Below are 126,704 nucleotides of genomic sequence, written 5' to 3'. Positions count from 1 at the left end.
CAATAGCTATTGCTTTTAAATAATTTAGTTCTTCATCAAGGGCTAGTTTGGAGGAGCAAACTTGAAGAGCACGGAAAACATAGGAATAAAATGAAGCTAACTTTTGTTTAGTCGGATGACATGATTTAAAGTGTGGTGGAAGGCAAACCGATGAAGGTTTACGGTAAACTGTAGTACTGAAGTTGGATGTGTTACGTGTGACCAGAATGTCGAGAAACGGAAGAGAATTGCAAGTCTCAAGTTCAAAAGTGAACTGAATAGCAGGATCAATAGAATTCATTGTTGAAAGAACTTTATTTAAATCATCTTTATTACCTTCAAACAGGGTAAAAGTATCGTCTACGTAGCGGAACCATGCCGGGAAGTTTAAAGTTTCAAACAATTTTGATTCATAATAATGCATGTAGATATCAGCCAGGATGGGACTGAGGGGGCTTCCCATGGCTAATCCCTCAGTTTGCTTGTAATATTTATTTTGGAAAACAAAATGTGTTTGTTTCAAACAGAGTTGAGTGAGAGAAATTAGCTCATCAATTTCGATGCAAGAGAAATGAAATTCGCGAAGTCTGGTTTCTAGACATCTTAATGCACCCTCCACTGGGACATTGGTGAATAATGATTTTACATCAAAAGAAACCATGAGTAAATTACTAGGAGAAATGTTTTTAACCATTTTTACAAACTCTATTGAATTTTTTATGGTGCAAATGTTATTGTCTAATGGAGTGGAAAATCTAGAAACTAAATATTTAGCTAATGGATACGAGGCAGTACCTAAATTTGATACAATAGGGCGGAAAGGAATACCACTTTTATGAATTTTGGGAACAGCATATAATCTGGCACAATTCGCAACAGATGGGATAAGCGAATGTTTTAAGTTGCTTGAAATGATTTGCGAAGATTTGATCGCAGTTTTTATTTTGGATAAGTCCGAAGGTGAAGGATCTTTAGGGATCGGATTATGAAATTATGTGAAATTCAATAATAAACCTTTGAAACCAAATCTAACTGCGAGAGAAAGAGCTACAATGCGCGAAATTCATTCTAACCCGGATATTGTCATTTCAAAGGCCGACAAAGGTGGCCAGATAGTCGTCCTGGATAAGAACACTTACATAAACTCTTAAACGAAGGACCATATAATCCGATCCCTAAAGATCCTTCACCTTCGGACTTATCCAAAATAAAAACTGCGATCAAATCTTCGCAAATCATTTCAAGCAACTTAAAACATTCGCTTATCCCATCTGTTGCGAATTGTGCCAGATTATATGCTCTTCCCAAAATTCATAAAAGTGGTATTCCTTTCCGCCCTATTGTATCAAATTTAGGTACTGCCTCGTTTCCATTAGCTAAATATTTAGTTTCTAGATTTTCCACTCTATTAGACAATAACATTTGCACCATAAAAAATTCAATAGAGTTTGTAAAAAAGATTAAAAACATTTCTCCTCGTAATTTACTCATGGTTTCTTTTGATGTAAAATCATTATTCACCAATGTCCCAGTGGAGGGTGCATTAAGATGTCTAGAAACCAGACTTCGCGAATTTTATTTCTCTTGCATCGAAATTGATGAGCTAATTTCTCTCACTCAACTCTGTTTGAAACAAACACATTTTGTTTTCCAAAATAAATATTACAAGCAAACTGAGGGATTAGCCATGGGAAGCCCCCTCAGTCCCATCCTGGCTGATATCTACATGCATTATTATGAATCAAAATTATTTGAAACTTTAAACTTCCCGGCATGGTTCCGCTACGTAGACGATACTTTTACCCTGTTTGAAGGTAATAAAGATGATTTAAATAGAGTTCTTTCAACAATGAATTCTATTGATCCTGCTATTCAGTTCACTTTTGAACTTGAGACTTGCAATTCTCTTCCGTTTCTCGACATTCTGGTCACACGTAACACATCCAACTTCAGTACTACAGTTTACCGTAAACCTTCATCGGTTTGCCTTCCACCACACTTTAAATCATGTCATCCGACTAAACAAAAGTTAGCTTCATTTTATTCCTATGTTTTCCGTGCTCTTCAAGTTTGCTCCTCCAAACTAGCCCTTGATGAAGAACTAAATTATTTAAAAGCAATAGCTATTGACAGGGGCTTTTCACCCAACATTATTAATCAAGCTGTTAAAAAATTCTCATCTCAACACATTAAAAGCCACACTCTTATTTTAGGAGATTATAAAAATTCTGTTGTCATTCCCTTCTTTCCATCAATTAGCTATAAAGTTGCACATATTTTGCAGAAATTTAACTTTCGGGTTGTTTACTCTCCCATCAATAAAATTCCAACTTCCATACTCAAGGACCCCATTCCGGATATGAATTCCTGGGGTATTTATAGGATTCCTTGCCAGTGCGGTTTAATTTACATTGGCCAAACTAAGAGAGCCTTAAAATTTCGCGTCAAAGAACATGAGGCATATGTTAGAAAAAAGGAAACACAGAAGTCTTCTGTTGCTCAACATTGTTGGTCCGAAAATCACACTTTCAATTTTTCTGCTGCCAAAATTATTCAAAAAACATCTTCCATTGGAGAACTGGATTTTCTAGAGGCATTTCACATTCATAAAAATCTTTCTGTTCTAGTTAACGATCCTAATTCCAATCCAAATTTGCCTTCGGCTTTTAGGTAATTATGTTTTAGTTCTGGTTTCGCCAACAGATGGCGCCACTTGCTTATTCTTGTCCAGGCTTTCTTATCTTATCTAAACATTATTTCCTATCTTGTTCATTTGCGGTTTTGCAGCTGAAGATGATGGTTCGGTAAAACCATCGAAACTAGTCCTGTGAAAATTTTGTAAATTAACGCTGATTTTTGTTGTTTGACTTCTGAATTAGTATTTATTCGGCGTGTTATTGTGTCTTAATCACGTTTTATTGTTTTGATTAGCTTTTTTGTTCACAGTTCTACAGAGGTATTTAAAGATTTAGCAATAGCTCTTTGGGGAGTGCTGCAGATTCCTTGAAAACATGAGAAGCGACTTTATATTTATTAAGAGTTGTGTTGGGTATGCATTTTTTGTTTTTTTCCCAGTCAGTTGTGAACTATGGCGTTTCTTTCCTTTTATATTGTTACGAATTTGGTATTTAAAAAGCTAATGTTAGTTCAATTATAAATTAAATGGTTTTATTTCTCGTGCAGTGCAGCGCGTGACGAATATTAAAAGAAAGCTAAGCCGGAAAAATTAAAAATACAAGAGCGCGTGCATTAAATAAATAAATATCTCTTTTTGATTTCGAGAAAATGCTGGAAAATTCTAGCGCGTGATTTTAAAATCTTATAAAAGGAGGAAAATATCTCAGTTTGTAGTAGTTGCTTAGTTTGTTGTTGTTTAGAAAACTGCTCTTGTTGATTGTAGCGAATTCGCAGATTAGCGTTCTTTAGCTGTTTTGAATTACGTTCTATTGGATATTTGAGTAGTTAAAAGATAACTACTGTGAGATATTGTAATACTGCATGATAATTTGAGAAAATTTAAGCATTTTTGTTGTGATAATAATAAATTTTTGTTCATTTTTCATCGGACTTGTGCATTCATTTCATAACGAACCTGTACGCACGCAACAATTTTTGGTGTCAGAAGTGGGATTTGAATGCCAATCACAAGAGCGATGGAAGAACAATTGAGACAGCTCATTAGTGCTTTTGCTGCATTCCAAGAAAAGATGGAAGCTGGCCAAGCATCATTTAAAGAAGATATGAAAGACTCTGTTAAAGCAGAGATAAGATCCGTTAAAAAGGAAATGGAAGCCGTTCACGAAAATTTGGAAGCTGGTCAAGTAACTTTTAAAGACATAAAAGCTGTACAAGAAAAGATTGAAGCAGGTCAAGACGAAATGAAAAGAGAAATAACCTGCGTAATAGAAAGTAAATTTGAGGCTATGGAAGACAGAATAGGAGCTGTCGAAAATAAAGTCGGGCAAATTGGAGAAAAGGTTTCTTCTGTCAAAGATGAAATAGAAGATAGAGTGTCGGCTGTGGAGCAACGAGTCGAAGAAAGAGTTTCGGCCTTCCAACAACAAATTGAAGAAAGAGTTTCTGCCGTCGAACAACAAATTGAAGAAAGAGTTTCTGCCGTCGAACAACAAATTGATGATAGGGTTTCTGCTGCCGTCGCCAAAGAAGTTGACAGCCTAAAGAAATGCATCGCGACGGTAGGAAACAATTCTGAAGGTTTCAAATTTTTATCGATGCCTGCTCGTTCCGTTCTGAAACTATCTACATATGATGGGAAGACCTCCTGGCAGGTGTATATGACACAATTTTCTATCGTTGCGGATGCGAATGGATGGGATTCCCAAGCTCATCTCGCCGCTTCTCTGAGAGCAGACGCAGCGGATATCCTGCAGACTCTTCCCGAAAATCAAAGGCTAGATTTCGAAGCTCTATCCGGCGCTTTGTAGCTGCGCTTCGGCGAGAAATGTTTAAAAGACTACAGCAGGCTCCAATTAAAATCTCGTCAACAGAAGCTCACCGAAACGCTTCAGGAGCTCGCCACGGATGTTGAAAGGCTGTCACATCACGCCTTTTCGGAGTGCCCGACAGAAACAAGGGAAATCCTGTCCCTGCAATATTTCATCGATGGCATCCGGGACCCTGAAATACAGAAAGCACTGCGAATGGCGGATGTTAAAGATCTGAAAAGCGCTTTAGTGTATGCCATGAAATTTGAGGCAGCCCAGCAAGCCACCCGTCGAAACCGCCATCCAGTCAGAGCTGCTCAAGTCCAGGAGCCAGGGGATGAAGTCACTGCTCGTCTAGACGATTTAACTAGACAACTGAACGCCTTGAGACAAAATATTGGTGACAAGAAACCGACCGTAAAGTGCTGGAACTGCGGTGCTGAAGGGCACATACGACGAAACTGCAGAACACCCCAGGGCACGGATGCTAAGACCGCTCCTAACAAACAGCAGGAAAACTAATTAGTGGCCATCTCGCGGGGCGGAGGTTGCCAGATCATGAAAAGCCCCAGTTTAAAGCGCTTCAGATTTCTGCAGTGAGAGGCGGCAGTAATGGACTTTTCATAATAGGACATATTAATGGAGTTCCCTGCAATATGACGATAGATACAGGAGCCAACGTTACCATCATCCGAAAAGATTTGGCTCAACAACTGGGAAGCAAACTTATCTGGACGCCGCCCTGCGTTACCCTACAGACTGTGTCCGGTGAGAAGATCGACATCGATGGAAAAGTAAATGCTAACATCACGTTTGGAAGTGCCGCTTACCATCACACGGCATATGTAGCAGAGATCACTGATTCTTGCATACTCGGATTGGACTTTCTAAGGAAATACAATTTTTCCTTGGACTTTAAAAATAACGAATTGCATTCTACATCTGAGGACATAGCGTTATTTGGAGTCAATGATGAAGTTAAATCTGTCCATAAAATCATAGCACAAGACAATATCACAATACCGGCAAGAACAGAAATTTTACTTCCTGGATCCATAGCCGAAAACAGAAATTTCCGCTACGGCATCATAGAATATCCCAATAACTGTAATAGCCCAAAAGGTGTACTAGTAGCCTCAACACTCGTCGACCTATCCAGAACGGTTATCCCGGTGAGAGTCGCCAATGTAACTGAGAAGGGGAGAATTATTAAGAAAGGTGAAGTGGTTGCAGCATGTACTCCAGTTACCACCGTTGAAGGAAAGAGTAACATCCAAGAATCCGTGTCCTCAGAGAGAATTACATCGGAGTTATTGCAGAATGCGCAATTAAACGATAAAGAGAGGAATGCTGCCAATCGCGTCATTAAAGATCTTCAAGTTGTTTTCTCCCGCTCGTCTTCTGACGTGGGTCGAACTAGTTTGACACAACATAGAATAGATACCGGCGATCATCCCCCGATCAAGCAACATCCAAGACGTCTACCGTTTGCTAGACAGGAAGAGGTGCGAACACTGTTAAAAGATATGGAAGAAAGCGATGTCATCGAGCCTTCAGTAAGTCCATGGGCATCTCCCATCGTCCTAGTCAGAAAGAAAGACGGCTCAACAAGATTTTGCGTCGATTATCGTCGGTTGAATGAGGTTACGAAGAAAGACAGTTACCCTCTTCCTAGAATTGACGACATTCTAGACACTCTTTCTGGAAGCAATTGGTTCTCAACACTTGATTTAAAGAGTGGGTATTGGCAGGTAGAAATACAGCCTGAAGTCGCTGTATGTCGTCGAGAAAAGACGGCATTTACTACGGGACAAGGGCTTTGGCAATTCAAGGTGATGCCGTTTGGACTGTGTAATGCGCCGGCAACATTCGAACGTTTTATGGAAACTGTTTTGAAAGGCCTTTCCTACGAAGCCTGCCTCATATACCTGGACGACATCATCATCGTCGGAAAGAGTTTTGAAGAACATTTAGAAAATCTTAGGAAGGTGCTTCAGAAACTGAAAGAAGCCAATCTGAAGCTGAGTCCCGCTAAATGCAAATTGTTCCGAAAGGAAGTGACATACCTGGGACATGTCATCTCTGCAGAAGGTGTGCGCACGCATCCTGAAAAGGTATCAGCCGTTAAATCCTGGAAACATCCCGAAAATGTCCATCAGCTGAGAAGCTTCCTAGGGCTTTGCACCTACTATAGGAAATTCGTGAAGGACTTTTCTTCCATCGCAAGACCCCTACACAAGCTGACAGAGAGCAACCAGAAGTTCTTGTGGACAAAAGAATGCGAGGATGCATTTAACAACTTTAAGGAGGCTTTAACATCTGCTCCAATCCTGACGTATCCTCAGCTTGACCGACCATTTATTCTCGACACCGACGCGAGTAATGAAAGTGTTGGTGCTGTTTTGTCCCAAGAAATAGACGGCCAAGAACGTGTAGTGGCATACTGGAGCAAGTACCTGTCTAAACCGGAGAGGAATTATTGTATCACCAGGAAAGAGTTGCTCGCCATAGTCAAAGCTGTAGAACAGTTCCATCACTATCTATACGGCAGAAAATTCCTGCTCCGCACCGATCATGCATCATTGACCTGGCTTTTAAATTTCAAGAATCCTGAGGGTCAAATAGCCAGGTGGATACAGAGACTCCAAGAATATGACATCACTATCCGTCATCGTATGGGATCATCACACGGAAACGCCGACGCCCTGTCTAGAAGACCTTGCCAAGAAAGCTGCCGATATTGTTCCAGGGTGGAAGCGAAATACGAGCTGCTGACTCCGGTCGCAAGACAAATTACAACATCAACATCGGCTGATCGAGAACGGTGGAGTGATGATGAAGTCAGAAAAGACCAGCTGGAAGACAGCGACATTAAACCCATAATTGATTTAATGGAGTCATCAAACAGAAAACCTACCTGGCAGGACATTTCTATCTGTAGTCCTACAACCAAACAATATTGGGCACTCTGGGATTCTCTTCACATTCGAAACGGCGTCTTATACCGGAAATTCGAATCGGATGATGGGAAGACGTTCCGATGGCAACTTATACTTCCAAGATCCCGGATTCCTGATGTCCTTAAAGAGTTACATAGCACCCCTACTGGAGGTCACTTTGGAATAATGAAGACCTTGCAGAGAGTTCGTGAGCGCTTTTACTGGAATAATGCAAAGGATGACGTGCAAAAGTGGTGCCGATCTTGCGATGCCTGTGCAGGTCGGAAAGGACCGAGGAGACGCAGCCGAGGCAAGCTGCAACGTTACAACGTAGGGGCGCCTTTTGAACGTATCGCCTTTGACATCCTGGGACCTCTGTCACGAACTGCTGATGGCAACAAATACATACTCGTTGTCATTGATTACTTCACCAAGTGGCCTGAAGCTTATCCTATTCCTGATCAAGAGGCTGTCACAGTAATTGAGGTAATGATGCAGCACTGGATTTCCAGGTTCGGAGTGCCTCTTCAGTTACATTCCGATCAGGGAAGGAATTTTGCCTGGGCAGTAATCAAAGAACTATGCAAACTACTCGGCATTGACAAAACTCAAACGACGCCATTGCATCCCCAGTCGGACGGCATGGTAGAGAGGTTCAATCGAACCATCCTTAATAACCTCTCATTAGTGGTTTCCAGAAACCAACAGGACTGAGACAAGAAATTACCACTCTTTTTACTGGCTTATCGCAGTGCTGTCCACGAGACTACCGGCTATTCTCCATCACAGATGCTCTTCGGTCGTGACCTTCGTCTGCCTTGTGATCTATTGTTTGGCCGCCCTCCGGATGCTCCTTCATCGTCTGAGGAATATATTCAAGATCTCCAGGCCCGGTTTGAAGTGATGCACAACTTTGCACGAGAGCGAGTCAACTTGGCGACGGAGAAGATGAAGACCCGCTACGACACAAGAGCTACTGAACATCAGTTCCACGAAGGAGACAAGGTGTGGTTGTGGAATCCGGCTCGACGGAAAGGACTTTGTCCGAAATTACAGTCACCTTGGGATGGCCCGTATACAGTCCTAAAAAGGCTGAATGACGTCGTGGTTCGGATTCGTAAGTCTTCGAACTCTAAACCTAAAGTCGTTCATTACGACAAATTAGCTCATTACTATGGCCATAGTACGTAATGTAAATAATTGTAAATAGTATCAGACCATGGTGCTTTTTGTTTATAAATGTGTATTTGATTTGATTTGTATTTAGTATTTGCTTTGCATTTAGTATTTGATTTGTATTTAGTATTTGATTTGTATTTAGTATTTGATTTGTATTTAGTATTTGTTTTGTATTTAGTATTTGATAGCATTTGATTTGTTTAAGTTAGTTATTGCATTTATTGTTTTTATTGTTTGATATTGTAATGTAATGTTTATGCCTCAGTTGCATTTATGCTACAGTTGTAAGTTTAGCTTCCTGTCCAGGGATTGTACTGCCCGGGACGTGCAGTCCTTGGGAAGGGGGCAGTGTTACGAATTTGGTATTTAAAAAGCTAATGTTAGTTCAATTATAAATTAAATGGTTTTATTTCTCGCGCAGTGCAGCGCGTGACGAATATTAAAAGAAAGCTAAGCCGGAAAAATTAAAAATACAAGAGCGCGTGCATTAAATAAATAAATATCTCTTTTTGATTTCGAGAAAGTGCTGGAAAATTCTAGCGCGTGATTTTAAAATCTTATAAAAGGAGGAAAACATCTCAGTTTGTAGTAGTTGCTTAGTTTGTTGTTGTTTAGAAAACTGCTCTTGTTGATTGTAGCGAATTCGCAGATTAGCGTTCTTTAGCTGTTTTGAATTACGTTCTATTGGATATTTGAGTAGTTAAAAGATATCTACTGTGAGATATTGTAATACTGCATGATAATTTGAGAAAATTTAAGCATTTTTGTTGTGATAATAATAAATTTTTGTTCATTTTTCATCGGACTTGTGCATTCATTTCATAACGAACCCGTACGCACGCAACAATATTAATTATGTCACTTATTTTACATGTAGAAGTAATAAAAAACCATGCTTTTCGCCTCTTTTTTTAATAATTGAGTAAGCGTATTTCTCTTTAGATAGCAAGAAAATATAGCCTTCGATTCACTGTTTATTTTTAGCGACATTTCAAAGAAAATAATATTCTTAATGCTGCAGACGATAATTAAACGTTATTTCAATTGGATGCCAGTCACGTTTGTATTTTAAAAGGTATATTTAAATTCATGGAGCAAATCAAAATCGCTACAAAACTTTGATGAAACCTGAATTATGCTGCATCAAGCTCTTCTGTTTTTATTTTGTTGATTACTTATTGATTTTTTTTATTTATTAGTCCACAGAGGCAATTTGCCTAGAAGGACTATTAATTTCGCTTTGGAATTTTGCGTCGATTCACTATAAACGTTGTTTCCCTTTTCAAGTTGTTGCCGCCTTCACTGTGTTATATTTAAAGAAATTAAATAATGAAGAATCTGTATAAATGCATGTATGTTTCTCCCACTGTGATAAAAAAACGGTACCCAGAGCCATCCAATTTTGAATAACGCAATCCTCCTGAGAATATGGGCATCTGGAAGCTCAAATCTGAAATTTGGAATTTGATTTATTATCAATTTCTTATTTTATAAAACTTTAACGAATTTTTGATTAACAAACTCAAACATTTCGAAGCGAGCAATGGCAACTTTGTACAGAAAAAAAACTTTTTTTTTTATCTTAGCGCGCGAGACTGTGTATCGGAAATTCTAAAGATATGCTCATTTTAAAATTATTTTGCAATATTGCTCTTGAACTTAATTTTATGATTTAAGTGTGAAGAACATGATATTTAATAAATAAACGTAACACACAAAATGTTAAAAAACTCCCCTTTGGAAGCAATTTAAAATCTGAACCATTTCAGTTTTTTTAACAGTTGCTTAAATTTTTAAATAAAAGCAAACTGGAATGTAATTACTTTGCATAATAGCACTGCATTTTTCAATATTATTTGCAACATAGATTAATACTGTTATAAAGTTGTTAAATATATGCTTACGCATCTGGTGGATCAACGGATGGTCTTCTGGGAAAAACTTAGCAAACTTCATTCAGTCAAATATTAAAATGTGACAAATGTGATTGCCATCATATTTAAAAAAGAATACATCAATGCGAGAAAGTTGTTTTGAAATGTAAGCATCACATGTCTACAGGCGCTGCATAAGACCACAACGAAAATAATATGATGCAATCGGATACGCCTCTTTTAACTGCAACCTCGACTGAACGCTGTGCTCCGTTTAACCATTTAATTACATGTGCATAAAATTGGCCTGCCGATAAAACTGCTGGAGTTTCTTTGCAAATTTTAAGTATGACTTTTCTAAGCAGGCCTTCTGGTTTCGTGATAATATGCATATTAATTACAGAATGGGCCACTGCTTCCCTGTGGGATGAAGTAAGAAGTTTATATACTTTTAATGTGACGCAATTTTTCTTACAATTTAATTTATTTCGGTTTTTGCTGGCAAACTTATCCAAATCAAAAATGAAAAATAAATAATTAAACCTTTTTTCTTTGTATATGGTTGCGACATCAAGGCATTAATGATTTAGTGAGAACGCAATTTAGATCATGATTGCGATGTAACGCTATCGAGACCAATTTTTCATTTTAAGTACTTTTAAGTTCAAGAAATTTGACTTGATGTCGGAGAGTTCTTAATCTTTTCCAAAGTCTTCCCTTTTTACTCAACTCAAGATACTCTCATATACCCATATTTCTGTCCTACCTCAGCTTTTGAAAGAAATTTATTTATTAAAAAAATCTTTCCACTTGGACAGAGATTAAATTAAATACATTTTTCTTAAATCAAGGAGTTCGGATCTGAACGCTTTGAGATGATAAAAATAAGAAAAGTTATTGCACCGAAGAAAGAAAATTTATAAAACAACTTTGTTCCCCAAAGCACTAAAAATGTTTTTAAAATGGAGTGGAATAAATTTAAAACCATTTATATTCCTTTTTGCAATCCAATTAATTACGCCACAACTATTTCATTTCAAGGAAAAACTTTTGTAGCAGACATCGCGATACACTTTAGCTTAGATAAATACCATTTTATGCAGTAATTATTTTGTTTAATAAAGAAAATTAACGTAATTGGGAAACGATCTTTACGTTTAGTCATTAATCAAAATATACGCATATTCACAGACTAGGACATCTTGTTAACCTTAAAAATGCTTAAAAATATTTGGACATGACTTGAAATGCATTCTTAAACTTAATTCAAATGATCTTTTAAAGATGTTTTCAAACAAATAAATCACAGAAGTATATTTTTTCTGCGTAGAGAAAAGGTTTGCTAAAAATGAGCATAAATATAAAGAAAGCTATTTAAATATTTGTGCAATTGCTTGACCAAAAATTTAGCAAATGAAAGTGCATCATATATTGACAACACTTTTTGCCAACAGAAATTAGTATATTTTTAAGTTTACTTATCCTGCGAATCAGGAAAGTTAAGTTGATAGCAAATTTAATAATGTCGGAAATAAATAATTGTATGTACATTTACATAGCGTCTTCTAATCACTTGAGTATGTTTTTCCAGCTACAACAAATTAATCCATGCAATTCAGTTTTCGCTATGCTTGAGTAAAATTCGTTATTTGACAAATATATGCAAATCTAACTAAGCTAATATAAATTCAAAATTTTGCTTTATATTTATATGCGTCAGAAATTTTTTTTACACATTTTTAACTTTCCCTCTTAATTTTCATTCATCATCTTCTTTATGCTTTTATAGTCTCAATGCTGCAAAATACGAGATCACCAATTATTAATTTATATGCTGTATGCATATGTCAGATGCATGCTTAATTCTATTTCCAGATCACAACTTATAATATTTTTAATTCTAAGTACAGGTTTTAAGGATACATTCATGCAATGATGCCTTATTTATCTGAATTTAAAGAGGTATTCGTCGAATGAAAAGTTAAGATAAGTTTATTTTAAAGCACTACTTTCAAAATCGTTGCTATAGAACAAAGTTGTCATAATGAATTTAGAGCTATATTTTCAAAAGATATATTTGACACTTGCACTCCGTATTTACTTATTAATATCTAAATAATTTCATAACTCTTTGAAGGCCAACACACCCTAGGCAGCCACAACCACCACAACCGCTCGAAACGGCGGAGATTGCTGTGATATTTTATTCACTTCCCTAAAAGTATGCAGTGGGGAGGTGCAGTTTTCCTAAACGCATTTGCCTTCCAGCGGCCGAGGGGTAAAATCACTGAACACTGGTGGTTCGGTCCGAGGCTCGAATCCCGCGAATACGTTGGTTGAATGTGAGTTTTGATAGTTTTCACCATGTTTAACGTGTATACGAGCTAGTTCTCTTAGAAAGTCCTCCATGAAGGCATCCCTTCCTTTAACCAAGTAGCCCTCCAGACTTTGCTCTAATCACATAAAACCAAGCGAAACCCAAATGCATTTTATCAATTTATTGCAAACAAAAGTCCTAAAAGTAGGAGTTAATGACAGAGTCTTTGACCTAAAAAAGGCTAATGGAAGCTTCTTTGTTAGGAAGTAGAAAAAATGTCATTAGAAATCTTCCCATTTGTGTATTAATGGGCGGGGAGCGAGGGAAACTGACCGGAAGGGTCATCGACGGCACGGGCTTTCGGTATCTTAAGCATACAGGTTAGTGAATGTTTCGGTTTACTAAAGAGGTTACCACTTAAAGCAGCAATCCCTGCTAGACCGGATTTTTCTGAGACACAAGATTCGGTTAGCACTGATTTAAACGGGAGGAGTCGTAGAAAAAGGAGCCCCGATGTAAGCGAAGTCCCGCCTAGCTACGGAAACGATGTTGCGGCTACGTGAGATTTTTTAACACCTCACCGTAAATGTCTCGGATGGGCCTCTGTCGCGGGTAGAGATCAACCAATCAAACGAAAATCCTGCTTCTGAAGTATCACGTGATCCCAGTCTGAGCGATAATCGATTGCCGTTTGGCGTTCAAGTCTTTGTGGTAAGTGAAAATGGTAACCTAGCTACGTGTATTTCCTGGAAATGTGCGGGTTCTGAGAATTGTCCCTTTCGACGTCCAGTCCCGCGTAGTCGAAACGTAATGTGATTAGAACTTTAGAGTTTAGAAGACATAAATAATATAGTACTTGATAATACTTTCAGTTCCACTAGCCATGAAATACTGTAAAAAGTGTTTGTTTCGTTTTAAAGAATTTCTAGTAATACTCTCCAAATAAGTATTTGTTTCTTGCATGGCACTAGCTTTTAAATATAGAGTTCATTTCATTTGACCTTTACTCCTTTCTGTTCATTCTTAAGTGCAACACGCAGGTAGTTCTCTAGCGTATTGCTAAATTAATCTAATCTACGAGTAAATATATGGGCAACTATTAGTACTGATGAAAACTGAGTGTTTCTTATATTTCAAGGTGAGAAATGTTTAGCTATTTCCTAAATGCAGAATTTAAAGCTTAGATGTTCAGCCATATATATTTTTAATACAAATGTATTAATGTGCCTAATATTCAATGTTGCAATAAAATTTCATTGTTCCAGCTTCGACAAATTTAGAATTATTTCATCTTCTTAGAAATCCAAGACCATTCTGGAGAGGTAGGTTTTCTAATTTTCTCCTTTCTGAAGCAGTTCCTAAATGTATATTAATCGACAACTCTTGCTCTTTTGGGCTATTGGTAGTAAATTATAGTATTAATCTTTCAGACTTATTATGATTTTGTGCAAAACACGTTATTGTAAAAAATAGTTGGTCATATTTTGCTGTTTTCCAATTGATTGGTACATTCCATTGTTAACAATTAAAATAATGTTCGGAATACAGGAATTTAGGAAAAACATTTTACATTACTTGACATACCAAAAAAAATATTTTAGATGGAAAATGATGAAAATATTTTTCGGGTAAAACCTTTCTGCCTGCAAAATTTGTAGTTAATTAACAAGATAGCAAACATTAAAATGTGAGAAAAAAGAAGTTCTAAATATTAGAAATTTCTAATAGAGAATTTTCTAATGCTATGATATGAAAATGTACCTTGATATTTCTCTTTGAGTCACATGCTTCATAGACAGAATCTTAAGATTAATTAATTAAATCTATAAGTTTTTTTAATTAAAATATGCTATTACTTAACATTTATTTGAAAAGAATCATAATTTTTTGCTTTGTTATTTTGCATTAAATTATGGAAATTTTATGAGTTATTATTCTAACAAATATTAATTTTAATTTGGCTTGGAAAAAAATATCACATCTTTTCCATAATTTGTTGTTTTACAAAACTGGAGATAAAACGAAGATCATTCAAGACGGTATAGTCGAGAGGTGACCCTCGGTCATTACTTGATTTGATGCGGGAATTTAAGAGGCGACTCTCAAATACCACGCATTTTGACGCAATAGTTCGAGTGGGAACGATGTTTGTTTAGATTTGAGTTCAGCAATACCTTTTCATGAGTATATTCAATTCATGAGTGTATTCAATTCATAACATGAATTATTCAAGAGTGCATTCACTGTTTCGTGTATGTATACGTTTGACGAGTGATATGCGTATAAAACAATTACCAATCTTTAATCTTAAATACATTTTTATAGATTCATTGTTAAATTTGGGTCTTTGACGTTAGTTCGAACTCGACAGTCCTTGCAATAGGGATATTATTGTCAAAGGTATGGAACAATGAAGGAAAACAATGAAGGAATCAGTTCATTGTTTGGTTGGTAAAGAATGAAATTACGTCTATGCGTAGACTATTTGACGTTAGAGATAAGGAAAGCAGCGATGAAGAAAGAGGTATAAGAAGGCGAAGAATTAAGGTAATAGATAATGAATGTGAAAGTGACACTGATTCTTCAGAAGAGACAGAATTCTACAAAAAAGCCCATACAACCGGCCTGTTCGCTGGGATAATTCTTATAAAAAAACTGAAACGGAACTGCAAATAGCAGAAGTAGCCGATTAAATGTATTCTGAGCAAGGGATTTCCCAGCCAATGAGTGATGTCATGGTACTGTTTAATTTTCAGAATCACACTGGTGAAATTAAATTGAATAGTGATAATTAGATTTGCTTTCTGTACAATCATTGAAAAATTATTAGACTGATTAGTCATTTTATGAGATATCATAAGTTTCATGTACAGAGGGATAATTTTGGACTCGATCGTGTGTCCAGGTAGATTCGGAATTAAGATTTAGTCTTATGTGTAAACGTCAAATCAGATTGTGCCAAAAACGCAGATGCATCGTGACATTCATATGGAAATTAACTGATATTAAATACTGGAAGAAGAAAGTTTCGGAATTGCGAATGCTAGTCGGCAAAACATTTTTCTGGTAATTACTCCCCTTTTCCGCAAAAGCAGCATTTTCAATAAATAATTTATTAATAGAAGGAAATAAAAGATTCAGCTGCTTTTGTTTTCCTGCAAAAATTTAAATATTTTAATGTGAAGGAAAATTTGCCTTTAAAACACTGGAAATGCTGTTCATTCTAATTCGATAGCATCACATTAATACATATATCCATTAGTATCAATGCATTATTGTCAACATGTATCAGGAAATGACGAAGTCTTTCATTAGCTAACAAACTGATGCATCGCTGGCAAAGCATTTTTTCGGCATAAAATTGTTTAAGTGCTTAAAAATGGCAATTTTTAAGGAAATGTCAGGAAACTATGGTAGATGAGGAACAATTTCTTATCCTAAATTGATAATTTGCTTCATGAGTGTTAGTGTCATTTATGCGCCTATGTAGTCCTGAAGTAACATAATTTCATGTCTAATCACAAATGCGTGATGAATAAGGTATAATTTTTCTTGAAATTGTCCCATATAGGAATAATATTAGGCTACCTTTATCATTAAACTCATGGGGGGGGTGATTAGTGAATAGCACCACCACGCGTTAAAGAACGTTTCCTTGGATGCAGTTGTACCTTCAGGATATTTTCTGGGGCACCATTCACTTCCAGCCACCATGTATGATTATCGTAGAATATCTACCTCTCATCCACAGTTGAAATTTGTTGTAAGAACATTCCATTTTACCTGTTAAAAAAGAAGGAAAGCATCGAACATACTTTGATTTTAACAGCGAGTTCGTGAACTCGTGGAACCAACTTGTGGAACTTCCTTACTGTACCTGTTTTTGTTAAGTGTCATGAAACAATTGAAACGTAAGTATTGTATTTATTGTCTGGACAGTCTATTGTTAAATGTTTAGTGGATCTTATTCGATAAATTCATTTAATTCTTTCGAATCAGTGGAAGAAGTGTAAAGGTTCGTATCCTAGCCCTAAATTTTCGATAAGAAATTTTACAAATAATGATTAGTGGATATACCATTAGTTGTTTTCAAACTAAAAGCTTGTTGCTAATATATGGGGACAATGCCTGCTGCAGCAAACATTTGTTAAATAACTGGTATCCCGTATACCTATACCTATACCTACATATTATATTAAAAGTTTACCTGACGTTCTTAAATATTGCAGACATATGAGAATTTCCAATTTTGATTTTATAGCAGTCATAAATGATTTAGTTTCATGCTTGATTTGATATCCATAGCATTCGATGTTTAATAATCATTGAATGAAGCAAGTATTAACGTTGAATCACTCACGCGTGACATGGTCAATTTTCTTTAAAAAAATGCATAAACCTCAGTGTCAAGTTTCCTTCATAACAAGTAGATATTTTACATCACTCAAGAGCTCTTTCATCCGCAAGAGCTTAATAAAATAAAGAATAAAAAAAGGTAGATAACTTAGCTTTTTATGCTTGAAATAATGAATGGGAAGTAATAGAATCCGATATGGTATAATTATAATGTCACCCGTTTAAACGATAATTCACTTTTATCATAATGAAATACTTCGTTAAGAATATTTTTAATTTAAGATTATTTTTGAAATGTATATTCATTATTTAACCTGTGCCGATCTCTGTTTAGGTGCCGTGTGATACTTACTTCCAACCGAACAACTGCGATCTGGACAAGTAAGTACAGTTTTTTAGACTGGAATGTACATAAACAGACACGTTTTGTTAATAACTGATGATTTCTTGTTTAATTGATTGGCGATGATTTTTCTTTAGAGAAAGATAAATCTCAAAAAATTAATGTTGTGCTGTGCAATATTATTGATATTCTGTAATTAATAAACTTGAGGAGGTGTTATTAATAAATTAATAAACTGGAAGCCATTGTGGCCTTCTTTCCTATAAAAGGACATACTATATACCGTTTCCACAAAAGTCTTTATCCGGCCTGTATTTTAGCAACCATTGATAGGAGACATACATATTTCCAGTTACAAAAATATTTTAAGCGACGCAAGTGTTCCTGTTCTGGAATTTTTAATGTAAAGCTCCACCGCTGCTTAAATGCGCAGAGGCAAAGAAACTAAACAGGGAACCAAACCGTTATTTGAATTCCTGATGGTGATTAACAACGATAACCTCAAAGTAATTGATTGCTAATCTTTTCAGATTATCCTAAGGCCTTTTTATCTTTTTTTATAATTTTATTATTTTACTCACAGAGATCGAAAACTTTAAACTTCTGCGCATATATAAAAGGTGCTTCCGAAAGATATTCGTTAAAATGTAGTTTTGATTAAAAATCTACATTAATAATACATATATTTAGTAGTTGATTACAAAAAATGCATAATATGTTATATGAATGGAAGTGAAGTTATATATGAAATAGGTAGTATAAAAACAACTCAATAAATTTTCAGATGATATAATACAAATCAGAGTTTCCATATATAACACTTGCTTAGCACAAAGCTTAAGTTAAGTAGTTAAATTATTCAAATGATATGCCTAACATATCTATATAAGGACTGAACATGGTAACTTATAAGAAAACATATCTGCAAATAACACTAAAACATTAATTAATGCAATGAAAAATTGTATAAACAATTCCATTGGAAGATAACTATTAACAATAATATAAATATTAAAAATAAAAATAGTCGCTCTTAGTAGACTGTAAAATGGAAAATAGATTTCAAATACGTACTTTATAAGGATGAATATCCTGAAATTTGAATTAGTATGCATTGATAAACTGTAGAATTTAAATAACTTACCGGTGACTAAGCCTTTTCAAAAATACAGTTGAAAAAGAATGTTGTTGTTGTTACCAATCTCAATTTACTGACAAAGGTCAGCATATCGTGGCAAGGAGTCAAATGGACCTGCTATTGGCAAGAACCTTGAGCTCCATATGGGTGACAGCATGACTTTGGATTCACTTGACTTAACCCAAATTTTTAGAGAGCACGCCGGAGGGGGACGGAAGCAAAGGCCTCTCGCCATTCTTCCTGTATCACAAACCTCTTAATATGCCTTTAGACTCGAGGTATATTCAAAGTGCCCCCATGCCGCACAGACACTATACATTTACAAACACTAACGGCTTTCTGAGATTCAAACCCCGGCCCTTCGATACGGCAGTCAGTATAGCCAACTACAATCCCGGTTGGGAACCGTTAATATAACTAATATATAGCTATAAGGAAGTTATTTGTTGAGCCGTGATGAAAGATCACGAGAGAATTTTGAGCTCAACATGGCTTGAAGTCTGGAAAGAGACAATCATTATCACCTATGAGACAGTTCAGAAGTCCGTGCATCTTATTTAGTGAATTTATTTTAAATAAATATGAGGAAGTATCTTTTTTCTATGCATGAGGCAATTCAGAAGTTACGGTTACTTATTTAGCTAATTCACTACATTGACATCAACCGTGTTATTGAGATCTTTTTGGGGGTTTTCTTTAACATGCATCATTTCGTTATAAGCATCTTTCTAATTCATTGCATTCTCGCTAACATATAATTTTTGCCAGTTAAAATACAATTCTGGAAGCTATAATCATCAAGCATGATGTCTACAGTACGTACAACGCCTAGGCATGCTGAGTATCAAATTATCGATCTAATCTTGGGAGATAATACACCACTCAAAAAGCAATGCTCTACGAAGTTCCGGTAGACATGTAGGAGGAGGTTGACGGGCTGCAACTCGTCGGACAAGCATATCCCACACGTGCTGTACTGGATTCAAGTCTGGTGAGAATGCTGGCCAGTCCATACGGATGATATCCTCCGATTGAAGGCATTCGCACGGTGAGGACGGTAGGATGTTTGCACGGTGAGGACGGGCGTTGTCATCCATAAACACAAATTGTGCGCCCATGGCGCCCCGAAACAAACGTACATGTTGTTTCAGAATAACGTCCCAATAGATTTGGCTTGTTATGGTTCCAATTTGAACATGCAGGTCAGTTCTAGAACCTAGAATATTTCCACGCCAAACGAGCACTCCTGCACCACCGTAACGGTGTCTTTCAATGATGTTTTCTTGGTGGTAACGGGTACCTGAAGCTCTCCATATGAAAGTCCGGCGAGAATCAGACTGCAAGCTAAACTTGGACTCGTCGGAAAACATCACACAAGCCCACTGTTGCGGTGTCCACGATGCATGCTCTGTACTCCAGGCTAACCGCAGGCGACAGTGAGTTGCAGTAAGTGGAACGCATCTGACAGGTCTACGAGCATATAAACCAATCTGCCCTAAGCGTCTGTACACGGTCTGCCTTGAAATTGTCGTACCAGTGGCTGAAGAGAGCTGACGAGACAGGTCTGAGGCTGTGCTCCGCCTGTTTCTTTTGGCAGTGACCGCCAAATGCCGGTCCTCATTCCGCGTTGTAACTCGACCTGTGCTGTAACGTCTACTCACATTACCATCATCTTGGAATCGTTGCCAAAGCCTGGAAATGACACTCTGGGCAATTCCAAGTTCGTCTGATACTTCCAGTTGGGTGCGCCCACATTCCAGACGGCCGATAATTCTACCACGTAAAAAATCATCCAAATGCGTCCTTTGTGTCATAACTATTCGGTTATTGCACTGAAATGCTTATAAAGAGCCTGCGAACAATTTTACTTCTTTGCCTGTATTCCTTATATATCACTCTCTTACACCCTCGTCATTGTGACGTACCATCGGTGTCATCTGGTTACTTCCTGAAATTTGAATATGATTCTTCAAGATGTGTGTAGTGATTTTACAGGTGATATATTTATTTTAGAGTTCGATTTCCGCGTGACTCCGAATTATCCTTAATTTATCGACATGAGTGTATATGCATATTAAGAAATTTGATTACTGTAAATAATGTTAGTATGTGTGTATTAAAGTAATAATTTAACATGTGTGTCTTAAATTGTAAGTTAAAATAAGATTTATTTAATTTTATCTTAAGAGAAGTTATTTAGACCATTTAATTATCTACCTCTTAGAACCCCCTTACCATAACTCTCATATAGCGCCATTTTACAAGTAAGCGTTTTTTTTTTTTTTTTTTTTTTTTTTTTTTTGTGTGTGTGTGTGTGTGTGTGTGTGAAACTCTTCCAAAGACGCAAATCCTACATGAGGTGATATTGTACTCGAGTAAATAATGTGTAGCAAAATTAAAACTACTGAATGTGTCTGAAAATTGCACTATAATTGTTTGAAAATACGAACATTGAATTTTTTTTCATAAACGAAGAATTAAATGCGCTATATTCAGTAGATAATTTGCTATGTTAGTCAAAAAAAAAACCTGGGGTTTGATATATTTTCATCTAAATTTCCCAATGAAATTTTATTGACTTGTTGAACCGTTTTCAGTACCACCGTTTCAATACAATATAGTTCCAATTATATGTTGCTTTAAACTTATTTGATAAAAAACCGTTTTTAAATCCCATTATCAAACTGGTATTTCTTTTCATCTCTGATATGATTTTACCCAGTTTTGTTTGTTTTGTATTATTTTTTGTTGTTTCGCCGCGTTTTGTGTTCTTTTCCTTTTGTTATTCTCTTGTTTTATAAATGTAGTTCATTTTTTCCTATCCTTTCGTTTTACTGTTTCGCGACTCCTTTGAGTGAGTGACATTTCTTTCTTATCATTTTTATAGTTTCACGGAACTCGATTTATTTTATGAAGCAATCAGTTGTATCGCGTTATATATATACGCATTGTATTTGGTTTTCCATATCGTGTTCTAACCATTGTACCGTGCTCTCAGCGTACGTTTGCTTCGCTTGATCGAATTTCTACTTTTTATTTCTTTAAATATTGCACTACTTCACCTTCTTTCTTGGGTATCGATTTGATAACAATTATTCTTTTCTTAAATTTGAAAATGAAATGTTTGTTTATATTTTGGATTAAATTTCATTCTGTGGTCCTGTTGGAAATAAAATTTTCGCTATCTGTCACAAATCTGAATTGGAATCCAATTTTCTCTTCCGGTGTTTTTCAAAGTTCTTTTTTTTTTTTTTTTTTTTTTTTTTTTTTTTTATATAATGAACTAATCGCAGTATATTTTTCAAATGCTTACACATTTTATAACATTTATTTTCGTGTTTGATCTTCACCTTACCTTAGTTAGTTCTCTCTCGACTGATTTGCTTTTGATAAAACTTGCAAATAATAATAGATTTTTATTGATAAATTTTCTATCCGATTTGACACACTGCAAAACATACATCTTTATTTCTAACTTGTTTTATATTACAGTTTTTAATGAAATTTGCAGCTGAGGATGGTGTTTCGGTAAAACCATCGAAACTAGTCCTGTGAAAATTTTGAAAATATAACGCTGATTTCTGTTGTTTAACTTCTGAATTAGTATTTATTCGGCGTGTTATTGTGTCTTAATTATATCTCTGCTGTTTCAGATAATTATTATAGGATGCCCGAAAATTATACACCATGCATGTGAAAGTAACTGGCTTTAATTTTCGAAATCATTGTTCTTATACATATACTTAAAAGGCCCACCAGCGGCCGAGCGGTAAAGTCGCAGAACACTGGTAGTTCGGTCCGAGGTTCGAATCCCGCGAACGGGCTGGCTGCATGGGCGTTTTCGTGGTTTTCCCCATGTGTAGCGTGTATACGAGCCAGTTTTCCTTAGAAAGTCCTCCATGAAGGCATCCCTCCTCTTAGGCAGATAGCCCTCGAGGCTTTGCCATAATCACACACACATATACTTAAATTAGAAAATTATTTTAAAGGACGCACATTTTCCAATTATTTCATTTAAAAAAATTAAAAACTTTTTACCTTTTACAAGTTTCCTAGGTTTTTAAACTGGTATTTAAGACTATTCTTACTTATTACAAAAAGCTAAAAGAAAAATTTTGTTTCCATAACTCCATAACTTTATATTTATTTTCCAAATTTCAGATGTTTGACATTATTTCTAACCTGATTTGAGAGGTTGTGCTATAATTAATTTAGAAAGCTTCGAGATTAGTTTTCTATACTTAAGTACTATTCAGGTATTTTTGAGGTATTAATATTTTTTAAGCATTAGTTTTTTTTTTTAAGCAAGCAAGATGAAAAATGAGCAACATCTTCACCGAGAATCGAACCACGGACCTCTGGAATACCCACCCAGCGTGCAGACCACTACACCATGAAGGAATGTTAAGAAGGCGGGAGAAATACCTTATATACTCTTCCATTTAAAGGGAGACTGGTGTTTTCAGGGAACCCAATCGCCACATCCTGGGTGTGAAGAATCCTCATCCACCACCCTTTTAGTTCGGACGCCACTGTACGGACATAAGGTATTTCTTTGAAGCAGGCAAGATGAAAAATAAGCAACGCCTTCGCCGGGAATCGAACCACGGACCTCTGGAATACGCGCCCATCGTGCAGATCACTACATCAGGAAAGCACGCTAAGAAGGCGGGAGGAATACCTTATACAGTGATAATCTTTTGTGGTGTACTAGTGTGTAACATTCTTTATTTTATAATTTTATTACAAATGATATGATGAACGAATTTTAACGAAGTATTGCGTAAGTTTGCAAATGCTACAAATGCATTTTTTAAAAATTCTACTAACGTTTCAACACTAAAAATTCTTAATATAATAACAATGCAAAAATTCAAGAAATTAAAATATTTAAAATTTTTTATTAATGTAAATAATTAATTAATAACATTTATTAACATAAATAATGTAACGAGTTGAAACTAAAATATTTGAAAATTTTTATTAATGGAAATAATTAAATAATAAAGTTTGTTAAAATAAATAATGTAACGAGTTGAAACTAAAATATTTGAAATTTTTTATTAGTGTAAATAAATTATTAAAATTTATTAACGTAAATTATGTAACGAGTTGGCTATGTGGCAACGTTGAAGCTTTCCGGTGCTTTCTAGAGCACTAGTTCTTTAAGATTCTGCAAATGAAAAATATAATCAATACTTTTCACAAGAATATGCATAATAATGCCCGCCAATAAGACTATTAACATCATAAACTACTTTTCTATTTGATAGCTTATTTTTAGTTATATGTAAATGGAAATACACCATCGTCAATTTGTTACGCGTGCTGCGTATAATGTCAAACTTCAAAAAGACATATCCCGGCCAGATGTTAACATACCAAAGACTCACATTTTGTTTTTTTATTTTTATAATGAGTGTAAACGTTTCCCAAATACACGGAACCGAAGAATTTATAAAAGTTACATTTCGTAATTTTTGCAAAATTTATTTTTTTAAATTCAGAATGCCATATATCATTTAAAAAATTTTTCTGATTGAAACTATAATCTACGACTAACAGTTACGGAAGTAAACGCCAATAAAGGACTTCTGCAGACCGGATATATAAAATGCTGTAATATAACGCATCAGGAAACTAAAAGGGAACACTTTCAGAAAAATTTGATCACGTACAATGTAAACCTCTTCTCTCAAAGTCATGAAACGTTAATTATTGATAAAAGTACAGCAATGTGTTAGCGTACTAGTCTGATATGCAACGGTTCAATATTTTAATCAAAGGCAATGTTATTTATGTAAAGTTATCCAGAAACATAATAGCAACATATAACATAGGATTAACTGAACAAAAGAATGACCATGCGATAAGGTTACGTTAGAAGGAGTTAGTATCCTGTATGAAAAGGAATTAAACTGACATAATCCTTCCAAAGGAGTTATGTTGCTTACATACCGAAATTAGGCCAAAATAATTATTTTAATTTTCCTCAAATGCAGTTATTTTTATGCGCATGTACTGCAGATACTGCTATTACTATTTAAAAAAATATTCAATTAAATCTAGTTAAAGACAAGATAATAACCATACATGTTATACTCGTACAAGTAAACTTTATGCTTGATACCTATAAAGAATTAATATATCTTCCTCATAGATGCATTTTTCCGAATCATCAAATTTACATTCATAAATCTAATCTAAATAATGACATAATGAAATCACCGGTAATCAGTTTGTTCCTTTTTACTTCCTTGTACGAAGTACAGGAAGTAAACTGGTTATCATAAATTAAGGAAAAATCACAAAAATCACGATTACTGAAAAAGTTACGTGTAGAATTTAATGAAACGTACCCACAATATACAACACATAGTAAGGTATCAAATAACATAAAAAGAAATTACCAGACAAATATGGTAGTATAGAAATTAGCACATGTATAAAATGAACAAATCGAAGGTGTCAGTTTGCTATAGGAAAAGTACCTTCAATATGGAATATGGTCGCCTCTACAAGCAATACAGCTCATACAGCGATGTGTGATGCTTTCGATTATACGGTCTATCAGTTCCATAGGAAGCAAAAGCCATTGCTCTTACAAAGCAGTTGCAAGCACGACAAGGATTTGCTACGATGCGAGCCCTGTGTGGTCTTGCGTTGTCGTCCTGTAACAGAAAAGCATCACCTATTGCCCCTGCATATGAGCGCACATAAACATCAAGGATGTCATCTCTATAAATCTGAGCATTCACGGTTCCTCTTGAAAAGACATGGAGGTCTGTGCGTCTACCCAAAGAGATGCCACTCCAAACACAGACACTGCCCCTCCGTAAGCATCTCTTTCAGGAATGTTTGACAGATGATAACGGGTTCTAGATTCTCTCCATATCAAATAACGCCTACTATCGCTTTCTAGACTAAACCTGTACTCATCCGTAAAGAGAACCTCCCTCCACTGATCAGGCGTCCAGTGGACATGTTGTCGTGCCCACTGAAAAAGGACCCTCCTATGGCGTGACGTGAGCGGCACATAAATGGCTGGTCCCCTCTCATACAGACCACCTTCTACGCACAGTTGACGTTGACACGAACCTTTCGGTGGCTGCAGCAAGGGAGGATCTAAGAAGAGTCGGAGTAGTGGTTCTATTCCTGCGTGCACATAATGTCAAATATCGGTCATCGACGCTGGTCGTAGCAGTTGGCCAGTCTTGGCTGAACCTCCTAGATGCCGAATCTGTAGTTTGAAATTGCCTACAAAGTCTATGAACCACTGAAGGACTCCCATTTAGCCATCTGGCCACTTCTGTTTGACTTTGTCCTGCCTCTAGTGTACCAATGGCTCTCCATCGCAGTTCTGCAGGCAAATGATGCCTGGAGGTCATTCTTACGAATTGGCTATCTCAGATTTCTGATGTCACTGTCACAGTGAAATATGTGGGCTTGCTCTCAAACATGGACTTTTATGCTCCTCGCAAATGACGTATTCCGAAAGCAGCGCCACTGATTTGCATATCGCAGTTTTACTCAGCTACTTTTACTTGGCAACATATTCAAATTTTACACGGTTTGGCTTAATTTTGAGGAAGGTATCGCTATTTTTGTGACTTTTCCCTAATTTATGATAACCAGTGTATTTCGGACATCATATTTCAACGAAAATTTTCATTTTCACCCATCTTGAATCCACCTGAACGATTTTTTGCGTCACATTTGAACGTACGGAAAGAATAAAGGACTCTTTTCTTTTCCTAAAAAGGAATTGTAAAATGGACTCAGTAGACACATTTTTGTGACGTCTGTACGTACGCACGTATGTATGTATTCTGTTACCCGTCTCGGTGAGCTCAGTCTTTTCATTCTTATATGTTGACAAATTGTGCATTTTTTACTTTAAAAGTGATTCAATTGCATTGTTCTTATATTTCGTTTGAGGTTTGTAAGCCGTCAGCTAATCTTCTAATCTTCATGCAATAGTTGTAGAAGTATCAAAAGTATAAAAGTTTAAATGATGCTAAGACTAACGAAGCCGCCGTTTATTTACAAACTTTTAATAGAATAATAAATCAAGTTAGTTGGTGCACCAACTTTTGTGTTTTTCTGCCTAGTGCGATCAAAAGTTAATTTTGAATTTTGTGCACTGAAAATTTCGTTTTCCTGCCCGCTGCCGAATTACTACTTTTGGGCGTAGAAAATCTAATTTTAATTGCAAAAACTCTTTTTTAACTGTATTTGGTGCTTTAGAGTTTTCTGTATTTTACAATTTTAAATCAAGATTTAAATTTTTATATATTTTTGTCTTGCCGCAAAGTGAGCATTGAATTGAGAGAATTAAAAATGCAACTCTAATGAAATTCGATGTGTGTGCAACAATAATGTTTATGATTTAATAGGCCTTACAAGGAAGCCATGTTCTGTCCTCATCACATATTTTTATTTTAGTGATTTTTTACTTCTTTGTGGATATTAAGGGAAATATTGTAATTGCGAAAACTTTCAAGTATCTTATTTCATCAAAATCATCCGTTTTGACTGTTTTTGAATCAAAACGGATGTAGGAACGGATTGGATTCCATCCGCCTCTCCCGAATCTCTGAAATACTCATCGAGTATGCTTCTAATTGCACCACGAAGGTATGCAGAAAGCAGGAGGAAAATACATTACAAATTTGTTAAACGCATTTATTAAAGGGTATTTATTTTAAAAAATTTTCCACTTCTTCAGACATTATTCATAATAAAAATAAGACAGCAACCAATTTTGGTGCAAAATGATAATTTGATCTTTTTTGCTGATTTAACCCTCCCCCCACACCCACATAAAAGAAAGGTCACAGATATTCTGAAAGATTTCGAATTTTATATTACAACCATTTTTTTTTCATTTACAGACACATAAACGTTTCAACTGCATTTCCGCTAGCGCCACATTGGGCTAAAAATATATAAAAACAGCATATCTTTAGAGTTTCCGATGGGCAGTCTCGAGCGCTGGAGATACAAATGTCCTTTCTGTACAGCGTTTCCATACCTTGCTTTGAAATAGTAGAGTTTTTTAATCAAAAACTGACTAAACGTTAGAAAATATGAAATAGACCAAAAAAAAAAAAAAAAATTCAAAATTCGGTCTTCCAAGTGTCAACGTTCAGTACAAGGGGTATGTTATTCAAAATTTGATGACTCTATGCAGAGCAGTGCCAAGATATTTTTTCATCTGAGGCAAAAAGGTAAATGCGCGTCCCTATATACATCTATGTAACAAAATACCTATGTTTATATTAAACAAAAGTAAATGTATTAAATCAAAATATTATAATTCTTATAGCATAATTAATAATAATAATTATACCATAATAATAATAATTATACCATAATTCTTAAAAAAATTTTAATCGTCGCTTTATAAATTCAGGAAAATAATATATCAATTATTTATAACTTTCAAATGAAAATGTTAAAAAATTCGTTTTTGATAAATAAAAAATAACATAGAAATACACATTGCATTAATTTCCAGATTTTCTTGCAATTTTTCTTATTGTTTTATTAATTTACATTTGCTGAAGCTTATTTCCCATAATAATAACTGATAGATTTAAAAACATAATTAAAATAATTTTTGAACTCGTATGGCCAATTTGGCGCCCCTTCTAGTGATTCACCTTATCAGGTTCAATGTTCCGCCTTACTTGCTTGGGGAACATTCAAGAACCTGACTCGGAACAGGGAGCTTACTAAAGCTATGTTCAATAAATGTGGGAAGTAGACAAGATACACAGGAAGGGTATACGAAACTCTTTATTTTTCACTCTTTACAATAATTTCCGGACTTCGGAATACAGGGACCAACCACTTGTGGTCTGAACGTAAGAATATAAAAATATTAACTAAACTCTAACTTAACTTTGGAATAATAAACAAGGGCCTACGTGGAAGATTGGCCGTATATTAACAGGAAGCCGTATTAACGTATATAAAACGTATGTAGTACAGAGAACTGTTAACACTACAATACGTTTAAAATTATCAAGAGGATTACACCTCTGGCCTGGAAGGCAACCAGCAACCGAGTAAAACTGCTAAGGCAAGCGGCCTGCTTCTACTAACTCCTTCCTCTCTTTCGCTTGGCAAAAAGCCACAACTTAAGTACTTGGCGTTCGTCAGACCAATTTGCATAAATAAGTTAAAGCTTTTAATTCTGGCCGGAAGTAGAAAATAAGAAGTGATAGTAAAGATTTAAAATAAAATAAACGATAGTAAAACTTAAGATCCTTACAACCTGAGGCAAGTGCCTAACTTGCCTCACCTTGTCTCGGCTCTGACGTGTCGCTGTTTTTCACAGTGCGAGAAACATACATATGTTCATATAGATTCTTCATTATTTAATTCCTTAAAATGTAATACAAGGCGATAATATTTGGTGACAACAATTTTAATAGTGATTGGAACGTTGAAAGTGATTCAACGCAAAATGCTGTTTCGAGATTTAGCCCTTCTGGCTAACGACTATTTGAGCTCAAAAAAAAAAAAAAAAAAAAAAAAAATGAAGAAAGAAAGAAAGAAAAAGAAAAAGAAACAGAAAGAAAGAAAATAGAGACAGACCAAACGGCAGATTTTATTTTACATTGCAAGAACTTGTAGTTGAAAAATATGTGTCTTTCTTTTCAAAAACTTGTTTCATGTTCGCTTCTAGACATCCATACTAAGAAGAAAGAAGTACGGTTGTTTTATACATTTTCCATTTGGAACTCACAGTTTTACAATTTTTATGTTTTCAATAATGAATGTTTTTGGAAGTTTATAACATTCAGAATTCCAGCCACAAATTTCACGTAAAACTGTGCCTATGTTTTCTTCTGTTCCGTATGAAAATGGAGGAAATTCGCTTTTTTTCGATTTCTGTTGAATGAACTTCATAGAAGTTTTAGAGATGGTTTAGCTGCTAAAGATTTTATATCTCTGAGTAAGTAAAATACATATTAGATTACTATTTTTCTTAAAGTTTTTTTCTGCTTGTTGAAAAAATATTTATTTCATTTTGGGTGCTCTTCTAATTCGATCATTTATATACAAAAGGAGTTTCAAAAATGCCACTATTGAGAACATGAAGAATTTTGTAGCATTGCAATTATTTGTTTTACAGATTTAGTTTTCTGAATGGAATTTAAGTTCAGCCGGATCTCCAAATAACACGAGGCCCGAAATTTTATTTCTTTTATTTAACTATTTATCATGAATTTTATGTTATATTTAGCTATAAATAATATTATTTATAGCTAAATATAATATAAAACTTATATTTAATTATATTTAATTTTATTTATACTTATATACAAATAATATTATTTATAGCTTTATATTTTGCCGAATTTTAATTTTAATTATTTAAATTATTTATTATTAGAATATATTTAAATTACCTAATGATTTTAATAATTGTTTAATTATTTACATAATTATAAAAATTTTTAGGTATTTTATTTTTATTAGTTATTTTATTTATCTACTTTTTCCCTTCTTCCTGACGGCCTTCTATAGAGCTCCAGCAATTTTAATTTTGAAAATTAATCCTTACATGCATTCATTCAATAGAGGGTATGCTAAGAATAATAATATGAGATCACCGGAATACACGAAATATAAAATAACATAAAACTGTTTCAATAATAATATACAATTTTGCATATGTTTTAGATATGCAAAAATGCTGCTTGGTTTGATATACAGAAATATTATCTAACAACAGCGAAAAACCAATAAATACTTCAAAATCGAGTGGCAGTCGGTCTTTTGACCGGACCTGGCAAAAATAAATGTACATTCTAGCCTAGTTTCAAAGATATAAGAAAGAAATTAGAAAAATTATAGTTATAATGCTTATATGGCATCACGACGTAGAAGAACTAAAAGTAATGAAACTTTGCTCACTGACATGTTACAGCTTTCTCTAACAAATTCTCTATTTGATTTTCCAGGCTACTGTTTACTTCCATCTAAACCTGCGGTAGACCTATTCCCCAAGTTCTACTGATTGCCTTATGTTAGATTCCTTCCTTTAATTAATATTTGCTCTTCAGTACCCTAGTTCAAGCATCGTCAGTCAGAGCTTCAAGCTCTCTGATTTGTGTTTTCTTTAATTAGCAGGTCTTCATCACCTACGGCTTCTTTACTTCTGCAGATCTTAATATCTTCGTGCTAGATAGACTTTTGCTCATAATTCTATTGCCGTTTGAAAGGTCTGGAGTGTCTCCTGCAATGGATGTTCGCAAACTTTATTACATCATTTGGGAAAATAAAACAAAGTTATTTTTCCCAAGTATTTCTCAAAACATATTTTCCTCCGAACATGCGTAATTGTTTCAATATCATAAAAAATATAGTGATTTTCCGAAAGTGTTTCCGTTTTCTTGTTTTTTACATTAAGATAATATTTTAATACAGCTGAAAAGGAAACAAATAGTAAGAACTAATTATAATATTCACTTTCAATTACCAGTTGAACATAAGGTGTTTCTTGAAGAATAGAAAAGTTTGCTTAAAGAAGAAATCCTAAACGTGCGACATCATGGCTCAAGATTAGAAAAGGAAAATCTGAAGGGTTTCAGATATTAAATTACGTTCAAAGAGGCATTTTTTAACATTCTGTGTGTTACCTTTATTTATTAAATATCATGTCCAAGAGCAATATCGCAAAATAATTTTAAATTAAGCGTATATTTAGAATTTCCGATACACAGTCTCACGCGCTGGAGATAAAAATGTTTTTTTTTTCTGTACAACGTTGCCGTTGCTCGCTTTGAAATCCTTGAGTTTGTTTATCAGAAATTTGTCAAAGTTTTAGAATATATGAAATTGATAGTAAAACAAATTCCAAATTTCAAATTTGGCTTCAGATGCCCATATTCGCAGTAGGATTATGTCATTCAAAATTGGTTTGCTCTAGGTATCGTTGTTTTATCACAATGCGTGAAACATACAAGGCGAGAAACGTACATTTATGCAGATTCTTCTTTATTTAATTTCTTCAAATATAAAACAGGGTGATAATATTTGCTGGCAACAGTTTGAAAAGTGATACAGCTTTTTAAAGGTTTTAACACAAAGTGCCAAAATGAAAACAATACTGCCTCAGGGACAAAGCCCCTTTAGACTAAAAAAACTAAACACGCGAATTTACTATTATAAGTGTAGCATTTGTGGTTGGAAAGCCATGATATTGCATAGTTTAGATTTTCATATATTATACATAGAAATAAACGAACTGTTAAAATGTATCATTACATTTTAATAATTTTAATGTGAAACATTCCGTCCGTGTGTGTAAAATTTAAGCGAAAATTTCGCAATTCAAATTTTCTTGGGGTCGGTTAAAAGTACGTAATTAGTAATGTAATTCCCGTTGACGTCTTATTTACTGCAGGGTTTTTGTTTTGCTGTTGTCCCTTAAAATTTATGTAAAATTTTAGAAGAATGTTTAATTTCGTATATTGAAGCGATCTAGTAAGTAAATGAACATTTTATATCCAATCTATGAAAGTATAATAAGAATTTCTGTAGTAAGCATTTTGGGATAAACTTTCGAATTAAAAAATTAAATGTGTTTTTACAATCATCCTTATAACTTTCGTTAAAAAATTAAATGTGTTTTTAAATAAATAACTTTCGAATTAAAAAATTAAATGTGTTTTTACAATCATCCTACCCAGGCGCTGAATCAATTTTGGTAAAATTTTCTGATCTTCCTAGGTATATTTTGTAATGTTTTGTGACGAATAGTTAAGGGAATCAAAGTCCTTGAATACAACAAAAATACAAAATATTTTCATTCGCTATGTTAAACGAAAGGTTAATTTGCTCTTGCTGCTGTTGACTTGTGTTTAGTGTTGTGTATTTCCAACTCAACTCTTCATTTAAAGCAGCATCTGCTATTTAGAATTGTTTCTGTTCGTCACGTGGAGAGAGACCGTACAGAAAAAAAGGCTTTAAATATTTTGTTTAGCATCAATTTCTGATTAACATTTAGTAATTAAAATAATGTATCAAAAACTTGCTTGATATTATTCGTACAGAAATGCAGTTAAAATATGTCTGATTGTTTAAATTGCTTTGTGCATCACCTCTGAAGAGACAGCGCTAAATACACAGATTTGTAATAATTTCCAAATTTTAGATTTATTTTCATATGTATTTCCCATAGTTTTACTTCCTTCTACGAAGCAAAAAGGAAGTATTCTAATCGCGAAAATTTCGGGTATCATATATCAACGGAAATATCCATTCTGACCGCTATCGAATGCAATTTAACGATGTTTTTGCCTGACATCTGTACATAAGGACAAAATAAAGGACTCTTTTCCTCCCCAAAAGTTATAAAACTGATTTAAACTGAATTCTAAGAAGAATGTTTCGTGACGTCTGTGCGTAAGTACGTATGTGTTTATCTCGCATAATTTAAACACGAGTGATCTCAGAAAGTTGAAATTTTATATACAGGACTGTCATAACATGTAGATGTGAACCTCGTATTTTGGTTGCAATCGGCCGCACCAAAAGTATGTAAATATATATATATATATATGTCCACTCTGTTAATCGGCTTAGTGATCTCAGTTTCTTTTTCTGATGTGCTTGCAAATTGTGAATTTTTTGCTTTACAAGTGATTGAATTATGTTGTCCTTATCTTCCGGCTAAGATTCTTATGCCTTTAGTAAATGTGCATGTAATATTTGTAGAATTATCAATATAAAAGTTGTTTAAGTGCGGCTAAAACTAATTATTTTTACCATTGAGACCGTATTTGTTTACTTTTGAAACTTAGCAGAATAGTGGATTTGTTGCCAACCTAGAGAAATTAAGCTTCGCAATAACAAAGATATCGCGTTCTTTTATTATTGCGAATTAAATCATGCTTAATCCATTCTGGATTTCATTCGAGAAGTAAGTGTTTAAGATTTACTTCTTAATTTTTAATATAGATATTTTGTGTTTTTATGTATTTTTGACTTGTCGCGAAGTGAGAACTGAAGTAATTGAATGAGAAACATTGAATCGTCTGTGAAAAACGGTTTCTTTTTTTGGTTTGTTTAATTTCTTTTGTACATCGTTTTAGATTTCTTTTAATATTTGAATAGAACATGTGCCAACGATTACATAATTCTTTAGATGACATAAATTTTGTGCATTTTGAGTTATAAAATCTCATGCAACTTAATTGCTTTCTCGAAACTTTGCCTCCCCTGTCCAAAGCCGCAGTATCTTCGCCTTCGGGTGGGTGCGTTCGCAGCTTGATTTATTTACATACGCAATTGCCCTAAGGCATATGCAAAACGAACTGGTTAAAGTCCTAATGTGATTGTGTACCAGTATACCAGAGAACTATTCGGATTAGGATTAGAGTTATAAAATGAATGAAATGTAACGCTTTTAAGAGAACCTAGCTCCAGAATGTCGCTATGGTAAACAAATATAGTGAAGTTTAAAGAGTGTATTTATTCTATTGTGATTTATGCGCTATCGAAGAAGTAGATTTAATTCAATCCAACAAAGCTTAAATGAAATGCAAGAAAAAATGCGCATAATTTAATATTCCGCCCAAGGAAGTCATGTGGTGGAACACATTATGTATTTGTTTTTAATTGCTCATTAGGACCGGCTGTACGGTTATTTGTCAATGACTTCTTTTTCAACAACATTAGATTCACAAGTAGCATACATTTACCAGCTTACTTATTACATACATTTACTTATTACATACTTATTAGAGCTTACTTATTACATACATTTACTTATTACATACTTATTAGAGCTTACTTATTACATACTTATTACATACATTTACCAGCTTATTTATTGCATTATCGTACTTTCCAGAGCTTCTTGGAGAGCTTAATACTCATTGTCCTAAGTTTTAGTAACTACTAAAATATTTCCCGTTTATATATACACATAATAATATTAAAAAAATCTAAACATATAAAAAGTTTAAAATATAATACGTAACGGATATTAAAACTTTCATAAAACTATATAAGACGAACTAGCTAAGAAAAATTTAACTTTGCTTTTGTAAACGAAAAGGAAATACTTATAGTTATGTGAGCTTCCTTCATCTACTGTCAGTCAGACAAATATAAAAACTTTTAAAAGCAAATATATAGTGTGTGAGCTTATAATAAAATTTGAGTCTCTCTTAAGTGACGGTGATGATGAAGAGGGGGGGTGCAAGATGCGCACCCGTTATTCCATAATTATAAGCATAAATTTATGCATCCATAGCATTATAAAGACGACGAACAGGGTCGGTAAACAAGGCTTTACCTTCAAAGCAAGCATGATGAAAAAGAATATTGTATTTACGGAATAAATTAAATTAAAAATGATGATTCGTCCAAGTGAGATAGTGGTTAGCGATTGTAAACTACTGAGTTATGCATCATGAAATGCAAGTATATATTAGATACTGTCCATTCGTGACACTTTATACCAAATAATCAACACTGACTGTATACCAAAGGGCTCGAGTTCGAATTCCGCAGAAGGCATGAATGTTTGTAAGCGTATACAGTCTGTTCGGCATGGGGGCGTTCTAAATACGGGTTGAGCTAAAAGTCCTCTCAAGTGATTGATAGTAGGGAATTGAAATAAGTAATGAAACAAATTCGAAATTCAAAATCCGGGCTTCCACTTGCACATGGCACATGTTCGAGTGCAGGACTACGTTATTCAAAATCTGATGGCTCTAGATACCGTCGTTTTTTCACAATGCAAAGAACATACATATACACATGCAGATTCTTCATTTTTTAATTTCTTTAAATATAATACAGGGCTATAATGTTTGGTGGCCACAATTTAAAAAGTGATTCGCCATTTATAGTGAAACGCCCCAAAATGCTCTTCTGAGACTAATAGCCCTTTTGGGCTAATAATTACATATAAACTTCAAAAGTGAGATAAAATTCAAAAATAAAAAATACACTTCTATCGTTCTGCTAAAGTAATCTTAGAACGCTGTAGAGTTATTAGGTTTCTTTGAAGCAGGAGACAGGAAAAACTTGCAATGCTCTTGCTGGGATTAGAACCCTGGATTTATCGAATACTTGTCGATTATGCTTCCAAGCAAGGTTTATTAAACGTTTTGGTGTGGGAACCCCCTAATATTTACGGAAATTTTGTGGGATCCCATAAGCATTGCGCAAATACGACACACGCGTGAGTGGAACTATAAGTTTCTTCACTTGTACTCTAATATACTTTTGCAATTTTAGGACATCGACTTTAATTGTGATATTCTACTTAAAGTAAAATGAAAGTTTCTGTTATAAAAAAAAGGCTTCGAAAACGTTTCTGTTTTCCTTTGTCTGTATTGTCTTATCTTTATCTATTTTCAGATACATTATAAAATATTTCGTAATCGTAAAATTATTATAATAAATTAAAGAAATGTCAAAATTGCTAAATTTTTCGCGACCCCAAGAGGACAGTTTAAACTCTGTTTCCAAGTACAACACGAAGGCATATGGAAAAGGATTGAGAAAAAATCTTTAACACATTATAAGGTAAATCTACTGCCTTCCTATCGTGCCTTCGTGGTGTAGTGGTTCTGCACGCTGGGTCGGTATTCCAGAGGTCCGTTGTTCGATTCCCGGCGAAGGCGGTTGCTAATTTTTCATCTCTCCGGCTGTTCCAATTAACCTAATGTCTCTACAACATAAAAGTATTTTATCCATAGCTGGTGTGGTAATAATTCCCTGTTACGCTTTTGTAAAAATGTTTCTAAGCTGCTCTTTATTTTCGTCTAAATGTTGCCTGAAAACGTTAGTAGCAACGTTACCTCACGTGTAGGAGATGAATGCGAGAAAAAAATTTTAAATCTTATTTTTATAGAGGTATTGTGATAAATCTTTGTTTTGACTAGGAATTTGGTGAATAACTGGCTATTTAGGGAATGGCCGGTAGTATTTGATATTCCGTTTTCCATCACTTTTTTTTTTTAAAAAAAAAGATGTAGAATTTTGTTCAACTCTGGGCTTTAAATAAAATAATCTGATTTTACATCCTAAAACGAAAATTTATTGGAATATAATATACAGCATAGGTCAGCTTTGCATTACATCATAATTTGGTTTTTAAATCTTTATCTATAAACAGCGTTATCATATGCTTCTAGGAATTTCTGAAGAGAGAATATCAGAGCAGCTCTTCACAGAGTATCTGCTTAGAGATAGTGATCTAGGCAGCCTAGATAATCCTGTAGCACAGAATCACAGCTGCGCTTTCTCGCTAGTCATATAGTTAAGATAACTTAGCTTTGCCGGAGATCGTACGCCTATTAATACTATCAATCACCTCAATTTATATTATGAATTGTAGCTACGAATTTGGATGCTATCAATAATTATCCAGAGTAGTATCCTCGGGTAAAATCTGAATTAATACCTATACTGATTTAGTCGGAGTTTCAAGCGACACTAACTGTATCTTCTCACCTACATATAATTTATGACACTAATCATTTAAAATTTGACAAATTACTTACATTTAATACTTAAGCAACACAAGTTTCTTTTGTTTCCTTACAATGCTATGACTATCAGATAATTTTCTCTTTTTCACTTCCTTGTTCGAAGTAAAAAGGAAGTATTGTAATCGCGAAAATTTTCAGGCATCATATTTTAACGAAAATATCCATTTTGACGGCTATCGAATGACATATAACGATGTTTTTGCGTGATATCTGTACATAAGGACAGAATAAAAGACTCCTTTCCCCAAAAAAATAATAAAACTGATTTACAATGAATTCTGAAGAAACCTTTTCGTGAAGTCTGTACATACGTACGTACCTATCTCGCGTAACTTAAAAACGAGTAATCTCAGAACATTGAAATTTTGTATATAGGACTGCTATAATATGTAGATGTTCACCTCGTATTTTGGTTGCAATTGGCCGCAAAAAACGTATATAAATATATGTATATATATATATATATATACATACATATATATATATATATATCCACACTGTTAACCGGTTCAGTGATCTCAGTTTCTTTACTCTTATATGTTTGTAAGTTGTGCATTTTTTGCTTTAAAAATGATTAAATTATGTTGTTCTTATATTCCAGTGAAGGATTTTATGCCTTTAGTAAATCTGCATGCGATATTTGTGGAGTGATCAACAATTTAAAAGTGCAGCTAATCCTAACAAATTTTGCAATGGCAAACATGTTTGTTTATATTTCAAACTTGGCAAAATAGCGGATTTGTTGCCAATCTAGAGAAACTAAGCTTCGCAACAACAAAGATAACGCCTTCTTCTATTATTGCGAATTAAATCCTGTTCAATCCATTCTGGAATTTATTCCAGGAAATAAGTGTTTAAGATATACTTTGTCATTTTTTAATATAGATATTTTGAATTTTTATGTCTTTTTGCCTTGTCGGGAAGTGAGAACCGAATTAATTGAATGAGAAATACTGAATCGTCTGTGAAAAACTGTCTATTTTTGTTTTGTTTGCTTAATTTCTTTTATACATCGTTTTAGATTAATTACAGTTTTTGAATAGAACATGTGGCAACGATTAGATAATGATGTAAATTTATATACATTCTGAGTTATAATATGAACGAAATGTAACGCTGTTATGTGAACCTAGCGCCAGAGTGTCGCTATGGTAAACAAATATATTGGATATTAAAGAGTGTACACTGGTGTGCAAAAATTAAGGACGAGACGGTTTTTTTCAATATAACTTTGTACAAAAGCTTTCCAAATCAACACATTTAATACCGTAAGATCCCCAATACGTAAGGACATGAGTAATTAAACAACACTTACTAAAAGAGAAAACAGAGGGATAAAAAGAAGCTTTATTGAAAAAGTAACATGGAGCGCAATGCGACTGAAGGCCGAAACATCCCTGTGATAGGTGTCCAGCAAGAAACATCCGGTCTTTAATAGGGGATATGGTTTCCCCTGACTGCTAGGCAGGTTTCACAGCTTCTGCCCATGCTGAGAATGAGGGTGTCAATGAGTTGTTGAGGCATTGCTGCCCATTCGTCTTGCAGCGCCAATCGAAGCTCCGTAATCGTTACTGGTGGTAAGGTACGAGCTGCCAAGCGTCTGCCTAGAAAATCCCATACATGCTCGATGGGATTGAGATCCAGAGATCGTGCCGGCCAATCCATACGTTCAATATCCTCACTCTCTAAGAGCTGTTCGGCAGCTACTGTGCGATGACATGGTGCATTGTCGTCCATGAAAAGGAACTGCGGACCCATAGCGCCTCTAAAAAGACGCACATATGGAAGAAGAATCTCGTTACAATAACGGGTCCCGTTGACTGAACCTGCGTCGAAGATGTGAAGGTCTGTACGACTACCAAGCATGATGCCTCCCCAAACGAGAACACCGCCACCTCCAAAGCTGTCCCTTTCAATGATATTCGAGGGATGGTTGCGGCTTCCCCGCTCTCTCCAGATGAGTATGCGATGAGAATCGCTACTCAGACTGAATCTGCTCTCATCTGTAAAGAGTACTCGTCCCCATTCATTGTCTCTCCAATTCCGGTGTTCCCGGCACCACAGAGAACGCCTTCTCCGATGGGCAGGCGTTAGAGGTACACACCGTACAGGGAGTCGTGCGAACAGACCACCACCGTGCAGTCTTCTGGCCACGGTAAAATGCGATATCGGTCGTCCAGTCCCCTGTGTCGTGTGTCTAGCGATTTCTCCCGCTGTCTGCCGCCTGTTTCTTCTGGCCTGTAAGGCAATATACCGGTCATCTGCGGGTGTGGCTCCTCGTGGACGACCACTACTAAACCCCCGAATAGCTGTTCCTGTAGTTTGAAATTGTCTCCAAAGTCGTGAAACGATGCTGTGAGCAATTCCGAACTCTGCAGCCACACTTGTCACACTGCGGCCTTCCTCCAACTTCCCAATGATTCGACCTCGGGTAAAAGCATCCAGATGTCGTCTAACAGATTGATTATTCGCCATTTCTCGCTGAGGCAGCAACTCGGTGTGATTTTAACTGCTATACGGCGTGCAATCTCTTTGCCAGAAATACTGATCTTACACCGACAACATGCTTTATACTACTCAGACGCTCCCCCTTTACGTCTACCTGCATATCTGCGCATGTGCTACCGTACATCACCTTACTTAATCACCTGATTGGTCTTCCTGTCCGCTCTGCCTCTTCGTTCAGCTCATATGCTAATTTTTCGACTTCGTCCTTAATTTTTGCACACCAGTGTATTTATTGTATTGTGGTTTATGCGCTACGATTTATTTCATTCCCCAATTAGTTTAAATGAAATGCAAGAAAAAATGCTTATGATTTAATATTCCGTGCAAGGAAGTCATGTGGTGTGTAGATCAGATTTTTTTATTTATTCTTACAATACCGCCAGATATAAAGCTAATATAGGTCGGTCGATTGCTCCCATTTTCGACGTATTATAGCACAAATGAAATGGTATTTTTTGTTTGCATTATTCAATAGATAATTACATAGGAACAATAGCAGGATATTTTTTCATTCTTCATTGTCTTGAATTGAAAAATATCTTGAGTTATTTTTTCTTGCTTGTGAATATAATACTAAAGGATCTATGATCCTAATGTAAAGCAGTTGTTTAAAGAAACATGTACTACTAAGGAGATATTTAATTGGACTTTGATTTCAAATTAACTTACAATATTCATTCTTGGCTCTAATGCATCTCATTAAAATATTTGTCCCCATTTTAAGTTTATTGGCTTTGTTAGTTTTAAAATTTGTTTGATTCTATAAATATGATTTTTGCTTGAAAGTGATACATAAACGTGACTTGCGTTCCTACTAATATGTGATTTTATTCCTTAAAAATTTAATTATTGTGACTGGCAGTGACCTCAGAACAAGCCCACGTAATTAGTCATGGTAAGGAGAGAATGATTCCGGATGTCGTTGGCAAAGCCTTGAGCATCATACAGATAATAGTACATACAGAACACGACCGAGGGCCTCCCACCCTTCTTCCCTTACCACCAATCTCTGGAGAAGTCTTTCGGCTCGTCGAATATTTAGAGCGCCTCTATGCCGCACAGACTCTGACTGAAATATTTCTCATAAAGTAAACAGTAAATATAAATATACCCATATAAATTCGCCTGGTTCCAGTCACATGTTTTAAACACGTATTTTATATAATTTAAATACTTAAGCAGCAGGTAGAGTAGTCATTCATATATATATTTTTTTTATTATTACGATGAAAAATTATGTTTTACTTTGCAAACATCCATGCCTTCTCAGGGATTCGAACCCAGGCCGTTCAGTATCGAAGTAGGCTTCCCTAATCACTGTACCATTTGGGCGGCACAAATTTAACGAAGGAAAATATTTCACACTTAATACGTAGTTTAACAAAATAATAGTTACTTGCTTCAAATCGTAAATTTATGATCTTTAAATTTTTTTTTATTTATATTATTTATTATTTAAATTTATTGATAATATATTTTTCCTTAAAAGGCTATGTGTTAATTCGTATTACAGTTAATGAAATACAGTTTTAAGGTATTTCTCCCACCTTTCTAGCGTGCTTTCGTGATGTAGTGGTTCTGCACGCTGGGCCGGTATCCAGAGGTCCGTGGGTTTGCGTTGCTCATTTTTCATCTTGCCTACTTCCAAAAATATACTTAATGTCTCTACAGTAGTGCCCGAAACTAAAAGGGTGTGGGATGATGATTCTTCTCACCTAGGATTTGGCGATTGGATCCCCTAAAAACCCTCGTCGCCTTTTAAAAAGGGGAGTGTTTTCATGGTGTAGTGGTTCTGCACGTTGGAACGGTGTCCAGAGGTCCGTGGTTCGATTCCCGGCGAAGGCGGTTGCTAATTTTTCATATTGCCAGCTTCCAAAAAATTTTTTTTGCCATTTTTCATCTTGTCTGCTTGCTACAAATATACCTAATGTATATTTGTAGCAAGCAGACAAGATGAAAGACAAGATCATTTCAAGCAACTTAAAACATTCGCTTATCCCATCTGTTGCGAATTGTGCCAGATTATATGCTCTTCCCAAAATTCATAAAAGTGGTATTCCTTTCCGCCCTATTGTATCAAATTTAGGTACTGCCTCGTATCCATTAGCTAAATATTTAGTTTCTAGATTTTCCACTCTATTAGACAATAACATTTACACCATAAAAAATTCAATAGAGTTTGTAAAAAAGGTTAAAAACATTTCTCCTCGTAATTTACTCATGGTTTCTTTTGATGTAAAATCATTATTCACCAATGTCCCAGTGGAGGGTGCATTAAGATGTCTAGAAACCAGACTTCGCGAATTTCATTTCTCTTGCATCGAAATTGATGAGCTAATTTCTCTCACTCAACTCTGTTTGAAACAAACACATTTTGTTTTCCAAAATAAATATTACAAGCAAACTGAGGGATTAGCCATGGGAAGCCCCCTCTGTCCCATCCTGGCTGATATCTACATGCATTATTATGAATCAAAATTGTTTGAAACTTTAAACTTCCAGGCATGGTTCCGCTACGTAGACGATACTTTTACCCTGTTTGAAGGTAATAAAGATGATTTAAATAGAGTTCTTTCAACAATGAATTCTATTGATCCTGCTATTCAGTTCACTTTTGAACTTGAGACTTGCAATTCTCTTCCGTTTCTCGACATTCTGGTCACACGTAACACATCCAACTTCAGTACTACAGTTTACCGTAAACCTTCATCGGTTTGCCTTCCACCACACTTTAAATCATGTCATCCGACTAAACAAAAGTTAGCTTCATTTTATTCCTATGTTTTCCGTGCTCTTCAATTTTGCTCCTCCAAACTAGCCCTTGATGAAGAACTAAATTATTTAAAAGCAATAGCTATTGACAGGGGCTTTTCACCCAACATTATTAATCAAGCAGTTAAAAAATTCTCATCTCAACACACTAAAAGCTACACTCTTATTTTAGGAGATTATAAAAATTCTGTTGTCATTCCCTTCTTTCCATCAATTAGCTATAAAGTTGCACATATTTTGCAGAAATTTAACTTTCGGGTTGTTTACTCTCCCATCAATAAAATTCCAACTTCTATACTCAAAGACCCCATTCCGGATATGAATTCCTGGGGTATTTATAGGATTCCTTGCCAGTGCGGTTTAATTTACATTGGCCAAACTAAAAGAGCCTTAAAATTTCGCGTCAAAGAACATGAGGCATATGTTAGAAAAAAGGAAACACAGAAGTCTTCTGTTGCTCAACATTGTTGGTCCGAAAATCACACTTTCAATTTTTCTGCTGCCAAAATTATTCAAAAAACATCTTCCATTGGAGAACTGGATTTTCTAGAGGCATTTCACATTCATAAAAATCTTTCTGTTCTAGTTAACGATCCTAATTCCAATCCAAATTTGCCTTCGGCTTTTAGAGAAATTATGTTTTAGTTCTGGTTTCGCCAACAGATGGCGCCACTTGCTTATTCTTGTCCAGGCTTTCTTATCTTATCTAAACATTATTTCCTATCTTGTTCATTTGCGGTTTTGCAGCTGAAGATGATGGTTCGGTAAAACCATCGAAACTAGTCCTGTGAAAATTTTGTGAATTAACGCTGATTTTTGTTGTTTGACTTCTGAATTAGTATTTATTCGGCGTGTTATTGTGTCTTAATACCTAATGTCTCTACAGTGGCGCCCGAACTAAAAGGGTTGTGGATGATGACTCTTCACACCCAGGATTTGGCGATTGGGTCCCCTAAAACCCCAGTCGCCCTTTAAAAGAGGGAGTATGTAAGGTATTTCTCCCGTCTTCCTAGCGTGCCTTCGTGGTGTAGTGGTCAGCACACTGAGCCGGTACTTCAGAGGTTAGTGGTTCGATTCCCGGTGAAGGCATTGCTAATTTTTCATCTCTTCTGCTTCCAAAAATCCTAATGTCTCTACACAGTAACAAAATGCCTATGTACAAATAATTTTTTTCGTAACTGAAATATTTCTCATAAAGTAAACAGTAAATATAAATATACCCATATAAATTCGCCTGGTTCCAGTCACATGTTTTAAACACTTATTTTATATAATTTAAATACTTAAGCAGCAGGTAGAGTATTCATTCATATATATATTTTTTTATTATTATTACGATGAAAAATTATGTTTTACTTTGTTTCTGTGTAGGTATTCACCTCAAGCTCAGTGAAAGTTCTATTCCTTAAGGTCCATATTTTAATCTAAGCTAGACTTCAAGTGTAAAATTATAACAGGAGAATAAATACGTTTAAGAAACATATCTTCGAGAATACTATTGAATATATTTTAGATAATATTACAGGGGTTGGAGGAATCCCGTCAAGATTGGATTCAGAAGCTTGAGAAACTTGAACTAAAGCTCGAAAGAATATCACCACCAAAAAAATTTCGTACACTTGATGGAAAATAAAATTTAAATTCAGGGGTTATTTTTTCTATTATGCAAATGTCCTTACTGATATGCTATGATTGTTATGAAATGCAGCAGAAGAATACTGTAGCCAGTCTGTCTCGGATGGAGGAAAGCGTTCCGGAGCTATGCAGGCGAGTTGACTGTAAGAGCCGCTGAATCTTCTGTGAAAACTGTTTTCACCTCCTTGCACGAAATGAAGTATTGTAATCGTGAAAAATTTCTGTTATCAGATTTTAAAGGAAATATCCATTCTGCTCCTTTTCTAATCCCTTTTGAATATTTATTTGTTTGATGTACGGACAGAATAAAGGACTTTTATCCCCAAATGGGTTGCAAAATGGATTCAAGAATAATTTAAAATGGATTTTTTTCGCGACGTCTGTACGTATATGAGTACCTCGTATAACTCAAAAACGATTAGCCGTAGAACGCTGAAATTTTGAGTATAGGACTGCTAGAATCTCTAGTAGTGCATCCTCTCGCTTTTTATTGTAATCAGTAGCACCAAAAATATATATGTATACATACATATATATATATATATATGTATAGATACATATATATACATATATATATATATATGTATAGATACATATATATATATACATATATATATATATATATATATTCAGATATATATATATGTATACAGCTATTTAAAATAAAGGCCTGGTAAGTATTTTTAAACCAGTGAGGCTGATGGATATGTGTGTGTGTGTGTATATATATATATATATATATATATATATATATATACTCTTACGGATTTGGTATTTAAATAGCTGATGTTAGTTGAATTATAATTTAAATTGTTTTATTCCCCGTGCAGTGTAGCGCGTGATGAATATAAAAGGAAAGCTAAACCGGAAAATTCGCTACAGTCAACAAGAGCAGTTTTCTAAACAAACTCTGAAAAAAAACTAAAATCATCGAATTGAGAGGTTTTCCTCCTTTTAAAAGGTTTTTTAAATCGCGCGCGAGAATTTTCTATAACTTTCTCGAAATCAAAAAAGGATATTTATTAAATGTTAAATGCACGTGCTGTTGTATTTTTAATTTTCCGGCTTAGCTTTCCTTTAACATTCATCACGCGCTACACTGCACGGGGAATAAAACAATTTAATTTATAATTTAACTAACATTAGCTATTTAAATATCAAGTCCGTAACAATACCCATCACCCTCACCCATCACCCTGAGGGTGATATATTCATCACCCTCACCGGTGTAAAAATACTTATCAGGCCTTTATTTTTGAAATAGCTGGTGGCAGTCATGCACTTCTAATGTGAGTCACTGTTTTCTGTATTCTATAATTTACTTGTGAACTCCCAATTGAAAAATAAAATAAAAAATTGTTGATGTAATTATTCGTTTTCGGAAAATTTTTTGCGATGACTGTGCTCTGATACTGTATAAAAAATTAATATCAGCTATTAGAAAACCTACTGTATGTCGGGATATAAACTTGTGTCACAAATAAAAATTGGTATGAGAAAATTAAATGAAACTGTATTGCACTGATAATAAAATACTGAAGATTTTGAAATGTAGACTGCATATTTTTGCAACATTTCTACTCCCAGTGTGATGTCGATTGTTCAGATTATTTTTTTTTTTTCATCTCTAGCACATTTTTATGTATGTAGTGGTTCGTAATGGGTTAAATGCGCACAGAATTCGTTAAAAGCTTGACCATATTTACTTTCCCCTAAAAAAACACTTCTGAAACTTTTCGGAAAATTATTTATATAACTCTTCTCAGTACGACAGAGTACAATCAGTAGTTACTCCTTCAAACTACTAAGAAGGTTAAACACACAGTAATCTGAGAAACAAAATGCCTCAAAGAAGGGTTTTAAACGACAAAAATATTAATTTTATGAGAATGTCAAATTTTAAAAAAGTAAATTTTGGTCAAGTAACTAAATCTAAGTTTTAATGCGGTGTTTCGGATCCTATACTAGGAAAGGTTTTATAGTCGTTATGAAAAAATAAAAATACAAGAAGTTTGAACCCCGTATGACAAAATTTGATTGTGATATTTAGTTACAAAATTTGCTGTTTTGGATGTCATTTTCAACTTGTCTTGAGGGATCAGTTCATTTCTGTTAATTATCAATTTAGTTTTATTTTGGTATTTGTATCGAGCATGATTTTACAACTTAGTATGTGAATTTTTTTAGTCCAAGGGGCTTTGCCCTTGAGGGACTATCGTTTTCGTTTTGTGATTTTGTGTCGAATCACTCTGAATGTCCGTTTCACTTTTCAAACTGCTGCCACCAAATATTATCGCCCTACATTATATCTGAAGAAATTAAATAATGAAGAGTCTGCATGTAAAAAAAAAAAAAAAAAAAAAAAAAAAAAAAAAAAAACATTTATTTCCAGAGTGTGAAACTATGTATTGGAAATTCTAAAGATGTGCTCAATTAAAAATTATTATGTGATATTGCTCTTGAATTGAACTTTATGGTTTAAGTGCGAAGAACATGATATTTAATAAATAAAGGTAACACAAAAAAATGTTAAAAAGAGCCTCTTTGGACGTAATTTAAAATCTGAAACCTTTCAAATTTTGCGTCGAACCACTAAAAGCATTGCATCATTTTTCAAATTGTGGCAACCAACTGTTATCAGCCTGTATTATATTTCAAAAATTAAATAATGAAGAATCTACATGAATGTATGTATGCTTTTCGCATTGTAAAAAAACAACGGTATCTAAAGGCATCAAATTTTGAATAACGTAGTCCTCTACCCGAATATAAGCCCCTGGAAGCCCGAATTTGGAATTTGTTTTATTGTCTATTTCATATTTTGTAAAACTTTAACGAATCTGTGATTAACAAACTCAACGATTTGGAAGCGAGCAATGTACGGAAAAAAGCACTCTTATCTCCAGTGCGCGAGACTGTCTATTGGAAATTTAAAGATAGGTTGTTTTAAATATTTTTAATTGCGTATGTGTGTGTAAATGAAAATAAATGCTTCTTTAGACGTAATAGAAGTATATACACCCTTTTTAGTACTTTTTTTTTTAATTTTTATTTTATTGTATTACAGATTTCATTTTTTTTTTATTTTAATTTTTCTAAATTGTTTTAGACTCTTCTCTTCCCCGAAATTTTCTGATTCACTTCCCGCATTTCTTCGCTCTTGCAAATTTCTCCTCGCTACAATGTGTCATCAAAAAATCTATTTCAAATGTATCGGGAAGTTTATTTACTTGTGTTGGAATAATAAAAAATATGTGCGTGCCAACCATAAATAAAAACGAAATAATTAAATTTGGTCGCGTTTGCAAATTTCGACTTACACACAGATCTATCTATTCCAACTATCTACAGTTCATTGCATATATAAATATCATATACCTATACATGTATATATTATTACATATTCTGCCAAATAAATTCGAAAGAGGTCCTTTTCTACTGGCAAACAATAATGTAAGCATTCTTGTTTTTAAATATATGGTACCTCAAATGTAGTAGCCTATTTTCAAATATATTGACTATAATATGGACATGAAATTACGCTTATTGGAAAATAAGTGACCTTTTATCCAAGATGAGCCATATATGTATCGATTTCTTGAGTTTGATACTACCACCTCTATGCCGCCCAAGCCCTTCGTTTCCACAAACGTGTATCCGAGTCTATAAAATCTTCTAGTCATTGGGTTATTTCGAGGCTGGACCTGAAAAAGGAGCAATGCCCTCGCCAGGACTTGAACCTCAGACCTCTCGAATACGCGCCGAGTAGGCTGACCATTACATCACGAAAGCATGCTATGGAAGCGGAAGATATACCTTATAACCTAAGAAAAAAAATAATCTTATTATTGCATGCGGATGATGAAACATATGCTTATCTACTAAAGGGGATGGAAAACTGGAGATAATAACATAGCAAAATAAAAAAGATGAAGAAGTAATACATTCTTGTGACGGAAACAAAAAGGTGGCCAGTTGCTGTTTTGTTTGCTACTCTTAGCTTTAAGGGGATAAAATTACATATAAATTTTACGTGGAACAGAGAGAAAATGATAAGAAGATATAATTTTGAGAGAACTTTCAGATGGATTCCTAAAAATACACTCATAAGTAGATATACCATTTTGACTGATATGTATTTTTATTCGAACAGGAGAAAATTGTAAAAGATAAAGAAATAAAACAGAGATTTTGCATGAATATAAAAATTCTGAAATTAAAAACAATAATTCTGATTAAAAAAACCCGCCGAAATATATCTAGTACTTTCTGCCTCTCGGAAATCACTGGAAAGCAATACGAGGATGGAATTACGGTTAGAGCTAACGTAATGGTCAATTCTATTTATTCAGTTACAATACTTATTACAGTGATACCGCGATTGGACCAAAATGTCGCCATTGGCGAATTCTCACCAAATTACTGATATACCTATTTACTGAATGTTAAATGCACTTGTTCCTGTACTCTTATTTTTCCGGTAGCTTTCTCTTAAAATTTGTCTCGCGTTACATTACACAGGAAAATATAACAATTTCAATTATAATTTTACTAAAATTACCTAAGTGCAAAATTCGTGTCACTTCTGTGCCTCTCTCTGGTAGAATAGCAGCATTATCTGTACAATGTTTTACATTGTTTAATGTAGTTTTAGTTTACAGTTTATCATATTGTACGTCTTAATTTGATGCTAAATGTTATTATTTTGAATAAAATTTAAGGTACTATTCCGTTTTGAGGACCGCAAAAAAATTGCAGCAAAATTGTATGCGCAAAAGCGACACATCTAACAAACGCGCCCATTTAACAGCCCGCCAAATCTAGCGTACGCGCTGATTTAAAATTGGATAAGTTTAGATAGTTCTATATTTATTGAGACGCCATTGAAATACTTGTTACATTTTTTAATCCTTTTTTTTATTTTAAATCCTTTTTTGATATCCTGTGAATTTAACTGTTTGGGAATTGTCCATGACGAAAAGTCTGCAATAGAAGTTTTTCAAAGAAAACGCATCATTCATTATAGAAAATTATATTTGAACAACCAAGGAGATGAAATTATGCTTTAGCTATAACTCGGTAGCGAAATAGCGATGCAGGAATCCACTCAGTTATGTTTAGCTTCTTTATATAAATTATAATAATGATTTGAAATAGTTATTTACTCTTATGCTTCCATTCATTTATGTTTAACCTTTTTTATATAAATTATAATAATAAAAAAGTATTACATGAAATTAACCTTTCATCTAAACTAAAACAGTAATCTTAGATAGTTGTTTACTACGGGTATTATACTTCTTTTCTTGCGTTAGGGTTGCCGGAGTTATTTTTGGCAGCACTGACATCAACAATAGTGATTTTTTACGGTCCTCAAAACGGAATAGTATCAAATTTAATTTTGATTACAGTTCATATTTTAAAAATGGTTCAGGTTTGCTTTTTACATTCTTGCACTTGTAATATTAAGACATGTCGATTTTTTTTCATAATTTAATTTATATGTAACGTTTTTTGCATTTTAACAAATGAAAAAGGAAATGGTATCTTATAAATAGACGGTACATTGATATAAATAGACGGTACATATCTGTATCGAAGCATCTAGTTTGTTTCTCTGTTTTGTTTCACCATACTAAAACAAAACTTTCTCTTGTATTTTGAGATTGCAAACTTTTCCTTGTGTGTTGTTAATTTAGATTAGAATATCCAAGTTGGGGCTTTACTAAACATGGATTAATTTTAAATCTGGCTGTATTTATATGTAGTTGTAGAAACTGAATAGCAGCTGAAAACAAAGATTTAGAGATTTAAAAATAGCGGAGTTTCCACAGTTTCTTGTTCGTCTTATAAGGGATTTCTCGTGCCTTCGTGGTGTAGTAGTTCTGCTTGCTGGTGTTCCAGAGGTCCGTGGTTCTATTCCCGGGGAAGGCAATTGCTCATTTTTCATCTTTCCTGCTTCCCCCCCCCCAAAAAAAAAATACCTAATGTCTCTACAACCTGTTTTTCTTAGTCTACTAAATCAATTTAAAAGCCATTTGTTTTAAATACGCATATACATTTCAATAATTTGAAATTAGCATCTCCTATTGGGGAAAAACACGGTTACTTTTTATATATATTCATTCTTATTAGCCCAAAGGCCGTTACTCCAGAAGGGCCATTAATTTCTTTTTGGCATTTTGCTTTGAGAACTTTAAATGTCACTTTTCAAATGGTTGTTACCAAATATTATCGCCTTGTGCTATATTTAAAAAGATCAAATAATAAAGAATCTGCATAAATGTATATATGTTTCTCGCATTGTGATAAAACAACGATATCTAGACCCATCAAATTTTAAATAACGTACGTCTCTTTAAGAAAATGGGCATCTGGAAGCCCTAATTTGGAATTTGTTGTATTATCGATTTCACATTCTGCAACATTTAACGAGTTTTTGATTAGCAAACTCAACAACTTTAAAGGAAGCAATGGCAATACTTTTCGAAAAAAAAAAAGCATTTATATCTAACCCGTGCGAGACTGTGTGTCGGAAATTCTGAAGATATTCTCATTTTAAAATTATTTTGCCATATTTCTGTTGAGTTGAATTTTATGTTTAAAAGCAAAAAACATGATATTTAATAAATAAAGGTAACACACAAAATGCTTTAAAAGAGCGCCCCTTTGGGCGTAATATAAAAGCTTTCAGACTTTTTATTTGGCATAATATAAAATCTAAAAGCTTTCCTACTTTTTTATTTATTTATTATGACTTTGCTTTCTTTTAGATAATGTGATATTTTCTGCGTTTCCAGTAAGATGTAGATCGTCTGAAAAGGATTTGCAATCTGGTTGGCTAAGTAAATTTTGTAATGAGATTGATATAAGAATTAGGGTGCTCGGATGCAAAGAAGTAAAGATAAGCTTACCTACTCAAATGCCTCTAGGATACTAACAAATAACCTTATTGCCAGCTACAGAGGAAGAACTATCTAGGAGGGAAAGGGAAATAGCGGCTTACGCCTAGCCACGTCTCTAAAGGTTTGTCCAGGTGATAATTCCCTTTCGCAGTAATAGGAAATCGTGAGCTGCGACGGAAATTCGAAGTAATTTTTCTGAAGAGGCTAAAGAAAAAAGAAGAGCTGGAGCTTATATTTAGACAAAACCGTGAACATAAAAGCGTAATATAAAATAATCAGGCTAATATTTCTTTGATGTTAATAAAAGTAAATGAAAAAATTTACTTTAATTTAACAAAAAATTTTTGAAAGGGTTCAGATTTTAACAGTCGTCCAAAAGGGCTGTTTTAAGGTTTAATATGGTGCATCAATGCAATTTATCAGCACAGATAATGTAGTAGCAGTTATTTTAACTTCTGTTTTCATTCATAGGCAATCGTCAATTTATTTACAAATTTGCTTGTACACTGTGTGTGGGGGGGGGGGGGATTGGACAGTTCTATATTTCCCGTTCTACTGCGCCGATTGACGAAATTCAGCTTGCGTTTTTCATGTCTCGAAAGCGTGACTCAAGATATACATTCGATTTGTATATATCGCATTGTTCTGGCATATGTATTTTGACACAAAATTGTACTTTTTCTGAAATAACACACCACAGTTTTTCAATAATTGGATTCTACGACTCAAATTATGTCAAACTGCTAAGTTTTGTAAAAATCGCATAAGGAGTTTTTAAAAAAAAAGTTCTCAAAGTTTCAGCTCCTCAGTGTTCATTGGATTTGATACATATTTATTAATATCTCTTTTTTATTAAATTTACTTGATTCCTTCTTCTCAGAATTCGAAATTTAGGTTTTTCAAAATATAATTTGCCCATATTTTATGATTTATTTTTTAAATTTGTACTTTAAAATAATTTTGATAAATTTTACGAAAAAAATAGGAATTATAACCTATAAATGTTTTACCACTATCTTAAAGTAGATGTATTTGTAAGCATACCTGCAAAAAAGTAAAGTTTTTTATTCAAAATTTCCTAGGATATATGTAAATTTATATATTGACGCGTTTAGAAATTGTCATATTTCTTACAAGCCAAATGTGGTTTACCCACATTGTTAAATTTATTTGAAATAATGAAAGATCACTTTTTTTCCCGCTCATTTACAGCGAAAAAAGGAAAGGAAAAAAGGAAAATATGTTGCTATAAATTACGAAATTCGCCAAGTGAATTATTGTTTGCCCAACCTGAAAAAATTGCAATTTTTAAATCTCTCCGTAAACTTCGCACAAATTTTACACAATTAAATATTTAGATATAACTTGATTAGTAGAATCGAAATATGGAAAACAATTGGCATGTCATTTCAGAAAATGTCCGATTTTGTGTCAAAATACCTATCTTAGAACAATGTTGTATATAAATCTAATATATGTCCGAAGTTGCTCCTTCGAGACATGAAAAAGGCAATTTGAATTTCGTCAATCAGCGCAGTAGAACGAGAGATTTAGATTTGTCTCACCCCCCCCCCTCTTTTTTGCGCAGTGTACTTATCTGTACACATGAGCATGGCTACATATAGGTAAATCTCTAGATTTAAAAAAATCTGGTACCTCAAGGTGAGGTAAAAGCTAACAGGTGGTGAATAAAACGGAAAAAAGCGTGTAAACTTAGAAATTTTACAGCTAAGTTGGCAGATAAGCCATGTTCAATAGAAAATTATCAGCACTGGAACAAAAACTTTCAACTCTAAGAACTTACCTTTTGTTGACTTAATAGCTAATCTCTACATATAATAAAAGAAAGAGTCTGTCTCTCTGTGTGTGTGTCTTTCGTTCGTGCTTGCGCGTAAGCTAATAGACCCATGGCTACGAAATTTGGTACATAGGTGCATCTAAACAAGAGCCAGTGCACCTCGAAGCGATTTTTTCGAAATTCGAATTCGAATTTTTTTTATTTTATGTTTTGTGACGAAATCGCGTCATTTTGAGACATAATGGGCTATAGGAAAGCAAGATTCTACTCTACACACTCCATTTTCACATCGCCATGAAACGTAGGCACTTAGCTATTTTATGAACTTAAAATAAATTTCGCGTTTCAATAAATCGATTAAATACGAATTTATTTAACAAAGGGAGCTTAACACCTTTTCAACGGGATTTTTTCTAAAAAAGTTTATTTTTAAAAATGTACAGTTTATTTTTCTTTGATTTTTGGACACGTTAAACCGCTTTTACAAAAAGACTTTTCCTTGCGACTGCTTTTACAAAAAGAATTTTGGAAAAATGATAATATTTTGTATTTTTAAAAAAAAATTTAAATGAAGCTTCCGAGTACACTTCTCACATCTCACATTTTTAAAAATTTGATTTTGGCAATAATTTTCCTGTCTTATTGTTGTTGATAGATTTTTGATAAAATCACATCATTTTGAATGGTTTCATTCTTTTAGAAAGATGGGTTTGGCAACAATGTTTCATCGTATTTCTTAGGTCACTATTTTCAAGAGATTGGCATATTTCATTGTCATTTATATATATATATATATATATATATATATATATATATATATATATATATAATGCATTTTTATTGATTTTTCCGAAGTTGTTCTGCAGAGTAAAATTCTGCGCGGAATTTTATGTTTTTTGAGTTGCTTTCATGTTATTTTTTTGCTTATTTCGCTGTTTTTAAGATATTGAAAACTTTTGAGTGATTGTTTTAGGAAACAAAATTCTTAACCCCCTTTATACCATTTGAGTTCTTAAGATTTTGCAAAGGGAAGTTGGTTAATTTATTTATTAGGATAATTAATATTTGTATTAAGGGATATTTCTTATTTCATTGTAATTTTGGTATACGTAATAACTTTTTTTTATGAAGTTGTTCAGCAGAGTAAAATTCTACGCAGTTTTTAAATTTAACGTTTGGTGTTCCCTTCAGCCATTTTCCCGGTACATTTAAAAGCCAGACGAAGACTGGCAGCGAATCTGCTAGTCTACAATAACTTGATGCTGAACTCAAATTCCAATAGGAGCAGCTACCTTGATTTTGTTTGTTTGTTTAGTTGATTATGATAAAGTACACTAGGGCTATATTCCCAAGAGGAGGAACACCTTCTTGGAGGACTTTCTAAAGGAACTGGCTCGTATATACATTACACATTATGAAAATTGGCATGTAACCAACCCATTCGCCTGGAATCGAACCCAAATCGGAACTCCCAGTGTTCAGCGACGTTACCGCTCGGTCGTTGCTTGGCCGCACATTCTTTGGAGCTTCGTTTATTCTTTAGATGATTAATTTAGGAAGACTCGTAAAAATAGTTGACAAGAATTTTAACTGATGGAAATATATATAAATATGTGTAGAAAATTAACTCATAAATAAATTTATTGCCTAAATTAAGACTTCAGTAATTTTTGCCTAAATTAAGACTTCAGTAATTTTTGCCTAAATTAAGACTTTGTAGGGTTTATATTTATTTTAACTAACATTTATTTTAAGTTTAAACTATCTTTCCTGTCAAGCCTTACTTTCCCCTGGAACTGCCAATGCCAGAATATGTAAATTTTGAGTAGAACGCGCAAGCATTCAAATTATCAGCGGAAGTATTCTGATTTAAATAGAAGGAAACGAGTTCGGTGAGATATTCTTACATAGCGAGCGCGGAGGTAGTTAGCGAGAATTGAAGAACCCCGCGTTGCGGCCTATGTGCTTGGCGGGAAGTAGTGGTAATCGTTCCAGTGAGCTTCAGGTCTGCTGAATTAGCAGCGGTATTGTAAAACGCGGTGAGTTAGTTATTTTACAGAGCCTCGTAGTTAGAATCTTGTCTTTACTTTCTTTTCAGGTTATTATTTTTATTTGACTGCCAAGTTGGCACAGTCTGTAAGCGTCAAGAGGACGCAATTGTAATTTATTACGTTGAATAAAAAGGGACTTAAACCCTTCACAAGGCTCTATCTTTTATACAAGTTTTCACAGTCACCTCTTGGTTGCGTGCAAGTTGGAGGCGCGCAACGTTATATTGGCGCCCGAACACTTATCGAACTGAAATGGCCGAAAACTGGATGGAAGCCGCTGGACAACACCAAGAAATGATAACTCAGTTAGAAGGATTTGGATACCTGGTCCAGACTTTGAGAGCATCAATCAAGCCAAACGTCTATTTCGACGGAAAAAATTCGGTGGCGGTATTTCTCGAAGGTCTAGAAAACCACTTTCAGCTCTACCCTGTGCCTGAAAGACAAAAAGTTGCCATCGCCACATCAGCACTAAGAGGACAGGCCGCGCTATGGTGGAAAAACATAGGAAAATTTCTTCTAGGTGAATTTGGAAGCCCGACGTATACATTTGAAAATTTCAAAAAATCGTTAGTAAAGGCCTTCCCCATAGTGAAAGATCGCGCACGGCTGGAAGCCGAACTATATAGTTTCTATCAACGGGATACAGCAGAATTGACGGACTTTATTTTACGAAAAATCAAGCTAACGGATATGCTGTATGAGAAAAAGCCCGATGCGGAGGTAATTGAAGTAATATTACCAAGATTGTTACCCGCTTTCCAAGACTACTTTGAAATTAGAAACCCAAGCACATTGCAGGAACGTTTCGAATTGGCGGTGAAGTTTCAAAATCGCAGAATAGCGGAAACAGCGAGAGGGGAAACATATTCTCAACATACCCGAAGGAAGGAGGAAACCAGAAATGGAAATCGCTCATATGGGGGAAAGAACTATCAAGCTAACACATCGAAACTCGAAGGTCAAGGCCCAAACAGAAAATTTGAAAATAAACATCCGCGTACCCAGAAGACACAGATTGAAAGGAAAGCTTTAAACGACTAGAGGGGCCTGTGAAAGGGAGGGTCCAGACCCCGGAAGTTTTAAAAAAAACCCTCAAATAGACATTTAAACACGGTCATCGTAAAAAACTCACAGCTACCAATTATACAAGTTCTGGTTGGCGATGTACCAGTAGAAGCCCTCATAGATACAGGAGCAGAAGGAAATTTTATGAGTGAAAAGTTCTTCAAAAAGAATTTTTATAGGATACGACTCTTTAAAACCAGAAATACGGAAATTATAGCAGCGCAAGGAAAAACATGTCACTGCATCGGGAAATTATCATTAAACTTACAGTAAAAGAGGAAAATCTCAAAGTATTAATTTTTGTGGTGAAAGACCTACAACACTCTCTTATTTTAGGTATGGACTTTTTAAGGGCCGCGAGGGCCAAATTAAATTTTCAAGATAGTTCCGTGGTGTTGGAGATGGATCAGAGTGTGGTGGAACCTGTGGAGACACCTGAAGTGGACCTTAGCCATCTGAATGACCAGGACAGTAAAGCAAAACAGCAAGTGGTGAGTAATTTTTCTCATTTGTTTTCAGAAAAACCAGGAAACTGCCAAATCGTGACTCATAACATTCAATTAAATGCCGAAAAACCTTGTAGGACTAAACCGTATCGTTATGATAAACAAAAAGACCTAATCATCGAAGAACATATTCAGGAGATGTTAAAGAATAAAATAATAACGCCCATAAATAGTGAGTACGCGTGTCCAGTCGTACTATGTAGGAAAAAGAACGAGTTTCCTCCTTCGGATAAAAGGGCTTAGAGGTTTGCTATTGATTACAGAAAACTAAATAGCATTACTAAATTTCCAGTTTACCCTTTGCCGGTTATAGACGAGATCATTAGACAGATCAAATCAACAAGATATATGTCTACTTTGGACTTAACGTCTGGCTACTATCAAATAGATATGAGACCCGAAGATATACACAAAACCGCGTTTATAACAAAATCGGGCACTTATGCATTTTTACACATGCCCTTTGGGTTGTGTGGGGCCCCATCAACATTCCAGAGAGCTATGGACATTCTTTTAAAGCCTGTCCTAGGAAAATCAACTTTAATTTATCTAGATGATATAATTATAACGAGTAGTACGATGGAACAACACCTTAATGACCTCGAACAAGTTTTTAAATTATTAAATGAGGCCGGTCTTACAATTAACGCCTCAAAATGCAAGTTCGCAACTAAAGAACTTAAATATCTCGGTTATAAAATTTCGCAAAAGGGTATAGAAACGCAAGATTCAAAAATAAAAGTTATTAAGAATTTCCCACCGCCCAACACCGCCAAGAAACTTTCGTCTTTCCTTGGATTATGTTCTTACTATCGATCTTTCATAAAAGATTTCGCTAATATTGTTGAACCACTCTTAGTAATCAAAAGAAAAAAGAGTAAATTTACGTGGACAGCGGAAGCTAACACAGCTTTTGAAAGATTAAAAGAAGCGCTTATTAATGCCCCTGTTTTAAAATTCCCTGAGGGGGACGAAAACCTGGAAATTGCAGCAGATGCGTCAGACTATGCGGTGGGTGCGGTTCTTATGCAAAATAACCATCCGCTGGCATTTTTTAGTAAAACATTGAATCAGACACAAAGGAATTATACAGCTACAGAAAGAGAAACATTAGCCGTATTAATGGCTGTACACAAATTTCGAGTTTATTTCGGCAAATCGCCAGTAACAGTCTTTTCGGATCATGCGGCTGTTGGTAGACTGTACTCGGGAAAAAACCTAACGCCCAGGTTAATAAGATGGGCTTTAAAACTCCAAGAATATAATATCACAATAAAATATAAACCGGGTAAGGAAAACAATGTAGCTGACGCACTTTCTCGTATAAAACTGGACGACGAAGGAAATGAACTTAAATGCGCTGTGTTGACTTCAAAAATTTTAGATTCTAGAGATACGGTTATTACTGAACTGAAAGCTGATCCTGAATTTGGAAATATCTATGCTTATTTGAAAGACCCCGAAAGCTTTGAGCATACAGATATCGATGCGATAAGAAATAGAGCAAAAAACTATGAAATAATAGATAATTTATTATTCTATACGAAAACAACAAACGAAAATCTTGAGTATAAGCCAGTCATCCCAGCCTCGCTTCGATTAAGCATTTTGAAGGAGTTGCACGAAGAAAAAACAGCGGGCCACCTCGGGGTCAGAAAGACTATAAAAAGGGTACGCGAGGCGGTATATTTCCCGCAATTATACAAAATAGTAACGGCGTATGTCAGGTCCTGCAATCAATGTCAGTTAATAAATGATATTAATTACAGCCCGGCCGGGTATTTAAATAGCATTCGCGCTACATTTCCGAATGAAATTTTAGGCATAGATGTCCTTGGTCCCTTCCCCCAGAGCGAGTTAAATAAAAATCGTTTTCTTTTAGTAATAGTAGATCATTTTTCAAAATGGATAGAAATTGTTCCACTTAAACGCGCGTCAGCCAAAACAGTCGCAGATGCATTCTTACACAGATACATTTTAAAATACGGTGCACCGATAAAAATCATTAGCGATAACGGAAAACAATTCATTAGTCAAATATTTGAAAACATATGCAATGGACTTGGCATACGCCATATCAAAATGGTTCCGTATAGACCACAGGCTAACATAGCAGAAAGAGTTAATAAAAACATTGTAAAAATAATTCGCAGTTACGTTAGCACACATCACAAGCGCTGGGATGGCTACATAAATGAATTAGCTTATGCTTTAAGAACGGCACATCATGATACTACGGGAAAAACTCCAGCAGAATTATTTTTAGGCAGAAAGTTAATTACGCCTTTAGATAAATTATTCTTTGTGCAACAAAGAGAGCAGGAGTTTAAACAACAAGATGTGCAAAAGTTGATTGATCAGGCGCTTAAAACCTCGGATACGGCAAGAAATAGGCAGAAACTTTATTATGATAGAAAACGCCGCGAAGCAGATTTTAAAGTTGGGGATAAAGTATTGAAGCGGAAATTTTCTTTATCAAGTGCCCCAGACAATTTTATGGCAAAGCTAGCTCCAAGGTTTGAAGGCCCCTATGTAATTCAGGAAATCAAAGGGGTAGTATTATATCTTAAGAACGACAGAGGGGGAAATCTGTAAAGCAAGTCCCGACCAGGTGAAAAAATACTATAATCCAAATGATTTTGAAATCCTTAAAAGTTTCTTGCAGGACTCAAGTCTAAACGAAGTAGAAGAATCAGAGACTACAACAACTATTCCACCACCCAAGAAACAGAGAACTGAAGAGAGACCTAGCACTTCTACAACCCGGACGTCGGTATCAGAAAGGAAAAATGATTTTCAAACTCCGGCGTTTAAGAAAAACAAAAATACAGATAAACCGGGTAAAGAAACCGTGGTAAAGAGAAAAACACCACCTACAAAGGATAGCAGGAGAAATTACACATCAAGGAGAACGCGCACACGGCCATAGAGTCAGGTGCCAGCAAGGCCGCCGTTCCGGAAACTGAAACGCCAGCAGGAGGCACAAAAATACGAGGAACAGAAGAAATTCAAGAAGGACTCCACACCGGAGGACGTCAAGACCAGCCGTCCCAGGCAGAAACGGAAAGGCCAACAACCAGACGATTACTCCGTCAAGAGGCCAGCATGTAGAGGACGCAAAAGAAAAAGCAACGTGGACGACACTCGGAGATCAATAAGGAGAAGATTGACATCCATGAAACCTCTAACTTGGGATCAATTTTGCCAAAAACGGATGACGGAGTTTCAAGCATCGAAAACTCAAAGATAAGTTAAAACCTTCTATAATTTTTTTTTCTCTTTTGTTCCGAAATGTTATGCATAAGTACGAAGTTCTATCTTTTGACGAAAGTCAATATGTCTCGGTTGAGACTTAGTTTTGTTTTACTTTATTTAGCTAAGGCAAAAGTATTATTTTCTTTAAGTGTAAAAGCTAAAAACAAGCATTTTCTGTTGGTCGAAAGACTAATTCTGTTATGTTAAAGCCAAAATTTGGCCGAAGATAAAAATAACTTCGTATTCTTGTACTAATAAGAATTTTAGTTTCAGTGCCGCCAGCTTGGCGAAGAATGAGTAAAGTAAAAATTTATTTTCTCTTATTCATTTTATGGTAAATTGTAAAAAGCATATGTATTAAAATTTTGTAAATGTACGTAAATCCTTGAAGGTTATGTAAAAGTAGAATTTAGTCTAGAAGCATAAAATTGTAGATGCTAAAAGTGAATGCTTAAAAGCAATGAAGTCAAAATTTAAGTAGTAAATTGTAGATAAAGTCATGCTTTAGAGCGAAAGCCTGCATATTTAAAGATGAATGAGGGGGAAGTTAGAATGAATGTGTTTTGTAGGGTTCTCCACCTACATTTGAATTTTTAAGACTACTAAAGTAGCTCATTGAGTTGTAGAATGTCGAGTAAGGTGTGTCTATTTGGTCGTTGAATTCTAACAAATCATGGTGGTTAGGGGAAGTGTTGTAAGACTAAAACACGAATATTCCCGTTTGACACCACACACGGTGGAGAGCCAGGGTAAAGTTAAATTAATGCTTGAAAAATTGAATGAATGTGAAGTAAGCAATAACTAAGAAAAACGAATCGTTTAAAAACAAAAATTTATTGTGTCAAGAAAGTGTAAATTATAATGTATGTAGAAAGATACTGATACTTATTCCTTCCAGATGCTGGAAGGAAAGACCAAGATTGATTGATGAAGTCCAGGAAAAGTTGCTGTAAGAAGAAAGCTTTGTAACGAGCAACAGAATTTTAGTATAATTGTTACATAAGATTTTTTTTTTTTTTTTTTTTTTTTTTTTTGTGTAAACGAGGTTCTCGCCAGTTAGTTCAGAATTAGATAAACTTACAACAGGTCGTTTGTAGGACCTGCTTCCAAGTTTTCCAAATTCTGGCAGCGGCAAATGTAGGGTTTATATTTATTTTAACTAACATTTATTTTAAGTTTAAACTATCTTTCCTGTCAAGCCTTACTTTCCCCTGGAACTGCCAATGCCAGAATATGTAAATTTTGAGTAGAACGCGCAAGCATTCAAATTATCAGCGGAAGTATTCTGATTTAAATAGAAGGAAACGAGTTCGGTGAGATATTCTTACATAGCGATCGCGGAGGTAGTTAGCGAGAATTGAAGAACCCCGCGTTGCGGCCTATGTGCTTGGCGGGAAGTAGTGGTAATCGTTCCAGTGAGCTTCAAGTCTGCTGAATTAGCAGCGGTATTGTAAAACGCGGTGAGTTAGTTATTTTAGAGAGCCTCGTAGTTAGAATCTTGTCTTTACTTTCTTTTCAGGTTATTATTTTTATTTGACTGCCAAGTTGGCACAGTCTGTAAGCGTCAAGAGGACGCAATTGTAATTTATTACGTTGAATAAAAAGGGACTTAAACCCTTCACAAGGCTCTATCTTTTATACAAGTTTTCACAGTCACCTCTTGGTTGCGTGCAAGTTGCAGGCGCGCAACGTTATAACTTAAATAATTTTAAATTGGAAAGAAATTTTAATTTTAACGTCCAAAGGGGCATTAACTCAGAAGGGCTCTCAGTCTCGAAACGGCATTTTGCGTCGAATCACTATAAACGGCTGTATCACATTTCAAATTGTTGACACCAAATATTAGCGCCCTGTGTTATATTTAAAGAAATTAAATAATGAAAACCTACAGGAATGTATGTTTGTTTCTCACATAGTGAAAACACAACGATATCTAGAACCATCAAATTTTGAAAAACGTAGACCTCCATCTTAATATGGGCACCTGAAAGATCGAATCTTGAATTCCGAATTTGTTTTATAATATATTTCATATTTTTTAAACTTTAACGAATTTTTGATTAAGTATCTGAACGATTTCAAAGCGAGCAGTGGCAACACATTATACGAAAGAAAATATTTTTATCTTCAGGGCGCGAGACTGTATATCGGGAATTCTTCTGCTTTTAAATACTTTTAACCCGAGGAACTTTAGCCCGAATGCTCTCGAAACGTTTGTGTATGTGGAAAAAAATAAAAAAAAACGCCCCTTCGGACATAATATAAAATTTGAAAGCTGTCAGAATTTTTCTTTTCATTTTAAACATTACCTATAACAGCTAAATAATATTTCTGTTTCAGACTCAGACGACTCACTGTAGATGATTTTGATAGATGTGCGCCGGCATATTTGGAGATTCCATTCAGGAATTACTTCCTTGGCGCTGCAGGAAGGAGAATTACGTATCAGGAAAATATAAAAGCCTACAGAAGGTAAGAGTTTGATCGTATGTTTTGTAGCACACTATTCAGTTATTTCACTGTATATAGATTTAATCAGTTATTTCCACTGTTATCCATAACCTTACCTGCATTAACTCTGTAGAGTCATTAGGTTATTTTAAAGCAGGAGACGTGAAAAATATGTAATGCCCTTTGCGGGGCTCGAACCCTGTACCTCTCGAATACACGTTGAGTATGTTTCCAATTATATTACGAAATCATCCGAAAAGGGGAAGAAAATATCTTATATACTCCTTTATATATCCCCAATCGCAAATCCTGGTGATGACGAATTATCGTCTACCACCTTTTTTTAGTTCGGGCGCCAGAATCATTTCGGTCTTTCGCTGATGCAGGAGACGTTAAAAATATGTAATGCCTCCGCAGGGTTTTGAACCCTGAACCTCTCGAATGAGCGTCAAGTGTGCTTCCAATTACGCGTACGGAAATCAGGGAGAAAATACCTTTTAAGTCCATGATTTTATCACTATAAATCATAATATATAACGAAAAAATTCTTTTCACTACTTACGAAAAGGTTGCCTCTCATAGGTCGTGGTGTCCCTCCCTACACCTCGAATCGCTTATTTAAAATTTCGACTTATGAAAATAAGTGAAAATGTATGAATGATGCGAAAGTGTATAATTATTAACTTATGAAAGCGTATAATAATGAAAAGTGTGAATTATGAAAGTGTATAATTATTAACTTATGAAAGATTATAATGTTTTTGGTTAAATTTACAGTGGGAATTCAACCAGAATTATATTTTAGGAAGATGTTATTTATTACTCTTTTAATTCTCCTTAAAGGGTAAAGATTTTACCTAAAATATTGCGTGATGTATCGAGGAATGAAGTGACCACAACCGTGCTTGGATTAGATGTCGATTTCCCAATTGGTATTTCTCCAGTCGCTCAGCAAAAATTCGCTCATCCAGAAGGAGAGGTGGCAACGGCAGCGGGTATGTATTGCTGTAAATTTACAAAAATGTTTTCCTTTATTTTGTGGTTGCAACATTTCATTAGTTTGGAAATAATGTATTTTCTTTTTTTGTACTTTTGAGTTAATGCAGCCTTTATTTATTGATTGATTAATTTTTGCTTATCTTATTTCATTGTAAATATTCATAATTATAAAATTACTTTGTTATGTACATATTTCTTTCCTGTTCTTGTATTTTAAGTTAAACTGCATACATTGCCTCTCCCCCCCCAAAAAAAAGTTGCACAGTTCTTTATTTCCCAATTTACTGGGCAGATTGATGAAATTTAACTTGTGTTTTTAATGTCCCGACATATCGAATTAGGATGTATATTAGATTTATATATATCACAGGTCTGACTTATGTCGGCTCTCCAATCAATGACAATAATTACTTAGTTTATTGGCTGCATATTCGCTTTTTAATAATTCCATTTTAAGTATGCTAATAAGTACATTCATTTAAATAGAATTATAGCCGTATTTTTTCAAAAGAGATAATATATTCCATCATCTAATAGAAAATAAATTTCTCTAAGAGAGATATTGTGACACAAAACCAGACATTTTTGAGATAACTTAATGAGTTTTCCCCTATATTTCCATTTATGCGTAAATAAGCAATTTCATAAAATTTGATGAGAAACTTAACCAGGAATTCTAAAATTGTCTTGGAGCACTTTTTTCAGTCTGCGCCACAAATAACTCCCTTGGCGATATTGTTATTTTATTGTAACTTATTTTCCTTTCCCTTTCACTGTGCACGAGCGGAAAAAAAAAAAAGGTGTAACGTTCATACATTCAGATAATTTTATCAAATTGCGTATATCACATTTAGCGTTTTTATTGCTTATAACAAACATGTCAAATTTCAAAAAGGTCCAATATATAAATTCACATATGGCTTTGGAAATTTGTAATAAAATACTCTAATTTTTTGCAGCTATGTCTACACATACATCTACTTTAAAATTGTGGTAAAAATGCGATAGCTTATGCAATAAATACATGCTTTAAGCACTAAATTTTTAAAAAAGTGTTTTGAAAATTTATAAAAATTACTAAAAAAACACAAATTTTATACACAAATCAAAAAAATAGCTGCGATTTTTATTCGGATTGTATCTAAATTTCGAATTGTAAAAAAAAGGTATCACGTAATAAAAAATTTGATGTGTACACCACATGACTTCCTTGTACGGAATATTAAATTATACGCATTTTTTCTTGCATTTCGTTTAAACTTATTGGATTTCATTATATCTACTTCGCCGACAGCGCATAAACCACAATAGAATATGTGCATTCTTTAAAATTCACTCTATTTGTTTACCATAGCGAAACTCTGGCGCTGTTCACTTAACAGTATTACATTTCGTTCATATTATAACTCAGAATCCACAAACTTTGTATCATTTAAAGAATTATCTAATCGTTGTCACATGCTCTATTCAAGTACTATAATAAAGCTAGAACGATGTATAAAAGAAATTAAGCAAACAAAACAAAAAAGAAACAGTTTTTTACAGACGATTGAGTATTTCTCATTCAATTAATTCGGGTCTCACTTCGCGACAAGGCAAAAATACATAAAATCTCAAAATATCTTTACTAAAAATTACTAATTATTAAAAATGAAGTTATTAAAAATTAAGTAAATCTTAAACACTTATTTCCACAAAAAAATTCTAGAAAGTATTAAGCATGATTTAAATCGCAATAATAAATGAAGGCGTTTATTTTTGTTGTTTCGAAGCTGCGTTTCTCTAGATTGGCAACAAATTCACTACTCAGCTGTTTCAAATGTAAACAAGCAATGGGCGCCATCAAAATAGGCTTAGCGGCACTTAAACAACTTTTAAATTCTTGATAATTCTAAAACTATTGCATACATATTTACTAAAGGCATAAACCCCTTAACCGCAAGATAAAAACAACATAATTCAATCATTTTTAAAGAAAAACATGTACAATTTACAAACATATAAGAGTAAAGAAACTGAGATCACGGAGCCGGGTAACAGAGTGGATATATTTATAAATATATTTATATACGTTTGGCGCGGCCGATTGAAACCAAAATACGAGGTGCACATCTACATGTTATAGCAGTCCTATATACAAAATTTCAAAGTTATGAGGCTACTCGTTTTTAAGTTATGCGAGATACGTACGTACATACGTTCGTACAGACGCCACGAAAAATTCTCTTCAGAATTCATTTTAAAGCAGTTTTTTAGGAGGAAAAATGTCTTTTATTCTGTCCTTACGTACAGATATCTCGCAAGAACATAGTTAAATTGCATTCGAAAGCGGTCAAAGTGTATATTTTCGTTGAAATATGCTGCCTGAAGTTTTTCGCGATTACAATACTTCCTTTTTACTTCGTACAAGGAAGTAAAAAGAAATATTAATAAACATATACCAGATTCAATTAACACGGAAGAGCTAAAATTTTGAAAGCTAATTTTTTAAAAACTACTCGTGTGAATTTTTGCAAATCTTAGCAGTAATTTGAGTCGTAGTATCGACATATGGAAAAGAATCGGTATATCCTTTCAGAAAAAAGCCCGATTTTGTGTCGGAATACCTATGTTACAGCAGTTGCAATATATAAATCTAACATGCACCTAAGTCACGCGTTCGAGACATGAAAAATGCAAGTTAAATTTCGTCAACAGGCCCAGTAAAACTGAAAGTATAGGAACTGTGCCTTTTTTTTTTTTTTTTTTTTTTGTTTTTGTTTGTTTATATACATTTATGTATTTAATTAGAAAATGTCTTCTTGCAAATTTCCTGATATTTATTATTATAATGAATATAGTTTATTATATTAATATAACAAACCTAATCTAAGCTCTACTGTTCACAGTTGCACTTTTACGATAGGTTAGTCTTCCTTCCTTGCAATTTCATTGCAACTAATTTTGATTATGTTAAAATTTTCACGGAACCACAGTATTTAAGCAGCTTTTTAGTGTTCGTACTAGAATTTATCTTTTAATTTCTTTAATTTTTCAGCACAATGCGCAACGTTTTTTACCACATAGGTCTTTTATCGTTTGTTCTTTCAACTTTACTTTAAATTATATATATATATATATATGTGTGTGTGTGTGTGTATGTATGTCTCTCCGTTTCTCAGTAGTACTCGTATTTCTACTAGTTCGATGAATGTTGGTTGAATTTTACATATTTATGGGGAAATTTGGATGTCATTATCTGTATAATAAAATGTCTGTACTACTTACAAATAACTTACGTGTTTATTAGTAAGTAGTTTAATATAATAATTTTATAAACTACCTAATAAAAACCCCAGTGTGGAATTTTATATAACTAACTTCTGAAATTTTGCAAGTCACTTTAGAAATGACAATAGAATCTAAGCTATATAGCCTTTTTAAATATGCTTGGTGTAATGATAAAATATGCTACAAAGCTTGTGATATTTGTTGAAATATTCTAAAACTAGCAGCTACGCTGCCAGCCTTTGTCTGGCTTTTAAATGCACCGCTGAAGGGAATACCAAACGTTACATCTAAACTGCGCAGAATTTTACTCTGCAGAACAACTTCATCAAAAAATAAATAAACAAATAAATATATAAATAAAAAGTATTACATATAACAAAATTATATGAAATAATCAATACCCCTTAATACAAATATTAATTATCCTAATAAATAAATTAACCAAATTCCGGTTGCCTTTCTCTCAACAAACGTCCAGTATCCAAGAGAAACATTAAATTTAAAAACTGCACAGAATTATCGCCCTCATTTTCTCAAGTGGCAACAGTGTTGATTTTCAACAATCAGTAGTCCAGTATACAACTGAATAAAAAACTGTTGCCAAAACCACATTTCTAAAAGAATGAAACTAATCAAAATGATGCGATAAAATCAAAAAATAAAATAAAAAATAATCTGATTCGAATTTTGAAAAAATCGCCTCGAGGTGTACTGGCTCTTGTCTAGATGCACCTATATACCAAATTTCGTAGCCTAAATTCGTCTATTAACTTATGCGCAGCACGAACGAAAGACACACAGACTCTTTCTTTTATTATATGTAGAGATTATTTCAGTAGCAGGCGCAGGCAAAGTAGATAGTACCATTACCCCTGTAAAAACGTTATGCTACTACCTTACAAACAACTTTGTAAGTTTCAGAAACCCTCTTTGGTAGGTTTTCAATCATTCTCATCCGATTGTACCAGAAAGCGTTTAGATTCTGCTTCCCGTCCTTAAGCCTTGCGATACATCCGTAGAAACTAGGAAGTCTGCGGTTACTTTGGCATCCATTCGAAAGTGAGTTCCAGATTGTTTGAAAAGTTTTAGCTTTGTACCTGTGAATGGAAGTTCAATTTTTTATACCTTTCGATTCGAGAGAAGACGACCTTATAATTTTTGAGAAATGAAATCTGCAATATTTATTATTACTTTGAGGATTTTATTTTCAGCACAACTGCATTTTATTTTTTCCTTCCACATCTGTACTAAATTTATTTATTTATTTATCACCACTGAGCAGGATTCTGATCTAAGGTGTATACCAAACAGAATATTGCCTGCTCAGCGGGAGATCATGTACAATCCAGCAACCGCCGCCACCACCAGGTACAGGTACACCACTGAGCAGGCCCCCGACCTAAGGTAAGACCAAACGGAGTGATGCCTAGAACATCAAAACTGGCTGGCCATCAGGAGCTGGCTGGCAGTCACACGGGCATTTATTATGCAAAATTCAATTATTAGTATCAGTGCTACTTTTGTTCATAGACATATGATGATTTTCATAACACTTGCGGAATATGAGACAAGGTATAATTGAGTCTGCTCTGCAAGATGTAACATACATACGAGTATTAAGGCCGCTGTTGATATAGTTCATGTGCACTATAAAATGTGTATTTGTTCAGAGTTCCTGATGCATTGTTCATTGGTTCGTTTAGAAGAAGAGGTCATTACATGTTATATTATACTATGCGAGAGTTCTAAGTAAAGCATAAGTTCCATGACGCATACATAAGTTCCATGACATAATGCAGAAGATACAATTCTGAATACTTAATACATTCTACACTCAGAATACATTCTACGTACATAATACATAATACAATATACATAATACATTATACAGAATATACAATACAGAAGATAGAATTCTAGATTAATTCAAATAGATACACAAGTAAACAGGGTTAACAAGTAACAAGTAAAGTACAAGTAATAAGTACAAGTAATAAGTACAAGTAACAGGTAAAGTACAAGTAACAAGTAAAGTACAAGTAACAAGTAAACAGGTGTAAGATGCACATCAGTTGAGAGGTGAACATGAAGCCGGAATACATATGAATAAAAACAGATAGACATAAAGCCATATACATATAGTTAAGAGCAGAAAAACATAAATCTATATACAATTAATTTAGTATTAGCAGTTTCTTAGTGAAAAGTACACATAAGTCACAGTAAATAACATAAATTGTGGAAAAGCTATGTACACTAAGTAGATAAAGGTATATGATATACACGACATTTGATAAAAAGAAGTGCTAATAAAAATTCGGATTAAACTGTTAGGTACAATACATTACTTACATAATACAATAAATACAGTAATACACAAATACAAGTACGATTCTAGAGAATACTTAATACATTCTACATCATACATTCTAATTCTGTTCTATCTGGCTCTCTGGGTTCCTGTTTGTATGAAGGACACAATTTAGAATTTGCTGGATGTCGATAATCAAACTCTAATGCAATTATGACAGTTGGGCTGTGCGGTGCAATTGCTGTTAGTATGCTCCTGAGTTCCTGCACAATTTACGCACACTAGAGTATTCTGGCAAAATTTACTGGTATGTCCAAGATCCTCGCAGTTAATGCACCTAATGATCCTATGGTATTTCCTGAATGGGCAGGAATAGAATCCTATAAAAATACGTCTACTGATGCCACGTTTTTGAGAGTTCTCTTTATCTAGACTAATGACCCAATTATTTTTGGCGTCCGAGCGATGCAACAGTGTACAGCTAAGGCACCTTCTTGATTCGATGGGGGGATGCATCTCTAGTGCTGTTATAAGATCCTGCGTGCTTACTTCCGCTGGAACGCCGAAACGTATTATGAATTCTCTTTGTGGTCTTGGTTCTCTGATTTTTATTGCATTATTGCATTTTTAAGTGTTGTGTCAGATTTAACGATTCTTTAAGCTTGTTCAAGTGTTCCTTGGTATGACAACGTATAAGTAATTCCCAGGTTCTTGTGGGGCGAATTTGCTGGATAGGGATACCCAGTTTTGTTAGGGTGATCTTCGAAGCCAACTGATGTTCCAATGCAGACGGAGTGATGGTGGAGTCAGTAGGAGCTATCAAGAGTATATAATCTGTGAGTTTCTGCAGGAGCTGCAAGCGTTTCTTTTTCTTTTGCACCAGGGTGATGAAGGGGGGTCATCTTCTGAACGTTGCACAACCTTGGAGTAAGAGAGCTTGATTTCTGGCATAGGAGTTGTAGGCTTTAATTCTAAAATCTGGAGACTCTTTAATCGTAAAATCTCGAGAAACATCTAATTGAACACGATCACTAAAAGTCATGTCATCAGGAACCGAAGCTTGCAGCATTTGACCATGAATGAGAGGCAAAGAAGTCTGAACACCATCACTGGCAACAGAAATACTAGTCCAATCTGTGTTAATCAAAGCATCCGTTGACCCAGGCACTAAATAATTATCCACATGAGACTCCAAGGTCTGCGGACATTCACTTAAAACTGAGATAAAAGACCAGTCAGTATTTACTTAAATATCTTTAGTTTCAGGAACATATGTCATCCTCTCCTTATATCATCCGACAGCGTTTGAAAGGCATTAATCTTATTTTCATGTTTCTGCATCGAGTTCACCTAATTCCTTCAAAAGTGTAATATGGTTGCTCTGGTGCGCTGTTGAGTCCTGCTGAAATTTTATTAGAATTTCTTTCTTCTTGAAGGACTTACATAACGAACGTAAGTTTCTGATATCAGATTTTCGTAATTTTAAAGTCCTTACTTTTACTCAATTTAGTAAGAAGTACTTCAGCAAACGGAGAATCACCTTCCATTCCAATTAAATCAATAAATCCAAGTGTTCTACTAAAGTACTCTATATGTAATACAATGTTTACATATAATGTCAACGCTCTAATCAAGATACTAGGTGATAAAAACTCTACAGACCACTACAAATGCTATTATTTAAGCTTAGTTAATTGATATGCTAAAAAGATCAAGTTCTATGGCCAATAACATGAGATAATGAATGAATTAAAAGTGTTACTATGTGTTAGGAAAGGGGTGGAAAATAGCCACACGGCAATCCATGTGTCAAAATCATAATTCTATTAATAATTATTAATTTACAATTTAGCTAGGTATTAAGTATAGCTATTAAGTATAGCTACGCTACAAAGTACCAAATCTATTGATTATAACACTATTATTAAAACTTTTCTGAATAACAAGGAGTTGAACCTTAAAGCAAATGCAAAAAACACTTAAGCAATGTATTTAAATGTTATTGAAGAAGAAAAGAAAGTTTACTGTAGAATGGCAACAGAGATAGATATTTATGGAAAATGAAACTGAGTAGAAAAGTGGTCTAGTTTAGTGTAACTTATTTATAACAGAAATTATATTGAATATTATGAAAACAATATATATACCATAATGAATATAAAAATAAAATATTGTAAACTCAATAAATACAATTTTGAATATTTATTAATTCTATAAATAATAACAAATATAACTAAATTATTCAATTTACAATACACAAAGTTAATGTTATTTTCAATGTAATCAAAGTAAACAAACGTCTCTAAGATACTAAGTTGCCGGTTATGCTGAGGACAAGCCCTGACGAAGTAAATCCTTTTGTAGTCAAATGGCCCAAGAGTTTCAAGGTATCCACTAGGATTTTGTACAAATGAATTTACTCTTTGAATTGCCTGAAATTTAACTTTCAATTCAGCTTAAACGGCTGACTTGAGTTTAGAAGATAATCATAGAATTTCGCCGACTATTCCATAATGACTTGTCGCACAGACCCGTGAGTAGTCTCAAAATGCTTGCCGAACCGACGGGCTTTCGAATGATGTATTTTTTGTCTAAGTAACTAGGTTATTTCCGCACTTAAAAAATTTTCATCGAAGAGCAATAAACTCGCCCGCATCAATTGCAAATACATTAGATACATTTACGAACCAGGGTAACCAGCCGCCACCACCAGGGTAGGGCTGTACCATCTAAACCAAATATTCGAAACTGAAATAAGGTGATGTACCATTTATTTACCATCTACTTACCTTCTGCAGCTTAACCGGTATAGTGGTGAGCGTCGCTAAGTACCGTGCCGGAGAAGGCATAGATGTTTGTAAATGTATAGTTTCCGTGCGGCATGGGGGCATTCTAAATATGCAGAGAGCCTAAAGCCTTCTCAAGAGATTGATGGTAGGGGAAGAATAGCAGACCCTCGGAGCCATCTCATCGGGATGCTGTCCATCGAAATTGGGGGCGGAACGGAGCTCAATCTAACCGAGACATGCATGGCTCTCTAGGCTGTTGCCAGGAGTAATCATGCGTTACTTGCCACGTGGAATTTCCTGCGCTTGAGCTAACTATAGGTATGACAAGTGAGCATTATTCAACAACAGTAACAAAAACAACTTATTTTCTAGAGATAAAGAATATAAGTCGACTAATATGCAACAATGTTTCAAATATCTCTCTTTAAATATATATACAATTTAAAAAACTTGCATTATTTACTTAAATGTTACTGCTTTAAGAACAAAGTAGAATTTCCAGATGTGTAGATATTGTTGCGCAGATTTATAACGAAATAAATCATTTTTATTTGTATCAAGAATAAAACATGTTTTTGTTTGTTTTTAGTTTACTAAAAATTAGAAAAATATTTATTTTTATCTAATGCCGGACACTTAACTATTCAGCATTGGCCACCACTCCAAAGGCCAGAAGTGGTGTCTATTTTATTGTGCAGGCACATAACATGCCACCGTTACGTCTTATGATGTGACGGGCAGTTACATCTATGTCTTCTCCGGGATTCGAACCCGGTCGTTTCGGTATCGCAGTAGGTGCCCCTAACCACTATACCGTCTGTGTGGCAATTTGAAAAAGAAATTTACCTAGTTTACACCTATACATCCATTTCATATTAGTACTTTTTTAGTGTTTCTTGAGAAAGGAAATATATTCCTAACCATATAATAGAGGAAATATTTCAAGAAATGATAAAGTTTATTAACTAAAACATGATAAAATATATCTAACCAATGCAAAATGTGTAATTCCTTATCCTTCCGCAATCAAGATTAGACTGGTAGCTGCTTAATATATACCATTATCTTTACATCTACTTAATTGTATGTCATGAACATTACCGATGATGTCTAGAAAGAGAAACAAAATAAAAGAAATGTAGCTTTTTTTTTTCGCCGATTCTCGTTACTCTTTGTCTGTAAGAATCTATTTCATTTAATAGTTCTTTGTAAGCATATACTTTAAGCCACCCTTACGTGATCTGAATTTATGTTTTTCGTTGGTATATCGTGAGTGGTATTTTAAGTGAATCATAGAGTAAATGAAAGCATAATGTGCAATAAATGGACTATCCGCAGTGAGATGGAACAATATTTTATTATCCTTCATTCACAAGCTACCTTTGTATATTTATAATATCATAAATAAAGGTGTTTCAAAGAGATTGTAAGACAAAATATCTTTTCAGCTTCGCGTCAGCTACAGTTTAAGGAATAAATAAATGAAAAGAGGCATACATCCTATGTCGATATTGTTCAGGTGATAGATTTTAGCATAATTATATCGAATTTAAATAAAAAAAAAGAAAGCCTGGAAGCTTCCAGATTTTATATTACGCCCAAAATGGCGTTTATTTTAAACATTTTATGTTACCTTTCTTCATTCTTCATTTAATATCATGTTCTTTGCACTTAAAACACAAACACACACACACACAAAAAAAAAAAAAAAAAAAATTCAACAGCAAAACAGTATATCTTTAGAATTTTCAATACCCATTCTGGTACGCTGGAGATAAAAATGCTATATTTTCCGTACAATTTTGCCATTGCTTGCTTTCAAATCCTTGAGTTTGTTATCGAAAATTCGTTAAAGTTTTACAAAATTTTAAACACCTAATAAAACAAACTCGAAATTCGGCCTTCCAAGTGCTCATGTTCGGTTGGAAAACTAGTTATTCAAAATTTGATGACTCTATGTACCGTTGTTTCCTCACACTGCGAGAAACATTCATGCAGATTCTTCATTATTTGGTTTCTTCAAATATTATACATGGCGATAATATTTGGTGGCAACAGTTGGAAAAATGAATCGACGCAAAATGTCGTTTTGAAATTAATTAAATATTTATGTGGCCTTCTCGGCTAACTCCCTTTAGGCTAATAACAAGGCCCTTAAAAAACGATTTTTAGAGGAGACATGAAAAAAGTGAAAAGATTCGTGGGATTAGAAATTGACCTAGATAAGTTTAGTTGCAAATTTTGAATATACTACTGACCTAGATAAGTTTAGTTGCAAATTTTGAATTTGCTACTGAAGAGAAGCAAAGAAAGCCACACGTGTTAATTATTTCAAATGCAATTTCTGAAGAAAGACATTTTTCATTAGAAACTGAATCAATCAGAAATCAATTAGAAATCAGTCATCAGATTTGAACTATTTCAAATTTGCGTTAATAGAAATTCTTAGGTTTGAAATTTGGTGTTTCATGAAATTAAATAAACTTTTCAAATCATGTAGATGTAGACGCCATTTTAATTACCACGAAATTTTTCCTCTTCCCTTTGAAAGATATTTCAGTCTAAGGTAAGCTTTCTTGTTGGAACTTTGCAGATGGCCTCAAAAAAAAATTAAATTTTTTAGCCTTTTACTAAATTTTACCACGTTTTTAAAATTATCGCAAGAAAGCTAACCTTATTTGATTTATTTCTATAAACAGAATAATGAGCAAAGTCCGTTTGTTCTTGTCGTATATACATGTATATACATGCAGCCATTTGTACCATCCTGTACAGACTCCTCACAGCATTAATAAACACTTATTGATTGGTTTACTTGATTATACAAAACATTATGGCATGCGAGGCCTAAGGGCAGAGATGCCTTCGTGGAGAACTTTCTGAAGGAAACTGGCTGGTATACACGTTACACATGGGTAAAACTATTAAAACGCCCATGCAGTTAAACCGTTTACAAGATTCGAGTCTCGAGCTGAACTACCAGTGTTCAGCGACTTTACCGCTCGACCGCTGGTGCGCCAAAACACTTATTGAAGATCACTGTTAGCAAAAGCGGTAACTAGTGCTTTAAAATAAAGGAATCTCTGTAAAATTTATACTTGTTATCAAATCGCGAATTAGATACACAGAAAAATTACATTGTATGCAATATTTCGAACTTTATTGGTAAATTTAATTTGGGGCTGATTATAATCTGGTATTGGTGGAATCGTGAATCAAGTTTTAAATACATAAAATGATGCAAAATTAAAGTTAAAACACATTTAAAAACAATAGAAATATAAACATATTTCTAAATTTAATTTATTTCTCCCGCTTTCTTAGCATGCCTTCGTTGTTTAACAGCGAGTACACTGGGCGCGTATGGTTCTGTGATTCAAGTCTTGGCGAGGGCATTGCTCATTTGTCTCTTCTTCTGCTTCAAAATAGCATAATGTCTCTACAGAGGCGCCCGAATTAAAAGGTGGTGAATGATGATTCTCCACCACCAGGTTCCCCTAAACCCCAGTCTCCCTGGGGTTAAAAGGGGGAATATATAAGGCATTTCTCCCGGCTTCTCAGCATACCTTCGTGGTGTAATGGCCAGCACACTCGGCGCCTATTTGACAGGTACATTGTTCGAGTCCCAGCTAGGGCATTGCTCATTTTTCAAATCCCTTGCTTTTTAAAAAATACCTAATGTCCCTACAAATTAACTAATAAACATTCTCTTTCGTGTGGTCGTTGCTGTTATTTGTCCTCTGTCCCGTTGCTGTAATACATGGAGCACATTAGTTCACAAATGCCAAGAGTATAACTTCAACGCAGCTCCATTCTTAGATTGATCAGGAATCAACTGTGCCTATCGTTCCCCTCTTTTCCTGCCACCAGACTTTTAAATTGGCTTTCGCATTGATGAGTTTTAAACAGCCACTTTTTTCAAAGATACTGTCGTCACAAATATCCTACCTTACCCATTATTCAAATCATTTTGGAGTTTGAGCAACCGTTGCAACCGATACAATCGATCAGAGACTTTTTTCCCTGTTAAATAGATCATAATAGATCACGTGTTTGATAATGAAAAGGCCATCAATTTTTAAATGTTAGCTTCTGAGCGAATATCTTACTTTTCCTGCCCCAGAAACGATATCTGAAGTTTAAAGCTTATCTTGTATTTAAAAATAAACTTTTATTTGGATATTTTATAAAACTTTACGTAATTTATATTGCATACCGTAAAATATTTCAGATCAGGCTGCCAAATTTCTTGATCTGTCATGAATACATTCATGTAAATCTAAGGAGTGTATTATTTAACTAGGAGAAAAAAAGGAAAAATTACTTTAAAAAGCAGTTTAAAATTTTGACGTCAATTTATCTGTCATCGGACTAACATCAGCATGATGGTAGTTCCTGGTGTCTCATGTTTGGAGAAGTTATGGAACGAATTTCTGCATTGAATGGCCATTAACATTTGAAAATAAACATTATTTTAAAACCAATGAAAATTTTGTAAATCCCTTGGTTGAGTTTAAAGCGCGTTCTAGAAAACACATTAATTTTATTATACAGAAAACAAGCATTGAGATATAAATGATGTGCTTGAAGGATCATTATCCTGTGCCAATTAACGAGAGTTGTATTGATAAAATTTAAATCCTCAAATCGGATCATTTACATTTATTTAAAGTAGCTTATACTGGAGAGTGAAGTACATAACTGTTCTATCTGACGTAAACCTGACGTGCTGAACCTAAGAAAGGTTTACTTTTCATGGCGTGTTCTTAGAAAAACCTGTTTTACAAATGCAACGCCTTTGCCGGGAATCGAACCACGGACGTCTAAAATACGCGTTCAGCGTGTAGACGATTACACGACGAAGGCACGCTAAGAAGGCTGGAGAAATACTTTATATACTTCCCCTTTTAAAAAGCGACTGTGGTTTTTAGAGACCCAATCGCCAAATCCTGGGCGTGGAGAATCATCAACCACCGTCCTTTTAGTTCGGGCGCCACTGTGGAGACATTAGGTGTTTTTTTGGAAGCAGGAGAGGTGAAAAGTGACCAACGCTTTCGCCGACAATCGAACCACGGACCTCTGGAATACGCGTCCAGCGTGCAGACCACTACACCTAGAAGGCACGCTAAGAAAGCGGAAAAATACGATAAATATGTGTTTGTGTCTGCAATAATTTCCTTTTTTGTAACAAATAGAACAATACAGCCACTATATGAAAATAAGGTTACCCTAATATTTTAAGGTATTTTTCAAGGAAAAGGAATGTAGTTGTGTATATGAGGAAAATATGATTCTTAATATAATTCATTTTTCTCTAAATAGAATGAAGGGGAATTCACATAATTAAATCTAATATTTTATTACGGTATTGAATAAAAATGTGATACATTAAAATTTATTTGTCTTCAAGCATACAAATAAACAGCGGTTGCAGAACGAAATCAAGATCACTCAACTAGACGTAGTTATTATAGTTAGCGTTAATAAAGTTTATAGCTATGGCAATTACGTGTGTAGCGTTGTTGTTGTTGTTGTCTGGTCCATGAATTTCATGGAAGAATAGTTGCCAGACCTTTAAGGAGGTTTGACTTTTTCTTCAATCCCAATTTTGAGGAAGAGCACCCCAGGTCCCACTCCTTTGGCCTGCCACCAAGTTGTATCAGATGACTTTTGGCCCTCCATATTTAGAGTGCCCCTATGCCGCAAAGATACTATACAATTACAAACATCCATGCCTTCTCCGGAATTCGGACCCGAGCCTTTCGGTACTGCAGTAGTCGTGGCATTACCTGAGTGGTTTATTTAACATTTAAACAATATAGTTGTCCTGTACAGTGTGATAGCTAAACTCTTTCCTCTTATTTTACAGTTTCATTTATCCGATACTTGTATGCACTTTAAGCTAAATCTTCAGGTGATTTAAGGAAGAATGATTGATTCATCTCTGCTCGTGGAATTAATGTATATAAAAAAAAAGTCAAGATATTATTATAAGTTTTGGCTGTAGCTCTCTAATCACGCGAGCAAACACACCTAACAATACGATAAAAACAATTCAGATAACTTAAGGTTCAGTGCTGGGCAAACCTGGTTGGTGGAAGGTCAGTGGTAGCTGCTAAAAGCAGTTTACCCCAAGTCGAACTAACCTGTTCTGTTAACTAATTTGAATCCTGGTAGGAGCCAAGGAAAGGGATAGAAAAGAAAAAATTTAAAGATCACGATTTAATAAACACAAAAATATTACATATTTAATAAAAATTCTGATTATAAAACTCTATTATAGTTTTATAACAAAAATTAAGTAAAAAGATATGGCATTTTTTCAATGTAAATGGGGTACTTTTCTCATTGGAATCATAAAGCGGATAAAAAAATTGTAGAAAAGGCAATATTTTTCCAATAAAATACGGAAAGAGATAAAAAATATCTTAATTTGTTAACTTGTGCTTTTTTACTATCTTCTTGTAAATAGGAGAGATTTAAGAGTATTCTCTGAAGTAACCAGATAGTATTTAATTTCAAGAAAGCCTTAATTAACGTTGCTTTAAAAGGTTGAAGGTAAAAAAAAATATCCAGGTGGTAAAACATAAAAAAAAAAAAAGTTCTAGTTTTTTATTCCCTCTCTTTTAACTCCTTGCTTCTAATTAAAAAGCTTAGATTCTTAATCATGTTAATTTAAAGAACACTTGAAACCCAAAGAGGTTATCATTCTCATTCTGAGAGGGAGAACTCAAAGATAAATAGTGTTTGAGTTATTCAAGTCAAAAGTTAAATTAATTTAAGTGTCAAATTATAGGTAATTTCGTCTATAAAGTAGACACAGAAATGCGTTTGATAATCCAATAACGAATTAGAAGCACAGGAATGTTGTTAAATAATTATGTTAATGAGAATGTAATAGTTATTTAAAAATGAGCATTTAACAGAATGCTCATTTTTAACTTTTTAACTTTTCATATTTTTAACTTTTCATTTTTAACAAGAACTTTATCCATTCAGAGTCTAGAATTCACCATTCCGTCTCTCAGTACAAAAATTCTGTTTTTATGTTAGGGATTTTATCATTTTGCCACCAACGAAGAATTAATTATTAGCGCTAAATTTCGTTCATTTTGCTTTAGAGGGTAGGAAACGGAAAGTATAAAAGTTTCTAACTTTGAAATTAAATATCCGGGCTACCTTTTTGTTGTACTGGGGTCAAACTTCCTGTTTTTCAAATATAAATATAGGAACCGAGAGACAGTATTAAAAGATAGTTTTTATTATTTGTCGAAAGTATTTTTTTTTTTTTTTTTAATTTGACTTTGCCAAAACATGAACATTTTCGTCATTTAACCGTTTGTAGGCTAAAACGCCTGAGATAGCCTTTTATTCAAACGACCACAACTGCCCGAAATGGTCGAGATTGCAAAGTTTTCTTGCCCCCCCTAAAGCTATGCAAGTGTTGCAGTTCCCCAAATGCATTGCATTCATTTAATTGCAGACAACTTGTCTTAAAATGCTACTGAAAGCTTCTTTGTTAGAAGGTAGAAAAAATGTCATTTGAAATATTCGCACCCTTTTTTGCATTAATGGACGAGGAGGGGAGAAAACGGACGGGACGTGTAATAGACGGGGACATTCGTTTCGGTATTCTAATCATACGGACTGACTAAGGCTTCGTTTTTCTAAGGATTAAAACATATTTGTTACTGGAAATATATACGTCCAATGATCTTGAAAACAATGGCCGAGAAAAGAGGTGGATACATATGTACATATATATCCACCTCGTTACCTTCTTATATATATGTGTGTGTGTGTGTATGTGTGTTTGGTACTGCCGACTGCAGCAAGAAAAAAGGGAATTGCACAAATAGGTGTTATAGCAGTCCCATATACGAAATTTCAACGTTCTACGCCTAATCATTTTTGAGTTATGCGAGATACATGCATATGTAAGGACGGTCGGACGTAAAAAAAATCCCTTTTAAATGCATTTTTAAATGCATTTTACAATCTGTTTTGGAAAACGAGTCCTTCAATATGTAGAGACAGAAATGTCCGTATATACTGAAGTCAGGCAAAAGTTTTCCATTATGATTCGGGAACGGTCAGAATTGATATTTCCGTTAAAATTATAGGTCTGAAATTTTATGCGATTACAATACTTCGTTATTTAGAACAGGAAAGTAATAATCTGCTTTATTTAGAGATTTAGACGTATTTTTCCCATTTTGAGAGTATATATCTTAAAGATGAAATATTAATGAATATTACTTTTCCCGTATACAAAGATTAATTGCTAATCTAATATTCTTTAGTAAAATTTGACATAAATAATTATTTCAAATTAATGTTAAACTGTTGGTATCAAAATAACTCCTTCATGTACGTCATTACGCACTAATGAGTGTATGTTTCCCTTCTATGACAGTTTTTCATAGTTTAGAGAATAATGGATAGTTTAATACACTTAATGCATGGACTAAAATAAAGTGAAATGTAAGGTAATAATGTAAATCATTTGTTATACTAAAACTATGACAGGAATTTCCTATTGTTTCAATTAGCATTTTTACAGCTTTTCCCATCTTATTTCATTTTTCTACAGCTCTTGGTGGCATGAAAACTGTCATGATTCTAAGCACTTTATCCTCAAGTTTGATTGAAGATGTAGCATTCGCCGCTAGAAACTCCCCTTCACATCTGTGGATGCAAGTATATGTGTTCCAGAATAGAAGTATAACTATTGATATCATCCGAAGAGCAGAAAGGGCTGGTTTCAAGGCTATTGTTGTCACAGTTGATTCTCCCATTCTTGGTGACGTCACATGCGGTTCTAGATCCCTCGCTGGAACAGTTGGGGATGGGTAAGTTCGCCAAGAAATGATATTAATGTTTTTAGAATTTCGATATAAAGACTTGAGCTATAAAATTAATGTAATATAAAATTATAACGTATAAAAGTGAAGTTTTATTTAATTCAGATCAAAATGAGACAGGTCTCTTCAAATTGTAAAATACACATGGCTTGATTTCTACTGATCATGAGTGCTGTTTCCAGAATAGTTATAATTTTAACTTTAGTTTCGTCTGAAGTTTGTACAGTAGTGCAGCACAGTTAGTAAGGGCTATAAGCGTTCGATATTTATTTACCAAATGCCTGGCCATTGACCATCAGGTCATTAGGCAATGAGCTCTCCAACACTTCTTTACAGTACAGTCCAAACTCTTAACTGCAGAGAACACGTACAGATAAGCAGCGTCCATGACTTGTCCAGAATCGCACAAAGCACATAAAAGTGAGACAGTCATATTAAAACGAAACAAATGAGCACCAAGGGAGCCATTTCCAGTCAATATTCTAAACTCGGCCACAGAGTACGAGACACAGTCACTCTGTGGCTTATTTTCAGCCTCCATGACTTATTTTCAGTAACACTAACAGCAGGATTACGAAAGGATTTTTCCTCAATTCTATTTATTTCAAGTTTAGCAAAGTGAAGATATAGGTCTCTGGAAGACCTTTGGAAAATCCGAGTACCTTTGGCAAAAGGTCTGTCATCTCATTTTCCCAAAGGCCACAATGTGATCGCACCCACTGGAAAGCAACCTTTGTCTGAATTAAGCGTTCAGTACAACTGCCATCATTCTCAAATTGGCGTAAGAGGTGGCCTGATTCTCTGCGTACCACTTAACAGGAATCAGGCATAATTCTTCCTATATTGATCAAGAGTAACTTCTTTCAATATGGCTAATAAAGACGGCCAACAGTGTTCACCTGCTATTTGAAATAAAAATTTAACTATTTTGACAATACAAGTTTTCATTATTAAAAAAAAATTACCCCATACGTTTCTGTACATATCCGTGAAAATTGCATTGTACCGTTTTCTATATTTTTAGAATTTTTACTTTTCTGTTAATTTAGTACCATCCTGTACTTAACAAAATTTTAATGTTTATGTTTGCTGATAGAACAGCCAACTTTTTAACCGTTTCATCTAACACGAGTGTCTGTATATTGTGGTCGCCCAAACGCACATCATTAGACACGTAAAAGAAAATGGCAAACGAAATTGAAGCTGTATTCCGTAATGACCATTTACGTTAAAATCAGTGTCTTGTCCTATGCTTTCTATCCAGTTTGTTTTAAACTTTGATTCAGATGTTTTTGCAGACTCCGTATTTCTGATACATATTCGCTGAGATACTTTTGCAAATTATCATCATAATGGCCTATCTGTGGAAATAAACCCAACAGTTATCTTTTGGAATGTTTATTTTCATTTTGTTTTCATTTATCTGTGTGTGGGCCACTTTCTGATGAATACAAGTACATTGCATCGATGTCTACCATATCAGCAAATAGGAGAAATTGATAAATAAATACAAAAAACGTTTAATGGATTAACTATATTTCTATGCAAAAAATTTGGCATGAATAGCGTAGTTTACATGTAAAATGTTTCGTCGAATTGTGAATAATTCTGTACTTCTCAAACTACCTTGGAGAAGACATGCTGAAATTTAACTGTTTGAAGAAAAAGTGAAATTAAAGTATGTTTTCGCGTTGAAGTTACATTATTGTATATGTAAAGCTTTAATTACAAGAGATTAGTTTCATTTATATCATTTTGCTTTTCAGTTTAGTTCTGCTTTCTTATTCCAACAAACACTTACACACAAGCAGTAAAAAACGTATGGGAACCAGCCAACATGTTACATCGAAAATGGAACAAAAATCTCATCAGTTCATAAGCCCACGTATTTCTTTGAAATACACTTATTTGAAAAATCCTTCTATTTGCAAATACCGCAAAAATTGCATAAATGAGCTAACCGAAACACTGATGTTACCTTCGGGAATGGAATAACAGGGAAAAAATAGAATGGTTGATGGCAAATCGAGTTTTATTTTTCAGAAAGCTTAGCATTAGGGCATAACATTTTAGATTTTGAAAATGTGTACCTGCTGCCGAGAAAAATGTCAAGAATGGAACCATTGTGGTATGAGAAAAACATCATAAGAAAAATGTAAGAGCGAAGATATAATTAAATTGTAAAAAAATAAACGGATACACAGGATTAGTCGATAAGTGAATTTTCTATAATAAAAGATAGGGAAGTAAAGTATTTCCGCAAACATTGACGTAGTAGAGAAGCCGGCATTACATACTCTTGGGCTCAGATTCCAATTTTGCAGGAGGTACGGCTATTAGTATTAGTATAATCGGTTTGCGGCATGAGAGCACTTGAAATACTGTCGAGTCGAAAGTCCTTTTGAGAAGTTGATACTACGGAAAACGGGGGAGAAGATCCTCGAATACGTTTCCCGGCGTTAAAATCAGGACAGAGTGTTCTTTTTGTCACAACTGTAATTCCGTCACCCCCTTGGTGCACTCTGTGCAACAGTATGGGTGATGAGACACTTAAATGACCAATGGGGGTTTCCTATTTTCGAAAAAATATTTTAAAATGCAGATATCCTAACATTTATAAAATAATAAGGAATTCTACTGACTGCAGATTACAGAATTTTTTTCTAAAACGTAAAATTGATGGCCTTTAAAAGCAAGAAAAACAGAAAAAGATTTTTAAAGTTGTATGAAATCATTACGTGGGAAAGTATAAAACAGAGAATAATAAAACATATTGTCTTTTGAAGATTATATACAGCCATATGATGCAAATGGCCTTTAAACATTCACATTTATCATTTCCATCTAAATTTCCTAGCGCCAAACCAATGCAGAGAGGGTAAGACTGTTAAATACGAATAGTTCCACCCGGGTTCCTGTCACGGGGAACAGACTGGCTGTATAAACGTTTTTATGGTTTTACGCGTGTGTAACGTGAATGAAAAACAGTTTCAGTTAAATGCGAGACAGTCTATGCCAAGGGTTCCCCGCTTAGCAGTCAGCCCTTGCGTGATTTGCCTTAACCAGTTAACTGTGGTTGACGAGTATACTAGTCATGGAAAAGCTGCACGATTTTGTGTATTGACGAGTATACTCGTCATGCGTATAAATCAGTGTAAGCAGTGCGCGTATAAAGCAACGTAATAGAAACAGAGAAAAGAAAATAATAACAAAGAAACCGGAGCTAGTGATTGATTATAATAAAAAAAATGGGTGGAGTGGATATGAGTGATGGAATTATCATAACGTACTCCACAGCAAGAAAACGACTCAAAAAGTACTACAAAAAGATATTTCTCCATTTCCTAGACGTTATGTGTATGAATGCATTCATATTATATAAAAAAATAATGGAACATTATCTCGTATCAACGTATTGTTCAAATTTATTGAAGACACTTTTGCGACGTATCCAATCGAAAGAAATAAATCGACACAAATTCGACCATTTTAGACCTAATATAAGCCAATTAGGCGGGAATCATGTAAAAAATAAATAAATAAACCTACGCGAAGGTTTTCACATTGCTACAAACGTAAGATCAGGAAGGAATCGCGTTACTGGTGTTCGATTTGCAAAGTCCCATTGTGTATAGTACCCTGTTTCGCTGAATGTCACTCCACAGCAGGAATTTAAATTCTTACTTTAATATGTATAATATTTAATTTAATTTATTGCATTTTTAGTTTTTAAGTTAATATGTATGTAACATATGCTTATGTTAACCAAATAAGTAAATATTAGTAATAAAATTTTCCCTTTTATAAAATAAACCCATCTTTTTCATCCAATATGTTACCAGCGCAGCTTACTCTGTGATTGTCGAGTATACTCGTCATGGCTCGATTCTGGCGACACAAAACGGTGCGCACTCTTAAACGAGGGCGCCACAGTTAACTGGTTAATTAAATTAACCAAACATCTTTCCTGTTAGGCTCATAACAGTATGCGACAGGCATGGTGAGTGTTCACCAGGAAATATCTAAATAATCAAAACTAATTTAAAGGTCACTGGAGTCACAAAGTCATTGCTCATTTTTTGCTGGGCCCATAAAACCTGATCCCTAGGATACATACATTAAAAGTACTAGTAGGTTCACATAAGTGTTTTATTCTTTGATGCATGTATTATAAAATATAAGATGAATTTTACCTCCTATAGTAAGTATTATTGATCATATGTGAACAAAAATTAAATCGTGGGCTAAAAATGCGAATTTTTAAATCAAATTTGTCAAAAAGACATTAAGGCGAACTGAAATTAACCATTTTTGTATATTTGTATATAAAATGTATATATTTTATATAATTCCGGGGTTGACACTTGTATCCTTCTTGAAACTATTAATTTTCAATATAATTCGTATACAAAAAAACATAAAATTTTGTTTTTGTCACATATGATCAAACATTTTGTCAGATATGATAAAGGAAAAAAATTCCCCTTTTATAGCATTTAATTAAAACCCAGCCGATTCAAAGGTTTCTCTACATTTTATTTTATACCGCTAAAAAAGTGAAATCACTGACCTTAAACTTTTAAAATTATTATTTCTAACTTTGTGTAAGATTACATTGAGGTCATTTAAATAACTCCTATATTTAGGGCTTCGATTTCGGATGCGGATAGAAACCATAGGCTTGCTTTAAAAAATCATAAGCTAACAGTCAATGATTATAAAAAAATGATAAATCTTCCAAAAAAATAAATGAAACAGTAAATCCCCTAAAATACACTAATAATCACAGTCTTGTTAACAATGAAGTAATAAAAATTTTGATTTGAAAATTTTTCATTGTCAGTTTAAATTAAGAAATTTCATCATTGTTTAATTTTTTCATGAGCAAAATTTGGAGAATTGTGTTAAAAATTCTAAAAAACGTTCATGCTGAGGGCTAATTTTTTATCTATCCTATACAATTAAGGTCACAATTTCGCATTATATCTACACATTAAATAACGATTTGTGCGAAAGATCCAGTATTAATAGTTTTTTTTTCGCTCTTCAGAAATCCTGTGAAATATTGTATTTTTATTATAAATGCGAATTTGGGAAAATTTTCAAACGCATCCGATGAATGAATGAGTAGAAAATTTGATTTTCGTTTGAACTCAAACAAACGAAGAAACTAAATTCATTAAAAAATGTTAAAAACCAATAAAGTTTGTTAAAAGGAAAAAAAATGCCAGGCATTCTGATTAGTTATATATTCTTACCGGTCACACTTATTTTTGTTAAATTAAGTAATTAATTACATTAAATTTAAGTGTACATTGAAAGAGATAAATGTAACAACTTCTACGCTATTACTACTTACTGTTTTAATTATTCATCTGCACAATATGAACAGCAGGATTTTACAGAATCATGGGATACACTTCAGAACTAATTAGGCAGTCCCCTCCAATCTAGTGTATATTAATAATGCACTTTCTTGTTTTTCCTTTTCCCGAGGATTTTTAATAATCTAATTGTATCATTCATTCAGACTAAAACATCTGAGATTTCACTGTCATCATCATTAGCTTTTCTCCCCCTCCCCTTTTGAGTCGTATCTTCCCACTTTGAATTGCATTTTTTGCCTGATTTTAGCATTATCTTCCTTACTCCTTTCTAAATAGCTATTTTTAATATATAGCATGAGCATTGTCGTTGGGCATTAAATATTTTGAATTTCTGTGATTCATTAGAATCATTTAAACATTATACAAGCTGCAGTTTAACCGCAACTACATTTAAAATAAACATCACCCAACGTACCTAAAAATGTTTTTCAGTGAAATCACAGCTATTACTAAGAATTTTTAGGATTACGATGTAAAACAGAGTGTATTTCGGAAATTAAAAATCAACTTCTAGTAAAATAAATAAAAAAAGAAACACATAAATACTTTCAAATTGAAAGGCAAACTAATCTCTGTAAAGAATGTATGCTGCGGATACATACTTCTTCAAAGGCCTTGTAACCGTGCCCATGTAATATATTTTACCTAATTCAAGTTGCAAGGTAGGTAAACTGTGTACATATACTTCAAGGGCCCTGTAATCGTATGTAATATAGTGTATATAGTGTAAGCAGATCAAATAAAAGCATCCGCTGAGTTGGCATTAAACTCGGAATATATAAATACGTATTTATCTGGGTCAGAAGCCAACTCAACCATTTAAACCATGCCTAAAGCACTTACGCCCCGAATCAACGGCATGATTAGTATAAAAGAAAGTGTTTTCTTCACTTCAGGTAGACAACAGAATTTTGAATAATGTACAGTTGATTTATTATGTTAATTTGAACTGAACAATGGCATTCATGAAGATATTTATTTTCGAAGACTCTGCTATCTCGAAGAGTTAGAGAAAAAAATTTTAAGGGGCATATGGCAGAGACTAAAATTAATTGATAAAAACATGTAGGTTGTTGTTCGTATGGAGCTAGTACTCTCCCTATAGGTGCCGCAGTAAGAGTTCTTGCACCCCCTGCTATCTGGATTCATTGTTTCATTCACGGGAAAGCCTTGACCGCCAAAGGTTCATCACGTAAATTCAAAGCAGTGTTAGAAGGCAGCATTAAAGTTCATTTATTAATGCAGGTGACAGGTGACAGGTGACGGAGGACGCCTGGTGTTTAACATAGGTAAACAGGCGTGTGTCCCACGACCTCCCCTATCTAGGAACAACAACTCCCTGAGTCCCCGTGAGATTGCCTCGGGAGTTTATAACACAGATCTAAAGATGAATACATGGCCAAATAGAGGCTGAGGATTATTGTTTGACAATGGTTACGTGACAATAGCTTTGCGAGTGTGCATAGACGTTGGAATAACATAGATACATAAAAATATACAAAACATATACAAGAATAGATACATGTACAGACAAAAACAAACAAATACTAACAGATACGAACATAAGGATGCATTGATATTAAGAAAAATATGAAAAGAGACATATTTATAAGATAGTAATGCAAGAGTAAAAACCTAAAATGCTAAAAAAAAATGCTAAAATACAGAATGGGGTTAAGGGAGTCATATGTGTATTGCTGGTATCCTTGTGGTTGTAAGTGTGCTGTGAGTACTTAAACACAGACATGAAGCAATGAGTACCGGATGTAGAGTTATGGGTGCCAGGAGTTAGAGTTCGCTGAAAGTACAGTCTGCACTATAGTTCAAATTTGCAAGAGTTCAGGCTGTACTAAAGTTTAGTTTACACTTATAAAATAGTTACATTAAGAATTTGGACTGTATTAGGAGATAAGGGGGGAAAATCTTGTAATAATTAAATCATTAATTAAAAATATTATAAATAATATACGACTCTATTAGATATATTAGTGTAAATGTAAGTATTATGTGATTTTCTAATGTATATTTTCTGTATTTATGATACATTAATTTACAAAAATAATAATGTAAGACTTCAGTGCTGATGCAGTTGTGTGTAACAAGTTAGAAAATGAAAGGAAATGTATTAATAAGATAACTCGCCTTAGTAATTCAACTAAGTATAATAAGATGCACCAAAAAAAAACCTTCCCCAATTAGTTCCTTAAAAAGATGTTTATTGTAATTCGATGTAACTAGATATGCTAATGTAAATGTATTGTTTGTATGAAGTACAATGTACAATGAAAGTTTGTATGTATGTTCGAAGTAATTATGTTATATTAATTTGCCATAATCCAACTTTTGTTAATAGGTTAATTTATTTGTAATAATTGTATACTGTGTCTTTGTAATTGTATATTCAATACGTAAGTCTAGTATTAATGTAAAATTACTATGTAAATGTCTTGGTAGGCTAGCATCCGATGCGGCCCAACTAAAAGTCCAGCGGGATACAGTAGTGCGGCGGAGCAACACCTGTAAAAGTCACTGACGAAATTCTGGTGCTCCATCCACTTTTCCCTGTCCCTGTCCCCTGGTACTAATAGTACTAAATTTGGAGTTTGGTACAGTCACTATGTTTTAACGCAATTGCTATAAGTTGGTACAGTCGCTACAGCGCAGACACTATATTAGGCACAGTAGTTTGAGTACACAATCACAATGATTGCACAGTTACTATGACAGTGAATAGTTTAAGAGAATTATCTAAGGTACTGATGGTCACTGACGTGTGCACTAGTGCTTAAGCATAGTCGAAGTTGGTGCATGATGTATACGTGCGGTGTACCATGCATTGCAGTAGGTTGGAAGATGATGTAGGCATTCGAAGGCACTTTGTGTTGACACAGTTGGTACTCTGCTAACACAGCGGTAAGGTAAGTTCTAAAGAAGATTGATGTTTGCACATAAAATTAAAGGCTTGGTGGTGAGGAGCTTTTGATTAAAAACTTGTAGCGGGTGGCCAAATTATCTGAGCTGCAGAATATTTTAATTACTTTATTATGATTTGAATAGCTAGCAGAAATAGTTTCATCTTCATTGTGAACTTCGCTAGATTTTACTGTGTGTGCTACTCACAAGCCTCTTTGAATTAAGGCAAGAATTCATATTATATGTAAACAAAATTAAAGAGTATTTATATCGTTTCTTGCTGATGACAATTGGCTAAGCTTATAAGGTATTTCTTCCGCCTTCTTAACATGGCTTGGCGGTGTAATGGTCAACACGCTCGGCGCGTATTAGAGACGTCTGTGGTTCGAGTACCGCTGAGAGCATTGCTCATTTGTCATGACTCCTGCTTCAAAAAAATCCTAATGACTCTATAGTGGCGCCCGAATTAAAAAACGTGGCGCATGATGATTTTCTCCCACCAGGACTGGCGACTGGGTTCCCTAATCCCCAGTCTCACTTTAAAAGGGAGAGCATATAAGGCATTTCTCTCGCCTTCTTAACATGCCTTCGTGGTGTAACGGTCAGCATGCTCAATGCGTATTCGAGCGGTCCGTGGGTAGAGACCTGACGAGGGCAATGTTCATTTTTCATAAATCCTGCTTCAAAAAACTCTTAGTGACTTTACAAGCTCATTTTCATGCCTTTTTTTCCCAAGCCAAAGGAACTGAATATTTATCTACAAAGTAATTCTTTGACTGTTCTAAATATCCGTGAGAAAATAAAGGGGTTTGGGAGTAAATCTTACTTGTGGGTTAGCTGCGTAAAACCAACAAATTTTTTCCTGCATTTACAGATTAGAATTCTTTTTAGTAAAAGATTTCATTGTCATTGGAAAAATAAATGTGCAATGACATATGTTCCCATTTCGAAATCTGAGATCACAGTTTAAAAATTATTTTCAAAATGGTAATTATGAGGAATGTTCATGGGTTCTTGATTCCCTCCATTACGATATTGGAAATGACACTGAGTTGGTCAATAGGTAGATGAAAGAGAGCTTTAATGAAAGTGTCATTGAATGAAAGAAATATCAATGTAATAAAAATTAATTTGAACTAGTCCATAAACTGTTCAACCTTAGCTGAAATGAATTCCTGTTTCAGAATTTAAATCTGGTGAAATTTAAATTCTTACAATATATTAATAAGCAGATATTGTAGTCAGCTTTCAAAGGCATGTAACTCTAGCGTCCAATCATTAACATAATTTTTGTAAAATTTGCTGTTAGGCAGTATTCTGTTCATGAAAATTCAGGATACTTTCCTGAACGCATGCTATTTTTCGTAATATATAAATCCATTAATCTAAATTATTCAAATAATCATATTATTTTCCCCTATTTTAAAGGACTAAAAATATCATCTAACATGAGAGGAATGTGTTAGACTTAAATGGAATTCATGTTCCTTTTTCGGATTTTTGTTTTTAATTTAACTTGAAGACAATAAATACCTAACGATTTCCTGCCAAGATGACAAAAAGAAAGAAAAACATACTATGGCTCTAATATCTGAAACAGCATTACAATATAAGATGTCTCTTTGTCTAGACATTCAGTCTGGCTATTTTCCAAACGACATACATAGAGAACAATGAACAGTTAGTAATTGTGTCTTAATCAAAATTTATAATGAAAGATATTAAGTTTAAACTCAATAATATCAAAGAGCAAATAACTTCAGAATTTTATTACTTTATTTCTGTAAATGTAAGAGAATTTTTTCCTGGTGGAGCTTACAATAACATGAAAGAATCTAAATTTTTAATAAAAATGAATTAATAATTTTATTAATATATAATATAAAAATATACCTAAGTTTCTCATTAAATAATTCTCTTAGAGAGTTGTCTAATTTTTACATTTTTATATTATTAAAAATACCTGAAATTGCGCATTAGAAACATTTGAATCCAGTGTGAAGAATATGTTTCGATATTCTAAGTATCAATAAACCTCTTTAATAAAACTTAATCAAAGCCGTCATTATATATGTGTTATTTACGTTAAATGTTTAGGAAGCTTATAAAGAATTAAATAATAAAAAGGTACAAAGATAATGTTACAGATAAGAATGTCTTATCTGTTTTAAACTGAACTATAATTTGGACTTGCAAAATTCGATTGTAATTAACACTAAATCTCATTGAATTATAAAGCGCTACAGCGACGCTTAGATCATGCTTTTGAAGAAACGTCAAAGAATACTTTAAGACATTCTGCTTAATTCTTTTACTAAACGTTTGATATTTTTGGCGTCCGAACTGAAAAGGTGCTGGATGATGGATTCTCCACCACCAGGATTTGGCGATTGAGTTCCCTAATCCCCAGTCGCCCTTTAAAAAAGCGGGAATATACATAAGGTATTTCTCCCGCCTCCTTAGCATGTCTTCGTGATATAGTGGTCAGCACACTCGGCGCGTATTCGAGAGGTCTGCGGTTCGAGTCCCTGCGAGGGCATTGCTCATTTTTTATCTCTCCTTCTTCGAAATAGCCTAATGCCTCTACAACCTTAGTCCATTTAGATACGAATATCATATATATTTAATCTTATATAGCATTCAAACGAATACTTATTGAGGGGTAAACGTTTCATCTAATCTCTTTACGAAACAATGTGCCGCTGGAATTTTGAAATATATTAAACATTACATTTATAGTACGTTTAAAAGATTTCGTGGGAGAGTCAAGTGACATTCGTATGCTTTATTTACAATTCAAGTGACATTCAATTCAAGTGAATGTCAAGTGACATTCGTATACTTTATTGCAATTATTGAATCTGGTTGTTAAAAGGCACTGCCGTAATATTGTAGAGATATTAGGTTATTTGGAAGCAGGAGTCATGAAAAATGAGCAATGCACTCTCTGGGACTCGAACCACGAATCTCTCGAATACGCGCCGAGCGTGCTGATCATTGCAGGCATGCTAAGAAGGCGAAAGAAATACCTTATAATATGTGTAGATAAACGTGCCAAGAGAAATGTCGTCACTGCTTGGATTTGTGTACTAACAACGCTTCCGAGTATCGTCAATTTTTTTTTTTTTTTTTTTTTTTTTTTTGTTTCATCTCATCACATGTGTACATCCCAAGCCAACCTGATGGGTAGAGATATTATTCATGCTGGTTGCTTTACAGTTAGCCCGGGTTTAATCCTGTCGAAGGCATGACAAGTGTATAACATCTGTACGACATTGGGGCACTTAAAATTGTCAGAGCCGAAAGACTTTCGAGTAATTCGAAGGTAGGAAAAGAGGGTTGCGAGACCCTTGACAGCCCCCAGAGGTATTCTCCATTAAAACGTAGGCGGGCGATACTATACCTGTACCACTAACGGTGAAATCGTAGTGCGATGTCTCTTGTAATTGTACCTGTGCACATCACAATAATAATGCAATATCTGACTGTCTATAAATGCCCATTTCAGGTTTCAAATTGTTACCACCAAACGTTGTGGCTCTGTATTTTATTTAAAGAAATTAAATAAGGAAAGATGAATGTATGTTTCTATCACAACGAAAAACAACGGTACATGGAGCCATCAAATGTTTAATAATGTCACCCGAATTCTGGCTTCGAGATGCCGAATTTGCTTTATTGTCCATTTAAAATTTTGTAAAACTTTAAAGAATCTTTGATTAACAAGCTCAACTATTTCAAAGCAAGCAATGGCAACACTGTGCGGAATAAAACATTTTTATCTCCAGGGCACGAGACAATCTATCAGAAATTATAAGGCTATACTGTTTTTGAGTATTTTTAGCCCAAAAGAACATTAGTTTAAGTACTCTCGAAAGGCGTATGCGTATGCAAATAAAAAAAACGCCCCTTTGGGCGTAATGTAAAATCTGAAATCCTTCAGATTTTTTTTAGCAATCTTAAACTCATTATTTTAGTAGGTTAACGTTTTGTGATCTATCCATTTTTTCCTATCTATATATTCGATAAATATATTGTATGCGTTAGAGACATGTTTATGTCACATTCAGCTACTGATGATGAATGTTATTTCATTTCAGATTCGCAAATTTACCTAACAGACGTCAAATGCCACCATTAGATGCTTCTCTAACTTTCAAAGATATCACTTGGTTAACGAGCATTACAAGATTACCTATCATTGCTAAAGGTGTACTTTCAGGTAAGTGTTTTTTCATGAATACAAATTTTCAGTAGTATTTCTTTACTGTAAAAATTCACGAAAATATTCAGAACATATTTCTGAAATTTGAAAATTTATAAATTATGTGTGTGCAAATTCTTTTGGCATACAAATTTTAAGAAAACTACAAATTAAAGAGAATTGCATGCTAGTAAATTCATAAAATAATATTACTAAATGTAATTTAAACGACAAAAAACTCAACCTCGAATTGTTTTAATATGTCTTTTAATCAACAGCATAAGGTAAATTGCTCAAATTCCGAAGTTTGGAAATTAAAATATCTAAGTCAAATTTTGTTTTACGAGGATCAAACGTTTTACGTTTTATTTTTCATAAGGATTTTAATATTTGCTGCACCTCACAAAATATTACATTACTCAGGTAGTAAATTGACTTAACTGACATTTTTTAAAATTTAAAATTGCCAAAACATGAATGTTTTCATTATGAAAACATTTTTATAATTTTCATATTCACAGAGCTCTGGAATTTTCCTCTAAAATATTCGTACAATTGTTCATAGCATCGCGCTGTTCAAAACAGTAGTTACACTTCAAACTAGTAAGAAAGTTAAATGCAATGCGAAGAGCATCTAAAAGGAAAGCCAATCCGATCTCACACTGAACTCGCAAAATGACAAAAGCAGCTAACTAAACAACCGAGCTCAGACGCTCTCTCTCCGGCGATTTATAGTTTTCAACCGGTCGCGAGATATTTCTAATACTTTATTTTTCTCTATATTACTGGAATGCAATACAAAGGGAGAATAACAGTTACAGCTAATATAGTGGTTATTTACATTTATTCAATTTTAATACAAATTACTGAGATATCCATTTACTCAATGTTAAAATGTACGTACCCCTGTATGCTTAATTTTCCGACATAGCTTAAAATTTGTCTCGAGCTACATTACACAGAAAAATACAGCAATTTTTAGTTATAATTCTATTAAAATTGCCTATCTAAATACAATAATATTAAGCGAGATTTAGAGGAGCAATAGATCTGCAATTTTAGACATTATTATTTTCAAAAGGTTATATTTAGTGCGTTGTTTTAATAATTGGTTTGTTTATATAATAATATTTAACGTCCTGAAAACTTAAAAAATGTTATTTTAAGGAAAATCAAAAGTATTATCTTACAAGAAGTTTTTTTTTTATTTATTTATTATTATTATTATTATTTGAGTAGAGTCAATACCCATTCTCATGAAATTTCACCTCAGCCATGACACTCTTTGCGAAAAACAGAAATTCCAATTTCCTTTATGTTTAAAATGCCTGCCGAACAAAAGGGACAGAATTGTTTTATTACATTAATATAGCGAGGCAGAGCATGAAAAGAGATTTTTTTCCATTTTGATAACTACCATTTACAATATAATCGAATATCAAACTCTTTTTGTATAAAAACGTGAATTTGATAGAATATTAGAATTAAATTAGAATATTTCATAGTTTATGGCATTCAAATAAAATAAAGCACACGCCTGATAACCGATTTAAAATAGCATATTTAATATTGAGAGGGAAAGCAGGGAAAGTGTTCTCTTCTAAGATGGTAAACGTTTTCTTTATGCATTTATTTTGATATAATATATTGCTTATGAATTCATTTGAACAGAAAATGATAACCTGATAACTGTGTATTTAGAGAGAATCATCATCTAGATGAAATGTATCAGGATCAAATTTAATACATATCTAGTAAATAAAATGATTACATCTTTCTTCTTTACATAACATTGTTTAAAAAGTAAACTGATTCGCAAAATATACTACATTTGCCAATTTATTGCATATTGTACACATTATCTTACAGCATTCTGCTTACATATCTAGGCTCCAAAATGTTTTGGTCACCCTCCTAATGTGAAGTCAGTAATTATTGCTGTAGATATGATTATTACTCAAGATTGATCAAGGACTCCGCCAGGTAGCTCACGGTATTCCATGGTTTCTGTTATGAACACGTTAACTGCATAACTATTGTTAAGAAGTCAGTCACGTTATGTGTTTGCATCGCAGCAATTGGACATGCCGTTCTAGCACAGCTCTGACATGAACAATTAAACTGATGGCTGGGACTTAACGGACAGAGGCGTAGCTAGGACAAAGAGCGTGTATGTTAAGAACGGAAGTTTCGCCAAAACAGATGTGGCTCCATCAGACCACAGTGGGGGAAATTTACTCGAAGTTTCTTTGCAGGAGTTATCCATCCAGCCTTAATACGTTTAAAATTATAATATACGTAAATTAAAGATATCATCGAATTCAACACAAATGGTATACAGAAATCCTAATTTTTTTTATTCTGTGGTATACTGAAGTCCGGATTTTATATAAATAATGCAGGACCACTAGCATCGCCCAGACGGTATAGTGGTAAATGAACTCTACTCCGGTATCGAAGGGCCCGGGTTCCAATCCAGGAGAAGACATGGATGCTTGTAAATGTAAAGCATGACAACTTTAGTTCTCGAAACGGAGCGTGCTGTTTTAAAAAGTAAACTGATTCGCAAAATATACTACATTTGTCGGGATGCTTTGCTTGTCGGGATGGCAGAGACGTGGCACAATACATTATTGCAAAATTAATCCTTTATTATGTAGAAGCACGACTTTTATGTACAAATATTTACATGACGTTGATATTATATGATATGAGAAAATAATTCCAATGAAACACATTTGTTTAATACCTTACAAGTTAATCAGCCACGTTGGCTAAAATCGAAACTCGAACTCAGGCGTAAACGCCCTACCACACTTTCTGCAGACAACTCTCGTCTGTCTCATTTGCTGGGTTCTTACCGCGAGGTAGGCAGCTGATTGGCTGACCGCAGCCAGATACATAGCAGTGTTCGTGCGGCATGGGGACACTCTAAATGTGCGACGAGCCGAAAGTTCTCTCGTATGAGAGACCACGGAAAACTCTCCCAGGGTGCTCTCCCTCAAAATTGAGATGGAAAATAGAAGTCCAACCTCTCTTTGGAGAAGGCTCTGGCAACAGTTCATCCATGTAATATGGACACGAAAACAGCAACAGAACCACTAGCAGCATGAAACAAACACCTTGCTCAATCATATGATTCCCACAGAACTGTTACTTCTGTTCTGAATATATATCAGTTAGTTTTCCATATATGACCAGTAGTGATATCTGTTGCGTTTGACACTTACGAAGACGTACTGTGTTCTTTTGAATGAAAAGCCATTTTGTAATCATAAACTTTCCGTCAATTTAAATGACAAGTAGTTTTATGTTTTGAATCTATACTCTCATATCTCTCTTACTGTTTTCCAGCCAGTATGCAAATTAGTTCGCGTTTATTTAAGTGAAGTTTTGAGATTGTTAAGTCAGTATAAGTTCTGACTCTTGACGCCACGTTACTAGGTTTAGATAAGAGTTCCTGTGTTGCCTTGCATCATATCTGCCGATAGCTGAAATCCACGCTGGTGAAGCCGGTCCAAGTTCCCGTTAATTTGCTGTATGTAGGCCTTTACTAGTAGTTTATTTAAATTTAGCTTTACATTTAACTTTCATGCCATAAATGCTGGTAACGCCATAACTGCTTTTAAGTTTCACGCCATAAATGCTGGTAAGGTTTTAAGCCCCAGGAATGCCTTCTGTTAAAATTATTTAGTTTTAAAAATAGGGTCATTCACAGCCTGGTCTTTAGACTTAGCGATAGTTTGCTTAACGTCCATATGGAGTTTAAATTTCCGTTTTACTCAAGAAAGATAAACTTTACAAATTTGATTGAAAGAAAAAGGTGCAAAACTTCTGAATAAATTAAAAATGTTTTCTAAACAAAAAACTTAATTTTATGCGATGTGGTAAAAGTTACATTCTCTCTATTCAAGCGTATGGAAATGCATTTTCAAAGCTTACAGACTTTAGGAGAAAACAGGTTGTTTATAAAGTTCCATATTAAAAAGAATATCAAAATAAAGAACCACTGCTCAGAAATCCCTGAAGTCATATCTGAATATATATTTGTTATGATAAATTAATAAAAAACAAAAAATTACGATTATTCAAAACTTTTTATTTAGAACTTAATAAAACAGACTCACATTATATAACACTTAGCAAGGTGTAAAGTAACATAAAATGAAATTACCAGACGATTACGGGATTACAGAAATTAGTAAATGTATAAAATGAAATAATCGGATGTGTGAGTTTGGTATAGGAAAATTACTTTCGATATGGAGTATGATCTCCCTCAGAAGCAACACACAACACATACAGTGATGTGGGATGCTGTCAATTCAATCTATCAGTTCCGTAAAAAGTAAGAATCATTGCTTTTGCAAAGCAGTTGAAAATATGGCAAGGGTCTGGAGAGGAGAATTAAAAACAACTCTACGTTTTCCTTCCTAAAGCATCTCAAACATGATCGATAGAATTTGAGTCCTGTAATCGAGCTGGCCATACCGTGTGCTGAATAGTTTGTTGCTGAAGATAAGCATCCACGAAGTTAACTTTGTGAGGTCCAGCGTTATCATCCTGTAGTAGGAATTTATAAATTATTAAACCGGTATAAGAACGCATGTATATATCAAAGATATCATCCCCATAGCCTGAACATTCATGGTTCAACGTGGAAAGGCATGGAAGTCTGTGCGTCCAACCCAAAGAGATACCACGTCAAACACAGACACTGCCTCCTCCAAGCGTCTCTTTTTAGGGATGTTTGATGGATGATAACGGGTTCAAGGTTCTCTCCAAATCAAATAACACGTACTATCGCTTTGGAGGCTAGACGCGGGCTCATGCGTAAAAAATAGACCTCCATTTTTTCAGATGCCCAAAGGACCTGTTGAAAAGCCCAACTCAAACGTTCCCTTTTATGAAGTGACATGAGCGGCACGCAAATGGCTGGTCGCCTTGCGTACACACCTTTTTCGTAAAGCCTTCTGCGCACGGTTGACAATGATACCAACACATTCTGGAGACTGCAGTAAGGGAGGATTTGAGTTGAAGTTTTGTTCCTTCGTGCGCATAACAACAAATATCGATTATTGCCGTTTGTCGTAGTGGATGGCCGTCCATGGCTGAATATCCTGGATGCCGAATCTATAGTCACAAATTGTTGCCAAAGTCCCTGAACCACAAAATGATTCACCTCTAACTATCTGTCCACTTCTGTCTGACTTTGTCTTGCCTCTACTCTCCCAATAACTGTCCATCGCAGTTCTTCGGACAAATGCCTGGAGGTCATTGCTACAAATTGGTTATCCCAGATTTCTTATCTCATTATCACAGCGAAATTTACAGGCTTGCTCTGAAGCATGAAATTGTTATGCTCCTTTCTCACGCAAATTTTTATAACTTCAAGGTAGCAATCGTGGAAATCTGTTTAGGAATGAATGAAAATGAGCATTAAGTGGAAAGGTGAAAACACTATTTAATTTTCGTATATTATATAATGACGTCACATTTGGATTTCTAACAAATTCATGTTTAAAGTTAACCTTTAAATGCTGTGACAATTTTTTCGGCATAATTACTGTCAGCGATCTCAGACCGCTTTTAAGAAACGCGTAAAAATATATACTTTTATGCCTTTTTAAGGAATGTTACGGATGCTTTATGCATATTTGTGGAATTCTAATTGATTTAAATCAATATATTTTGAACATAAATCATTTAATTCGTATAAAAAATGACTATTTTCTCCGTTTTAAAGAATAAAGATTTTATTAAGCATGCATGAAAATGTGTGACTTACTGTCAATTAAACCACAAATCTATAACAAGAAATTTAATTATAAATTATTAATAGATTAGTATACCTATGTTTACAATAATAAATCATAAGATGATTCGCAGTCGAAACACATTTTTCTTAATTTCATTCTGTCCAAAGATTCTTTTAATTGTTACCTTCAGTTACCGTAAGAAGAAAAGTGGCAGTTATCCTAACTTTCAGATACGGTTTAATAAGTTGATTAGCTAATAAAAGCATACAATTTTTTCTTTTCAGTTGTGTAACATCAGGATATCACTGAAATAATACGTATGAACATAAATTCCAAGCATCTTCGGCAGAGCCTATTTTTGCAGGATGTTTCAAACTAGGGAGCTGAATAATTATGTTATGCTTTGGTGTTCGTACCGCCCGATTTGGCTCTTTTTTGCACCATTTGAAGTGATTTTTTTTTCCATAAAAGTTATCATTTTGTTCACAGTCATTAGAAAAATTATCATATTCATTTGCGGAAAGCTCAGATTGTGCTTTCGCTGTGAACGCACATGATTCTTTAGAATCAGAGCATTCTACATTAAAAAATATATATATATATATTGACAAGATATTCAGTTTCTTTTTTAGTCATACATACGGGCCGTTTTCTAGTAAAATTTGAAGCCATATTTATCACTTTTACGAAAAACAAGCATCCGATAAATAACGCCCATCGTCCACTAAGAGAGGTACGCATCTGCTGTGAACGGTCTCCCAGACTACTTAAAAGGTAAAAAACTTAGTAACTGAATCTGTAATAAAGCTAGAAGTTTGAGACTGGATGTGTGACCTTGTGGGACTAGTTTTGGAAGGTAGGAGGAAGGACAGGGATCATTCCCTGTTTTTAGGGGTGGAAACGTCGGTTAGAAAATCCTCAGCGGTCTCTCAGACCGCTCACAGCAGTTAAAGGTTAAAAATAGACAAATAAAACATACATTAATAAGGGTATTGCGAAGATTTCAGTGGGATAAACGTAGAGGAAAATATGACGGCTACTCCATAAGAGAAAATTATCACAGTCCATGTACCAATTAACGATGTTATTTCGATTGGTGTGCGCATTATCTTTCATAAGAAGGAAATCAGGGCAACCTGGTGCACCCTAGAGCCTCACAATGGGCTGTAGGACTTAATCACGGTGGTTCAAGTACTCATTAATGATGTTTTTTCTACGGATACAGACGTTATCCTCCATCAGCAGCAAATCAAACCCAATTGCTACAGCATAGAGCCTCGTAATGAGGTATAGGACTTCATTGCGATACCACGCAAACGTCATAGAACCATCTTTTAAGATGTGCAGCTGGGTTCTATACCTCATTGAAATTCCAGTCAATAGCATGATGCAGCAACATCTGAATGCATTATGTTCGAGAGTGTTCTATAGTCGAGCTTGGGCCTGATCTATATGAAGCGTTCTCTCCAGACTCTTATATGCTTGTCATCTTATTCCACAGCAAATCTTAACCCATTCGTGAACAGGATGTTGCGCTAAGCTCAGACAGACTTGAGATGACAACACTACTTTGATGTTGTAATAATCTGCACTGAGCAGTTAATAGAAAGCAAACACTCAGTACTCAGGCGTACAATCTTTCATGTGAAACCTTCGGTCTATAATATTAGCAGATACTATCTTACCAAGCAATGTTGCAACTATGGATGCAACAGTTGCGGATAACGCGTGATGATTTTGCTACTATTATAGAAATGTACCGATTTTTAGAAGGGGGTGGTAACCCTTGGTCGAATGGGCAGGTCTCCGGACTATTCTTTTGCTTGTTTGGGATTGTTTTACCAAATTCCACAAATTACTAATTGAACAACGCCAAAGAAAATAAACGACATTTTTTATTGTCCTGTTTCAATACGTCCGATAGCATTATCCCCATTTGTCTTCTTTTAGTCACAGAAACACGATCATCAAAAATTATAATTTGAAAGTTATATGCATATTTCATGTAAACATTTAAGTGAATCTCCTCAAACCCTTCAGAAACCCCTGCTGCTGTCTTCAACAACTGCCTAATTAGCATATGTTTGGGCAGTCAGTTGCGATTGACTGTAACGTACAGTATTTTCCTACTGCCATTTACTAAAACAGCGATTTTATTGTGCCTAAATTCCACTACACTTTCGAAAATTGCTACTTTACATTGCATGCTTAAATTTTGGGAGCCAGTTCACATAAAAAGCATAAAAAAGTTGGTTATGATAGCCATGTTTTGATGAGCGATTTTGTACTGATATGTCTGAAAAGAAATAAGTAATATTGCATTATTAAATTTTTTGAACTTTTTTGTCTTTCTATATCATAGTAAAATATTGTATTTAACTGCGTAGTTTGCCTTACGTTCTAATAAAAAATAAATGAAATTTGCACTTTATTTTTTTAATTTGCCTTAAAATTGTAATAATATTTCTTATATTAGAGAGTCGTATTTTGAACTATACATGCATACATGTAATGATTTAAAAATGCGTAGATGAAGGCAGTATAACTTTTAACAGCTTACGATACTGCGTAGATGATCGAGAATACCGCAGTGGGTTGAGGGTGGCAGAGTGGAAAGCATGATGACGCAATTTAGCACAACATATCTTGAAAAATCATATCCTTTATTTTTTTACGCATATCAAATCATCTTTTTTCAGACAAGATGTTTCCTAATTATATTTGAATAGAGTAAGTTGCATTTTGAAGTAAGACGTCGCTTTAAGCAAGTAAGCGGCAGCAGCATACATGAAAAGCATCTTGCTGGCAGGAGAGCTTACGCGGAAAAGGGAAAGAGTTATAGTACCTTCAGAGGAAGAAGGTTGGGAGTGGTAAAGTTTCAGCTTACAATTAATTTGATTGGACAAGAGACATCTGCATTAACACGTTATGTAAGATAGAAAAATCTTGAACCTGTGAGAAGAGATGAATTTAGGGGCAGATCACCAAATTTAGAATGTTAAGTTTGAGGTCGCCAATTATTTTTTGAAACATCTATCATATTTCATTATATCTTACATACATATATATATGTGTGTGTGTGAGAGAGAGAGTAAGATAAAAAAATGCGAAACTCAACAACTACTTATTTTAATTTGGTATTTTTCCCTCTTTGTTCTAAAAATACTAATAACTTTTTCTAAACTGAGCTACAGGAAAAGTAACCTGCATTATGTCAACCACCGTTTCAAAACTTAGAAAACGGAATTCCAAATCTTATATATATAAGTCTTGCTGAAATTTATATATAAGTCTTGCTGAAATGCACACTCACTTTTTTGCTTTACTCCTTTTGATATTTGATTTTATGATTTATGATATTCATGGTAATTGCGGCAGCGGCTAACATACTGCTGGATCATTTTATGTAATGTAAAGAACTGGGAATGCAGGCCAGAATACAGAAATAACTGTAATGGTGGACGTCAGGTATAGATGGTGCTTGCTTAATTTCGTGGTAGTAAAAGAAATTTGTAGACGTGGAATGTTTTATGGATAACAAGACACATTTTTCCTTTCATGAATTATTCCTTATGACATATAGTATCCTTTTTACATCACTGTTGGTGCTACAAGCACTCTACACATCTGTATGCACTTACCACACTTTTCTGGACGATACAGCGAAACGGCGACACATGAGCGAGCCAGGCAAAAACGAGTAGAAAAAGTTAGTGTGCGGTTTTAACAAGGCTTTATATGGCAGAATTTGTAACTTTTGGTTACGTTTTGAACAGTGATTGGCCAAGAGATATACACAGTGAAGGTCACATGATACAGGTTAGTTTTTCAGTGGCCAGTTTAGAAATCTTTATTGATATTTTTAGAATGCGGAGAGAAATACCCAAATTAAAATGAGTAGTTTTATCAGGTTCAATGTTCCGTCTTACTTTCTTTGGGAACATGCACAGACCTGACTCGGAACACGGAGCTTACTAAAGCTATGTTCAATAACTGTGGGAAGTAGACAAGATACACAGGAAGGGTATACAAAACCCTTTATTTTTCACTCTTTACAATAATTTCCGTACTTCGAAATACAGAGACCAACTACTTGTGGTCTGAACGTAAGAATATAAAAATATAACTAAACTCTAACTTAACTTTGGAATAATAAACGTGGAAGATTGGCCTTATATTAACAGGAAGCCGTATGTAGTACAGAGAACTGTTAACACTACAATACGTTTAAAAATTATCACGAAGATTAAACCTCTGGCCTGGAAGGCAAACAGCAACCGAGTAAAACTTCTAAGGTAAGCGGCCTGCTTCGACTAACTGCTTCCTCTCTCTCGCTTGGCAAAAAGCCACAACTTAAGTACTTGGCGTTCGCCAGACAAATTTTGCATAAATAAGTTAACGCTTTTAATTCTGGCCGGAAGTAGAAAATAAGAAGTGATAGTAAAGATTTAAAATAAAATAAACGTTAGTAAAACTTAAGATCCTTACAGTTTTCAGTTTATGTTTTTTATCTGATACATATTTCTCCTTGTATTTCTTTACAAATTATATATATTCATACACATATATATGTTTCTTGGAGTACGAATGTGTGTAAGGGAAAGATCTGGGCTCATTTGAGGCGCATTCGAAATATCATTTTAAAATTTATGATTAATGAATTGAAAAAGCAGCATAAAGTCTCAAATGGTAATTTTATTGCACTTCGCATTTTTAGTGTATCTTGCTCGGTATTTTCAGATTTTCTTTAATCAGCTACGTCTTTTGCTTTGTACTTTTCATTTATGCTACTCCACTTTTGTAACCATTTCCCAGAAATAAATATAGGTTGACCTTTATATATTTTTGGGAGCAAAATTTATATTTATTTTATTTAATTTACGTTCCGGCATTTTACTTCACTATAAATATGCATAAATATCAAAGATAACAGTGGGGATTGATAAGCACATGTACACTTTCAGGAGATGATGCGAAAAGGGCCGTACTAGCCGGAGCTTCAGCAGTTTTAGTATCCAACCATGGCGGAAGGCAAGTCGACACAGCTCCAGCGACGGTAAATGATTTTTATTAATATTATTTTCATGTGTCAAAACAGCAAAGGGAGATGTCTAGAAATTTTTAAATTAATTAAATTATTAAGCTGGAGCAATATAAAATTCATTATATATATATGTGTGTGTGTGTGTATTCAGAGAAATTATTTTTTTAGAAAAGTTGTTGACGTAAAAAGTGCATAAAGAAGAAACTCACCTTCATGGCCGATTTAAATACTTCCTCTTATAATCATTGGCTAAATATTTTAATAAGACAGCACAATTAAATGGACGCAATAGGCACTTGCTCTTTAAAAACTACATTGATACCAATTAAATTTTGAAATGAATTTTAAGGAGATAACGTTAACATTAGAGACAATGAAAATATAATCTATTAAAAATTAAAGCGTGGAACAGAAGATGCTTCTAACTGAGCTAGTTTTAATTTCGACATGTTAAGACTGATTAATTAATAGCATTCTAAAATTATCATTAGGAGAAGGTTTATAAAGTTATCTTAATCAGAGGTTTACGTAAGAATCATATAACAGCTATTAATTTTGAAATGGCACAGTTTAAAGGAGTTTATTATCAACAGCTATTATTTTTCGTGCTCAAAGGGAAAATATAAACATTAAAATTGAGAATTAAACGGCAATTCAGTCTTTAGCTTTTTATCATATATTTTAGTGAAAAAAGAAAGTATGGTATATAATCTTGAGGAACTAACACATTTTGAAATACTATAGTTTCTAAACATTGAATGTTTCCTAATTTATTCGCAAAAACGGAAAACATCTATTGTTTCGTTTCTAATCAGAGATATCTTAATTTTATTTGTACTTAATTTAATTTTAATAATACGCATAACACATAAAATCATTCTGTATTCGAATTGTTGAAATTAAAGTTATCGTCGTAAAACACTTTAACTCTTCATTACTTATACCCAGCTCTCAGTTCAATTTAAATAAACTGTGGTTTTTAATCACGAAAATTTTTTATTACAGATTGATGTTCTTCCCGATGTTGTTGAAGCAGTGAATCAGATTAATCCTCGAGGAGAAGTTTACATCGACGGCGGAATTCGTAGCGGTAATGACGTTTTTAAAGCTTTAGCTATGGGAGCAAAAATGGCGTTCATAGGAAGGCCTACAATATGGGGTTTAGCATGGGCTGTAAGTGATATTCATGCATATGTACCCACATTCTGTCACTTTTAATAGAATATTTCTGAATTTCTTCTTAGCTAATACTGATTGTAGGAAACTGGAAAATACCGGGTCGACCAGAAGAACCAGTTATTTCAAAATTCAATAATTTGAAAACTGTCGAGAGTAGCACTATCTGCCTTTGACAGAAATGCACAGGAAAACATAGATTTTTTTTATTTAATAAACATTTTATTGTTAGTGTAGTTACATTCTTACTTGAAATCCTAGGTATACGGACATCGGCCTATTTTACTCTCCACACTGAAAGACGTTACTCGTGAATGATGAAAAGACCCCGGTCTACTCATTATAAAACGAAGTGATGACTGTATATATTGCACATAGTTCGACCAAGAAAGTGGACTCTGTTATTGTTACATAGACTTTTTGTGCTATTCTTCAAATATTGCGTATATAATCTACACTTATTTAACCAAGATACTTATTTACTTATTTGTTATTAATGCTTTGGCTAAGCTTGTAGAGTCATTAGGATTTTTTTAGAGGCCATCAAGATGAAAGATTAGCAAAGGCCTTCGCCGGGAATCGAACCACGGACCTCTGAAATACCGGCTCAGTGTGCAGAACCACTACACCACGAAGGACGCTAGGAAAGTGGGAGAAATACCTTATATACTCCCCCTTTTAAAGGGCGACTAGGGTTTTAGGGGACCTAGTCGCCAAATCCTGGGTGCGGAGAACCATCATCCACAACCCTTTTAGTTCGGGCGCCACTTGTAGAGTCATTAGGATTTTTTTAGAGGCCAGCAAGATGAAAGATTAGCAAACGCCTTCGCCGGGAATCGAACCACGGACCTCTGAAATACCGGCTCAGTGTGCAGAACCACTACACCACGAAGGACGCTAGGAAAGTGGGAGAAATACCTTATAAGCTTATGGATTTAGTGCCTGGCGGACAGGCGAAAGATTTTTGCTAGTCTTAATCGTGTATTAATGTGTTCATTAACATAATAAATTCATCACACCCACGCATCACTCCACAGCAACGTGTATTAATGTGGCACGCAGTTTCATTTGTCGCTGCTCTCATGTGACTTTCGAAATTCTCTCAGTAACCCAACGCGGCGATTTCAGGAAGATTTAATATTAAGAAATTATCCTAAGATAAATCCTACTTGAATTTCTCACTAAGACTGTGCTAAAAAGAACGTTTAGAAAAATTTGAACTAATGCTTAGTTTGTGATGTGATGCCTACCTTGACTTGCCACAACAGACAGATTGCGGACTTTCAGACTTTTATTTTCGCCTTCGGGTGAGAGATGCTATTCACACCCTTATGTTTTAAACTACCGCGAGTGGTATAAGGCGTATAAAGATTGAATTAGTTAAAATTCTGAGAAATGTATGCCAGAAGTGAAAAGATGTAAATGGTAAACGTTACTCGCCATTATGTGACAGAAATTACAACTGAAAAATCTTCGATACAATATGGGGGCGTAGTGTCATGTTTGACGGCCATTCTCATGAACGGGTTGAACATTCCAATTGAGCATTTGTAATCCTATCTGCGTCTCAAACTAAGCTGCAACATAAATTTTTCACAATCACTGTAAATGAAAACTACAATTATTCTTGTAGTAGAATAGAATTTAAAAAGCTCCTTCTTACAGAAGAAACACACAGACATATGCACATTCATTTCTGTGTGTTTCTGTGAAAACCACATGGTGATGCTATCGATACTTTTCGAATTATTAATTTTTTTGTTTTTCTTTATATTTGTATCAAACTAATAGGTGGCATACAAATATGTATCAATCCCATTTTTCGACAAATGTTTAATCAATCAAAAAATGCATAGAATGAGTTTTTCCTGTAATATGTATATTATTAAAACTGTAATATAAATCATGTTTCACAAAAGAGGAAGTTATTTAACATCTAGCGATATTTAGAGTATGATTCCAGAGTTAAAATACATTCCATCTCGGATTTTAGAGCACATGAATCTAAAGAAATATGTAAATGAAATTTATGTTATACACTGACCTTTAAATTTAACTTAAAGTAAGGTAATTTAAATTAAATGGGAAGAACTTTCAGCTAAATAAATAAAGTTTTTGTACTTTAAAGTACGAGAGGAAAAATATCTGTCAAAGTATTTCTGCTTTGAGTGATAAATCAAATAGAATGCAGAATACTTCTCGATTTATAAAATTATTACTTTTGTCAGCGTTTACTCTATTTAAATGGAAGATTTAAACCATGCAATTCATAATTTTATCATATATGGTACTTTTTTATCTTTTTCGCCATCGACAGAACAGCTGGCCTCTGGGTTAGGTGCTCTTCAGCTCGTTGGATAACGTTGATGGAATAAGAAAAAATAAATAAATAAGAATTAAAATCTATATATAGCATAGTACAATGTCCTCCTGGAATTGACATTCGAAAATAAATTATGCACATTGGCCCCAAAATTTATAAATTTATAAAGCACATATAAGCATATGAATAACGTTTAGACGCGTGAAATGAATATTAAAGAATGGAATTATTCAAACACTTATATTAAATACATAAAACAGTTAAAACACATAAATCATATATGGGCACAAATGAAAAGACGTATAAGTTGAGCAGTTCTATGCTGTTTTAGGATATGGTGTAAACGATAAAACATGATATTTGTAAAGTAATTGTAGCGGTAGTTCTTGTATGTATAGGTAGCTTGGACTATGACATGCGAACACACATATACACAGGCATATAAAACACGAGAAGCTTAGTGAAATCAACTAAATTATATGCAGGTAGATGTTAAAGTTGCCGTATGATGCTAATATTAGGAATTTCAAAAATGCATAGTATGGAAACAAAATGAATGCAATAAGAGGACATCTTCTTGGGTAAAGGAATGAAATCATTTCTAATAAGGAAACGAAAACATTTAATTTCAATTCCTTCAGTATAATCTTCGTTGATTTTATCTTATTGCACATTCAAGGTTCCGCATATATATTTGGTTTTATTTTATACCATTAAAATTAAAACACGTTTCAGAAATGATGTCGAATGAGAATATATGCTTGAAGAAGAAATTATCTTCAATAGCCAATAATAAATGATGATTACATGAACAAACTGATTAAAACGGGATTGATTACATGAAACTGATTAAAAAGGGAGACAAATAATCCTATACAACATTTAACACTTCTTATCACTTCTGCAAGCGTGTTGGAAGTAATTTCTGGCATAATTGTTTGTGGTCCCGTATTCAAGTTGGATGATGAATAAATCTGTAACATGTAAACATAAGGAGGTATTTTAATAAAATTTTCGCTTCATGCTTCTCCGCTCTGTGCTGTTAAATTTGGCTGTGAGACTGCATAGTAACCACGAAAACAACACTGTTCTTTCAGCATTATGGATATTCTTGATAACACCTTTCATGGTAGACATCTTCATGCTTTCATGTTAAAAATTAAATAAATATAGTGGCATGAATGTTGACATATTTTAAAACCATGAATCATATAAAATCAGTTCTTGCATACCAGAGTCCAGCTTCCAACTAAAGACTTATCTTTTAAACGGAACTTAATTCACAGGGTAAGTGAATGGGTTCCAGTTTCCGCTGATATATAGCGTCATACCATTACCATCTAAAAAATGCGCAGATTTAAATTCTATAAAAATGCTGTGAATTTGAGAGCTCAACACAAAATGCGACATTACTGTAATGCGCTCCAACATGCAGATGAATAAATGATGTGTAATCTTAATTTATCTCATACTATTAATACTAATATCGTGACCTATTAGTGAAAAACCATATATGTTTATGAGGTGCTATGAAAATGTGAAGAAAATTAAAATTCTGTACCCACCGTATTGAAAAGTTCAATAATGTTCGAAACGTTGTCAAATACAATACATCATTCATCAACTTCGAAATTAATTCTAAAAGACGTATACTTACACAAAGTAAGCAGAAAAAGCCGAAAATGAAGCATAAGTGCAAAATACTTTATCAATCAAACTTCGAAAGTGACCTTACAGATACCGAGCGCTGAAAGCTTCAAGTGTAGGAGGGTATTCTGAAGCAGAAAAAAAAAAAAAAAAAAAACTTACACAGATTTTTATCTCTTGCGTGCCAGTATTGTTGGAATTTTTCATAATATTTGATGCTTAATTGTACCATGTTGTTATTTTTCATCTGTTTCAACAATTGTATTCTGATTTTTTACTATATTATATGTATTCTTGGAATTTACCTACATGTTAAAAAATTTCATCTGAATTTATATACAATAAGCGTTTGATTTAATTTTGTATACTTCTGTTTAATTTATTTAATTGTCAAATTTAGATACTGTATTATTTTTTCGAGTAAAATAGCATATTTACGTTATCACTGTTCCAATATATATTATGTAAATGAAAATCATTTTTTGAATATAATTTCAATAAAAGCGCTTACCTTATTCACTTTTACGTAATTTTTAAAAGGGTTCACATGGTGTGAAAACAGTCTTACAGATTTTGAGAACGGAATTTAATGAAACTATGATAATGGCAGGTGAGTAATTTCATGTTTTTTCTTTTCATAATCTTACATTTCTTCTCCTTTAAAACTTTTTGATTAAAAATCTCAAGGATTTCAAAGTGAGCAATGGCAACACTGTGCGGGAAGAGAAACATTTTTAACTTCATCACGCGAGACTGTGTATTGGAATTTCTAAAGATATGCTCATTTTAAAATTATTTTGCGATATTGTAGTTGAACTTAATTTTATGGTTTAAGTGCGAAGAGCATGATATTTAATAAATAAATTTACTACACAAAATGTTTAAACACCTAATTAAAATCTGAAACCTTTCAGTTTTTTTTCCATTAATTTTCTCTTATACTGGTGACAATGGTAGTTAGATAGTTCTTTTTCTTTCGAGACACAAGACAATATCTATTAGAATTGAAAGATAATGTAGGCACAATTTCTTGAACAATATCGTACCCTTTACGATGAAGTTGCCTGGAATATTGTTCTAGTCTGTCATTAAGTTCTGATTTGAATAGCATTGGACAAACTGTTATCCATTTATCTACAGTTATGTAAGTGTGGTCATCAGATGCGTTGAATAAGAACCATGATACGCCATCAAAGTAGTTTCGCTAAAGGCGACTATGGAAATCTCCCTTTCCAGGAAATTTCCATCCTTAAACCTTTATCAAAAGAAAGCATTTAGTTTAAACATTTTTTGACATTTAAAAGGCTTTTACCAATACACGATATGACATTCTATGTGATTTTTGCACTAGCGGCCTGCGTGGAACTTGGCCGTTTTCATATAAAATCTGGTTAAAGGCTGGAGCATGTTTGGTTTGCCAGCAGAACCAGTGACGTAATTTACTATTTCACATTTTCCCCTTTTCTAACGTATCCAGTTTATAGTTGAAGTAATTTGTAAATGTATTAACTTGACTATAAAACATAATTAGTCCACCAGCAATAATAGCATACCACATAATTACTCAGCAATTAACTCAACTTTCACAGCAACAACATAGTTATTCAATCAACTTTCTAAATTCCTCACTTGATTATTTTGCACTAAAATATAAAAGACGTGATTCAGTTTTAATATCATAAAATATTTTTCTTCTATAGATTGTAATAATTTTTATTTCATTACATTTGTTGCTACCGTTATAAAAAATTGCAAAATGTTGCAGTCTTATTTTACAGACATGTAAGTGTTGGATTACGTTAATTAAGAATTAATTTATATGTAAAATAATGCAATCTATTACTTGGGAATCAATATATAATTTCTGAAATTGTCATTTTGCTTAATATGTAGAATAAAAACATGTCTGTTCTGCTTCATTTTTTTCCTGGCACAACCTGCTGGAAAGATGTTAAGAAATAAGAACTTTTTTCCCCTTTGAATTTCTTTTCTCTTATATCGAATTCTTTTTTTTTTTTTTTTTGTGTGTGTGTGTGTGTGTTTTCCTTTACTACACCACATTTATTCCTTTCCATAAATCTATGTTTAGATTTAAAGATTTGATATAATATATGATATTTTCCCTCTCTTTTCTGCTTGCCTTCGGGGTGTAGCGGTAGCAAACTGGACGTGCATTCGACAAGTCCAGATTCGAGTCCCGGAGAGAGCAATGCACATTTTTCACGACTCCAGCATAAAAATATCCTTATGTCTCTACAGTGGCGCTGTAATAAAAATGATGTATCAAATGTAATGATGGAATGTGTGATCTATAAAGTAATATCAAATTAAAGTAACTTACCCCCAAAGGATGACACTTCAAATAATGTGAATTAAGAGAAATTTATTATATCTTGACATAGTGAAATTTTAAATTAATACCAGCATAAATCAAGAAAACATCGCCAGACAGAAGATAATAGACTGTGATCATACAGATGCAGTAAGTAACAGTCCTACCATTTTGAATCCTACCCTTTCGTACAAGAAATGCGTAATATTCCAATCAAAGTAAATCTCAGTTCATCTTCGTTAAGCAAAGTTTCATGATAACAAAAATCAAATTTTATAACGGAGGATATTGAGTTGACTGGTTATTCCAATATATTTTTGAAGAAACAAACACAAGGCGAATTTCCGTACCATCAGGAAGGTGTAACACGTGCACATGAAGTCCTTTCGAGGATATTTCAAGTCGTAGAACATCATTAATTTACTGCAGAAGTCAGCATCTAGATAAATTTAGTTGAATCTTCAGTACCAATTTCCATTTTCTAGGCGAAATGCATTCTCTTCAAACTATATGGAGATGGCGTCAGAAAAGAAACGAAAAAGAACACAAATTGCGGAGACGCGTCATTCGCGGTGAGAACGGCTAGAAACCGTCCTACACCTCCGGAGTCCAGCAGCAGAAGGAGGAGAAACCGGTTGTAGTCGTCAATTTCGCTCTGCCATTGAGCGGTCGCAGTAAACAGACTTGATGTTGAATAAATGTGGAGGCTTGTCTTCACAGGCGCTCGAACTAAAAGGTGTTGGATGATGATTCTTCATCACCAAGATTTGGTGATTGAGTCCCCTAATCCCCAGTCGCCCCTTAAAAGGGAGAGTATGTAAGCTACCAGAAGTGAGCGCAGCCCGACTCACCTAGCAATACAAGTTGGTGTTATGATCATAACAAACCACGCCCAAGGATTATATAATTTATTTTCTCCTTTCTGCATGCCTTCGTGGTGTAACGGTAGCACACTCGGCGCGTATTCGAGAGGTCCAGATTGGAGTCCCGATGACGGCATTGAAAATTTATGGTGTCTCCTGATTCAAAAAACCTAATGTATCTGAAATAATACATTTCTAAATTAATGTTTTTCATATCTTAATTATGTAATATCGCTGATGAATATACTATTAGACGCAAATAATATGGTATAGTTTAGCCATAATGCACAAAATTTTAGAAGTCATTAACTTAATTTCTTAATTTTTCAAGATAAATTTCCCTTTTGTATCTTTTTGTCAACATATATTCTCATTAGTGGTACATTTTTATAATAACGAGTGTGAATGTGTTTTGCGCCTACTTTGTTTTTGATGTTCTATCTACGGCCTGCTAAAATAACAATGAACTAATGGTATGTCTCTTAGTGTCTATTTCATTTAAAAGTTTCGCTGATCTAAACAAGTTCTTTCTGCGAATTATCTTGAGTCTTTCTGCTATCTGTACATAGAAATATTAATTAAGATATCAAGAAGGCTTTTAGAGAAAGAATTTTGAATTTGTCCAACCTGGATATTTGCCTTACAAACTCTTTTAAGGCAAATATTATAGGATAATTCTGAGTAATAAACAACCAACATTCTTTGCAACTGAAACAAAAGAGGTATCATCCATACTATGTTTTTTGACTTTAGGAATAATCACTCATACTTTTGGTGCGTTACCTAACAACGAGATTTCCATTCATATATTATCATTTTAGTGGAACCATTCCTTTAGTTTAGTGCCAGTCCGATAATTTATTAATAGCCCAAAAGGGGTGATTAGTCTAAGGATGGGATTTTACGTTGGTTCACTGTAAATAGCGCATCATTTTTCAAACTTTTGCCATCAAATATTATCGCCCTGTTTTATTTTTGAAGAAATTAAATAAAGAAGAACCTTCATCTATGTATGTATATATGTATGTATGTATGTACGTATGTTCCTTGCATTGTGAAAAACTTGGTATCTCGAGCCGTTACATTTTGAATAACGTAGTTCTCCACCCTAACATGTGCAGCTGAAAGCTAGAATTTAAAATTTGTCTTAATATTCTTTTATATTTCCTAAATCTTTAATGAATTAAAAAAAATTCAACGATTTGAAAACGAGAAGTTGCAACTCTATTCGAAAAAAAAAAGCAGTTTTGTTTCTAGATAGCGAGACTTTTGCCTTTCGGTAAAATGTAACGTATTTATCTTTCAGTTTTAACTAGCAAACTTGGCTCTGACTACAGGGCGTCGCCGCGTCATGAAATAAAATATTTTTTATCTTCCACGCGCCGACATGTTGTCATACATTAAAACCTAAAATACTTTGACATTTAATCTCGAAGGCTCCTGAGTTTTACCGCGATGGGATCGCACAGCTAGCCACTCGTTGCCATGAGGCACTGGATGCCGATGGTGACTTCTTTGAGGATTAGTGGTGATTATTATTTGTTTTATGACTTTTTCTTTCTGACTGTCCCAAAACGGCAAGAAAATTTTTGGTTACGTTTTTGGTTGTAGTATTTGCAGCAATATTAAACTGGGTGTTCGTTATGAGCATTGTGCCAAACGCTTTATCAGAGTAGTGCTCCATAATTTGTGCAAAATGTACGGAATAAACCATAAAATATATTTTGTATTTGATTTATTTGATACATGTATTTGACTGGTATTACGCTTCTAGTTTGCTATATAAATAATTTCGATTATATTTTATTATGAAGAGCATTTTTACGTATGCAATAACAATTTATTTGACATATTTTTTGCAGGAACTTCCAGTCCGTGTGACGTTCGACGAGCAACGGTTATTCCTGGACGTCTTAATTATGGAAGGTGATGACTGGCATTAAGATAATCAACGAGGAAACATATTCTAAATAGCTTGTTTCATCCTTTTCGATATTTCATTATTGCTGTCTGATAGTTCACAATTAATTGTGAACTTTGAATATATGTCAAATTGAGTTTGTGGGAAGATAAATGTTTAAATTAATTCATTTCATCGTTTTCGAAACAAATTATGCTTCATAAGCATTTTTTACTCTTAATGACCGCGTAAATCTTAACAGAACGCATAAATTCATATTTAAGTTATTTATATAGCTAGCGATTTCAAAGCTTCACGTAAAATTAAGTTAAAAAATATCTTTAAGTTAAAAGTTATTAATATGGTTTATGTTAAATTAATTTCAGCTAAAAAGTAATTTATAATGCTTATTTAAATTGATTTAAGTTAAAAGGTTTTTAATAATATTTATTTAAATTGATTTAAGTTGATTTAAGTTAAAAATTAAAATTAAGGTAAAATTATTATATACACTGTACGCATGCACAATAAGGAAAATTTTCGTTACATTTCTATGATTGTTGCATTAAATACAAAGTTATATTGAAATTACTGACCCTTAAAAAATCACATACGAGTACATTATGACTCACTTTCTGGTTTTAAATATTATTATTAAATCTACTTCGCCGATAGCGCATAAACCACAAGTGTAACGAAAATATTATCGAAAATTATCAAAACTACGCCGTGACTACCCGTCAACGATTGTTCTGCACAGGTTCTTAATATACGTATTAAGTGATTAATACCTTAACAATAATTAGACACAGTGAGTCTACTATTAGAATATCTGTTTACAATTTCAATATTTATAGAAAAAAAATAAATCTTATCTACTTGAATTCTGCAGATGTTTCTTGACGAATAAACAACTTTGTTAACACTTGACATCAGTATTTTCACATTAAAGCACGAACTAGTATATTATTCAATGAACAGAACACAAATACAATATATAACTCAATTCATATTCGTATCAACATTAAATTCATAGAACACTTCTATCACTAAGCAAACACGGATTAGAAAGTGCATGGCAACTCCGAAAACTGATGCCATCCACAAAAAAAAAGGATACATAAAACTCGCGTCATTAAAACATTAATACATTAAAAGTCTCGTGTTCATTCAATAAAGTTATTCATAAAACTGTCTCGTGGATATCTTCCGAAGTTTATTGACGGCATTACGTAACAACAATAGAATAAATGCATTCTTTAAAATTCACTCTAGTATTTGTTTACCATAGCGACGCTCTGGCGCTAGATTCACTTAACGGTATTATATTTCGTTCATATTATAACTCATAATGCACAAAATTTATATCATTTAAAGAATATAATTATCTAATCGTTGCATTAATTAAGAATGATTTAATTGGCAATAATACATGAAGGCGTTATTTTGTTGTTGCGAAGCTAAATTTCTCTACATTGGCAACAAATCCACTAGTCTGCTGTTTTAAATATAAACAATCAATGGCCGCCATAGAAAAAGGCTTAGCGGCACTTAAACAACTTTAAAATTGTTGATAATTCTAAAAATATTGCATACAGATTTACTAAAGGCGTAAAATCCTTAACCGGAAGATAAAAACAACATAATTCAATCATTTTAAAGCAAAAAATGAACAATTTACAAACATATAAGAGTAAAGAAACTGAGATCACTGAGCCGGGTAACAGAGTGGATATATATATAAATATATTTATATATGTTTGGTGCGGCCGATTGCAACCAAAATACGAGGTGCACATCTACATGTTATAGCAGTCCTATACACAAAATTTCAACGTTCTGAGGCTACTCGTTTTTGAGTTATGCGAGATACGTATGTACGTACATACGTTTTTATAGACGCCACGAAAAATTCTCTTCAGAATTAATGTTAAAGCTGTTTTATAATTTTTTTGGAGGAAACGAGTCTTTTATTCTGCCCTTACGTACAGATATCACGCAAAACCTTCGTTAAATTGCATTCGATAGCGCTCAAAATAGATATTTTCGTTGAAATATACTGCCTGAAACTTTTCGGAATTACAATACTTCTTTTTTACTTCGTACAAGGAAGTGAAAATAAACAATTTTTGTTACTATGACAACCGTATTTAAGACTCCAAAACTTACGTAATTTGCTCACACTTGTCATCTTTTAAATTTCTTTCAGGATGCGCATCTACAGTAAGTGTAGACCTGAATGTATAAGAAACCAGCTATAAACATTAAATATTTATATACTTTAGAAATGATTGCATGCTATGATGATTGCTAAAGTATATTTTTGAAATTTTGCTGTATTCAGCGTAAGCCCGAAAAAAATTATGCTTAATAATAAAGCTGACAAACAACATGTCGGGTTTTGCAATATATGACATTTAAGTTTTAGTAACGGTTAATGTTAATCCTTTTTCCTGTGTTTCCAATCGTCATGGTAATCGTGGTCCACAGCTTATTGGAGCTTGTTTTATGGTACTGTTGTATTGTTGTAGAAGCTTCTCGCAGAGTACTGATTAAAGCTACTGGAAGATTTTAATGAGGTTCTGTAAGATTCCTATTATTTTAAATAAAGAGTTAATTTATGATTTACATACAGGGGTTGGACAAAAATATGGAAACACCTTTAAAAAAACATGTTTCTTTGCTTAATATGGCATCCAAAACAGCTTGCAGTCTTCTCGGAATGGATAAATACAGTTCCTGTATGTTTGCCAAGGGAATATTATACCATTCTTCCTGCAAAACGGTGGCAAGTTCAGATAACGATGTTGGCGGTGGATAACGAGAACGCACTTTCCGTTCCAATGTAGACCGCAAAGGTTCGATAATATTCAGGTCTGGTGACTGTGGTGGCCAGGGGAGATGGGACAACTCATCCTCGTGCTCAGAAAACCAGTCCTGGACAATGTGAGCTGTGTGAACAGGGGCTTTGTCGTCTTGGAAGACACCATCACCATCGGGGAACAATGTTTGTACCATGGTGTAAAGATCGGGACTTGTAAAGATCGTGACTTGTAAAGATCATGACTTGTGAAGATCGTGACTTAAAGAGAACGTGAAATATAAATAATAGGACAAGAACTTGCATTTTACGGTGTGGCAACAAGAAGAGGATTCGAAAGATTTTTATATATATTTTTGTTTAGAGAGTTGAATGGATTTTGAATATTTTAATAGTTGTAAGAGTTTTAACTGCAGTAGTTAAGAGTTTAAAATTTTGATAGTTTAGAGCTGCAGTATTTATTTATTTATTTTTTTTTTTGGTTCTGTTTTAAAATTTAAATAAAAGTATTTTGTTTATTCTGAAAAATTAGCTTTATTCTTCCTACAAGATTCAATATTCATTATATTGAAATAAGGAAAGGATTTTTACTGGCGCAGTCGACAGGATCGAAGTTTCCCCGCATATAATTACGAACCAAAATAACTCAGGTGAGAGCTCAATTTACCTTGGAAACGTAAAATAGTTAATTAAGATTATGAAAAGTTAATTATTGTTTCCGTCATGGAATCTTAGTTTATTTACTTGTCAAAGTAATGAATACGCCAGTGTTCAAATGTAATTTTCAAAGTAATGAATACGCCAGTGTTCAAATGTAATTTCGTTTGACTCGCCAGAGTAGGTGAACAACACATTAAGTATTGATTCTACTGATTGATTTTCGTGTCGAATAAAATTAAATTCATTGTGAATTATATTTAAATAGAAAAAAAATAGCTTTTCATAAAACTAAGAGTCTATTGGCTGAATAAAATCGAGACATGGCTTTTATGGGACGTGGGAAAAAAGAGGATTTGCTGGCTTTAGCTGCTGAATTAGAAATTCAAGTAGATCCAAGTATGAAAATCGTGGCGATAAAAAATGAAATAATTCAAAGTGATACATATGATGAAGCATTTGCTAAAGAAGTGTTTTTAACGATTATTGAAGAGAGGAAAAGAAAAGAAGAGATTGAGGAAAGACGAAGGAAAGAAGAATTAGAAGCACAGCAGAAAAGAGAGCAAATGGAATTTGAATTGAAACTCGAAATTGAATCTCGTGTTCGACTAACACAAACTCCACCAACAAATGAAAATGGACATCATAATTTTGACTTAATTAAGCTTATTCCCAAATTCAATTTAAGACACGATGATATTGTGATTTATTTATCCTTATTTGAAAGACAAGCTAAAAGGACAAAGATTGATCCTAAAGATTGGGTTTCATGTTTATTGACTTTAATGCCATCTGAAATCATTCAATTAATTGGTAGGGAATCTGAAGAAAATTTTGAAGATTATGAGTACATTAAGGCCATTTTATTGAAGAGATTTAAATTAAATCCTGAAAGCTTTAGAAAAAAATTTGTGATGCACCAAAAGAGCGCTGAAAAATCATGGAGAGATTTTTGCTACGAAATTACAAGTTATTTTGAAGAATGGATCAATGGTCTTGAAATCACAAATTTTGCCGCGTTAAAGGACTTGATTATCACTGACCAAATTAAGAAAAGAGTACCCTATGAAGTAAGAGACCATCTTCTTGACGACTGGGCGAAATTCGTTTCTCCAACCAAATTAGCTGATAAACTTGACGAATATGACAGTGTTCGTAATATCTCAAAACAGAATGGTGGTAATCCATCAGCAGACAGAACTAATAAAAAATGGCAACCTCGTTCTCCACTTCCAGAAAGAGCTTTCAGAAATAAATCGCTGTACGCTGAAAACACGCCAAGAGTGTACCCATCCCGTAAGAGTGACGAACCACAAAAGACTAATTTCAAATTAACTTGCTATAATTGTGGAAAAGAAGGTCATACATCTAAGTTATGTACCAAAAATCGGATACCAAGAAGTGCTTCTGCAACAGCACAAAACAACTTAATACAAACACAAGCACCCCTAGCAGAAAAAGAAAAACCAGAAGTGCTAACTGCCAAGATCTCTATTCCTGTCTCAAAATCAGTGGACGTATCTAGAAACATAGATGAATTAAAACTGGTCAAAGTTAAATGTGGAGATATTATTCTAAATGGAATCGTAGACACGGGAGCACAAATTTCAGTAGTCCGTGAGAAATTGGTTGACAACATACCTTGCGAAGGAGAAAGTAAAATAGAGATATCTTCTGCTTTTGGTGAAAACGAAATTACTCCACTAAAGATTTTCCAGATGAAAATTGACGATGATTTTCACGGTAGAGTGTCCATTACGTGTGCTGTTTCAAAAAAGCTAGTTACCGACTTGCTACTGAGTTCTTCAGCTTATGAAACACTCTGTGGAAATATCGAACTGTGGAACTGTGATCGTCATTGGGATGCATCCCCCTTAGAGTACAAAGAGACAGATGATAAACCCTCACCAGTTGAAGACATTACTACAAATTTGGCTGTTGTTAATCAGATTTCCCAAGAAAACATAGAGTCTCTGAAAACAACGAACAAGGTAAGACTAGAATTCAAGACACATCAAGAACAAGACGAAACTCTGAAAAAATGCTTTGAATGGGCAAATAAAAATCAAAATTCATATACTTTCGATGATGGCATATTACTTCATTCCGAATATATCTGTGGTGAAAACATTAAGCAAGTTGTATTACCTTTAGAAAAAAGAAGGGAAGTCCTAAGAATGGCACACGAAATCCCTCTTGCCGGCCACCTCGGTGAGAAAAAGACAATTCAACGAATCAAGTACTCATTCTTTTGGCCTACTATTAAGCAAGATGTTAAAAAATTCTGTGAAAGTTGTAAAGAACTGCCCTTTACAGAAATAGAGAAAACAGAAATGATAGAAGATAAAATTGTTGAACAGGAAGCACAGAAGGAAGAAATTATAACTGAAGAAACTAAGAGGGTAGAAACAGAAGATGAACTCAAAGAGGAAAAGTTAATTGACAGCAAAATAGCATATGTAGAAATTATTCCACCTGAAAGTAAAAGCAAATTTATGGGTGAGACTGAAATCCCAGTTGAAAAAGAAACTGTCAATGAAAATAAAACTCAAGTAAATCTTGATTATGAGAACATAGAAGAGAAAGAATATATTGCTGAAATTGGAAACGAGAAGGAAAAAGTAGATGATAAAAAGAATGACTTAATAATCCATAAGGAAAGTGTGAAAGCTGACTTAGTAACTGAAAATGAAAATGTAAATCATACAGAAGCTGCAGATCTTGAAACTGAAAATAAACTTGCAGATAACAGTGAACTATTACAATTTACTGAAAAAGAAATTCTGGATGATAACAGAAACAAAAAGTACAATAAGGACAGCATAGATATTGTTGAACTGGGAGATCAAAAAGAAAGTGTGGATTATACAACAAAAGTTGAAACTGAAAAGGAAAATGTCATCCACAATGAAACTGAAAACCACAGAAACCTCTCAAGTTCAAAGGTGAAAACATGGAAGATTGAACAGAAAGTTATTCGGATGAAAACGAAGAACTGGAAGACGAGAAAGAAACGGAAGGAATTGCTGAATTAATAGAAGAGCCCGAGTCCGAGGTAGACGATCTACATCATGTTGATGAAGAATTATTAGAAAAAGAAGAAGAAAAAATTTGCTGAGATTTTTTTTTAGTTTATAGGACTTTCACCAAGCACAGAAATCCCATATTTGAAGAAATTGATAAAGCTGAAACAATTGATGAATGGTATGAGCTACTCGACAAAGCCATTGGAAAGATAGAAGAGAAGAAAGATGATAAGGAACAACAGCTACTAGGATTGCCTACCATAGGTGAGAATGATAATGAAGATAAACCATTTACAAAAGAAATGCCCATAGCATTTTCAGCAAGAAACTAACGCCCTGTCAACAACGATGGTCAACCTTCGAACGAGAAGCAGTTTGTGTCATCGAAGCCTTGAAAAAAATTTGACACATGGATTTTCGGTGCCAAAGTGCAGATTGTGTCTGATCACAATCCCCTCACCTACTTGACCGAAAGCGCCCCTCATGGTGCTAAACTGTCTCGTTGGGCCTTAGCGTTACAACGGTATAACATGACTGTGGCATACCGCAAAGGAAGTTCACATGGGAATGCTGATGCTTTGTCAAGGTTAGCTGTTAACTCTTTCTCTCTCAATGAACTCTGAGCAACATTGTCTCTACGGTGACGAATGTGCTTCTTGTGGGGAGACTTGTAAAGATCGGGACTTGTAAAGATCGTGACTTGTAAAGATCATGACTTGTGAAGATCGTGACTTAAAGAGAACGTGAAATATAAATAATAGGACAAGAACTTGCATTTTACGGTGTGGCAACAAGAAGAGGATTCGAAAGATTTTTATATATATTTTTGTTTAGAGAGTTGAATGGATTTTGAATATTTTAATAGTTGTAAGAGTTTTAACTGCAGTAGTTAAGAGTTTAAAATTTTGATAGTTTAGAGCTGCAGTATTTATTTATTTATTTATTTTTTTGGTTCTGTTTTAAAATTTAAATAAAAGTATTTTGTTTATTCTGAAAAATTAGCTTTATTCTTCCTACAAGATTCAATATTCATTATATTGAAATAAGGAGAGGATTTTTACTCATGGGATGAACTTGATCGGCCAAAATGTTCGCATAAGTCTTGGCAGTCATGTACCCTGACACAGTTATCATGGGGCTAGCAGAGAACCACGATATGGCTGCCCAAACCATAACAGAACCCCCGCCATGTTTCACTCTTGGCAACAAGCAGTCTGTATTATAGGCTTGAGATGGCGTTCTCCAGACATAAACTCGGCCAGAAGTGGGAAACAATGTGAAAGAAGACTCCTCAAACCATATTACTCGCTTCCACTGCTCTAGAGTCCAGGCTTTATGACTTAAACACCACCTTTTCCTGTTACGAGCATTAGCATCACTGATGAGTGGCTTCTCAATTGTAGCAGGGCCAGCAATTCCCTGTTTATGAAGCTACCTTCTAATTGTTTTGGTACTCACAGGGTTCGGTAACACAACATTCATTTCAGCAGTAACTTTTGCAGCTGTGGTCTTCTTATTTTTCGTCACAATTGCCCTTAATTATCGTCTGTCACGATCACTCAGGACACACTTTCGTTCGCGCTGTTATTTAACAGATGATGTTTTTCCACTTTTCAAATATGCGGAATAAATCTTCGATACATTACCTCTTGAAACACTAAACACCTCGGCTACCTTGCTTACGGAAGCACCTACCATACGTGCTCCAACAATTTGCCCACGTTCGAAGTCTGTTAACTCTGACATAATGCAATGACAACCTCACATAACAGTACTCCGACAACAACAACTGTTTAGCACATTTACGAAGTTGTATAGGTGGCGTCAGTAGTCAAAAACGCTAGCGCCACCTACATATTTCATTAAAATCAATCTTTCTTTTCAAACATACATTTCACAAGGTGTTTCCATATTTTTATCCATCCACTGTATGTGCTATCACTTCTCTCGAATGTACCTAATTTGAGATTTTCTGATTGTAAGACATTGTGTTTCTGTGTCTAGAGGCCATGTTATAAGTTAGCTAAATTAAGATTGCATTCATTCATTTCTTCGGCTTGCATTATAGTTGTTGATATTTAAATTGTTATTCCGATAAGACATTTTGAGCCAGTTTCACGTTCAATACTTTGTTTAGCCCTTGGCAACTAAACTGAGTTTAAATTTGAATTTACTCTTAATTACTGAATTACATCGTCACAAGAAGTTGGCTGATTTTGCAAGTACGAGTCGTCCATTTACGTTCCAGTTCTGATTTAATTAAAAGTTTCGTTAAACCTACGTAAGACATTATAGCTCTGTTCAAGCGAAGCGATAATTCATTCGACGTTTGTTAGGAATTTGAACTGCGTTTATGCTATCAAAACACGTCAAGCTTTATAAAGTGTTAAGAATTCAAATAGTTTCCTGTTCTGACTCAAAGTCTACGAAGTCAAAATCTACGTAACTTATAATTTAAAGATTCGCGTAGGCTTTAAAGTTGTATTTACGTCTTAATAATATCGTACCTGCAAGTATACAGTTACATGTCAACGCGAAGTATTGAAGTTTAGTTTGTTTGCATTTTAGTTCCTCTACCGAGAAGTCATAGCTAAAAACGCTTATGTTAGCTTTGACTCCTGTATTAGAAATCAAGCAGTTCAAGGCCATAACACAGACTGTAACAGAAGCTCCTTAAAAATCAGACAACATTTTTAAAATTTTCAATTAAAAAAAAAAACCTAGATAACCTAAACAAGCATTCTTATTTTTTTAAAAATCTAATCTGCTTTCGTTTCAGAAAATGATGAAAAACTTTGGACATGAATCTCTTCCCAACTCAACGCAAAGTCTTTTCATTTGCCCATCGATCAGTACATAATATGCAAACTAAACAATGTTAATAGAGTTGGCTCTGGCATGCGCAATAGGACAAAATACACATTTGCATGGAAATGCTGCAGTGAAAACATTTAAGCAGCTGTTATATCTGTTAAATGCGACGACAATCAAGAAATGTTTATATAAGCAAGCATTTCTGTTGGAATATTTAGGAAAGTAATTTCATGTTTCTAGGAGTAAGTAAGAGTATAGACGTGTTGTTGTGTTGAATTATGCTTTGTGTATTTGCTACAAGGCAACGCTATTTCACATCTGAAGTTGATAATTATTTTCCTGTACTATAAATGAAGAATATCTATTGGCAAAAGTAAAAAATTAACTTGCGAAGTATTCAATGAAAGGTTTAAGTGAAGAACACTATTTATGATATTGCTAGCTAGATGAAGGTCCTTAAATTTTTTTATAATAAAATTTCAACCTCTGAAACATTGCTAACACTTTTGAAAAACAATTATTGCACTTGACCTTCAAGTGAATGGTTTTTTTAACCCGTATCTCACCAAGCTTTAATATCTTTTCATAAATTCTTATATGTGTGTTTCTCTAAGTTTATGTATACGTATAAAACCAAAAAATTACCAAATCTTTATTAGTTTGATCAATACAGCCTGTCCTAAAAATAGGACTATGGTATCATCCACTGATGATCATTCTTACGTAGGTGGAATGGGAGAAATCATCTTAAACATAGTCCAACGTTACATATTTTACAGATAATAGTTGGTTTTGGGGTTCAGATCTTTAGCTGGCATCTTCCTTGTTTATTTCCTGTTTTTTATTCTCTCAATAACATGTCTCTTTCGTAGCTTCAGAAAATTTTCATTAACTTGTTGAACACCATTTTTTCTGCAGTATGGATTTCTTACAATAGAAACTCCCAAATAAACAATTGCTATGCGTCTTTTTGAATCAAGCAGTCTCATAATATCATCACTAAATAAGTGTTTGAACTTCCATGAAGCAACAAATGCGGTCTTATGAGGAAAGGCCTTTGGAATATGTTCGCACTTACGGTATAATAATTTTAACGGATATAATAACTTTAGTCAGCCGTTCATTTGCTGACCTATGCTAGCCCAACACCTTTTAGATACTTATACTTCGAGGTGAAGCCGCCCAAACAGGAAAGTGGTTAGTGACTCTGAATGCCGTCCCAAAGGGTCCGGATTCCAATCCCGGAATAAATATAGATATAAAATTATCTGTCCCTTCAATGGGAGGTAACTTGGCCGCCTATTAAATGTCTCCATAATAAAATGACTACTGCTTTTAGATTTTGTAGTGTCTAAAGTCGAAAATGTCAAGTGCTCGCCATTTAAACAGAAAAAAATTCTTCGCGATGATGTTGGCTAACCGCTGGAAATCTACTTTGAAGCTTTGCGCGCCTTATATATAGGTGTTATTCCTGAAACTGAAGAACTGAAGTAAGGAGAAATGTTTCAGCATTATTATTGTTTGAAAGTTAAATCATGTAATCGTTAAAGTATGGCTTAAATCGAGTATGGCTTATTGTATGGCTTAAATGCTTAAATCGAGTGCAGTATTAATGTATAGTGTATTAATATATCGAATGCACCTTTTATGTTATCTGTATATTAATATATTGTTTGTATGTAATATTAATGTATAATATATATAGCTATAGGTTATACAATGCGCATTGATACCAACGATACTTGTATAATGTACTGCGACCGGTGGCAATCCCCTACCTTCAGGGACTGCCTAATGCAATTTTTCAGCAGGATAACGCCCGACCATACGGTGCTCGCATCTGCGAACATGCTCTGAAAGGTATACAGATGCTTCCCTAGCCACCGTACTCTCCTGGCCTGTCACCAATCGAACATGTGTGGGATGTGATTTGACGCCGTTTGCAAACTCTGCCCCTGCCTCGTTCAGAAGACGAACTGGGACAAATGGTTGAAAGGGAATTGAGAGCCATCCCTCAGGACACCATCCGCACTCTTATTGACTCTATGCCTTTCTTTGCGCATCGCTGTCCGTGGTGGTCCTACATCCTAAAGAAAAAGACAGAGACAGAGAACATCAATAAGTGACCTTTATTTCAAAATGATAGTCAGAATACAGAGAGAGAACGGCGTCGGCTCAGCAGTATAAGCGATAAGAGACGGAGGACACGAGCACTGGCCCTTTACCGTTATGGTTAATCAGTTCAGCACCGTGTCCTCCAGTACCTAGAGCAGCCCACGGTGGAGTCCCACAGGAGCCCCATAGCGCTTGCTTCTGTCTATCATTTTGAAATAAAGATCACTTATTGCTGCTTGCTCTCTCTGTCTTTTTTCCAAATTTTATCACTTTCTGATCACTCCTTCTTGGTGTTGCATTTTCAATGTCGAGCAGTGTACTTTGGTCTGTTCTACCTGACTTTGTATTTCTGTCAGAGATTTCTGAATTATCCTGCATATACGTAATCAATATGCATAGTGATAATCCTGAGTATAAATAATCAATATGCATGTACATAACTGTACAACATCAACTTATTTATTTGTTTTACTACGCAAATTACAGGTTAGACATAAAATTGTTTCCTCTTAAAAACAGAATGGGCACTGTCTTGAAGCTTGTGGCTTTTCTCATTCAGCTAAACAATTTATGTCTTACTCTTAATAAGGCCAAAAGAGGAACACTTGCGCCACAAGACAGTAAACCACTTCCCCCAGAGTCATTTAAAAAGCATATTTTTGAGAAATTAATGGATATTCTTAAATCTGACAAGGCAGCAAAATCAATAGGCAAATCCGGGCTAACATTCAAGACACATGGAAAAAAGTTTTATCAAAAACCCCGTAAAGAGGCTGTGGCAAACTTCAGACTGCAAACAGGTCACGAGTGCGCGGCACATCATCCTAATAAAATTGGCATCCTTTATATTCCAAATTTGCAATTCGGGCATCGTGAATACAGTCTTATACGTCCAGAACTAGATAAAGAGTCTCATAAACGTGGTGAGATAAGGTAAACTGTATTGGAATGCAGAGCTTTCGTGAACTCCTTGTAAAGACTACATTTCTTACGCTCCTTTCCTTGTTGTTTAAATTTTTAACTTTTTACTTTTGTTTTCATGTTCATTTATTCTGATTCTTTATCATTGTTTCTTCTTTTATTTATTATTTAATTTTATTATTTGTTATTATCTATCTATTTTTTATTATTATCTTGTTCTTGTTTGATACTTGACCTATTTTATACGTATTTTATATGTATATTGGCCTTTCCAATAAAACAATATATAACAACAACTTAATAAGGAATTTGCTACCATTCTTAATAAGGCATACTTACTAGAATTAATTTTCATATCGTATTTTTACAAATTTAGGTTAGTGCAAAATCATTTCCTGGTAGGTTTGGTTAAACGCCTCAAATCATTTGGTTTGGTAGGCTTGGTTATACGTCGTATCTTCTTTTTACTTTCTTGTGCAAAGTAAAGGAAGTAAAGTAATCGCGAAACATTTCGGGTATC

At 34.2% G+C, this 126,704-nt stretch overlaps 1 protein-coding gene across 1 annotated transcript; it reads left to right on the top strand.

Moving 5' to 3' along the window:
• Positions 1-15,205: 15,205 nt before the first annotated feature.
• On the top strand, positions 15,206-114,743 carry LOC118196675 (uncharacterized). The gene is made up of 10 exons (XM_085812499.1): positions 15,206-15,280; positions 17,424-17,470; positions 61,939-62,070; positions 62,893-63,044; positions 80,012-80,270; positions 92,683-92,804; positions 103,510-103,601; positions 104,595-104,762; positions 109,276-109,345; positions 113,793-114,743. Exons 1-10 carry the CDS (start codon positions 15,206-15,208, stop codon positions 113,858-113,860), a joined length of 1,185 nt encoding a protein of 394 aa, XP_085668625.1. The 3' UTR covers positions 113,861-114,743.
• Positions 114,744-126,704: the final 11,961 nt, after the last annotated feature.

This window comes from Stegodyphus dumicola, chromosome 3 (assembly GCF_044657685.1).
Source record: "Stegodyphus dumicola isolate Sdum_Otavi_A_Nest chromosome 3, ASM4465768v1".
In the NCBI taxonomy this organism is placed as follows: Eukaryota; Metazoa; Arthropoda; class Arachnida; order Araneae; family Eresidae; genus Stegodyphus; species Stegodyphus dumicola.
This window is presented reverse-complemented; position numbering and strand designations above follow the sequence as displayed.

Bases quoted from the DNA above. Each gene is read 5' to 3' on its own strand.
- LOC118196675 (XM_085812499.1), top strand. From the start codon at position 15,206: ATGCGTAGACTATTTGACGTTAGAGATAAGGAAAGCAGCGATGAAGAA. The intron at 63,045-80,011 runs GTATGTATTGCT...ATTTTTCTACAG, and splicing joins AGAGGTGGCAACGGCAGCGG to CTCTTGGTGGCATGAAAACT. The intron at 80,271-92,682 runs GTAAGTTCGCCA...ATTTCATTTCAG, and splicing joins GCTGGAACAGTTGGGGATGG to ATTCGCAAATTTACCTAACA.